General features: G+C 38.7%; 6 protein-coding genes across 9 annotated transcripts; 4 read left to right on the top strand and 2 right to left on the bottom strand.

The window, feature by feature from the left end:
* Positions 1-34,192: 34,192 nt before the first annotated feature.
* On the top strand, positions 34,193-36,172 carry LOC104212997 (tyrosine--tRNA ligase, chloroplastic/mitochondrial). The gene has a single exon (XM_009762372.2). It carries the CDS (start codon positions 34,294-34,296, stop codon positions 35,860-35,862), a length of 1,569 nt encoding a protein of 522 aa, XP_009760674.1. The 5' UTR covers positions 34,193-34,293; the 3' UTR covers positions 35,863-36,172.
* A 21,120-nt stretch (positions 36,173-57,292) lies between these two features.
* LOC138880871 (aspartic proteinase CDR1-like) lies at positions 57,293-58,317 on the bottom strand. Its single transcript, XM_070161052.1, has 2 exons — positions 57,891-58,317; positions 57,293-57,789 (listed from the first exon to the last, which is right to left on the bottom strand). Exons 1-2 carry the CDS (start codon positions 58,315-58,317, stop codon positions 57,293-57,295), a joined length of 924 nt encoding a protein of 307 aa, XP_070017153.1.
* Positions 58,318-69,475: 11,158 nt separating this feature from the next.
* On the bottom strand, positions 69,476-127,644 carry LOC104229215 (protein CHLOROPLAST IMPORT APPARATUS 2-like). 4 transcript variants are annotated; one of them, XR_011403858.1, is made up of 4 exons: positions 125,613-127,644; positions 125,047-125,196; positions 122,796-122,901; positions 69,476-70,387 (listed from the first exon to the last, which is right to left on the bottom strand). XR_011403858.1 is itself a non-coding variant. In XM_070162916.1 (3 exons), the coding sequence occupies exons 1-2, from the start codon at positions 126,675-126,677 to the stop codon at positions 125,062-125,064; spliced, it is 1,200 nt and encodes a 399-aa protein (XP_070019017.1). In that variant the 5' UTR covers positions 126,678-127,644; the 3' UTR covers positions 122,191-122,901; positions 125,047-125,061. The 4 variants fall into 4 exon arrangements, 3 of the variants coding, with proteins under 3 accessions (XP_070019017.1, XP_009780110.1, XP_009780117.1); XM_070162916.1 differs by lacking the exon at positions 69,476-70,387 and having other exon boundaries at positions 122,191-122,901; XM_009781808.2 differs by lacking the exons at positions 69,476-70,387; positions 122,796-122,901 and adding an exon at positions 123,916-124,274.
* On the top strand, positions 78,272-78,625 carry LOC138880870 (uncharacterized). Its single transcript, XM_070161051.1, has one exon. The coding sequence runs from the start codon at positions 78,272-78,274 to the stop codon at positions 78,623-78,625; it is 354 nt and encodes a 117-aa protein (XP_070017152.1).
* On the top strand, positions 106,452-106,919 carry LOC138880869 (uncharacterized). The gene has a single exon (XM_070161050.1). The coding sequence runs from the start codon at positions 106,452-106,454 to the stop codon at positions 106,917-106,919; it is 468 nt and encodes a 155-aa protein (XP_070017151.1).
* LOC138880868 (zinc finger BED domain-containing protein DAYSLEEPER-like) lies at positions 114,198-118,023 on the top strand. The gene is made up of 2 exons (XM_070161049.1): positions 114,198-114,344; positions 117,187-118,023. The coding sequence occupies exons 1-2, from the start codon at positions 114,198-114,200 to the stop codon at positions 118,021-118,023; spliced, it is 984 nt and encodes a 327-aa protein (XP_070017150.1).
* Positions 127,645-144,179: the final 16,535 nt, after the last annotated feature.

Raw genomic sequence — 144,179 nt, 5'->3', positions numbered from 1 at the left:
GGTTTAGGGTAGGAAATGTTTGGTCTAAGTAGGTTCCATCTTCATTTTAGAACTTCTTTTGCTCCATTTTGGCACGCATTCACTTGACTTTTTAAGTTATTTCACTTCTTTCTAAGGGGTTAGAGAGACACACTGTCACTATTTCTTGTTCATTTCAGATCTTTTCTCCTTTTTTAATTTTCCACAACTTTTATTCTTTGCTTTTATTGAATCCTTTCATTCTTTTCTACATTGAACATTCTTTTTGTCTTTTTGCTTTTCTTTATTTTTCATTGCCTTTCCTTTTCTTAATTTTGTACCTTTTTACTACTTTGTTGCAATCCTCTTCTCTCCCCCCAAACTTATACTTTTGCCATGTGCTAAAGAAAGATCGGGTGCCAAGAGAGGGTATCTTTAGAACGGGTAAAGGCTTGTATCGTGGTTCTTGAAGGAAAAAGGTCTAAAGCTCAAAAGGGTTGACTAGCGATTTTATCATTAGTAGGATATGGAAGTGTTTAAGATATCATTTGGATCAATGAGAGCCTATAATCATGTCTCAAGTCAACTTACACTTAGGATTTTTCCTAGACAAACATTCAGGGCAAGTTCTAGACCAATGGCTCGGGACTTGGACTTGCAATGCAAATTCTCACCTCACAAGCTATGGAATTGCTAAAGACACAGAGTCGGGGGCCCACAACAACCTTAGATAAGATTTGAGCACACAATTGTCCCGAAAAACCACTTGATGATTATCGGCGAACACAAGAGTCTCAAGGTCACAACTTTCACCATCCTATACATAATGATTTGTTTTTGACCATAGATCAAAGGCAAATGTGTTAGGCCCAAGTGAAGCTTTGCTTGAGGCACCCTTACCAACTAACTACTAAAAAGCAAAAAGAAAAACATACTCAAACCCTTAAGAAGGTTGTCATGCCATCCATCATCGGGAAGAGCCACCCGGTTCACACAAATTCCACCTTTGGAAAGAACTGTGGCATTAAGAAAACCAAAAGCTTATTGCAAAAACTCAAAATAAGAAGCTAAGAAAAGTAAAAATGCGGAAAGTAAAATGAATATGTACAAGAGGGGATTTAATCAAATATACAATAGGGGGATGAGTATAAACGTAACTTTTCTATATAGACCCAAAGTAAAAAGTACGAAAAATATAATGAAATGCTGAAATAATATACATACCAAAGATAAAAAGGAAAGAAATCATAAAAAATATTGTCATATGTACAGTCATCCAAATGTCTAAATAGGGATACCCCCTCAAATGAAAGTTGGCATTGCCCTCAATGCCAACTAACCAAAATAAGCACAAAAATAGAGAAAAGAGGAAAAAGAAACTCCCTATGGCCGTCCGTTTGCATGGGATCTTGAGTCTGGGTCCCTGGGTCCTCTGTCTGCTCGGGAACCTGGGATTGGCTCCCTATGACTGTGGCTTTGCTGGGACATGGGCCTGGACTGGCTCCTGGGCTGCATCCTGGGGCTGGCTGGAGGAATCTCATGGCGGGTCCGCCAACAGAATAACTGCATCGTCAGACTGGGGGATCACCTTCTTCCTCTTGGGAGGCCTCTAGGACTCCTTCTTTGGCTTGGGCAGGGCTACTAGTGCTAGGTCATGCAATAGCAAATCTAAGGGTAGGTGATCCTCAATCTCTCAACCTCGACCCTCAGCTCCTTCATCGACTCTTTTGAAGCCCGAGTCTTCCTCATTTTATTCGCCTCCCGAGCAAGTTCCTTGAGTGCTTTTCCATGTGAATCAACAGCGTCCTTAAGCAATTTCTGGGTCTCTAGGATCTTCTTATGGTTGTCCTGAAGATCCTTGAGAGTGTCCTCAATGGACTGTGGGACCTATGGAGGAGGAGGTGCTGACTAAGTTGCCATAGTAGTAGATAATACAGGCAGCTTAGAAGTAGCTATCTGCATCCAGTTGTTGATGCTGGTGAGGGCCTGGCTCAGATGGTGGGCATTCAATGGGTAGGCAGCGGTGGAGGGTATCTCTGGAGCTGTGGAAGTGGATGGACCTGGGGACACATCTGTTACAGTGGAGGGTGGCTGAGTAGGAGCCACTACCACTACTGGCTCTTCAGACTGGCCAGTTGAAGTAGTGGCTTTGCCCTTAGAGTGCTTGCCCTTAGGGTTGTCATCATCGTGTAGGTTGTACCACGAGAAAGATGCCTTTTCCTTCACTTTCATATCAAATTTGTGCTTTTCCACATTTAAGTCTTCCAGGTACACGGTCAGGAAGTTAGGGAAGGGATAAGATCTGTCACTTTCATTCACTACCCGTGTAATAACCTGGTACATCACATTCTCGGTATTAATCGGGTACCCTACCATGATAGATGCAACCAGAATCGCCCGGTGAATTGGGAGTGAGTTGTCGTGGCTGGTAGGGTCTAGCATGTTGCACACAAATGTCTCCCACCCCTAAGCCTCGAAGTCTAACATTCTCCTCAATATCTTCACTCCCGCAATCAACCACTCGGGGGTGGTACCTGGGTTTGCCAAGTACTCCGTCAACCACGGATGGGCTTCTTCACCTAATTTCATCTTGTCCAAGTAAAAGGACTCATCCTTCTCTATGAAGCCTAAGTAGTCATTGATGGTCTTGCCATCAAACTTCACCTTTAAATTCAGCACTTTGGTGACTGTGGTACCCTTTTGATGTGGGCCATATTGGTGTAAAATTCTTTTACCAAATGCTCATTGGCGTCCTCCACATGGCCTATGAAGTAGTCTTATCCAGCTCTATCTGTGAATTTCCTCAACACATTGTAGTTGTGAGGCAAAAGATCTTGGGTGATTGTTTTATGCTCGGTTATCAACCTCTTTTCGGGCCACCACTCTCTGAATTTGTGGTAGGCAACCTCACTAACAAACCGGTCCTGCCATGCCTCCGGGTTCCAAGTCCTCTCCACCCCACCTACTTGGGACTCACACCCTTCTGCTTCTTCCCATTCTTCTTATTCCCCTTCTTCTGCTACTGCACCCACTCCGGATAATAAAGTTGTAAGAGAGGTGGAGTATTCATTTCCACTGCCTTCAGCTGAGCCCTCAGACGACTCAAAAGATATATAAACTGATGCTTGGGCAGTGGAGGGTGGAGGTGTATCTCTCAACCTGTTTCTCTCTGGCCAGTCAGGATAATACTCTGGCACGGAGTCTGAAGATGCCTCCCAGGAGGGCTCATACTTACTCCTCGACTGGTCAATAGCCCTGTTTGTAGCTCTTATGATCCTCCTTGCGTTCTTTATGTTCTGTCGGACTTGTGGGGTCAATCTTAACATTCCTTGTCCCCTACCCCGTAGGACTCTCCTCTTCCTGATTGTTTACCACCTTTGCCTCATGATTTCACCATTGTCTGCAAACAACATCCAATTATGCTTTGTTAGTATCAGTAGAAATAATGAAATGCTAAGTTGCAGAAAAATATGTTGCAAACAGCTAAAATGTTGCAAACTGCGGACCGCACAAAATCCATTACGGTCCGCACAGAGTTGGGGTTTGGACTACCCACTCTCTGAATCTATGCACCACAGACCATACAAAAAGGCAATGCGGTCCGCATTGAGGCACCGCGGACAGCACAAAATCCATTACGGATGCGGTCCTCAAGTGTCAGCATTCAAAACTTTGACCATTGTGGTCCGCACAGAATAGCACTGCGGACCGCACAAAGACACCACGGACCACACAAAATCCACCGCGGTCCACACAAAATCCACCGTAGTATGCACTGAGTGCCCAACAACAATACCAACCTAGGGTTCATGTTTTGTTCAATTTTAGTCTAATTATTCACCTATTAATGAGTCCCTAAGTGTTGCCTCAATGTTTTAACTACCTAGGCCTACTTAAAATAGAAATTAACTAACCTATGCTAAAAGCTTTAAAGAAAAACGGATAGGGAAAGAAGAAGAACTAATAAAAACAAAATTCAAAGAAAATAATAAAATTAAACAATTAAAAAGAAGTTAAAGTTACCAGAAATGAGATGCAGTGCTGATTAATGAACCTTAGCAGTTAATTGCGTGCAGATTAGAGAGATGAACAGTAATTTTGTGCTTCTGAGATGGAAAGGATCGAAAAGTTTAAATGTAGGGCCTCGGGTACTATTTATAGAAAAAGGTCCTGGGCCCCAGCTTACCTACCCACCGCGGACTACACAAAATGGCACCGCGGTCCGTGGTGCTCAAAACCATGAGGCTCTGACAAGTTGGCCACTGCGGACCGCACAAAATGCAATGCGGCCGCGGTGGAAAACTTCTGAGACCCCCTACTTTTGTCAAAACACTTCTGCGGTCCGCATTGATTTCTTGCCCCCGCACAAAGGCCTTTGTGGCCGCACAAAATGAGTGCGGTCCACATTGCTAATCTTCAGAGAGTGAGCATTTTCCAACTTGTTCCTGCACTGCATCAACACAATCCTACAGTATCTCACAACTAGTCAGTCCAAACATAAATCCTGCACTACAATGAAAATAAAAAAAACAAGAAGAAAGACACATCGGTTTCCTCCCAAGAAGCACCTGATTTAACGTCGCGGCACGACGTAGGTTACCATCAAATCATTTGAGATGAAGAAGTGCCACCACGTGGTTGTCATCAATCTTGCCCAGGTGGTGCTTGACCCTGTGCCCATTCACTCTGAAAACTTCCCCATATTTGTTCTTCAAGTCAAGTGCACCAAATGGGGTCACAAATACCATTTCAAAAGGTCCACTCCATTTTGACTTAAGCTTTCCCGGAAATAGACGTAACCGAGAATTGAATAAGAGAACCAAATCACACACTTTAAACTCCTTGCCATGAGCATATTTATCATGAAGGTACTTTATCTTGTCCTTGTACAAGGACGAACTGGAGTAGGCATGGAATTGAAATTCATCAAGTTCATTAAGCTGCTCCACACGAAGATTTGCTGCCACATCCCATTCAATAGTCAGCTTCCTCAAAGCCCACATGGCCTTGTGCTCTAACTCAATCGGTAAATGGAACGCTTTCCCAAACACCAACCGATACAGTGACATACCAATCGGAGTCTTGTAAGCAGTCCTATAAGCCCATAGAGCATCATCCAACTTCTTTGACCAATCGGTCCTATTTGCATTGACCATTTTTGACAATATACTCTTGATTTCCCTATTTGAGAATTCAACTTGGCTACTCGCTTGAGGATGATAAGGAGTAGAAACTTTATGGTTGACACCATACTTTGCAAGCAAAGTGTCAAAAGCTCTATTACAAAAATGAGACCCCCATCACTTATGATTGCACGAGGAGTGCCAAACCTTGTCAAAATGCTCTTCTTGAGAAATGCAACAACACTCTGGGCCTCATTGTTGGGTAAAGCCACGGGTATAACCCATTTTGAAACATAGTCAACCGCCACAAGAATGTATTTGTTCCCAAACGAGCTAACAAACGGGCCCATAAAATCAATGCCCCAAACATCAAAAATATCAACCTCAAGAATGGTATTGAGAGGCATCTCATCTTTCTTCAAAATTTCACCCGCTCTTTGACATTTGTCACACCTCTTCACAAGTTCACTTGCATCTTTGTACAAAGTTGGCCAATAAAACCCGCAAATAAGAACTTTGGAAGTCGTCCTCGCCCCGCCATGATGGCCAACACAAGGAGAGGAATGACAAGCCTCCAAGATACTCAATTGCTCTTCCTCCGGGACACACCTTTGGATCACACCATCCGTGCAAATCTTGAACAATTACGGCTCGTCCCAATAGAAATCCAAACTATCTCGTTTGAGCTTCTTCCTTTGGTTAGAAGAGAGCTCACACGGGATTATACCAGTAACAATGATATTAGCAACATCCGCAAACCATGGCATACCATTCACCGACACCAAAAGGAGTTGTTCGTCGGGAAATGAATCATTGATCTCTAGGCCATCACGAGGCCTCCCTCCTCCTCCAAGCGGGACAAGTGGTCCGCCACTTGGTTTTTTCACTACCCTTCCGGTCCAAAATCTCCAAATCAAACTCTTGAAGTAACAAGACCCATCACATCAGTCTAGCTTTGGAATCTTTCTTCGTCATCATGTACCGGAGTGCAGCATGATCGGTATGGACTATGACCTTGGCACCCATAAGATACGGCCGAAATTTCTACATGGCAAACACAATAGCCAAAAGTTCTTTCTTGATCACCGTGTAGTTCACTTGAGCATCATTCATTGTCTTGATCGCATAGTACATTGGATGAAACATTTTATTCACTATTTGACCCAAAACCACCCCAACTACAACATCGCTCGCATCACACATGAGCTCAAAGGGTAAGCTCCAATTAGGTGCGGTAATGATAGGAGTGGTGGTCAACTTGTGCTTGAGAAGTTCAAAGGCTTGCATACATCTCTCATACCCTCCAACCGGTGACGGTTCTGGTAGGAATCAACCCGTTTTGTGAATTTGCAACCATGGTCATGCCACCCTTCTTCGGTACACATTACACTAGTGAAGTCCAAGAGCTATCAGAGATGGGGTACACAACCCCGACATCCAACCACTTGATCACCTCCTTTTTCACAACTTCTTACGTTGCCGCGTTCAACCTCCTTTGATGTTCCAAAGAGGGCTTTGCATTTTCTTCCAAAATAATCTTGTGCATACAGAATGCGCTTATACCCTGAATATCAGCTAAAGTCCATCCAATTGCCTTTTTCCATTTTTAAAACACCACCAATGTGGCATCAACTGCATGTTAGTAGAATAACTGGCAAAGTAGAACTAGGGCCTAAGAACTCATACCTGAGGTGTGGAGGCAATGACTTCAACTCCAACACCGATGTTCCTCAATTGAAGGTTTTGTTGGTGGAGTCTTCCTATTCTCAACATCCAAAGATAGTTTCCTAGGCTCATAAGAGAAAGAGCCCATCTCATGTAAAGCATTCACACACCCCACCCAGCCCTCATCATTGACATCAAGATTCAACAATACGGCCTCTAGAGGGTCCTCCACATTGATCATTGCACTTGTGTCATTAACTATCACTGCTTGACAAGGTCCACAAAAGAACATACCTCAGAACTGTTGGGGTACTTCATTGACTTGCACACATGAAAGACCACTTTTTCATCACCCACCCGAAAGGTGAGTTCCCCTACTTCCACATCAACTAAGGCCTTCCCAGTAGCAAGGAAAGATCTCCCCAATATTATTGGAACTTCATAATCCACCTCACAATCCAAGATCACAAAATCAGCTGGCAATATAAATTTGTCCACCCGGACAAGGACATCATCAATAATATCCAATGGTCTCTTCATCGTTCTATCCGCCATTTGCAATCTTATGGAAGTCGGTCTCAGTTGCCCAATACCCAACGTCTTAAAAACCGAGTAGGGCATCAAGTTGATACTTGCCCCCAAATCACATAGAGCCTTAGCAAAGTCAGCACTCCCAATGGTGCAAGGAATGGTAAAAGCACCGGGATCTTCAAGCTTTGGGGCCATTGAATGTACTATTTCACTAACTTGGTGGGTCATCTTTATAGTTTCACAATCCATGGATCATTTATTTGTCACCAAGTCCTTCATGAATTTAGCATAGCCTGACATATGTTCAAGAGCCTCCACCAAAGGCACATTAATGGATAAGCTCTTCATCATGTCAATGAACTTTTTAAACTGGTTCTCATTTTTTTGCTTCGTGAGCCTTTGAGGATAAGGTGGAGGTGGCCTTGGCAAAGGAGCCTTGGCTTAGTTACAACCGGCTCTGGCATGTCTATTACGTGTTCCCTAGATGGGTTCACGTCATTTTGAGTTTCTACCTCGGCAACTTGAATATTATTCCTCACTTCTTCATTCACATTCTCATCAATTACATTTTTAACCACCAAAGGAACTTCATCTTCTTGCAACTCAACTTCATCACTCAAAATTTGCTTATGTTTGGAGGCATTCACACCATCGCCTCGTCCCCTCCTTGTAGTTACCGCCATAACATGATTGTTCCCACCCTTCGAGTTTACTACCGTATCACTTGGTAGAGCCCCCTTAGGGCGAGTATTCAAGGACTATGAGATTGGCCTAATTGCACCTCCAAATTTCTAATTGAAGTATTGTAGGAAGACAACTGAGCATCGGAATCCGCACTCCTTTTCATTATCTGTTCAAACATCATTTCAATTCTCCCCATGTCATTGCTGGAAGAACTAGGACCTTAGGATGGAAATGGGGGTGGATTGTTCAGTTGTTGGTATATTGGGGGCCTTTGAAAGCCTTGCCCCCGGTTTCCTTGACTGTCATTGTTCCAACCTTCCTGATTGTTGTTACCACCTTAGTTGTTGTTGTTGCCATTCCAATACCCTGATTGTTTTGATTGCCCCATTTGGAATTTTGGTTTTTGTTCCCCCAATTACCATTGCCTTGTTGTTGTTGATTGCCCCAATTGCCTTGGGGTCTCCATTGTTGTTGGTTGGAATAATTGCCTTTTTGGCCTTGGTAGTTGTTGACGTATTACACCTCTTCATTCTGCCCATCATAACCATCATCTTGGAATCCACCACAATCATTGTCAAATTGCTCTAAATTCCCTTGGTTCTGTTGACTTCTTTGTCTTCTTTTGTTAACTAGCATTTTGACACCCTCCATAGTATTCACTTGGAGAGGATTTTGAACTTGTTGCAACTGTGCCTTTTCTAGTTTGTTCATTGTAGTTGTCAACTCAGCTATAGCATGTCCATGGTCATGTAGCTCTTTGTGCAAATGAGTGACAGTGGGGTCACCCTAGGGCACATTTGCTCTACTTTGCCAAGTAGAAGAAGTGTCAGCCATCTCGTCAAGAATGTCACAAGCCTCATCATAAGTCAGCTTCATGAAGTTTCCCCCAGCAAGTTGGTTCATTATACACTGGTTTGTTGTGTTAATGCCCCGGTAGAAAGTCTGTTGTATCATCGCCTCAGTCATATCATTGTTGGGGCATTCCTTTACCATTGTTCTATAGTGCTCCCAAATCCCATGCAATGGTTCAGTGGGCTCCTGCTTGAAAGCCAAGATCTCATCTCTCAATGCTTCCATATGCCCCGATGAGAATTTTTACAATGAACTGGTCCGCCAACTCATCCCAAGTAGTGATGGAATGGTTGGGAAATCACTCAAGCCAATCCAATGCCTTCCCTCTAAGTGAAAATGGGAAGAGTCTCCACCGAAGTGCATCCTCAGACATATTAGTTTGCTTGCTCCCCCAACAGGTATCCACGAACCCCTTGAGATGTTTGTAAGCATTTTGATTGGCAGCGCTCGTGAAATACCCACGCTGCTCTAGCAATGTCAGCATCATATTGGTAATTTGAAAATTGCCCGCCCGGATCCGGGGTGGGACAATTGCACTTGCATAGCCTTGGTTTGGAAGCACTCGAGGAGCCACTCTTGGAGGTGGCAGAGGAGGGTCTGGAATATTGTCATTGGCATTAGCATTGACCTGGAGGCCTCTACGTTGTCCTTGAGGTACAAGAGGCACCTCATCATCTCCGACATCATCTACCTCCTCCCCCGCAATCATATTTCCAAGAGGGTCATTGTTGTTTGCTACCATTAGTACCTGAAGTTGTGACACACACAAATTAGTAACACAGAAGGAAAGAAGAACAATACACAAACTATTTAGATAGATAGCCCAAACTAAAAGTGATCGAGGCCAACCCTGTACTACTACAAAGTAGCAAGAGTGGTTGAAGCAGCTTTTACCCGAGAAGGTCGGGATCGATTTTCACAAGGAGCTAGATATTGGAGTTGAGTTTCTATCTAAATTGGAGTTGCATAATTGTTCCTAATTGCACTTCTAAACATTGTTGGTTTTGATATTAATTCTAAATTTATACTACTAAGATGCTCAATTAGACTAAGTGAAGCTAAGAGTAAACTATTGAAGGTTGTTCAAATAGATAAAAGGCACTAGGGTAGTGACTTTCTCCTAGGTGGATAATTGACGGATTCTTGAGTCTAAGGCTAGATTGTCATATTTGGGGAGTATGATATAACTATTGCATGATTCTACTCACTCTATACCTCTCGGTAGTTCGAGCGATTTTGTTCTAATTGACTTTCTCTAGACCAATTGGGCATAATAATTTGTGCAAGCAATTAAGGTTCAAGTCGAGTATTACTATCTCTAGGTTTAACCCTTTAATTGGGGCTATCAATCTCTTGAATATGCCCCAATTCCTTGTTGGACCAATTTCATGGACTTGGATCTCTTTCTCAAGAAGAACCAAAGTCAACTAAACATAAACTAGTGTTTGCAACCACTAATTCAATATTAAAACCATAAATTAGTCCAAATATCAAACACCCATAGATAATTAAGACTTAAAACACAAGACCCATCAATTACCCACACTAGGGTTGAGCCACAACCCTAGCTAATGGGTCTAGCTACTCATGATTGTAGAAGAAAACAAAGAAATAGATGAAGAAAAACCCATAATATTTAATTACTAGATAAAACTTGAAGATTCAATGATGAAACTAAGCTAAAATTACTCAAAATGGAAAATAATAATTGTTCACGAGCGCAGCTATTCAGTAAAATACAACTGATGACCTAAAAATGGGAAAAGAAACTATTTATACTAGGCTAAAAATTCTGGACAAAAATAACCCTACGGGGCTAGTGCGGACCGCACAAAATCGAGTGCGGCCGCACTAGGCTCTTGGCTGAAACAATCCACTCTCTGAAGTAGTCCACCGCGGACCGCACTGACAATGTTCCCTCAAAATGGCACCTCTCTGAACTTGAGCATTGCGGACCGCACGAAATTGAGTGCGGCCGCAATGAAGTCAATGCGGTCCGCATGGAATGTTCTGCGACCGCATTGCTTGGCTGCCTGAATTGTTCACTCTCTGAACTTCATCTTTGCGGACCTCACAAAATGGTGTGCGGCCGCACTAGTCCTGTTTTACTGAGCTTGGCCTTGTTCTTGGTACTTGTGCATGTTTTACTCCTTTTTGAGCTGATTTTGACAAATTGTCACCTTGTTGACCAAACCCTGCAATCAAGTACAACATGTGAGCCTTTGGGACTATCTTGTACACATTTCTAATCAAAACTTAAGCAAGAAGGAGTGTAAAATGTATCATAATCTCTAGTTATCAATACTCGCTAGGTACGCGTTGTTTTCGTACTCATACTACACTTGCTGTGCATTTTTGTTTCGAGACGACCCGCAGCCAGCAGAATCTCCTTCAGAGTAGTGTACTGTATTTTTCATTTCTGTCCACTTTGTATTCCAGACAGTTATTGTATTTTATTCCATTCCCTAGTAAATGCTCATGCACTTGTGACACCGGTTTCTGGGATGATTATGGGGCATCTTGTATTAACTTCTTAACCTTCATATTTTATTTGAAATGATTATCGTTTACTAGTAAAATAAATCATAGTTTTTAAAATTATTAAAATGAGAATTTAATTAAGTATTTTGGTTGGCTTGCCTGACAGCGGTGTCCAGCACCATCACGACCCTTAGTGAATTTTGGATCGTGACATACCAGTAAGATAACTTCCTTTTATAAGCAATTAAATTTTGTTTAATTTTGTGTGGAGCATCTCTTTTAAAAGTAAACAATCCGTTCAACCACTTAGTTGCATAAGGTTTGTGTGTGTACATAAAGTTTGTATCATTGTATGTGCACATGAGTACAAAAATTGTAAATTTAAGATAATGACAATTTATGTTGACAAACACACGATAATTAAATTCAACAAATTAAGATTGTTTGGGGAAAGGATTCCAAACAGCAAAATTGTTGAAAAAGTTCTTGCGGACTTGCCTAAAATTTGAGTCTAAGTTTTATTCACTTGTTGTCAAACTAAGAGACTATTAAGCAGTGGTCATAAAGCAAACTTATAGCTGGTTTGGCCAAGCTTTTTCAAAGTCAAAAATAATTTTTTTATACTTTTTTTTCAAAGTTGAAGTGTTTGGCCATGTTTTTAGAAGAAAAAAGAAAGTACTTTTGAGTAGAAGCGGAAACAGTTTTGAAGAAGAAAAAAAATAGCTTCTTTCTAAAAACATTTTTTTAAAATCACTTTTGAGAAAAATACACTTAGAAACACTTTTTAAAAGCTTGTCCAAACATTAATTGGTGCTTAGAAGTATTTTTCAAATTAATTAGTCAAACACAAAAAGATATTGGTTCCTTCCGTCCCAAATTATCTGATACCGTTTGAATTTTGAGAATTTTTTTGCTGTATTTTTTTAATATGTATTTTAAATATTTTAAATTATTAATTATTATGGCTTATAATTTTTTTGTATAATTTTAATTTAAAAATCTATATATTATTAAAAAGCAAAAAAATACCACATTAAACTAAGTGGCAGCCTAGAAAAAAGCCACATGTCATAATTAGTTAATATTAGTTATTTAGTTAAAAATTAGTTATTGGTTATTGTTTTTGAATTTAAATATATATAAAATTTGAAAGTAAGAAAAAATTTAAAACTACCAATTCAAATTGGTTATTGTTTTTGAATTTAAATATAATATATATATATATATATATATATATATATATATATATATATATATATAAGAAAAAAACCACATGGCATATGTAACGACCCGTCCGGTCGTTTCGAGAGTTATAGCCCCGTTCCCCCATTTCCTGCCTTTTTGTGTCCTACAACTGTATTATGACTCACTAGGTTAGTTGGTTTGAGTCCGGAATGATTTTGGGATTGGGTTGAGACACTTAGTCTCTTAGCTGAAAGCTTAAGATGGATAAGTTTACTGGATGTTGACTTATGTGTAAACAACTTCGAATTTGAATTTTGATGGTTCTGTTAGTTCCGTTAGGTGATTTTAGACTTAGGATCGTGTCCGGAATGTGATTTGGAGGTCCGTAGTAGAACTAGGCTCGAATTTGCGAAAGTTGAAATTTTGATATCGGGGTCGGATTTGATTTTCGGAAGTTGGAGTAATTTTTTGGTGTCATTTTTGGCTTGTGTGCAAAATTTGAGGTCATTCGGACATGATTTGATAGGTTTTGTCGTTGTTTGTAGAATTTGGAAGTTTCGAAGTTCATTAGGCTTGAATCCATGTGCAATTCGTATTTTTGATATTGTTCGAGGTAATTTGATGATTTGGCTAAGTTTGTATGATATTATAGGACACGTTGGTATATTTGGTTGAGGTCCCGAAGGCCTCGGGTTAGTTTCGAGTGATTTACAGAACAAGTTTGGAAATTGGAAGGGTGTTGAAGTTGAACTCAACTGTCATAATCGCACCTGCGGAGTGGGAGCCACAAGTGCGAGCCCGTAGAAGCAGAGAAGGAGCCGCGAAAGTGGCCAAGGTTGAGTTGGGAAGAAGACGCAGGTGCAAGGGCATTCTCGTACTTGTGGTGGTCGCAGAAGGACCCAAGGGCGCATGTGCGATTTTGGACCGCAGAAGCGGGATGATTTCCGCACCTGTGGAAGTGGAGATGCGGTCTTGTGGCCGCAGGGGCGAGGTCCGGATTTTTAAGTAAAATCCTCACCTACAATGAATATTCCGCAGGTGCGGCATCGCAGAAGCGACATATGGACCGCAGGTGCGGTATAGCTGGGCAGAAACATATAAAAACGGGACTTTGAGATTTTTCACCATTTTCACATTTTGGAACTCGGTTTTTGGAGGATTTTGAAGAGGGTTTTGAAGTGATTACTAAGGTAAGGTCCTTATGCTTATTTATTTTCAATAATGGTGTTTCCCCACTGATTTTACACCTAGTTGGTGAGTTTTTTAGGTGAAATTTGGGAGATTAGGGCTTAAGAATTGGAGAGTGATTTTGGGGATTTGGAGGGGCAAATAATGTCGGATTCTGATAAATTTAGTATGGTTAGACTTGTGAGTGAATGGGCTTTCAGATTTTGTAACCTTTGTTGGGTTTCGAGACATGGGCTCGGGGGGGCGGGTTTGAGCCGATTTCGGATTTTGGCTATAATTTGGTATTTTTCTCGTGGAATTGATTCCTTTAGCCTATATTGATCACATTGTATTATTTGTGGCTTGATTCGAGACGTTTGGAGGCCGATATGAGAGGCAAAGGCATCGCAGAATAGGATTTTGCTTTGATTGAGGTAAGTAACAGTTGTAAAACTGGTCCTGAGGGTATGAAACCCCGGACTTTGTGTTGTATGACTATTTTGGAGGTGACGTGCATGCTAGGTGACGGGCATGTGGGCGTGCATCGAAAGGATTGTGACTTGGTCAGTCCCGTGAAACTGTGAAATTGAATAGCTTACTATTTACTACATGTTCCCTCTGGTTCATGGAAATTAACTGCATTTCATGTTAGAAATCATGTTTAGGCCTTACGTTATCATTGCTGAGACACGTGAGGTCGTGTACTTGCTGAATCAACTGCTAATTGCTATTTTGTACTCAGTCATAACTTTTCTTGCCTAATATGCCTCTGTCCCTTACTGTTCATTGTTGATACATGATATTATCTCTGTTTGGGCTGTTGTATATGATTTCTAAGAACCCAAGAGACTAGGGAGGTTGGTGACTGAGTGAGGCCTAGGGTCCTGCAGTGAGACATTGATATTTTAGCACGTGAGTTGTCCGTGCGGATCCTCATATGATATTATAGCACGTGAGTTGTTCCGTGTAGGTCTTGTTTTGATATTATAGCACGTGAGTTGTCCGTGCAGCACGTGAGTTGTCTGTTGATAACTAGGGATTTTAACGTATTTTATACTCCTTCTTGATTATGCTTTCATTAGAAATTCATACAAAATAGTCCCAAAAGGCTCACAAGTTGTGCTTGATTGCAGGTTTGATCAACAAAGTGACAAGATGTCAAATATCAGCTCAAAAGAAGTGAAACTTGCACAAGTACCAAGACAAGATAAAGCTCAGGTAAAACAAGGCCAGTGCGGCCGCATGAATGACGCTCAAGTGAACTCCACGGTGACCGAGAAGGAACTTTTGGCTATTGTGTTTGCTATGGAAAAATTTTGGTTTATCTTATGGGTGATAAGGTTATTATTCATACCGATCATGCCACACTCCGGTATTTGATGACGAAGAAATATTCCAAAGCTAGATTGATGTGATGGGTCTTGTTATTTCAAGAGTTCGATTTGGAGATTGTGGACCGGAAGGGTAGTGAGAACCAAGTGGCGGGCCACTTGTCCCATTTGGAGGAGGAGGGGAGGCCTTGTGATGTCCTAGAGATCAATGACTCATTTCCCGACGAACAACTCTTTTCTATGTCGGTGAATGATATGTCATGGTTTGCCGATGTTGCTAATTACCTTGTGACTGGTATAATCCAGTGTGAGCTCTCTTCTAACCAAAGGAAGAACCTCAAACGGGATAGTTTGGATTTATATTGGGATGAACTGTACTTGTTCAAGATTTGCACGGATGGTGTGATTCGAAGGTGTGTCCCAGAGGAGGAACAATTGAGTATCTTAGATCTTGCCATTCCTCACCCTATGGTGGCCATCACGGTGGGGTGAGGGCCTTCTCGAAAGTTCTTAGTTGTGGGTTCTATTGGCCAAGTTTGTTCAAAGATGTGGGTGATTTTGTGAAGAGGTGTGACGAATGCCAAAGAGCGGGTGGAATTTCTAAAAGGGATGAGATGCCTCTCAATACCATACTCGAAGTGGATATCTTTGATGTATGGAGCATTGATTTCATGGGTCCATTTGTTAGCTCTTGTGGGAATACTTACATTCTTGTGGCGGTCGACTATGTCTCAAAGTAGGTTGAAGTTGTGGCTTTGCCTAACAATAAAGCTCGGAGTGTTGTTGCATTTCTAAAGAAGAGCATTTTCACAAGGTTTGGCACTCCTTGGGCGATTATTAGTGATGGGGGTCCCATTTTTGTAATAGAGCTTTTGATTCCTTACTTGCAAAATATGGTGTAACTCACAAAGTCTCTACCCCCTATCATCCTCAAGCAAGTGGTCAAGTGGAAGTCTCCAACAGAGAAATCAAGAGTATATTGTCAAATACGGTCAATGCTAATAGGACCGATTGGTCAAAGAAGTTGGATGACGCTCTATGGGCTTATAGAATGGCTTACAAGACTCCGATTGGTATGTCTCTGTATCGGTTGGTGTTTAGGAAAGCTTGCCATCTACCGGTTGAGTTAGAGCACATAGCCATGTGGGCTTTGAGGAAGCTAAATCTGGAATGGGATGTTGTAGCTAATCTTCGTGTGGAACAACTCAATGAACTTGATGAATTCAGATTCCATGCCTACTCCAGTTCATCCTTGTATAAGGACAAGATGAAGTACCTTCATAATAAATATGCTCATGGAAAGGAGTTCAAAGTAGGTGATTTGGTTCTCTTGTTCAACTCTCGGTTACGTCTGTTTCCGGAAAAGCTTAAATCAAAATGGAGTGGACCATTTGAAGTTGTGTTGGTGACCCCTTTTGGTGCTCTTGATTTGAAAAACAAAAATGGAGAAGTCTTCAGAGTTAATGGTCATCTGGTCAAGCATTATCTTGGAAAATTTGATGACAGTCACGGGTGACACTTCTTTATTTCAAATGATGTGATGGTAACCTGCATCGTGCCGCGACGTTAAATCAGACGCTTCTTGGGAGGCAACCCATATGTTTTTATACTTGTTTTCTTCGATTTTCTTTGTAGTATAAGATTGATTTTTGGGTTAACTGGTTGTGAGATGTTATAGGGTTGTGTTGATGTAGTGCAAGACATAGTGAAAAAATGCTCAGGTCTCTAAAGTTGCCAGTGCGACCACACTACATTCTGTGTGGACCGCACTGATGAAGGGTGAAGTGTAACCTCTCTGAAGTTTGCCACTGCGGCCGCACTATATTTTGTGCGGTCCGTAATGGACCACTACGGCCGCAGTCCATTTTGTGCGGACCGCAGTGGGTTGCCCGGGTAGACTTAAAAAAGGCAGTGTAGTGCGGACCGCAGTCCATTTTGTGCGGTCCGCACTGGTTGGTAAGACTGGGCCCCAGGGATTTTTTTATAAATAGTCCCTGAGGCCCTACGTTCAAACTTTTTGATCTTTAATTCTCAGGCTAACAAAAACATTGTTCATCCTGCTTGTTATTCGTACTTCTTGCTTGGACTTGTTAATCCTCTTCCCATCTCATATCTGGTAACTTAAATTCATTTTAATTGCTTTCATTTAGTTATTTTCCTTTATTTCTTTTGTTTTTCTTGTCTTTCATCTTGTTCCTCCCGTAGTTTCTTCATTAGGGTAGTTAATCTTCTGCTTAGAGTAGATTTAGTTAGTTGAATACACTGGGAAACATGTAGGGACACTAATTAGGTGCAAAAATTGAGCTTAAAATCAAAAATTCTTGAACCCTAATTAAGTGCCACAACTGGGCGTACCACAAATTCCGGGAATGGTGGCCGGTGAGGAAGTTGATCCCGGAGCGGAGTTTTATTGATAGAGACTTGCTACCTCATAACCCCAACGTGAGGAGGCAGTTTAGGACAAGAGTGGGCTGGGAACATTTTCTAGATGAGTGTGTGGATGCCAACGAACACTTGGTCAAAGAATTTTACAGCAATATAGCCCACATCAAAAAGGGCTCCAAAGTGACCAAGGTTCGAAACCTGAAGGTGCTATTCGACGGAAAGTCGATCAATGAATACCTTAGCTTTGACAAGGATGATGGGACCTTATACATGGCAAAGATGGCAATGGGTGAGGAGGTCTGTCCCTGGCTGGCACAGTACCTGGCAATCCCAGGTACCACCCCGGATTGGTTGACTGTGGGCGTCCGGATTCTGAGGCATAGCTTGAACTTTGAGGCTAGGGGTGGGAGACTTTTGTATGTAGCAGGTTGGACCCCACAAAACATGACAACTCCCTTCCTCTTCACTGAGCAGTGTTGGTGGCCTCGATTATGGCAGGGTACCCACTCAATGTGGGGAATGTGATGTCGAGAATTATTACAATTGTGGGTGTCGGGCATGACAGAAACTACCCGTTCCCCAGTTTTCTCACTAAGTACTTCCGGGATCTGAAAGTGGACAAGAGGCCCTTCAACATCAAAGTCAAAGCTAAGGCCCCTTTTTCCTGGTACAACATGCAGGGGGATGACAACCCCAAGAGCAAGAACTTCAAAGGTACATCTACTGCTCCAACTGGCCAGTCTGAGGAGCCGGTTGTGGTAGTGGCTCCTGCTGAGCCTACCTCCACCTCCACATACATCCCTCCCGGTCCATCCACATCCACAGCCATTCCTCCTGGCCCATCCACCTCAGCAGACCCGGAGATTCCATCTTCTCGTGCTCATTCTATTACTGCCCACCGACTGAGCCAGGAACTTCTTAGTATCAACAACTGGATGCAGATTGCCTCATCTAATTTGTCCACCCTCACTACCACAGTAGAGGCTCAGTCGGCACCTCCGCCAACACAGGTTCCAAAGTCGATAGAGGATGCTTTCAAGGAGATATTAGACAACCAGAAGAAATTCTTCGACACTCAGAAGGTTCTTACTGATGCGGTGGATTCACATAGCAAGGATCGCAAGGAGATTGATAAGGAGCACAAGAAGCTGAGGAAGACACGAGCCTCCAAGGAGTCCGTGAAGGAGCTGAGAGCAGATGTTGACAGACTGAAGGCAGACCAGCTGTCTTTAGATTTATTGCTCCAGGACCTAGTACCAGTATTTCATCCGCAACCGGAGTAGTCACAAAGGCCTACCAAGAGGAAGAGGATGATTCCTAGAGCTGAAGATGCAGTCATCCAGCTGGCAGACCCACAGGAGACATCCTCCAGTCAGCCATAGGGTACACCAGCTCCAGATCTTGTCCAGGCCCAGGTCCCAGTAGTAGAGCAGTAGACCACAGGGAACCAGTCTGATGTTCCTGAGCATAGAGAGGACCCAGGGACCACACATGAGCCTATGTAGACAGACGGGCTATAGGGAGTTTTCTATATCATTTTTCCTTTTCTCTTTTTGGTGCTTTATTTAGACTAGTTGGCATTGGGGACAATGCTAGCTTTTATTTGAGGGGGTAGGCCCTACATTTTGGATGATTGTATATATTCGACATTTTTTATGCTTTCTTGATTTTTTATCTTTGGTCTGTATATAATTTTGACATTTCGTTACATTTATCGCACTTTTATTTTACTTTGGGTCTGTATATAAAGTTATGTTACGTTGTATATATTCATCTCATCTATTGTATATTCGACAAATCCCTTCTTGTATATATTCATTTTACTTTCCGCAATTTTTCTTTCTGTAGCTTCTTATTTATGATTTGTAGCTTTTTGTTTTTGGACGTTTGCTATAAGCCTTTGTTTTCTTAATGTCGCGGTTCTTTCCAAAGGTGGATTTTGTGTGAACCGGATGGCTCTTCCCAATGATGGATGGCGTGACAACCTTCTTAAGTGTTTGTCCATTTATCTTTTCGTTTTTAGTAGTTAGTAGTTAAGGGTGCCTCAAGCAAAGCTTCACTTGGGCCTAGCACATTTGCCTTTGATCTTATGGTCAAAAATAAATTGTTGTGTTTAGGATGGTAAAAGTCGTGACCTTGAGACTCTTGTGTTGACCGATAATCATCAAGTGGTTTTTCGGGACCATTGTGTGCTCAAATTGTATCTAAGATCGTTGTGGGCCCCCGACTCTATGTCTTTAGCAATCCCTTAGCTTGTGTGGTGAGTAATTGCATTGCATGTCCAAGTCCCGAGCCATTGGTCTAGAACTTGCCCTGAATGTTTGTTGAGGCGAAATTCTAAGTGAATTTTGACTTGAGATATGATTATAGGCTCTCCTTGAACCAAATGATAGCTTGAACAATTCCATATCCTACCAAAGATAAGATTCCTATTCAACCCTTTTGAGCCTTAGACCTTTTTCTTTCAAGAACCATGATACAAGCCTATACCCATTCTAAAAGATACCCTCTCTTGGCACCCGATCTTTCCTTAGAACATGGAAAAAGTATAAGTTTGGGGGGAGAGACAAGGATTGCAACAAAGTGGTAAAAATGTACAAAAATGAAGAAAAGGAAAGGCAATGAGAAAGAAAGCAAAACAAAAAGACAAAAAGAATGTTCAATGGGAAAAGGAATAAAAAGGGATTCAATAAAAGCAAAGAATGAAAGGTGTGGAAAGTTGAAAAGGGAGAAAAGGTTTGAAATGCATAAGAAAGAGTGACAGTGTGTCTCTCTAACCCCTTAGAAAGAAGTGAAATGACTCAAAGAGTCAAGTGAATGTGTGTCAAATGAAACAGAAGAAGTGCTTAAGGGAAGATGGAACCTACTTAGACCAAAATATTTCCTACCCTGAACCAAAAGTCTTCACAATGTCTCCACAAAAGCTCTATATGATCTTGAGTTGAATGAAGCTTACATTAGTGTATACTCACATAAAGGGCAAGCATATGGTACTTAGAGCCGGACTTGTGACTCTTCCTTGAGAGAGATGTGTGAATTTCCATTGATCTCATTCTGAGTGCCCATATTCTAAGGGTGAGGTTTGCTTACGGAGAGTTGAGGATATGTGAGTTTGGACCAAAGTAATAGAAAGAGTTCTTTGATGTGTTGAGTCAACTCTTGATGCTCTTGTGTCTCACTTAATCCATGATGTTTCAATGAGTAAATGTTGTTAATGATTCATTTGTATTGAGGGTAATTGTTAGTCCCAATTGATGCTAGATGAGGTCGTTTCAGGACAGCTGAAAATTTCTTGGATTTTTAAGGGTGGGTCTTATTTTGTTTGCTTGAGTACAAGCAAAAGCTTAAGTTTGTGTCCGTTAATAACTAGGGATTTTGATGCATTTTATACTCCTTCTTGCTTATGCTTTGATTAGAAATTCATACAAAATAGTCCCAAAAGGCTCAAAAGTTGTGTTTGATTGCAGGTTTGATCAACAAAGTGACAAGATGTCAAAGATCAACTCAAAAGGAGTGAAACTTGTACAAGTACCAAAACAAGATAAAGCTCAGGTAAAACAAGGCCAGTGCGGCCGCACTGGGAGATTCAGAGAGCATGACTTTCAGGCACCAAGGCAATGCGGCCTCACTAGGATTTGTGTGGTCCGCACTGAAGACAATGCGGCCGCACTCGATTTCATGTGGTCCGCAGTGCAGAGAATTAGAGAAGTGCCAAGTTGAAGTTTTCAAGCCAATACGGTCCGCAGTCCATTTTGTGCGGACCGCACTAGAAGTCCCCGCGGCCGTAGTCCATTCTGTGCGGTCTGCGGTGCCCAAGTTCAGAGAGTCAGATCTTCAAGTTCAGAGCCCTAGTGCGGCCACACACCATTTTGTGCGGTCCGCACTAACCCCACAGGGGCATTTTTGTCCAGATTTTTCAGCTTAGTATAAATAGATTCTTTTCCCATTTTTAGGTTATCAGATATTGTAAGACAGCAGCTGCGCTCGTGGGTTCGAAGTTTTAAGCCATTTTGGGATTTTATCTACTTTGCAACATTAAATCTTTATTTTATCTTAGTAATTAATTAATATGAGTTTATCTTCATCTATTTCTTGTTTTTCTTCTTATATTATGAGTAGCTAGACCCATAAGCTAGGGTTGTGGCTCAACCCTAGTGTGGATAATTGATGAGTCTTGTATTTTAGGGCTAGATTGACTATGAGTGTTTGATATTTGGGCCAATTTCATGTTTTATTGTTAGATTAGTGGTTGCAAACACAAGTTTGTGCTTAGTTGACTTGAGCTCTTCTTGAGAAAGAGAGCCTAAGTCTCCGAAATTGGTCGAACAAGAAATTGGGGCGTACTCAAGAGATTGATAGTTCCAATTAAAGGGTTAAACCTCGAGAGAGTAATACCCGACTTGAACCCTAGTTGCTTGTGCAAATATGCATACCCAATTGGTCTTGAGAAAGTCAATTCAGGCAAAATCACTCGAACCACCGAGAGGTGTAGAGTGGGTAAAGTCGTGCAACGGTTATATCATACTCTCCAATTATGTCAATCATGCCTTAGACTCAAGCACCTGTCAATTGCCCACCTAGGCGAAAGTCACTACCCTAGTGCCTTTTAAACCATTTGAACAACCCTCTTTAGTTTATCTCTTAGCTTAATTTAGTTTCATTTACTACTGTAGTTTGATAAAAGTATAATTAAATCAAAAAATCCAAAATGATTAGAAGTGTAATTTGGAATACATACGCGATTCTAAGTTAGATAGAAATTCGACTCCAATCTCTAGCTCTCTAAGGAAATCGATCCCGACCCTAAACTGGGTAAAAGCTATTGCGACCCTCTCTCGCTACTCAATAGTAGTGCAGGGTAGGCTGCGATCATTCGTGTGGATTGTAGCGACTTGGGCTTAAGGAGCCCCTCCGGAGTCTGCACACCCCCAGTGAGCGCATGTACCTATCGAGTATGATTATTGAGGGCTGAGAGCCGAGTGATTGAGCTGTTGAGATGAGCTAAGTGATTGTGCCTTGAGAGGCTGTACTTGCTTTCAATTAATTGTTGCACTTAGTTGTAATTTGTCTTTGTTGTACAAATTTCTGGAAGACTTGATATCTGGTTTACTTGAGCACAAACTGATTTGACTTAAACTACTAAATTTGAAAGCATGAATGTTCTTTATTTGAAAGTTATTGAAATAAACTGTATTTGCATAACTCGTCACTACTTCTCAGTGCCTTATTTATTTATTGTTACTTACTGAGTTGGAAGTACTTACGTTACTCCCTACACCTTGTATGCAGATCCAGGTGAGACCGGTCGCAGAGATGGTTGAGTTCGTGCGCATTTGGTTATTGGAGACACGAGGTAGCTGCCGGCGTCCGCAGCCCTTGACTCTCCTTCTATTGTTATCTGTTCTTCTGTTTTGATATTTGGTGGAACATTGTAAACTCTGATTCTAGACTGGTTTTAGATGCCCATGACTTAGTGACACCCCGATGTCGGGCTATCTTTTCTGTATTTTTATTTTGAGTTCAACTCTTTTATGAAGTTTCTATTATGAAAAAACTTGACTTAACTTTTAAATAAATATCGAGGTATTTTTGAAAGGTGTCGGCTTGCCTAGTACCACGATAAGTATCATCATGACAGGTTAGAGTTTTGAGTCGTGACAACATAATTAGTTATTTAGTTAAAAATTAGTTATTGATTATTGTTTTTGAATTTAAATATCTATAAAATTTGAAAATAAGAAAAAAATTAAAAACTACCAATTCAAATTGGAAGTGAGTAGTTTCTACCTAATATAGTAGTCTCCCCCCCCCCTCTCTCTTTCTCTCTCTCTCTGTATATATATATCACAAGCGTAGATTTTTAGGACAAAGCTCCAACATTGGAGTTTTAAAATTATTTTAAAATAAAAAATAAAAAATTGCCAATTCAAATTGGGGAGTATTTCAAGTTGGAATTTAAAATTACTTAAAAAAAAAAGACATAAAGAAATTTACTACTCAAACAAGAGTGAGTGTTGATTTGGGTTAGTTAATTTTTTTGTTTATTTTGTTTAACTCATTTATATATATATATATATATATATAAAGAGAAGTAAAATAATTATATGATGTCAAGTGGCATAATCATACGATGACAAGTGTAGATTTTTAGGACAAAGCTCCTACATTGGAGTTTTAAAATTATTTTAAAATAAAAATAAAGTAAAAAAATAAAAAAAATGCCTATTCAATTTGGGGAGTAGTTTCAAGTTGGAATTTTAAATTATTTAAAATAAAAAAAGACATAAAGAAATTAACTACTCAAACATGGGTGAGTGTTGGTTTAGGTTATTTAATTTCTTTGTTTCTTTTGTTTAAATTATTTTTGTTTTTTTATAAATAAAAAGTGTATTTATTCATTAAATTCAGAAAATATTATTGAGAACAACATAATAAAATTTAAAATTAAAAAAATCTATACATAATAGGAGAAGAAAATCAATGTTATGATGTCAAGTGTAACAATATCTTAGGACAAACATTCTACAAGTTTGGAGATTCAAAAATTATTTAAAAAAGAAAAAGAAAAAAGAAAACAAAACATGTTGTCATAGAGAAATTAACTACCTAAAATTAATTAATCAAACATGGGTGAGTGTTGGTTTAGGTTAGTTAATTTCTTTTTTTATTTTGTTTAAATTATTTTTATTTTTTATAAATAAAAACTATATTTATTTATTAAAATTTAGATAATATTATTGAAAAAAATAGAATAAAATTTAAAATAAAAAATATTTTAAGAGTAATAAAATATATATCTTCTATTATATTACAAAAAAGAAATAGTAGATAAAAATATTAACCCAAGTAATATGCTAATAAAAATTTCTATTAACAATGTAATAATACTAAAAGTTGGATAATATAATAAAGAAATATACAGAACAAAAATTTATTCGATCACTATAAATCACTTCAATTTAATAGAGATTTTATTCATTAAAATTCAGACAATATTATTGAGAACAATAGAATAAACTTCTAAATAAAAATAATATTTCAAGAGTAATAAAATATACGACAAAATATTACTAGCATTGGATAATAATAAAGAAAATACAGAAAAAAGTTATTCGATTACGATATAATTCCCTTTAATTTAATAGAGATTTTATTATTGGGTATATCATATTGACAAATAAGATGATAATTGAAACTTATTAAAATAATACGATTTAATGTTCAAAAAAGTCCAATCATAATTTAATTTTAAATAATATTTTTTAAATATTGACAGCACATGCGCGGGTACACCTACAAGTTTAGAAATGCTCGCGCTTCGCACAACCGTAAAACTTTAAAATAAATGTCATGATGTCATAATTTTATAAGCGAAAATCAATCTTTATTCATCGAACATCTCTTTTATAGTTGTTTTAATATCTTATATATTAATTCTTTGAGAGTAAGAATTTGTGAGAAATCAACATTTCAGGCATATACTATGGATGCAATAATCAATTAATTTCTTTACTACAATGAAAAATGAAAAACAATCAGTACGGAGCAAAATTAATTTTCGTCCAAATTAACTATGTATCTTGTGTTTAGTAATTTGTAGAGAGTTTCATTTTCAAAGTACAACGTCTATTCTAGGAAAGGATTTACTTTTTCAGTTTTTTAAGTGATTTCAATTTAATATAAAAATAATATATCTAACTCGGCCTCATTTCTTGATTATTAATATAACATAATAAGTATTACTTTAACTTTTAAATAGCTAACTCGAAAATACAATTCTCTTTTCAGTTCTCCCTAGAATGCAAAAACAACTAAAGAACAAAAAATAAATTAAACAAAATCCAGAAAAATAATAATTGAAATCCACTCAAAATGGGAATACCTCCCCATGTCGGTTTTCTTCATAGATACTTGAACAATTTAACAGATTAGTTAAAACCCACGAAAACAAAAACAAATACGAAATTACTCTAAAATAGTAATCAATTCTATTTACTTCCCAAATCAAGTAGAACTAAATAAAACTAACTCAAACGCTGTCAAGAAAGGTGATGTTTTAGACCAAAAAATAAATTGCGCGAAACCAACTTTAGGGTGAAAAAAGTTAAAACAATCCCATTACCCCCTACCCTCTGCCCTTAAAATAATTGAAAGAATTAATAAATTATCTACTCAATTGATAAGTCTACTTTTCAATATCATGAACAAATATAACGCTCATGACTCATGAGCAATTTTTAATAAGCTACATTCATGAGAATCTCCTTGATTTTCCTCTTCTTATCTTTCTCCCGTTTTTCTATCCTCATCAACGTCCTAAAAATCACCCTTTTTTTTTGTATACATCATCTTAATATGTACTGATTTCTTTTTCATATGTCTTCTCAGTCCAGAGATGAATTGAGTAGTAAATAAAATTAGATTGCTTTTTTACCAATCCGATAATTCTCTTTTCTACCAAGTACTGCAATAAAAGGTTACTAATGCAAGTCAATGAGGGATATTTAACCGCATAAAGAAACAAAGATACTAAAAGCAATAAAATTTGATATATGAGGAACAATGTAGAGCTGAAATTGAATGGGAAGAAAGCCAAGAACTTTGATAAACACAAATATGAAATGAATACTCCAAACAAAACAAATCAACTTCCCTCTTAATTTTTTTTTTAAAAACTCAATATTCATATGATAAGAGCAATACTAACATTTACCAAAAAAAAAGGAATGTTGACACACTAAAATTAAAAAAATAACAGAATATAGAAGACAGTGTGATAAGGTATACCTGGTTAAGATCCAAAGATAGTCTCAATTACAACACAAATTGGGGGAAGAAAGCAAAAGAAGAAGAACCAAGAGAGCGAAAGTGATGCCAGAGAATGCGTGTGAATAATAAAAGAATCCTGCAATGTCTTAAACAATCTATTTGAGTATATCCACTATCAACATAAAGAAACTAATTGCAATTTGAAATACTGATTCATAAGCAAATTCTAAAAAAATTATTTTGTTCTCTATTTTGGTTCCATCCTCATATCTATATTTTGGACATGAACATGTGCCGTTCAAGGTTAGCAATTGATTGTAGCATTAGAACATGTATGTTTATCCTAAATCACCAAAATGATTCCAATTTGTCAGATAACATTGGGCAGGCAAAGTGGCAAATGAAAATTTTGAATTGAAAAAAGAGCATGAAAACTCACCATTTGAAGGAAAGACATTTGATTGAAACTCTAACACAAGGTCAGAAGAACGCAGCACCTGTAACCACAAACGAAGTCATATCAAAGGTCCAAAAGGCTGGTAAGAAAAATCAATTCTCGATCAAGAAATTGAAGCGTGATTAAATTGGAAAATTTGACCGATTTATGAGCAACGCTTGAGAAAACGGAACTGCTATGATCCTAATTCCTAAACCATCAAAAAGAGAAATGTAACGTTTAAAGAATGCTAGTGTCGTTTGAGTTGAATAGCCGAATGTTTTTTAATGGTTAGGGTAAAAAGAAGGTTGTAATTAAAACCTTTTTTTTCTAATTTAATATGGATATTGTAATGAATAGAGAGAGGGAAAACCCCCAAAAAATGACAAAATAAATAAATATATTTTCTTGTCTATGGGAGGTGCCATGTCACGACTCTTTGGCCCTCCTTTAGATTAATATATAGATTCATGAGAATCTCTCCTTGATTTTCCTCTTCTTATCTTTCTCCCATTTTTCTATCCTCATCAACGTCCTAAAAATCACCCTCTTTTTTTTGTATACATCATCTTAATATTTACTGATTTCTTTTTTATATGTCTTCTCAGTCCAGAGATGAATTGAGTAGTAAATAAAATTAGATTGTTTTTTTACCAATCCGATAATTCTCTTTTCTACCAAGTACTGCAATTAAAGGTTACTAATGCAAGTCAATGAGGGGTATTTAACCGCATAAAGAAACAAAGATACTAAAAGCAATGAAACTTGATATATGAGGAACAATGTAGAGCTGAAATTGAATGGGAAGAAAGCCAAGAACTTTGATAAACACAAATGTGAAATGAATACTCCAAACAAAACAAATCAACTTCCCTCTTAATTTTTTTTAAAAAACTCAATATTCATATGATAAGAGCAATACTAACATTTACCAAAAAAAAAGGAATGTTGACACACTAAAATTAAAAAAATAACAGAATATAGAAGACAGTGTGATAAGGTATACCTGGTTAAGATCCAAAGATAGTCTCAATTACAACACAAATTGGGGGAAGAAAGCAAAAGAAGAAGAACCAAGAGAGCGAAAGTGATGCCAGAGAACGCGTGTGAATAATAAAAGAATCCTGCAATGTCTTAAACAATCTATTTGAGTATATCCACTATCAACATAAAGAAACTAATTGCAATTTGAAATACTGATTCATAAGCAAATTCTAAAAAAATTATTTTGTTCTCTATTTTGGTTCCATCCTCATATCTATATTTTGGACATGAACATGTACCGTTCAAGGTTAGCAATTGATTGTAGCAATAGAACATGTATGTTTATCCTAAATCACCAAAATGATTCCAATTTGTCAGATAACATTGGGCAGGCAAAGTGGCAAATGAAAATTTTGAATAGAAAAAAGAGCATGAAAACTCACCATTTGAAGGAAAGACATTTGATTGAAACTCTAACACAAGGTCAGAAGAACGCAGCACCTGTAACCACAAACGAAGTCATATCAAAGGTCCAAAAGGCTGGTAAGAAAAATCAATTCTCTATCAAGAAATTGAAGCGTGATTAAATTGGAAAATTTGACCGATTTATGAGCAACGCTTGAGAAAACGGAACTGCTATGATCCTAATTCCTAAACCTTCAAAAAGAGAAATGTAACGTTTAAAGAATGCTAGTGTCGTTTGAGTTGAATAGCCGAATGTTTTTTAATGGTTAGGGTAAAAAGAAGGTTATAATTAAAACCTTTTTTTTCTAATTTAATATGGATATTGTAATGAATAGAGAGAGGGAAAACCCCCAAAAAATGACAAAATAAATAAATATATTTTCTTGTCTATGGGTGGTGCCATGTCACGACTCTTTGGCCCTCCTTTAGATTAATATATAGATTCATGAGAATCTCTCCTTGATTTTCCTCTTCTTATCTTTCTCCCATTTTTCTATCCTCATCAACGTCCTAAAAATCACCCTTTTTTTTTTGTATACATCATCTTAATATTTACTGATTTCTTTTTTATATGTCTTCTCAGTCCAGAGATGAATTGAGTAGTAAATAAAATTAGATTATTTTTTTACCAATCCGATAATTCTCTTTTCTACCAAGTACTACAATTAAAGGTTACTAATGCAAGTCAATGAGGGGTATTTAACCGCATAAAGAAACAAAGATACTAAAAGCAATGAAACTTGATATATGAGGAACAATGTAGAGCTGAAATTGAATGGGAAGAAAGCCAAGAACTTTGATAAACACAAATGTGAAATGAATACTCCAAACAAAACAAATCAACTTCCCTCTTAATTTTTTTTTTAAAAACTCAATATTCATATGAAAAGAGCAATACTAACATTTACCAAAAAAAAAAAGAATGTTGACACACTAAAATTAAAAAAATAACAGAATATAGAAGACAGTGTGATAAGGTATACCTGGTTAAGATCCAAAGATAGTCTCAATTACAACACAAATTGGGGGAAGAAAGCAAAAGAAGAAAAACCAAGAGAGCGAAAGTGATGCCAGAGAACGCATGTGAATAATAAAAGAATCCTGCAATGTCTTAAACGACCTATTTGAGTATACCACTATCAACATAAAGAAACTAATTGCAATTTGAAATACTAATTCATAAGCAAATTCTAAAAAAATTATTTTGTTCTCTATTTTGGTTCCATCCTCATATCTATATTTTGGACTTGAATATGTACCGTTCAAGGTTAGCAATTGATTGTAGCAATAGAACATGTATGTTTATCCTAAATCACCAAAATAATTCCAATTTGTCAGATAACATTGGGCAGGCAAAGTGGCAAATGAAAATTTTGAATTGAAAAAAGAGCATGAAAACTCACCATTTGAAGGAAAGACATTTGATTGAAACTCTAACACAAGGTCAGAAGAACGCAGCACCTGTAACCACAAACGAAGTCATATCAAAGGTCCAAAAGGCTGGTAAGAAAAATCAATTCTCTATCAAGAAATTGAAGCGTGATTAAATTGGAAAATTTGACCGATTTATGAGCAACGCTTGAGAAAACGGAACTGCTATGATCCTAATTCCTAAACCTTCAAAAAGAGAAATGTAACGTTTAAAGAATGCTAGTGTCGTTTGAGTTGAATAGCCGCAGGTTTTGTAATGGTTCAGGTAAAAAGAAGGTTGTAATTAAAACCTTTTTTCTAATTTAATATGGATATTGTAATGAATAAAGAGAGGGAAAACCCCAAAAAATTGACAAAATAAATAAATACATTTTCTTGTCTATGGGAGGTGCCATGCCACGACTCTTTGGCCCTCCTTTAGATTAATATATAGATTCATGAGAATCTCTCCTTGATTTTCCTCTTCTTATCTTTCTCCCGTTTTCTATCCTCATCAACGTCCTAAAAATCACCCTCTTTTTTTGTATACATCATCTTAATATTTACTGATTTCTTTTTCATATGTCTTCTCAGTCCAGAGATAAATTGAGTAGTAAATAAAATTAGATTTCTTTTTTACCAATCCGATAATTCTCTTTTCTACCAAGTACTGCAACAAAAGGTTACTAATGCAATTCAATGAGGGGTATTTAACCGCATAAAGAAACAAAGATACTAAAAGCAATGAAACTTGATATATGAGGAACAATGTAGAGCTGAAATTGAATGGGAAGAAAGCCTAGAACTTTGATAAACACAAATGTGAAATGAATACTCCAAACAAAACAAATCAACTTCCCTCTTAATTTTTTTTTTAAAAAAACTCAATATTCATATGATAAGAGCAATACTAACATTTACCAAAAAAAAAAAAATGTTGACACACTAAAATTAAAAAAATAACAGAATATAGAAGACAGTGTGATAAGATATACCTGGTTAAGATCCAAAGATAGTCTCAATTACAACACAAATTGGGGGAAGAAAGCAAAAAAAGAAGAACCAAGAGAGCGAAAGTTATGCCAGAGAACGCGTGTGAATAATAAAAGAATCCTGCAATGTCTTAAACGATCTATTTGAGTATATCCACTATCAACATAAAGAAACGAATTGCAATTTGAAATACTGATTCATAAGCAAATTCTAAAAAAATTCTTTTGTTCTCTATTTTGGTTCCATCCTCATATCTATATTTTGGACTTGAACATGTACCGTTCAAGGTTAGCAATTGATTGTAGCAATAGAACATGTATGTTTATCATAAATTACCAAAATGATTCCAATTTGTCAGATAACATTGGGCAGGCAAAGTGGCAAATGAAAATTTGGAATTGAAAAAGAGCATGAAAACTCACCATTTGAAGGAAAGACATTTGATTGAAACTCTAACACAAGGTCAGAAGAACGCAGCACCTGTAACCACAAACGAAGTCATATCAAAGGTCCAAAAGGCTGGTAAGAAAAATCAATTCTCTATCAAGAAATTGAAAAGTGATTAAATTGGAAAATTTGACCGATTTATGAGCAACGCTTGAGAAAACGGAACTGCTATGATCCTAATTCCTAAACCTTCAAAAAGAGAAATGTAACATTTAAAGAATGCTAGTGTCGTTTGAGTTGAATAGCCGAATGTTTTTTAATGGTTAGGGTAAAAAGAAGGTTGTAATTAAAACCTTTTTTTCTAATTTAATATGGATATTGTAATGAATAAAGCGAGGGAAAACCCCAAAAAATTGACAAAATAAATAAATACATTTTCTTGTCTATGGGAGGTGTCATGCCACGACTCTTTGGCCCTCCTTTAGATTAATATATAGATTCACGAGAATCTCTCCTTGATTTTCCTCTTCTTATCTTTCTCCCGTTTTTCTATCCTCATCAACGTCCTAAAATCACCCTCTTTTTTTGTATACATCATCTTAATATTTACTGATTTCTTTTTCATATGTCTTCTCAGTCCAGAGATGATTTGAGTAGTAAATAAACTTAGATTGCTTTTTTACCAATCCGATAATTCTCTTTTCTACCAAGTACTGCAATAAAATGTTACTAATGCAAGTCAATGAGGGGTATTTAACCGCATAAAGAAACAAAGATACTAAAAGCAATGGAACTTGATATATGAGGAACAATGTAGAGCTGAAATTGAATGGGAAGAAAGCCAAGAACTTTGATAAACACAAATGTGAAATGAATACTCCAAACAAAACAAATCAACTTCCCTCTTAATTTTTTTTAATAAACTCAATATTCATATGATAAGAGCAATACTAACATTTACCAAAAAAAAAAGAATGTTGACACACTAAAATTAAAAAAATAAGAGAATATAGAAAACAGTGTGATAAGGTATACCTGATTGTGATCCAAAGATAGTCTCAATTACAACACAAATTGGGGGAAGAAAGCAAAAGAAGAAGAACCAAAAGAGCGAAAGTGATACCAGAGAACGCGTGTGAATAATAAAAGAATCCTGCAATGTCTTAAACGATCTATTTGAGTATATCCACTATCAACGTAAAGAAACTAATTGCAATTTGAAATACTGATTCATAAGCAAATTCTAAAAAAAATATTTTATTCTCTATTTTGGTTCCATCCTCATATCTATATTTTGGACTTGAACATGTACCGTTCAAGGTTAGTAATTGATTGTAGCAATAGAACATATATGTTTATCCTAAATCACCAAAATGATTCCAATTTGTAAGATAACATTGGGCTGGCAAAGTGGCAAATGAAAATTTTGAATTGAAAAAAGGGCATGAAAACTCACCATTTGAAGGAAAGACATTTGATTGAAACTCTAACACAAGGTTAGAAGAACGTAGCACCTGTAACCACAAACGAAGTCATATCAAAGGTCCAAAAGGCTGGTAAGAAAAATCAATTCTCTATCAAGAAATTGAAGCGTGATTAAATTTGAAAATTTAACCGATTTATGAGCAACGCTTGAGAAAACGCAACTACTATGATCCTAATTCCTAAACCTTCAAAAAGAGAAATGTAACGTTTAAAGAATGCTAGTGTCGTTTGAGTTGAATAGTCGAAGGTTTTGTAATGATTCAGGTAAAAAGAAGGTTGTAATTAAAACCTTTTTTTTCTAATTTAATATGGATATTGTAATGAATAAAGAGAGGGAAAACTCCAAAAAATTGACAAAATAAATAAATACATTTTCTTGTCTATGGGAGGTGCCATGCCACGACTCTTTGGCCCTCCTTTAGATTAATATATAGATTCATGAGAATCTCTCCTTGATTTTCCTCTTCTTATCTTTCTCCCGTTTATCTATCCTCATCAACGTCCTAAAAATCACCCTTTTTTTGTATACATCATCTTAATATTTACTGATTTCTTTTTCATATGTCTTCTCAGTCCAGAGATGATTTAAGTAGTAAATAAAATTAGATTGCTTTTTTACCAATCCGATAATTCTCTTTTCTACCAAGTACTGCAATAAAAGGTTACTAATGCAAGTCAATGAGGGGTATTTAACCGCATAAAGAAACAAAGATACTAAAAGCAATGAAACTTGATATATGAGGTACAATGTAGAGCTGAAATTGAATGGGAAGAAAACCAAGAACTTTGATAAAGACAAATGTGAAATGAATACTCCAAACATAACAAATCAACTTCCCTCTTAATTCTTTTTAATAAACTCAATATTCATATGATAAGAGCAATACTAACATTTACCAAAAAAAAAAAGAAGAATGTTGACACACTAAAATTAAAAAAATAAGAGAATATAGAAAACAGTGTGATAAGGTATACCTGGTTGTGATCCAAAGATAGTCTCAATTACAACACAAATTGGGGGAAGAAAGCAAAAGAAGAAGAACCAAGAGAGCGAAAGTGATGCCAGAGAACGCGTGTGAATAATAAAAGAATCCTGCAATGTCTTAAACGATCTATTTGAGTATATCCACTATCAACGTAAAGAAACTAATTGCAATTTGAAATACTGATTCATAAGCAAATTCTAAAAAAAATATTTTGTTCTCTATTTTGGTTCCATCCTCATATCTATATTTTGGACTTGAACATGTACAGTTCAAGGTTAGCAATTGATTGTAGCAATAGAACATGTATGTTTATCCTAAATCACCAAAATGATTCCAATTTGTAAGATAACATTGGGCTGGCAAAGTGGCAAATGAAAATTTTGAATTGAAAAAAGGGCATGAAAACTCACCATTTGAAGGAAAGACATTTGATTGAAACTCTAACACAAGGTTAGAAGAACGCAACACCTGTAACCACAAACGAAGTCATATCAAAGGTCCAAAAGGCTGGTAAGAAAAATCAATTCTCTATCAAGAAATTGAAGCGTGATTAAATTTGAAAATTTGACCGATTTATGAGCAACGCTTGAGAAAACGGAACTGCTATGATCCTAATTCCTAAACCTTCAAAAAGAGAAATGTAACGTTTAAAGAATGCTAGTGTCGTTTGAGTTGAATAGCCGAATGTTTTGTAATGGTTCAGGTAAAAAGAAGGTTGTAATTAAAACTATTTTTTCTAATTTAATATGAATATTGTAATGAATAAAGAGAGAAAAAACCCCGAAAAATTGACAAAATAAATAAATACATTTTCTTATCTATGGGAGATGCCATGTCACGACTCTTTGGCCCTCCTTTAGATTAATATATAGATAGCGAAAACTGCAAAATAAATTGAGACAATTTTATCGGATGTCCTAAAGGAACAAACGCACACGATAGCCTTCCAAGAACTCTGTGTTTCCAGTTAAACACTCAACCCAAGCAGATAAAACAGCAAAACTACTCAAGGGAAAATGGCTGCCGCGGGCGCCATTAACTCTGGCCTCCGAACTTTTCTTTTCAAGACTACTACTCAAAGTCCTTTCGCTCCCTCTTTCTTTACAAAACTCTCACTACCCACTTGCCTTTTTCTCCCCAATAACCACAAATTTTCCCATCGCCCCTTTTGCTATTCGTCTACCCAATTGACATCCCAAGAAGACAATCCACGACCCGAAAAATGGCAAAATCCGAATAGTAATACCCGACCCAATGTTCTACAAATTCTTGAAGAAAGAGGGTTACTGGAATCAGTGACCAGCGACTCTCTTCGCTCCGTTTGCTCCGACTCGAACTTGGGTCCGTTGAAAGTGTATTGCGGGTTTGACCCGACTGCCGAAAGCTTACACCTTGGGAACCTTTTGGGCATAATTGTTCTCTCTTGGTTTTTGCGTTGTGGGCATAATGCTGTTGCGCTTATTGGTGGCGCTACGGGTCGGATCGGTGACCCATCCGGGAAGAGTTTGGAGCGACCCGAGCTTGATTTAGTGACACTTGAGAAGAATATATCTGGAATTCGCGGGATTATTAAGAAGATTTTGGTTTGTCCACCAGACGTTTGTGAAAATGCCGGAGAGGTGAAAATTTTGAATAATTATGATTGGTGGAAGGATGTGAAGTTTTTGGATTTTCTGAGGAATGTGGGGAGGTATGCAAGAGTTGGGACTATGATGTCAAAGGAAAGTGTGAAGAAAAGGTTGGAGAATGTAGAGCAAGGGATGAGTTACGCTGAGTTTACATATCAGCTTTTACAAGGTTATGATTTTGTGCATTTGTATGAAAAAGAAGGCGTCAGTGTGCAAATTGGTGGTAATGATCAATGGGGTAATATTACTGCTGGTACTGATCTTATCCGTAGGCTTATCGGAAAATCTTCCGAAAATGGAACTGTTGTTGGCAGTGTTCCTGTTGTTTTTGGGCTTACTTTTCCTTTGCTTCTCAAGAGTGATGGTACAAAGTTTGGAAAATCAGAAGATGGTGCAATTTGGCTAGCCCCTTCACTTTTGTCGCCGTATAAGTTCTATCAATATTTCTTTACAGTCCCTGATGATGATGTAGTGAGGTTTCTCAAGATTCTTACTTTTCTGAACATTGAAGAGATTGAAGAGGTGGAGAGGGATATGGGAAAACCGGGATATGTTCCTAACACAGCTCAACGTAGGCTGGCTGAAGAGGTTACACGGTTTGTTCATGGACAAGAGGGATTGGAAGAGGCTCTTAAGGCTACAGAGGCATTGAAGCCTGGAAATGCTGATACCAAATTGGATTGGAAAACGATTGAGGGTATTGCAGCTGATGTTCCGTCTTGCTCCATGAATTATGATCAGGTGTTGAACATACCGATTTTGGATCTTTATGTTTCCAGTGGTTTGCTTGAGAGCAAATCAGCTGCTCGACGAATGCTTAAGCAAGGAGGGCTTTACTTGAACAATGCCAAAGTTGATGGTGAGAGTAAGAAGATTGAGGCGGATGACATTGTCGATGACAAAGTTATCCTTTTATCTGCTGGGAAAAAGAATAAGATGGTCGTAAGAATATCATGACTTGCTTTGGTCTAATATTTGATTGCATTTTTATTTGAAAATTCAAATTCAGCATTCTGAGTTAGACAACGCACAAAATTTTACCCGGTATGCAAATGACAGGAAGAGAGGAAAGCAGCCAAGGGTTAAAAGGAAGTAAAGCCGGAAGATGTACATTATAATATTAAAATTATTTACCCGATTAAAAGAAGATGTTGAAATTATTTCCCTTCACTGTCGTATTGGCATTTCTTTTGTACTTCTCAGAACAATAATTGTCTAGGTGGGAGAACAAGATGAGCTATGCAAATTTTAAGAATTACTTTGACTCTATGGATGTCTGATAAAGTTGTATCCACAAACTCCTGCTTGCATATTTTTTTTTTCTTTTTCTTCTTTCTCTTTTGACGGGCATGATGTCCCATTGCAGTTAAAAGGACTCTTTATTTATGCTTTAACTATAGGGACTTCTTCGGTCTTCCTCCAGCTTTATGCATTCAATTTTACTATCTATCCTTTATTTGACATGATCTTTGGAGCAAGTTGTGTCACAGAATTAATGAGCAACCTTGTTTCAGTTGGAAGCAACAACGACCCGGTAAAATTTCACAAGTGGGGTGCGAGGACAGTGTGTACGCAAACCTTATCCCTACCCCGATGGAAGCTAGGTGCAAATTATAATTGGCCTTGCAGTTTGCTTAGAAATCCTGTAAGACACATAATAATTATCTAGGATGATTAGTCATACATGCTCGTTTGACGTCATGTGAATTGAAAAAGAGACTTTTTGTTTTCTCTGTTCTTGGTTCACCGTTACAAAAGCATTGTTAGCTCTGTAGTCTGTCCAGTTATAAACATGTGCATTTACGTATTTTTGCCTAAACCTTGGAATAACTTGGATTAGTTTTTGTCTAATCACTGAGCCCAGCCGGTAGATGGTGTATTTTTTTGGGAAAGGGAAAATTGCATCAGCTAAGAGTTAGCTATTCTGGTGGCTGACATTTTGAGGATGGTAATTGTGCCAATATTAAATTTTGCTCATATTTTTGCAAAAGAAGAACATGAAGAACCAAAAATGTTACATGATTTAGGAAGAAGAAGAAACACAGATTAAAGGAAGGAGGACTATCTTGCTTATTTTTGTCTTTGGGAAATTTTAAGGATGTTGCTTATATCATTCATTAAGGGATCGTTGTCTGGCCATGTGGCATGTCTTATTGTGGCTTTGAAGAATTTTATTCATTATGGCCTTACTAATAAATCACACGATATGTTTACCATTGCTGATAAGAAGCAGATTACTTCTGTTAGCATGAAGCTAGATTTGGCAGAATCAACAAAATCTCAAGTGGGCCGATATAGGCCTCCACACTTACGAAATAAAAATCTGAAAAATTTGCAGTTAGAGGATGATAAATCTCTAACACTATCATCTGATTCAAAAAAACAGTGACAGTGATGGATCAGGGAGGGTTACTTGCAATACACCCTATGCTAAGACTAGATTAGCTGCGATCATCTGTATCCAGCTATATCCGAACTAACTTCTTTCTTGCAATTTGTCTCATGGTCTCAATATCTTATATCCTGCTTGATCTTGTGTGTACTGAACATCACATCAAATTATAAAGATGTCTTATTTGAGATGATTCTAAAAGGTTCCGAAAACCTTTATGGTTGTTGTTGTTGATAGTTGGGCTTTTGGAATTGTTTCAATTCCACTCAATTCGTGAAAGACTCTTTTTATGCATATCCTACTACTCGAACTTTATGATTTTTGTTAGATTTTGCTAACAAACAGAATGAAAGAGCATTTATATTGCAGAGTGTGGGGGTGGGTCGGGTAGCAGGGGAGGTAGAGGGGGCAAGGGAGCATATAGGTTGAGAATCGGGTCATGGAACATAGGTTCACTAACGAGTAAATCCATAGAGTTGGCGAAAATCCTGCAGAAGAGGAAGATTATATAGCGTGTGTCCAGGAAACTAGGTGGGTCGGATCGAGGGCGAAAAACGTGGATGGGTATAAGTTGTGGTACTCTGGTGTCCTGAGGGGTAAGAATGGAGTGGGTATCCTAGTAGATAGCCATCTTAGAGAGTCCGTGGTAGAGGTCAGGCGGGTGAATGATAGACTAATGACTATTAAGTTGGTGGTGGGTGAGGGTACTTTAAATGTCGTTAGCGCGTACGCACCGCAAGCAGGCTTGGATGAGGATATTAAGAGGCGCTTTTGGGAGGGGTTGGATGAGATTGTTCGTAGTATACCGCCTTCTGAGAGGTTATTCATAGGAGGAGATTTCAATGGTCATATTGGGTCATCTGCAGGTGGGTACACTGAGGTGCATGGCGGCTTTGGTTTCGGGGAGCGGAACGGAGAGGGCATTTCACTGTTGGACTTTGCCAAGGCTTTCGATCTAGTCATTGTGAACTCGAGTTTTACGAAGCGGGATGAACATTTGGTTACTTACCAAAGTTCGGTGGCGAAGACTAAGATTGACTATCTCCTCCTCAGGAGATGCGACAAAAGGTTGTGCGAGGACTGCAAGGTTATCCCAGGTGAGACCCTCTCAACGCAACATATGCTTTTGGTGATGGACATTTGTATTAGGATAAGGAGGAAGAAGAGGTCAGTACAAGGACGCCCCAGGATTAGGTGGGGCGCCTTAACTAAGGATAAAGCTAAGGAGTTGGAAGGAAGATTATCGGCCATGGGAGCTTGGAGAAGTAGTGGGGACGCAAACACAATGTGGTCGACGACGGCGGACTGCATAAGAAAGGCGGCGAGAGAGGTGTTAGGGATATCTACGGGCCACAATGGTGGCCACAAAGGAGATTGGTGGTGGAATGGAGTTGTCCAAGGTAAAGTGGAAGCAAAGAAGGCAGCTTACGTGCGGTTAGTAGGGAGCACTGACGAGGAGGAGAAGAGAGAGAACGGTCAAAGGTATAAGGTAGCTAGGAAGAAGGCGAAGATGGCAGTGACGGAGGCTAAGACGACAACTTTTGCTCGTCTGTATGAGGAACTAAGGAACAAAGGTGGGGAGAAGAAGTTATTCCGACTCGCTAAGGCGAGAGAGAGGACAACTCGGGATCTGGACCAAGTGAGGTGCATAAAAGATGATGACGACAAAGTTTTGATGGGAGATGACCAGATTAAGAGGAGGTGGCAGACCTACTTTCATAAACTTCTAAGTGAAGAAGGGGATCAGGATATTATACTTGGGGAATTGAGAAATGCCGACAGTCACCATGCATTAAGTAATTGTAGGGACATTGAGATCGATGAAGTCATTGAGGCAATGCGTAAGATGAGAAGGGGCAGGGCTACCGGGCCAGACGAAATTCCGGTTGAACTGTGGAGGTGTGTGGGTAGAGCAGGCTTGGAATGACTTGCTGCATTGTTAGTGTTATATTCAAGACTAATAGGATGCCTGAAGAGTGGAGGTGGAGTACAATGGTCCCGTTGTATAAGAACAAAGGTGATGTCCAGAGCTGTAACAACTATAGAGACATAAAATTACTAAGTCATACCATGAAAGTTTGGGAGAGAGTGATAGAAATGAGAGTGCGAAGGACGGTGTCTATTTCAGACAACCAGTTCGGGTTCATGCCGGGGTGATCTACCACAGAAGCTATCCACCTTATTAGGAGGATGGTGGAACAGTACAGGGATAGGAAGAAGGATCTCCACATGGTGTTTATTGATCTGGAAAAAAGCGTACGATAGGGTTCCTAGGGAGGTCTTATGGAGCTGCTTAGAGGATAAAGGGGTCCCGGTTGACTATATTAGGGTGATTAAAGACATGTATGCTGGAGCTAAGACTCGGGTTAGGACAGTAGGAGGCGACTCTGAACACTTTCCAGTTGTTACGGGGTTGCACCAAGGGTCTGCGCTCAGCCCATTCCTATTTGCCCTGGTGATGAATGCACTGACTCATCATATTCAAGGGGAGGTGCCATGGTGCATGCTATTTGCTGATGATATTATTCTAATTGACGAGACACGAGGCGGCGTCAACGAGAGGCTAGAGATTTGGAGACATGCTCTTGAGTCTAAAGGTTTCATGTTGAGCACGACGAAGACGGAATACCTCGAGTGAAAATTTGGAGTTGAGCCGACGGAAGCGGGAGTTGAAGTGAGGCTTGACTCTCAAGTCATTCCCAAGAGGGGTAGTTTCAAGTACCTTGGATTGGTTATTCAGGGGATCGGGGAGATTGACGAGGATGTCACACACCGTATAGGAGTGAGGTGGATGAAGTGGAGGTTAGCGTCGGGAGTCTTGTGTGACAAGAAAGTGCCACCGTTACTAAAAGGTAAGTTTTATAGAGCAGTGGTTAGGCCTGCCATATTATATGGAACTGAATGTTGGCCGGTAAAGAACTCACACATCCAGAAGATGAAAGTAGCAGAGATGAGGATGTTGAAGTGGATGTGCGGGCATACTAGAGTGGATAAGATTAGGAATGAAGATATTCGAGAGAAGGTGGGCGTGACCCCCATGGAGGACAAGATGCGGGAAGTAAGACTCAGATGGTTCGGGCCCATTCAGAGGAGGAGCACTGATGTACCGGTGAGGGGGTGTGAGCGACTGGCTGTAGTGGGCACGCGGAGAGGTAGAGGGCGACTTAAGAAGTATTGGGAAGAGGTGATCAGACAGGACATGACGTGACTTAGGATTACTGAGGACATGGCCCTTGACAGGGAATTATGGAGGTCGAGCATTAAGGTTGTAGGTTAGGGGAAACTTGTGAATATTTCTACAGCACAATAGAGTGAGACTAGCCAGTTAGGAGTTAGACTAAGAATGTAATTGGTCGTCTATTGATGCAGGGCTTTACCTGCTAGTTTTACTATACCAACCATCTATTTCGTATTTCGTATTCTGTATTTCATATCTCTTATATTGTTGTTATTTTATTATGCATTTTTATGGTACTAATATATCGGCTTCTGTTGCTTTTTTTTGAGCCGAGGGTCTCCTGGAAACAACCTCTCTACCCTTCGGGGTAGGGGTAAGGTCTTCGTACATATTACCCTCCCCAGACCCCACTTGTGGGATTATACTGGGTCGTTGTTGTTGTTGTTGTTGGATAGTAATAAGTGAGAATATATGGCAAGTATGCATTATCTGCATGCTTTAGCTATTATGCAGCAATAAGAAAATGTACAAACAGTCAATTCTACGCGACAATGTTTTTGGTGCAAAGCAAGGATACTTGTAGTATAGGTAGCTGTCATATTTGTGAGATGCCAGTGGATGACTCGGATTGAGCCATACACAGAGTTGGCAAAGGCGCTCTTAAGCCCTGGAGCGAGGCTCAAAACACGTTGAGCACTTCGCCTCGCTTTGTGGGCGCTTTAGTGTCGCATCAAAGCTCTAAAGCATACTCTTCCTTGCCAATGAGTGTAATCCTGAAAAGACGACCTTAAACAATTGATATTTCACTTTATCGTGATTTTGTTTTCAATTTCTCTGTCCATATAATTGTTATTTATGCTTATAATGATTAGTCTTGGACTACATGCATATTTTTACTTTTTCTCCCATTGCACCTTTTTTCTTTAAAGCTCACACTTTATTTGCACTTTTCTCTTAAAGCCTTAACGGACCTTAGAGCTTTTCCGCGCTTTTCGCCTTTGATAACACTGGTCATACAAACAAATTTGTATATACTCTGACAACAAGTTGGTATATAGTAATGAAATGTTTGACTTACTCCAAAAATTAAAAATCTACATTGAATATGACAGTGCAAATTTTTCTAAATATTAAATTGTATAGATAGCTGGAAAATTAGAGAGATTCCAGTGGATCAATTGGTTTGAGTCATATATACTTCTGACACCAACTTGGTGTATAGTAATGGAATGTTTGACTTACCAAAAAACCAAAAAAGAAAATCTAACAGGTAATTTGACAATGGAAATTGTATTCAGTTTCCTTTTATTTTCTTTCAAGGGGTGGAAGAGGGTGAGTGAAGAGGAATTTTCACCTTTGCAGTCTTTCATGAATCAAACTCATGATTTTGATCATGCTAGATGGCATTTGGAAACTAAAGGAAGGTATTGCAGTGGAAACGACTTGTGGCACTATGAATTTGGGAGAGGCAATGATAGATCTGAATCGTTCAGACTTTGTAACAAAAAGAAATAAACCTTTTTGTGTGATATATCTTGGCTTCTCTTGATCAGTTGCCAAAGCTGTGCCCTGTGATCAACTGCTGATCCAGAGAAGGAACCATCCCTTTAACTGCAAACACAATCCTTTCCATTCTTGATGTTGATTATCCTGTTGAAAAGGTGAAATGTTGATATATCAGATCGAGGTTCTCGAGTGACATTTAAAGCTCTTGCGCAGCCGCTAGCTTTGCAAGACTATGGGTTCTCTTCTGTAAAAAGCATCACATAGAGCCTAGAAATCTTGAGGCATAATTTGGGCAAAAGTGTGATCCATTGAAAAACAAAGTGACCTGATTATTAGGGACAAAAGAAGGGTGAAGAGATATATGATGAATTCAAGGTGAGGGTTTAGATGCCTTTCCAGATTCAATAAGGTGTAGCTGAATTTGGAGGAACCAAGGAAGGCTGCTGCATGAGTTGCAAGAAAAATGTTGCCTGAGAAAGCCAGCAAGTTCTCTTGTTGTACAGTGTGAGCTTGGGGATCTCTAGAAAGCTCTTTTTATGAAATTTCTGAGAGGTCAATCGGGGTACGGATGCTTTATTTATCACCTACTGAACTCTTCATCACTTGCTGAGACCATGGGTTTCATATGTTGCTATTATGAAGACGAAATCAAATGGGGGAAGCAGGTATATATGGATATATGTTTCGACTACAAAAGATTTGACAAGTTATATTATATACGTAATAGGGGTTGGAGATCAGTTTATAGATGTTGTGACAGGTTATATTATATACATAATAGGGGTTGGAGATCAGTTTATTGTGTCACAACAGGAGATTCTTCTAGAGGGAAAACCTTAATTAATCTGACAGATAGGCTCATCCAAGTTCTCAGATGGGCAAAAGGTTTGGTTAAAATCTTTTTCTCTCGCAACAAGCTCTATTTGCAACCCCAAGAATGAAGTTTCTGTAGAGGGTGCTGTATTTCAATGTGGTAAATGTATCTCTTCGATTTTCCTCCATGTTTATTGAGTTTTGCTTGCACTTCACTGTTCTCAGGAAAATTCATTTGTACAAATCCCTCAGTGTTAGTTTTTTAGTGCTCTACTGTCTGGTGGTTTTTCCTTTCAAGATGTATGTTACTGTTGAAAAGATTCATCAATGACAATTGCAAGTGCAACTGCAAAAAGACAGATTTTTACTAGGCAAAAGGATTTATTTCTGTTCCCGCAGCTGGTTGAGGATATCTGGGGGCAAATGCATAGATTGCCATTCTCAGGGATGCTATTTTGAGATTTATTTTTGTCCTGAAAGTTTAAACTAAATGTTACACCCCAAGTTTTCATACGTGAGAGTACATCGTAAGTCATTGATGTAAGATCGGAAATGAGATTCTATTTGGAAGCAAATAAAGTAAGTTAATAATGTTACCTTGGAGGTTACAAATATTTAAGATCATGAATAACGATTACCAAGAGGGTTGGAAATCTTAGAAGCTAAACCAATTGAAGAAAATAAGTTTCGTCGAAAGTTGACAAGTTTCGAATGTTATAACATGTACTTTGGGGTGATACTAGGGTTATTAACATGATAAGGAGGTTATTCTATGAGTTATTTTAGTCGTATGATATTCATTTTCTACATTTTGAAGGCAAGCAAGTTGTGGAACAAGAGTTGGCAAAGGTCATCACAAGTTACATTCATAAATTTGCTGAAATTTAGGTCAAATGTATCTGAGAATTTCTCCAAAAATATACTTGGAATAATGGGGTGTTCTACCTACCAACTTGAAGGCCTATGAGTCTAGTTTCTAACGCATTAAACCGTTTGTCAATACGACATCGGAGTAGAGAGATATTCGCATTTTTGCGAGACCGCGCAAGCAGCTCCCAATGGGACCCACTTAGGCGGTGGTTGACCTACTTCAATTTATAAACGATTTGGACGCCTATTTTTGCTCATTTTTCAACTAAAGTTCGTCTCCAAACTTCTCCTAACCCTCCTAAACATATATCACAAGGGTTTGAAGTGATTCCAAAGTGATTACACCATATTTCAACATCAAAACTTAGTTCTAGTGAAGAACAACACCTCTTTGAGGTTGTGTTGTCATTGAGGATTGTTGTGGGCTGTATTTGGATGAAATTCCAAGTTGTTGCTGCTGTCTAAGGTGAGTATAACAACCTACTAATTGTGCTTAAGCTTGCTTGTATGTTGGTTAAGTTGTTAGGATGATAAACTATAAGATAATACTTGGACTAGCTTAAGTCACTTCTATGGTGTTGTATTGCTATTAAGGGTTGTTGTAAAATGAATATAACTTGGATTTTGACTTGAAGTTACTGTAGGAGGTATGTATATTGTGTTCTTGCTTGTGCCTAAGGTTATCTTGATATTGATTAAGTTAAATGGATGGGCTAGACCTGAACTAGTGAATAAAGTTGCTAGTTGGAGATAGTTGAAGTTGTGGATTATTTTCGTTGTTATAAATATATGGTATAAGGCTGGAATCATTGATTAATGACTTCATTATCAAGTTAATGATACTTTTATGTTGAAGTAAGAAGTCTATAAGGATTGATAAGGGGTATACGGATTCCAATCGGAGTTTGCCGCTCGTCGTAATGTAGTTGTGACTTGTTGTGGTTATATGGTGTCTTGATATTGATAATTATGTATTGATGGATTGCTCTGGTCATTGTTGTTGGTATATGGTATTGGAGGAGGCCCTTGTTACAATGGAGATGCTGCCCAAATTTACGTAAACGAGCTACTAGCTTAAGTTATAGACTTAGCCTTTGCTCAGCACTGATTTTGAATCTCCTTATACTATGATAGATTGAGTTGACTTGTTTGAAGAGTTGCTTGGAAGGGATTAAGGACTCAACGGGTTTAAGGTATGTTAAGGCACTTTCTTCTTTCTTTTGGCATGGTCTAAAATGAAATGAACATAAACGATACGCTATTTCATAATGACTCTACTCCTAGCAACTAAGGTTGTCCATGTTGTTCTTTCCTTATAAAATTATTCTAAACAAGTGTGTATGATCCTTAAATCCTACTAAGGTTCATATTGATGGTAGGGATGTCCATAATGTTCTTAAGTCACTCCAAAAGGTTTAGAAGATGATTCCATGAGTCTAGCATGCATTATATATAGTATCTATTTTACTCTACCGAGCCGCGCTATAGTCGGCCGGGTACGGCACCTATTGTGCAACCACTGATCAGTTGGGTTTACCGAGCTCCACGTGGCCGGGTACGATTCTACCGAACCTTATGATGGTCGGGTACGCTTTTACCGAGTCCTCTTTGAGGCCGGGTACGATATGATGATGATGATGCCCACAGAGGCGAATGTTTTAAAAAGTTTATGTATATATATGTATTATGCATTTCATATCAGTAACCCCCAGAGGCACTCTGATGTTACAGGTTGTATCTCCTCTATCTCTCTCTTTACATTACTGTTCTTGTTTATGCTTTCCTGCCTAACATACTCGGTACTTTATTCGTACTGACGTCCCTTTTGCCTGGGGACGCTGCATTTCATGCCTGCAGGTCCCGATTGATAGGTTGACAGTCCTCCTAGTAGGCTATCAGCTCAGCGAAGGTGTTGGTGCACTCCACTTGCTCCGGAGTTGCCTATTTGGTCAGTATGCTTTGGATATGTATTGATTGATATGGCGGGGCCCTGTCCCGACCTTTATGATTTTATGTACTCTTAGAGGCTTGTAGACATATGTCAGGTGTATGGATAATTGTATGGCCTTGTCGGCCTATGTTTCGAGTTTACTAATGGTCATGTCGGCCTTATAGGCCCGTATGTCACATATATTAGTTTGTATATCATGTTGGGTCTTCATATGTTGACTATTCCCTTATGTTTTATTCTTGTTATCTCAGGACGAGTTTTCTAGCTCATTTACTCATGATAACATGATAAGAAAGATATGTTACGTTGGTACTCGGTTGAGTAAGGCACCGGGTGCCCGTCGCGGCCCTTCGGTTTGGGTCGTGACAGAAGTGGTATCAGAGCAGTTCTGTCCTAGGGAGTCTACAAGCCGTGTCTAGTAGAGTCTTGTTTATGGGTGTGTTGTGCACCACACTTATAAGCAGGAGGCTACAGGGCATTTAGGTCTGTCACTCTTTCTTCTTACTCTAGATCGTGCAGTAGAGCTCAGTTGTAAGAATTCAAACTCCTAAATTCGACTTTAGTCATAATACAACGATACCTACTTCCACAAAGATAGTTGGTAAGAGATTACATGTGGATGTGAAAGAGTTGAGTCAGAGGAACTCGATTTCACATCATACTTATGATGAGTAAATATGAGGTCTTCAACAGATCGTGTGTGTACTAAGATGTGTATGCTTCTTAATAAGGAGCCTTAAGGCAAGGATATCTATTCACGAATATGGTGAAAATCTATGAGGGATTCAGAAGCTAGATACAAGTTTCAACAAGTAAAAGAAGTAAGGTGAAGAGGGGTACAAGGCACCCAGATAATGAAGATTATCAATATTTTCAAATCAGGCAGAGAAATATAAGCATTTTGGTACCTTCATCAATGACAGAGGTAAGTACAATTGGCCACACCCATCTCAGTTATGTTCTATGGGAGCTAACAGATATTATTTAAGAGAAAGATGGGATATCAGGATCCAGTTGGAGTTAGAGTAACCCAAAAATTGTGGATAGGTTGTTATCATTAACCAATGTTTCCGAAAGATGGTACAAATGTGGTAAAAGATATCCTTCTAAGACACCCAGATGGTGAACTCTAGAGTAGTACAATCAGATACGAATACTGGAATATTCAAAAATTTCAGAATATAGGCAGTGGGATCCTAGAAGGGACAAATATTTACCTTAGTATGACTCTAGCCCCGAGTAAAAAAAAAGAATGTTAGGCATTCTAATGAGATGAAGCTAGGGGAGCTTATAGGGAAAGAACTTTTTGTTGAAGTTTTCAGAATAAAGTGATAGACAAAAAGAATATTATCCGGAGAATAAGAAGAAAATAAATGAAGCATCATGAGTAAGATGTGATATAGGGGTGATAACAGTAAATCAAAATATGACACGATGACAGAGTCTATAGTCAAAGTGAAGGAAAATACAAGAGGTGACAAGCCTTAAGGCAATAAAAGAGTATAAGCCATAAAATCATATTTTTATTTCGAGAAATGAGTTGGTGACTTCAACGTGATTACCAGGAGGAAAGGTTAGACCCCAGAGTAATAAAAATCAGTATGGGCTGGTGAACAAGATAAAACCGAACATGAATTAGGGACCGGAGGATTTGATAATGGTCGACATCGTGAGAATTTCAAAGATCGTGCTCCAAACAATAATAGAATAGACAACAGACGAATAACCTTTAAAGGTTATTTAGGAAGTCGCTTACCTAAAGCAAGCACTCTGAGCAGAGTTAATCTTAAGGGACTAAATGTGCCAGTTACCGTAGGTGTCACCTTCGTGCGTAAGAAATTTAGTTATCCCTGGTACAGAAGGTTACCATAAGGTGATTAAGGTTCATTGATAATGTGAAAAGACGCCGAATATGAAAAGGTAAAACAAGTATAGGTAGATCGTCGTAGTACTAAATCTTAGTACTCCCCTGAAGGGGGGAATATGGTGTGATATGGTATTAAGTCGGAGTTAAGCGGTTCAGTTAACTATGGAATGGTAAAGGAAGAATGTGGTAAAAAGGAGAAAGGGATGATGTTGGAATTTATTCAGTTCCTGCAGATATGTTGCGAATCCAGAACATTATACAAGCACGACACCGGGGAGAGGCAGTAAAAGTTTCCGGCCAGGATGTTATTGATAAATAAGTATGAATGGACATTTGATACATCTGGAGCTAGTGGTGAGAGATAAGTTAAGACAAAGGATATATCCCAAGAGGGATTATGCAGAATAAATATATATATATATATATATATATATATATATATATATATATATATATATATATATATATATGAGAATGGACCAACGAGTAATTAGTAGTTGATTTAGGAAGAGCCCAGTTATGGCTAGACAAGAGGTCACGGATAAATCAATAGATCATGCAAGATAAATGTAGTGAACTGCAGCATAATGAATTCAGTCTCGCAGATACAAGATCGCAATCATTTGAAAAAAATTCAGATAGGAGTTGAGGCAATTAAAGGTACCACTTTTAAAGGTTTATGAAAATAAGAGAGAGTGTCACTAAGGAGACAATAAAAATTTGAGCTTAGAAGTAACCCTACGAGCACAAAGGCATAAATTTATGTAACTAAGGATTATTATAGGCAAGTAAGAATAACGAAAATTACCTTCGGGTGTACGATATATCAAGCTCGCAACTTTACAAGAGCCAGAAGGTCTCCCTAAGTACTACAATGAAAGACTAGTTGAGGAAATAAGGAAGAAGGTTTCCACCTAAGCATAGTGAGCTAGAGAGTAAATGATCCTGTAACAACAGTCTCACTACAATATTGTATACACTCCATAAGAAAGTGGCACCTATCATGGCTAATGAATGGTAAAAAAAGAAGCTATCAAAGGTGATGTTTGAGATCATATAAGGTACAAGAAATTATAGTATTCGTGGGCAAAAAGGACAAGCCAAGTATTCATGCAACAAGTGATAGAACGACCATCAAAAGTAATTGCTTACATTTAAGGACAACTGAGAAGGCACAAAAGGAAATTTATGGTGCTATCAAGTTAAAGGAAGGTTGGGAGTAGTATAAATAGATCGGTGTAGGTCCTAAGGTAAAGTATTGTAGAGCAACAAGGTTTTAGGTAGATAGGAGTAAGGATATGAAAAGATGAGTGAGAAGGTGACGAGAATATGTATGTCCTCGGGATTAAACCCATCAAAACAAGGGAGCTGATGATTTCCATATGAATAAAAAACTCTATACAGCCTGAATGAACCCAGAGGAGTCTAAGACTAGGTGCATTTAGAAGAGATGGAATGTTGCCCTGGCGGTAGAATAAGGGTGTAATTGTGATAGATAAGAGGATGATTCTTAGGCCTTTGATTGAGTAATGATTTAACGAGAAAGGGATTTCATTAATTGCACGGGATTAGAATACCCCCATAAGATGAATCGCGTTGGGATGCAATGAAATATGGTTATTGAAGTATAGTATTATCCCTAGGTGGATCAGGAAAATCACTTCAGATGTTCCCCAATAAGATGTGAGCCCTAGTGACAGTGTATTACGTAAGAGGTTGCAAGTTATCAGTGATAGATTATAGATCAACATTAAGGTGAATAAACAATAGATGGGTACAAGTTCCAAAGTATGAGATGAGATTTGTTTGTTATTCTTAAGATGAATAAAAATGAGGAAGCACTAAAGGACTTAGATTTATACATATAGGATAAGCAGCGAGAGAGTAACCTGGAGTTGGGTAGCAAGTCTCGGTAATTATAAAACGAAGTAAGTTTTATGGTATAGTATAACCTGCCTAGATGTAGTAAATCCATAAGGATAGATATGCAAGGCTATGAAACAAGAGATAGCAATAGTCTTAAGTTCGATAAAGTACCAAGCGAAAGACATCAATACACCTATAGATGCCTAGAGGGACAGCTTTTCATAATTCTGTATATGTTCATACGGTGAGGCTTATAGATTGGCTAAAAGATGGAGGAAAAAGGGAAGACGAGTCGCTAGGCACTCATATAAGGACACAGTCGTACATACTGCATGATATAAGGTAGCAAATGTTACGATGTTGGAAAAATTCCGACCACATGTCATGGCGTGACAAAGAGGCCTAAAAGGGGGGAATGCCCAAGCGTTTGGATTTATTCACAAAACTGTTGCTTAGATGGCAAGATGAACATTAAAGTATTCGTAAGAGCCATAGTTTATGAAATTGATAAGTGCATCAGTCAACATTCGAGGACGAATGTTCCAAAGGGGGGAATGATGTTACACCCCAAGTTTTCATACGTGAGAGTACATCGTAAGTCATTGATGTAAGCTCGGAAATGAGATTCTATTTGGAAGCAAATAAAGTAAGTTAATAATGTTACCTTGGAGGTTACAAATATTTAAGATCATGAATAACGATTACCAAGAGGGTTGGAAATCTTAGAAGCTAAACCAATTGAAGAAAATAAGTTTCGTCGAAAGTTGACAAGTTTCGAATGTTATAACATGTACTTTGGGGTGAGACTAGGGTTATTAACATGATAAGGAGGTTATTCTATGAGTTATTTTAGTCGTATGATATTCATTTTCTACATTTTGAAGGCAAGCAAGTTGTGGAACAAGAGTTGGCAAAGGTCATCACAAGTTACATTCATAAATTTGCTGAAATTTAGGTCAAATGTATCTGAGAATTTCTCCAAATATACTTGGAATAATGGGGTGTTCTACCTACCAAATTGAAGGTCTACGAGTCTAGTTTCTAATGCATTAAACCGTTTGTCAATACGACATCGGAGTAGAGAGATATTCGCATTTTCGCGAGACCGCGCAAGCAGCTCCCAATGGGACCCACTTAGGCGGTGGTTGACCTACTTCAATTTATAAACGATTTGGACGCCTATTTTTGCTCATTTTTCAACTAAAGTTCGTCTCCAAACTTCTCCTAACCCTCCTAAACATATATCACAAGGGTTTGAAGTGATTCCAAAGTGATTACACCATATTTCAACATCAAAACTTAGTTCTAGTGAAGAACAACACCTCTTTGAGGTTGTGTTGTCATTGAGGATTGTTGTGGGCTGTATTTGGATGAAATTCCAAGTTGTTGCTGCTGTCTAAGGTGAGTATAACAACCTACTAATTGTGCTTAAGCTTGCTTGTATGTTGGTTAAGTTGTTAGGATGATAAACTATAAGATAATACTTGGACTAGCTTAAGTCACTTCTATGGTGTTGTATTGCTATTAAGGGTTGTTGTAAAATGAATATAACTTGGATTTTGACTTGAAGTTACTGTAGGAGGTATGTATATTGTGTTCTTGCTTGTGCCTAAGGTTATCTTGATATTGATTAAGTTAAATGGATGGGCTAGACCTGAACTAGTGAATAAAGTTGCTAGTTGGAGATAGTTGAAGTTGTGGATTATTTTCGTTGTTATAAATATATGGTATAAGGCTGGAATCATTGATTAATGACTTCATTATCAAGTTAATGATACTTTTATGTTGAAGTAAGAAGTCTATAAGGATTGATAAGGGGTATACGGATTCCAATCGGAGTTTGCCGCTCGTCGTAATGTAGTTGTGACTTGTTGTGGTTATATGGTGTCTTGATATTGATAATTATGTATTGATGGATTGCTCTGGTCATTGTTGTTGGTATATGGTATTGGAGGAGGCCCTTGTTACAATGGAGATGCTGCCCAAATTTACGTAAACGAGCTACTAGCTTAAGTTATAGACTTAGCCTTTGCTCAGCACTGATTTTGAATCTCCTTATACTATGATAGATTGAGTTGACTTGTTTGAAGAGTTGCTTGGAAGGGATTAAGGACTCAACGGGTTTAAGGTATGTTAAGGCACTTTCTTCTTTCTTTTGGCATGGTCTAAAATGAAATGAACATAAACGATACGCTATTTCATAATGACTCTACTCCTAGCAACTAAGGTTGTCCATGTTGTTCTTTCCTTATAAAATTATTCTAAACAAGTGTGTATGATCCTTAAATCCTACTAAGGTTCATATTGATGGTAGGGATGTCCATAATGTTCTTAAGTCACTCCAAAAGGTTTAGAAGATGATTCCATGAGTCTAGCATGCATTATATATAGTATCTATTTTACTCTACCGAGCCGCGCTATAGTCGGCCGGGTACGGCACCTATTGTGCAACCACTGATCAGTTGGGTTTACCGAGCTCCACGTGGCCGGGTACGATTCTACCGAACCTTATGATGGTCGGGTACGCTTTTACCGAGTCCTCTTTGAGGCCAGGTACGATATGATGATGATGATGCCCACAGAGGCGAATGTTTTAAAAAGTTTATGTATATATATGTATTATGCATTTCATATCAGTAACCCCCAGAGGCACTCTGATGTTACAGGTTGTATCTCCTCTATCTCTCTCTTTACATTACTGTTCTTGTTTATGCTTTCCTGCCTAACATACTCGGTACTTTATTCGTACTGACGTCCCTTTTGCCTGGGGACGCTGCATTTCATGCCTGCAGGTCCCGATTGATAGGTTGACAGTCCTCCTAGTAGGCTATCAGCTCAGCGAAGGTGTTGGTGCACTCCACTTGCTCCGGAGTTGCCTATTTGGTCAGTATGCTTTGGATATGTATTGATTGATATGGCGGGGCCCTGTCCCGACCTTTATGATTTTATGTACTCTTAGAGGCTTGTAGACATATGTCAGGTGTATGGATAATTGTATGGCCTTGTCGGCCTATGTTTCGAGTTTACTAATGGTCATGTCGGCCTTATAGGCCCGTATGTCACATATATTAGTTTGTATATCATGTTGGGTCTTCATATGTTGACTATTCCCTTATGTTTTATTCTTGTTATCTCAGGACGAGTTTTCTAGCTCATTTACTCATGATAACATGATAAGAAAGATATGTTACGTTGGTACTCGGTTGAGTAAGGCACCGGGTGCCCGTCGCGGCCCTTCGGTTTGGGTCGTGACAGAAGTGGTATCAGAGCAGTTCTGTCCTAGGGAGTCTACAAGCCGTGTCTAGTAGAGTCTTGTTTATGGGTGTGTTGTGCACCACACTTATAAGCAGGAGGCTACAGGGCATTTAGGTCTGTCACTCTTTCTTCTTACTCTAGATCGTGCAGTAGAGCTCAGTTGTAAGAATTCAAACTCCTAAATTCGACTTTAGTCATAATACAACGATACCTACTTCCACAAAGATAGTTGGTAAGAGATTACATGTGGATGTGAAAGAGTTGAGTCAGAGGAACTCGATTTCACATCATACTTATGATGAGTAAATATGAGGTCTTCAACAGATCGTGTGTGTACTAAGATGTGTATGCTTCTTAATAAGGAGCCTTAAGGCAAGGATATCTATTCACGAATATGGTGAAAATCTATGAGGGATTCAGAAGCTAGATACAAGTTTCAACAAGTAAAAGAAGTAAGGTGAAGAGGGGTACAAGGCACCCAGATAATGAAGATTATCAATATTTTCAAATCAGGCAGAGAAATATAAGCCTACTTGTGGTGGGGGGAGGGGGAGGGTTATTCTGTGACAAGTAGCACATGTTAAAAAGAGCTAGGAGAATGAGCCTGTGGTGATGAGTGTAAAACAACGTGTCAAGTGGGAGAATGTGATGAGAAAACAGCTGCGACTAAGTGTGATTGGGGTTTCATAATTTGCAGAAATATTACTTGGATTGTATGGGAAATGGTAGAGGATACTGTCCTGGTTGCATAGGCATTCTGAGGGAGGCTTTCTCCCCTGATTGTTGTTGATGGATGCCGCACTGTTGCTGTTGGAGGGAGGAGTCTTAGTTTTGGATGCACTCCGATCTCCCCCACTTTTGCTTGGGCCACTATTGCTGGGATGGTTCCCGTTGAATCCCCCTCGGACAGACGGCTGGGGCCTGTCGTACTGAGTTCCCAAATGATAATCGCCAAGGCATTCTGCAGCTTGAATGGCCTTGGGTAGGGTGTCTACCCGTTGTCTCTATAGTTCCATACGGGCATGAGGTTTCAAACCTTCTATGAATGCGAAGAGTTTGTCTTTGTCCCCCATGTCGCGTATGTTTAGCATGAGTGCGGAGAATTCGCGCACGTACTCCCGCACTGATTTGGTGTGGCGGAGGTCCCGTAGTTTTCTCCTTGCATTGTATTCCACATTTTCGGGGAAGAACTGCAGGCGTATGGCTACCTTCAATTCATCCCATGTCTGGAGAGTATCTTCACCGGCCTTGATGGCTTCGTATTTGACCCGCCACCAAAGTTTGGCATCGCCCTGAAGATACATGGCAGCAGTCGCTACCTTTTTGGATTCTTCCAAATGGCCCACGACATCGAAGTATTGTTCGATGTCGAAGATGAAGTTTTTCACTTCTTTAGCATCTCGAGATCCGTCGTATGGCTTTGGCTCCGGTATCTTAAGCTTTTGTGGAATAGGGGTGAGGTTTGCTGCACCCCTGATGTGGTTGTCGCCTCCTCGAAGTAGGCTTTGTAGGGCAACATTGACAACATTGAGCTTGCCTATCAAGTCGTCTATGGTTTGCTGCATGTCAGTTAGTCTGTCTGCCTCTTGTTGCTGATGGGCTAAATCGTCGGCACGCTCCTGTTGGAGGTCCTCAAATTTACCATGAATATTGGCAGTTTCGATGGCTGCCGTTTGTCGGTCATCGTCAGAGTCACGACTGATGTTTGCAATGTCATTTTCGGCCTGCCGCATTCGGCGGTCCAGGTCGTCCAACCTTTGCACTAGGTTGTTGTTTTGATCAGGCACCGTATCCACGATGGGTCGTAATCGGTCAACCGTCTCTTCTAGGGATGCTAGACGCTCCCCATGATTCACCATGGTCAGAAATGGTGATGATGGCAAATGTGTTCCCTCGTCCGATGTCGAGCCTAGGCTCTGATACCAACTGTTACACAACGCCTTCCTGATGTTCTTTGGAAGGGCAACGTAAGGCTAAGCAACCGATGTCAGTGCGGTTGCTGTCCGCCAATGAGGTCCCCTCCGCACGCTAGACTAGATTGTCAGTGCCGTGCGGGAAAACCAATGTCATGAGCAATTGCGGAAGCTGAGAGAGAATTGGGTTTTGAATGATGATGATGATTTTATTGATGACTGAAATGCTGATTACAAAGATGCGGTGTCGAAGGGGGACCAAACAATCAAACATTTTCAAGCAAGCATTTTTCTGGTGTCTCTCCCCCTCGACACTGCATCTTTGTAATCAGCATTTCAGTCATCAATAAAATCATCATCATCATTCAAAACCCAATTCTCTCTCAGCTTCCGCAATTGCTCATAACATTGGTTTTCCCGCACGGCACTGACAATCTAGTCTAGCGTGCGGAGGGGACCTCATTGGCGGATTGAGAAGAATTTTTCACTTATGAGTGCTTCACGAATCCCCGCAACCGCATATGTTTAAACCCGCACCGCACCCGCACCGCCCCATTGCCATCCCTAAAAGGCACGTATAGCTATGAATGCGTTGTGGCTTACCGGTTGCCATTGGGAGAGGCATTGACAGATCTGCAAATCATTCAAACATTGGTGACAAGAAAAAACCTTTGATGAGGGAAATTGGAATGTCAGCTGCAATTATCAGTCCATGCAGCCTGCAGGTTGCTCATGGTATGGTTCTTCGTTCTGGTGGCTTGGCTTGTTTCTTGACATGAAGGAGTTTTCATTTAAATCATGTCACAATGTTGCTGTGGATATTTTCAATAGTATGAGGTTTTGGTTTGCTATATCTTGGCTTCTTGGTCAATTGCCAAAGCTTCTAATCTTAAAAGTCGATGATCAGATGCTTATAACACCCAACAGGAGTTAAAGGTAAGAGGAAACAGATCCAGAAAGCTACTTGGATTTCTGATGGGACTCACTGGCATGGTACTTGGTCATCAACAGAAGAAGACCATTCAAGATGTGATCATGAGGGTTACAGATCATTGTGGTTCCTCCAAATGCAGAGCCACTTTATGGGAAACAGGTATATCAGAAGAACTTGATTGACACAGCAGACATTGATATAAGATTGCCGATTCTGGTTTATGTTTCCAGAGAAAAGCGCCCTGCTTTTGATCACAATAAGAAAGCTGGATCCATGAATTGTTTAGTTCGAACCAGTGCAATAATGTCAAATGATGCATTCATTATCAGTCTTGATTGTGACCATTACATCTATAACTCCTTGGCCCCGAGAGACGGATGGTGTTTTATGCTTGACAAAGAGGGTGATAGGATCTTTTATGTTCGGTGCTCTCCCTCAGATGTTTGAGAGTATTGATCCACATGATCAATACGCAAACCACAATAAAATTTTCTTTGATGTCAGGATGAGAGACTGGATGGTTTACCACGTCCAATATGATTCTCCATGCGTTGCGAGGCAAATGTTGCCTGAGAAGGCCAACAAGTTCTCTTTCCCGTACAGTATGAGCACTGAACACTTCATCACTTTCTGAGGCAATGGTTTATTGGTTTTCATAAGTTGCTATTATGAGGACAAAACCAAATTGGGGAAACAGGTAGGAAGGATATATGTTTCGACTAACAAAGATGGTGTGACAGGTTATATTATATACATAATAGAAGTTGGAGATCAATTTATTGTTTCACAACAGGAGATTCTTCAAGAGGGACAACCTCAATCAATCTGACAGATAGGCTCATCCAAGTTCTCAGATGGGCAAAAGGTTTGGTTAAATTCTTCTTTTCTCGCAACAATGCTCTATTTGCAACCCCAAAAAAGGATTAAAAATATAAAGTCATAAACACACAAAAAAGCCAAGAGGATCCAACATATAATATATTTACTTATCTACACTGGAATTCTCCAGCGAAGGGGTGTCAATTGACGGACAAAGGTGGCTCCGCCACTACATAGCAGGTAATTTAGTGCACCGGCCTGCCTTTTTTATCTAGACTGATTTACTTATTTCACTTGCTGTTGAGTGTTGTATCAAGCTTATATGCAGGAGTTTGTATTGTTCTTCCTGCATAATAGCATATTAACGATACCCAAAATTATTGTTTGTAAGTTAAAACCAAGAATACCATCTCCTAGAAGTGTTTTTTTTTTTTTGCATATCTTAATTTGGATTAGAATTGTCCCCCCACATTTTCAACAGTAGACCTCTTTGGGATGATTGGATCTGAAACCCACTTTTTCTACTGAAACTTTTACGTATTACATATATGAAGAATTAGCATTTTAGCATTTGAACCATTGCTAAATAAATACAAGTAACAAGTAACAGAAGTTGGTTAATCTGCTGAAGTGTAAGGGCAGATAATGCTGTGTATGATATACACAATGTGGTCTTCTCTTTCTCATATTTTCTCATATTTCGCATAACAGTGCGAGCTTAGTGCATCAGCCTGTTATTTTGATATAAAATAATTTTCAAATTCCAATACTCTTGAGACGATTGGACCTAAAATCTCTTACTTGATGTTGTTTACTAATATTTTCTTGGGTAGGTTCTTATTATTAAGTGTTGTAGTTGGAATTCGAGTATGTGCTTTTCGTTTCTCATGCTAAGTTGAAAAGTTAATTATATATATCTGAGCAACTGAACATGTTTAAAACACTATAGAAGGCAAAGATGTTGAGAATATTAAGACTTATATCACTTAAGTAGAAACATCAAAGAAAATCACATCGTAATGATCAATCAAACAGACGGTCACCATCTATCCTAGTGAAGGACATTCTCATAGTGTTAAAGTCAAAGCTGTCATAGAAATATTGTTGTGCCCAAACTCCAAGTATGCTAAAAGGCATCTTCTTACTTTCAGAAATTTGTATAGACAAGCAGAAATGATCAACGCGATCTTGTCGAAATAAATTGTCAGCACTAAACTCCATTTTAGCATTTTCAGAAAAATGATATGCTATAGTTGGAAGTCCTTTAAGATCCCGAGCGACAATTCCATAGTAGCAAAGCTCTTCTGGTCTGTTGCTTATAAATTCTTCTAACGTCGTACCAATCACAGATTTAATTTCTTCCTTCAGTTTCTTGTAAGCTATCTCAGGCAAATAACTCGATGTGGCCCCACTATCAACAATCATTCCACCTTGGTGATCGATCCTCTTGAATATAATTGGATCAATGTCAAGAAACTTGTCCCCTACATTGATCTTTTCTAAAGTTATGTAGTATTTGCCTATAACCATAAACATGGGAGTGGACGCTCCTTCAATTAACCATAACCATTGCTTAACTCAAATGCCACAACTTCAGAGGCAAGATGTCCCCTAGTCCTACCTGTTGCATAAGAATAAGTATCCTCACATCTCCTCGTTGAGACACCACATTTGCCTTTAAGAATCATAAGATTACAAACAGATGTCCCACAATACACATCTTCAACATATGATGAAGATTCTGCATAGCAGTATAATGGAGCTGGTGAGCCTTCACCACCAATAGTAAAGCCACAATGAACCCAAAGTAACAAACTACCGGTGTCCATGGTAAGAATTTGTGGTATGGCGGGTGTACCATTCTTTAATGGAACAAGAAACTGAGAGGTATATGCTGGGTAAATCTGAATTTTATTGCCATCTTTTTCCAGATCAGTTATAAGATGTGAAATGCGAGTCTCTGATCTCTCATTCATTATTCTCACACGATCTTCAAGTGTGAGTTCTGGATTGTAGAAAGGCGAGTTCACTGCTTCATAGTGAATCATTTTTATGACTAGTCTCTCATGATGGTATGGGGAACTTGGTGCGGTTACAAAATTTTGTAACAATAGTAATACTACAAGAAGCAATTCCATCATTTTCAGAAATTAACAGGAGAGCTAGTTGTTGGTAATTTTTTTTGCCTTTCCTTTGGAAACTAGAGACAAGTAATTAAGAGAAATGGGGTGCATGGAGTCATGGATAGTTTCTTCTTATAGATGCATTCTTAGTTTCTGATCTAATTAGACGCTTCTTTTTCTGTACATAAGGTTTGAGTTCTTAATCTTGTCAGAACACACATTTTGCGAGTGCATATATAGTTCATAAGAAGTTGATGAAGTATACATGATTATAAAATATTGAAGAAAAAAGGAATATATCGAGAGAGCACAAAGGGCCCTTTTAGCTATAAAAAAAATTATTTTTTTTCGGAATCAGTGTTTGATCTTGAAAATTTCAAATTTCACTTGAAGTTGAATTTCAGAATTTTTCGAAAATTTTAAAAACTCCAAAAAACTGGTTTTCAAAATTTTCACTTCAAATCAATCAAAAAAAATAAAAAACGGTTTCAAATTGTATTCATGTCCAAATACGACTCTAATTTCAAATATCATTTTTACTTGATTTTTTTTTCCGGAATTTTACAATTGTTATGTTCCTAACACCCACTTAGTAAAACAAGTGGAAAAGTTATTTTCTCTTTGCTATGAACGCATTGAAATGATCATCTAAAATTTCTACAGTAATACTTTGAGTTCTTTTCATTTCTTAAATTACGTATATTTTCAACATTTTACATTCTTGGAGAGAGCTTGATTCCTTATGTACAAGTTTGATTTTTTTTTTTTTATGAGTTTATAACACGTACGTAAATTATTATTAATAATGTATCGATTTAGAAACCCTACTTTTTCTAATCCCACATTAAATTATGTAACCTAATTCTTTTTACACTTGTTATATATCATTTTTTACATATAAGTACAAGAATTTATTTCATGTTAAAAATAATCGATTTTTAATTGAGTAGTTAAATTGTTCATCACTATTTGATTTAATTATCATTAATATATCTTGGTAAATGATAGATTTGTGAAAGAGCAATTGATTTGATAGTGTTACGTTGAAAATGTAATCGCTGGAATATGCATTTGGTAGTGTATGTGTCATATTTAAGAAAAAAACCGATAAATAATCGAAAAATCGAAAAACCCACAAAAACCGAATCGAATAAAAACTAGCTTATTGGTATGGTTTGGTTCCAATATTTGAAAAACCGACTTACTTGGTTTGGTTTCTTTTTAGGGAAAAACTAACCCAAACGGAACCATAAACACTCCTCCATGCTGGTTCATGCGTGCGTTATCAATTGTCAAATAGAAAAACCTTTTACAAAAGGGTATTATATATTTTTGAAGGAATTTGCAACGGATTCGTAATATATATACTATTTAGTACTACGAGTTGTTATTGTTGCGGAAGCCAAATGTATATAGTGTGAATAAGTCACAACTACTATACCAAAAATTATGACAGCCACCAAATAATAAATAAGACAATAAAGCAACAATAAAGGGAACACCAGAATTTACGAGGTTCGGCTAATTTTGCCTACTCCTCGGACACAACCAATATTTTATTTCACTCCAAAAATACAAGTGAAATAATACTAAAGAGAGAAGATACAAATGCCTTAAACAGATGAGAAGGCAAATGAGAGGTGTGTCTCAATCCTAAACATTAGGCCTTCTTTTATAGGGGAAAAATCCCCTCCAAACTTAACTCCCAACCAATGTGGGACTTTGGCATTTTGCCAAACTTCAACAAATCTCCACCTTGGCAAAATTCCACATTTTCAATTCTCTCTCAATAACAAATTTTGGTTGTGTCTTCATCTTCAATCTTCAGTGTTCAACAATGTTGATCAAATCCAAACAATGTTGAAACTTGACCGCAGTCACCACCTTTGTCAGCATATCAGCAGGATTCTCTGTAGTATGAATTTTCTTCACCGTGACTCCACCTTCTTCTATGATTTCTCGTACGAAATGATACCGAACATCAATGTGCTTCGTCCTTGCATGATAAACTTGGTTCTTCGCTAATTGAATAGCACTTTGACTATCACAAAAAATTGTGATACCTTTTTGTTCAACACCAAGCTCCTTTAGCAATCCTTGAAGCCAAATTGCCTCTTTCACAGCATCTGTAATAGCCATGTACTCTGCCTCTGTTGTAGACAAAGCAACTGTTGACTGCAAAGTAGACTTCCAACTAACTGGTGCCTTTGCAAAAGTAAACACATAACCAGTAGTTGATCTTCGTTTGTCCATATCACCCGCAAAATCTGAGTCACAATATCCAACTACAGACTGATTGTCTTCCTGCTCAAAAACTAACCCGACATCTACAGTATTATGAATATACCGTAGAATCCACTTCACAGCTTGCCAATGCTCCTTCCCTGGATTGTGCATATATCTGCTAATAACTCCAACAGCTTGTGAAATGTCAGGCCTTGTGCAAACCATTGCATACATCAAGCTACCAACAACATTTGCGTATGGTACCTTTGACATATACTCTCGTTCAGCTTCATCCATTGGCGACATAGTAGTACTTAGCTTAAAATGGGAAGCAAGTGGAGTACTAACTGGCTTAGTCTTGTCATCTATGCCAAAACGTTGAAGTACTCTCTTCAAATATTCCTTTTGAGATAAACAGAGTTTCTTTGAACGTCTATCTCTAATTATCTCCATGCCAAGAATTTTCTTTGCCTCACCCAAATCCTTCATCTCGAACTCCTTCTTCAGTTGAATCTTCAACTTATCAATTTCTTCCGAATTCTTGGAAGCTATCAACATATCATCAACATATAGGAGAAGATATACAAAGGAACCATCTTTAAGCTTGTGCAAATACACACAATGATCGTATTTGCTTCTCTTGTACCCTTGCCGCAACATAAACTCGTCAAATCGCTTGTACCATTGTCTAGAAGATTGTTTCAATCCGTACAACGATTTTTCAAGTTTGCACACCATATTTTCTTTTCCAGCAACTTTGAATCCTTCTGGCTGAGTCATGTAGATTTCCTCCTCCAAGTTTCCATGTAAAAACGCAGTTTTTACATCCATCTGAACTAGTTCCAAATCCAATTGTGCTACCAAAGCCAACATAATTCTAATGGAGGAATGTTTTACAACTGGAGAAAACACTTCATTGTAATCAATTCCCTCCTTTTGAGCATATCCTTTGGCCACCAATCTTGCTTTGTAGCGAACATCTACTTGGTTAGGAAATCCTTCCTTCTTTGCAAATACCCATTTGCACCCAATTGCTTTCTTTCCCTTCGGGAGATTGGCCAATCTCCATGTATGATTCTGATGAAGGGACTGTATTTCATCATTCATGGCAATCCTCCACTTATCTTCTTCTGAACTTTGGACAGCGTCTTTATAAGTAGTAGGAACATCATCAGCTACAATTGAGGTTGCACAAGCAACCGTCTCTATGAGACGAACAGGTTTCGTTATTGTTCTTTTTGGCCTGCTGGTTGCTATTGATTCAAGTTGTTGTTGAGATTCCTGAGTTGGAATCTCCTCTACTGGCTCTCCTTCCAGAGGGTAATCTTCATTTGTTTCCTCCTCTGCTTCTTGTGTAGGAAAAATAAATTTTCCCTCAAACTCCACCTGCTTAGAAGCACCTTCATTTTGTTTGGTATCTTCTGTTACCTTATTTACCATAGCAAATTCATCAAAGGTAACATCTCTGCTGAATATTACTTTCTTTGTCATAGGACACCATAAGCGATATCCTTTGACTCCAGAAGTAATTCCCATAAAAATAGCCTTCTTTGCCCTTGGATCCAATTTTGACTCTGTCACATGATAATATGCAGTTGAGCCAAACACGTGCAAAGAGTTATAATCTACAGCAGGTTTTCCGTACCATTTTTCAAATGGTGTTTTGCCATCAATAGCAGCAGATGGTAGACGATTAATGAGGTGGCATGCATATGTAATTGCCTCAGCCCAAAATTCTTTGCCCAAGCCAGCATTGGACAACATACACCGTACCTTCTCCAGCAAGGTCCGGTTCATACGTTCTGCCACTCCATTCTGTTGTGGTGTATGTCTAACAGTGAAGTGTCGGATGATGCCATCATTTTCACAGACCTTATTGAAATGATCATTTTTGTATTCACCTCCATTGTCTGTGCGAATACACTTGATTCTCCTGCCTGTCTGATTCTCCACCATCGTCTTCCATTTGAGAAAAATTCCCAACACTTCATCTTTGCTCTTCATTGTATACACCCATACTCTTCGAGAAAAATCATCAACAAAGGTTACAAAATAGTGCTTCCCACCCAATGAAGGTGTTTTGGAAGGACCCCAAACATCAGAGTGTACATAATCCAAAATGCCTTTAGTATTATGGATCGCTGTACCAAATTTAACCCTTGTCTGTTTCCCTTTAACACAATGCTCACAAAACTCCAAGTTGCAAGCCTTTACTCCTTTTAACAATCCTTGATCTGATAGAGTTTTCAAGGATTTTCCTCCAGCATGTCCCAAGCGCATGTGCCATAGCTTGGTTGCTTCTGCCTCTTTGTCGTCACTGGATGTTACTGTCGCTGTCCCAATAACTGTACTGCCACGATAGCGGTACATATTATTATTCTTCCGATTAGCCTTCATTACCACTAGTGCACCGGAGCATACTCTCATCACTCCATTTTCTGCAATGATTTTGAACCCTTTTGATTCTAGGGCTCCCACAGAGATGAGATTCTTCTTCAAATCCGGTACATATCGAACATCTATCAATGTTCTGATCATTCCATCATGGTTCCTTAATCGTATTGAACCAATGCCATATGAGGTAAGAGGGCTGTTATCCGCTGTGTGGATGACTCCATATTCTCCTTCTTGAAATTCCATGAACCAGTCCCTGTTGGGACACATATGATAGCTACAAGCCGAGTCCATCAACCATATGTCTGATGATGTTGATGACTCTGTTGTAACTAATGAGAAGTCTGAATCATCACAATCAGCTACATTTGAATCCATAATAGCCTTTCCATTGTTATGTTTGGCCTTATTCTTCAACTTCGGACAGTCTTTCTTCCAGTGCCCTTTTTCTCGACAAAAGGCACATTCATCTTTACTGGGTCTGGATCTTGACTTGGATCTTCCCTTCTTTGTCCTCGTTTGATTTTGAGGACGACCCCTCACAAACAGTGCTTCTCCTTCTCCGCCCTTCTGTTTTTCTCGCTTTCTTTGTTCATAGCTGTACAAAGCTGAACAAACTTCTCTGAGAGAAATTTCGTCATTTCCATGGAGTAGAGTAGTTTCAAGGTGCTCGTACTCATCAGGAAGTGACGCCAACAACATTAAGGCCAAGTCACCATCATCATAAGTTGTATCCATATTTTGCAAATCTGTGACCAACTTATTGAAACTGGTGATATGTTCATTCATCGTGGTACCAGGAACATAGGTGAAGTGAAACAGTCTCTTCTTCATGTACAATTTATTTTGACTGTTTTTCTTCAAAAATTTATCCTCCAGTGCTTTCCATAATTTACTTGCAGAAGTTTCCTTTGTGTATGGATATTTCTGCTCTCTAGCAAGGTAGGATCGAATGGTACCGCAAGCAACACGGTTGATAATTCTCCAATCTTCTTCTCCAATAACATCTGGTTTCTTTTCTTCAATGGCCAGATCTAGCCCTTGTTGAAAAAGGACATCTAGAACCTCGCCTTGCCACATCCCAAAATGTCCGGACCCGTCAAAAATTTCTACCGCAAATTTCGCATTTGACACAATTCTTGTCATAAGCGAAGATGCCAATGATGACGTATTGTTGACACTTGATGTAGATTCTTCTTGTTTATTGTCCCCCATATTTGACACAAATATTATTTAATAGCTGACGACACAAATCAAGATTATTTCCTTTCTGATGTAGAAGATCAGACTAAGCTGCAACTACAGAGCATACTCAGACAGAACCTTGACTCAGTTACCAAGATAAATCTTTTCTGATGTGGAAGATCAGACTATGCTGCAACCACAGAGCATACTTAGACAGTACCTTGGCTCTGATACCAATTGTTGCGGAAGCCAAATGTATATAGTGTGAATAAGTCACAACTACTATACCAAAAATTATGACAGCCACCAAATAATAAATAAGACAATAAAACAACAATAAAGGGAACACCAGAATTTACGAGGTTCGGCTAATTTTGCCTACTCCTCGGACACAACCAATATTTTATTTCACTCCAAAAATACAAGTGAAATAATACTAAAGAGAGAAGATACAAATGCCTTAAACAGATGAGAAGGCAAATGAGAGGTGTGTTTCAATCCTAAACATTAGGCCTTCTTTTATAGGGGAAAAATCCCCCCAAACTTAACTCTCAACCAATGTGGGACTTTGGCATTTTGCCAAACTTCAACAGAGATATCCCTTTGTCTGCCGGGATCCCACACCTTAGTCATAGAATCAGAATATACACATAAGCAAGAATTGCCCCTAGATCCCAGTAATAGGTGTGGCTCCGAGGTCTCTGTATGAACATATAGATTCCTTGGAATTAATTCCTGGATCCCATACACAAATAAGCAGCACTATTCCACCAAGACTAATAATATACATAATACCACCGGAAACAAATGGAAACTGGTGCAACTTTATAGCTTCATGATTACTCAAAATATTTTGAGTTGATACTTTTATCATTAGAAAATGATGGACTAGCTGCAACTTCTCATATATAAGAGCTATTTCAACACTTGGATTCCAGATTTGGTGTTCTTCACATAATCTTGTATTGTCCCATGAATGACTTCCATAATATTCATTCTTTTTCATACTATCCCTAGCCACCCACATAGAATCAGAAATTCTTGGAAGATGCAATTGGAAGGTCACTGCTGTAATAATCTCATAATAAAGAAAGTAAGAATGGACAAGGGCTTTAGTCAGGAAAGAATCAATTGCACACCAAGAGTGACGGGAAGAGGAAACCATCAGGACCTGTTCAACGTCTTCTTTTTAAAATGGAACAGGAGCTCATCTAGCTTGTGACTAATACAAGATATTGTAAGAAGTTCAAATAGAAGAACATAAAAATATAAATCTTCATCAGTGAAGAAGCCCCTAAACCATCCAAGATTTTTGGCCATTCCTAGCCTCTCATCCTTCTTAATATCCAGTGCATTTTCCGGAAGATTAACAAAAAATGACTACACCCTGACCATTAGCTGAATATAAGTAGCAATGTTATTTCTTTTATTATCAGCAACCAGGGAATCCTTTGGTGGTAGGCCAAGGGGCCATTCACCATAAGCTCCTTGCTCGTCGCACGCAACAACATCATCAACATCTATGTGAAAACCATGAATTGCAATCCCTATGAGAACATTTGAGCACACACTATTTGTCGTTACCCATCTGCATACAGTTGCAATATATTGCAACTGAAGGTTCAAGGGTCAATGCAAGCATTCCACTGGGAAAACGGCATGCACTTATCAGGCTTCAAGCTGCCCAACGCATCACAAAATACAATATTTCTTGTAGCGCTAACATATGTGGAAGGCAAACTTGAACCAGGATCAAATGGAAAGTCTAATCCAGAGTGATCAGGTGGAAATTGATGCAAAGGGAATAAAAGTTCAGCACAACCGAGTTTACACAAGTAATCAAGTATACCTCTACTGATAAGTTGGTCATGTCGGCAAGCGGAAAGCATACAAGACAGTATAGAGTTTTTGGCAAAAATCATCCTTAAAGTATGACACAAAGTGAAAGTACATCCTTGTCTTACCCCACTAAACAAAAATCATCCCTATATTATTTAAAGTGTTGCAACAATTATTGCTCCGTTAAATTTTATCAAAAACTAACAGCATCCACCAAAAGAACATGCCCATCATGTGAAATTTTCTAAGCTTGCCCCTTGTCCCTTCTGCCAACTTTTGCTAAGTTTTGTCAACAACCAGGCAAAAGTTTTCTTTACCATGCCAACTTCAGATTTTTATGTAGGGCAAAGATATGGGCCAAAATATAAGCTATCACCTCAAATTAACAAGGTATTGTGGGAGAAGCAAAAGAAACAGTAGAAACAATGTTGTCTTGATTTTTAAGTGGTCGATCATCCACACCCAACTATGGTATTGTTGATATTCAAGGCCTTTTAAGTTTTTTTATTGAATATTTTGTATCTGTTAGTGATAATTTAGAATTATATGCATAATAATTTTCACAACAAATTATGAAAATACTACAGATTTTGCAAAGTTGTACTAACTTTTTTATTTGATATAGAAGTCTGCTATTTTAATATTTCTTTGTTGGCTTTATATATCCATATTTATGTGTCGATCCTATCTATGAAGCCTCACTTTTCACAATTGAAGTACACCATGGTGGATCATTTCTGCATACTCCAACAAAATTCTTCATCATTGCCACCTTCTTACTTGATGAAGAAGAAGAGAGGAAACAACAATTAAGAAGGAAAGAAGAAGATCAGCTAGGAGCTAGTAGGACGAAATTAGAAAAGAGATAAAAATCATTTGATTGTAAGAAATGTAGCAGACCTGGCCACAACAGTAGAACTTGCACTTCTTCCTTAAATACTGTTGAAATCCACCAATCGGACTACCTTTGTAGTTTGGACTCCATTATGACCGAGGGAGCATCAAGCTCTCATAATGTTGAAAAGCTACCGGTAAAAATTTATTTAAGTTATTTTCATTTCACTTTACAAATATAAAGAGTCATATTTTGCGTTTAACTTGTTCTTTCACTTGTTCTTTTAGGTTAGAAGAGGTACATCACAGGTTATCCAACAAAGTTACAGCTTTCGGTCATCTCAACAAGGCGACAATTGTTGAAAAATTGTGCCTCATTATATTGAAGAAATACTAATCTTTTCTTGTCTTTAATTCGTGTTGTTGGTTTTTGTATCTTTTGATTTCTGATTTATGTATTAATATAATACTGATGGTTTTATCTTTAATTAATCAATGCCATTGTAGTATATGGATATTATTTTTTCCTGATTATTTGTTCTTTTTTCTGTTATTTGTCTTATTTTTACCTACTCATTATTTGCTTATGAGCGTATGTAATGAAAGTTTAATTCATCAAAATTAATTTCACTTTTCCAAAATAAAAAAATTCAAATACATAATGTCCAAAGGTTAGAAAAAGATGGAAAAACAAATTATAAAACATATAGTGTGTAAAAAAGCAGTGCAAAAGTTGGAAAAAGATGACCATCACATGCTTGGAAAAAACAATTGGGGCAATCTTGGAAAATTTCACATGATGGGCATGTTCTTTTGGTGGATGCTGTTAGTTTTGTGATAAAATTTAATGGAGGAATGATTGTCGCAACACTTTAAATAATACAGGGATGATTTTTGTTTAGTGGGATAAGACAAGGATGTAATCTCACTTTGTGTCATATTTTAAGGATGATTTTTGCCAAAAACTCGGACAGTGTAAGTTGATTATCAAACATGACAAGATCACTGTAAGCACACTTAACTGCAGAAACTACGTGAAACAATTCATCAAACACCTGGGTGGCTGTAATGATTGAATCATTCTTCACTGAATCATTAACTTCCAAGTCAAGTTCCCTGTTGGGTATTTCAGCAAACATCTGGTAGGCATAGCTTCGCAAATAAGCCTCTTCTTCGGGATTGTCCACAGGGTTGGAGAGCCCTTTATCCAAATCAAAATCAGCCATTGATTCTGCAATAACAAGAGGTGTTCTAAGTCACACTTATCGTCAAAAGACACTACCACATCCGAGTGCTCTAGAGTGCCAGGGATCTTCTTGGAGGAGGCAGACATCATGTGCTCCATGTTGTCAAGGTGTCGAAGCATACTAGCGTTATTGTCCATCATAGCCATTATCAGATCCTGTATGGCATTGAGGTGATAGTGGACAATGGTAGAAGATCAGAGATCCATGGTGTTCAAATCAATGAAAGCACCAATGTAATGGGTCCAATATCCACAACCAAATACAGAAATCACATATTGATATATTAATACTAAGAACAAAGGAATTACAAAAGAAAACAACTTATTTAAGAATAGTAACAGAAATAAAGGGGATGAGAGGATAGAGCCATTGAGAGAAATAGTGGAGGGATAATTTCCAATCATAATTTGCATTAGCGTACACTTGCACAAAGTGATAATTATAGTAACTCTTGTCCAATTATCCCAACCTGGGTCGCAATTATAGTCTAATAACCTCTCTTTGGGCTGGTTAATACTCTGACTCATGCGTAACCAATTTCTAAGCTCAATCCATTTGGTTTGGTCTACCTTGTCCATAACACAACCCGACAATATGTATACCTCTAGCACCTGGTATAGAGTTATTTATGAAATAAATTGATATCTGAACTAAAAATAATATATTTCTTCATTTGTTATTACAATTTATTTCTTCTCTTAAGTGATTTATCATGAATTTATTGTTCATATAAAAAATATATTTTACGAACCAGCAGAAAAGGTATTGGGGACGACGGCACAAGTCTAAATATTATTTTTTTGAAGGGTCATACTCCATAGATTGGTTACCCTTGAGCTTGAAACCGTTGAACTTTGTTAACTTTAAAATAAGTATTTATCGGTACATATTTATGTGTTAGTTCTCATAAATTATAAGAGCAAACAAATGAGCTAGAACTTCAAGTTGATTAGATAATTTACTTCTTTTTTTCCACCCACGACGTGTGAGACTTATTAAAGAAGGAACCACTACCTTTTACGCTCAAATCTCAAAATCGAGATTTTTAATAAGAGTAGAGGCTTTCTATCTGTCCGTCCTGAAACTTTAGTAGTGATAATTTAATTATGTTATAGAAAAAGTATTATAATATTCTTTTATTTTAAAATTACAAGTAACAAAAGGACACATAGGAAGATCATGAAAGTACAAGAGGGGGAGTTGAATTGTAACTAATTTAAAAACTTGGTCGACTTAGAAGAGAATTTGTCGACTTCACTTTATCAGCAGGTTTGATTGACAATGGAAATAAATTGCAAGGAATTTAAAAGCTGAGAACACATGAGTTTTATACAGGTTCAGTACCGGTGTGGTACCTACATCCAGTTCCCTTGAGTCACAAGTGTTCTTTTAGATCTTCAATAGTTGGTTGCAGTAGCAGTGGTTTTATGTATCGTTTACCACCAACGATTTTCAGCAACAATGTTCTATAAACTTGACACAACTCTTGTTTTGTTTCCTAACACTTCATATCTTTTGAGACACTAGTAAACTTTGGAATACAGTATTTGTCTAAGAATTAGGAAGACATAGGAAGCAGTGATAAGTTGCGTAATTAAATTCTTGAGTCTGCATGTCTTCTTATACGAGAGTCTTGAGTAGCCGTTGCAGATTGACCCTTGATTGAGACACAAAATATTCTAAGAGTTTTGACCTAAGGTGCCTCTGAATCCTGCTCAAGAGATGGTCTAGATTCATTTATGTCTTTCCTTTTCGTATTCATAATCAATGGAGTGATTTGTGGCTTGACTTGATCGATCAATCTTCAGAATCTCCAGATTCCAAATCAATCCTTGAAGTAAGGACTATCTTCCTAGAACAACTGCACTTGATCACTGCATTTGATCTTGTTTCCTTTTTTATGGCCTTGACATCCTTTAATTTTGCATTGTCCTTATTGCATTTGATCTTGTTTCCTTTTTGATATCTTTAACATATTTACTTCCTTTGATTTAGTATTGCCTCTTAATTTCCTGCAATTAAATAGATACAGTTAGATTTGCACTATTGTCATGATTGAAACTTAGGTGTAATAATCTCCTCATTTTTTATTATGACAATCAAAAAGAGTAAACAGAGTACACCTCCCTTTCATATCTTAAATGTCTGCTCCCCTTGAGTTGTTGCCTTGTACTGTAGTGAAAATGTCTGCTCCCCCTGAGTTGTTACCATGTACTGAAGTGTTGCTCCCCTTGAGTTGTTGCACTGTTTTACTCATCACGTTTCTTCCCCTTTGACATCAATCAAAAAGAAAGAAGCAAGTGCAGATAGAACAGATATAATAGAGTAGATAATGAACATAGTAGTTAGGGTAGTAGATGTTATGCCTTCAATAGAGGCACATGGTGATGGTTCTTACAAACCAAAGTAAAAGTAATTAACAAATCAAAAACAAACAAAGAGCAAAAAGATTGTTTTAAACACACATACAACTGCCTTAGTTCCTCCCCAGCAAGTATTTTAGGGTATTGATCACTTTGATGCAGAAGGAGTCATATGAGGTTTCAACTTCTTTGGTGATTTTGTCCATCTTCTCCGTCATGGAGTTGAATGCCCCGACTCATTGCCTCCTTGTGGCTCCCATGTCCATCATGAGCTTAGCCACATCTGTACATGTTTCTTTGGTGACTTCCCTGATCTTGTCAACCTGTTCTTTCATTATAGTAAGCATGATTTTTACCCCATCTAGACCTTGCTGAATCTGTTGTAGGTTGTTGGTAACGGTCGATTGAGGCTCAATTGGTTCAGTGGTTGGCTCTACCCATATTGGAGTACTTTCAACCTTGGCACGTTTGACTCATTCATCATCACTTAAGGTGTAACCCATCATAGAAAAGGTTATATTATCATAGGTGCTTGTAATGTACTTAGGGGAGAAATGTGCCAAATCAACCTTCATGACCTCAAGAATATGTGAGATGAGAAAGCCATAGGGTAAACAAGCAGCAGAAGAGGATATATCCCTGATACTTTCAAGAATATATTGACAAATTCACACAAACCATTCAAGCCTTTTATTGTTCACAAGGCAGTAAAGAACAAAGATATCCCTAGTTGTCAAAGTATTGAGAGACCCAGTCCTAGGAAGGAGAGTAATAGCAATCATGTAGGTTAATATACGATGTTCAAACTTAAGACTTTTAGGACCAATATCAGGCGGGTTTTCAGACAGAAAAGTTTTTTCTTTTTCTTAAGAAACTTCAAAGTCTTTAGGCCAGGAGTTTTGCACATAAACATCATAACCATGAAACTTGGCAGAAAAATTCTTCTCAAATTGATAGGAAACAAGAACAATCTGAGTACTTAGAACCATTTACTCCAAATCATCTTTGTCATTAACAAATAGATTTGTACAAAACATCCTCACAGGTTCTTCATACACAGAATTTCCTACAGTATCAAACAGAGGAGAAAGATGTTGAAAATCAAAGATAGAAATTACATCACAATGTATATTTTTCATAAGATAGAGACTTATAGAGCGTCCATAAACTATAGATTTAGACTTATAAGACTCAAACCTCGATTTCTCACTTGGTCCATAGAAGTTCAGTTTTGCTTTCCACTTTCCCTTTCTTGCATGCAGGCCTTTTGGGGGTTTGCTCCATAGGTCTTTTCTGTGCCTTTTTTAAGCTAATAAGGAGATCCTCCGATGAGTCACTGCTTTCATTATCGTTTTTGAGGAGGTCTGAATCAAGGGATGATTCAAGGTCAATGGTTTCGTCAGGGTTTTGGGTTTTTGAAATCGTCTGCTTTGTCTTGTGGAGGTGGAGGATGAGAGATTTCTCTTATCCATGGTAGAAAAGGAATGAGAGATGATGAGGGTAATTAACTAGGCTTTTGGAAAATTGAAGGGTTGCATCGGTTAAATTGAAGTGACACTTCTAAGGATTTGCTTCGGTGGCACCAATGGAAGAGTAATAATAACACTCACATCAAATTAATACATTCATCAATTAAGAAAATTAAAAAGGAAGTAAAATATTTTACAAAGATACAGAAGATTTTTTTACGTAATAGACGTAATACCAATCTTTTTACGCAGTAGACAAAATCTTTCTTCCAAAAGAGGTTTTGTAAAAATATCAGCAATTTAGGACTCAATACTAATAAAAACTAACAAAATATCATCTTTTTCAACATGATCACAAATAAAACGATGCTTAATTTCTATATATTTTGTTATAGAATGATACAATTTTTTTGACAAACATATAGCACTTGTATTATCACAGAAAATAAGAGTAGAAGTGAGAGATAAAATCATAATCGAGAAGTTGATGCATGATTCCTAGAACTTGTTACAATAGCTTCCAACAACTAAATACTATGTTTCAGTAGTTGACAAGGCAACACAATTTTGTTTCTTACTATGCCAGAAAATTAGAGCATTCCCCAGCAATTGGCATGTGCCACTAGTACTTTTTCTGTCAGTCCTATCACCTGCAAAATTTGTATCTGAAATTTTTTTTAATTCTAAATTGTTGGAATGAGCATATCATAATCCTAATTTAGTGGTCCCAATGAGGTATCTAATAATGCGTTTAACTGCAGTCAGATGAGATTCCTTTGGAGCCGACTGAAATCTTGCACACTTATAAATACTGAAAATTATATCTGGACGACTAGCCGTGAGATATAGTAGATATCCGATCATTACTTTATATATTGTTTTATACACACTTATTCCATTCTTGTCCTCTTCAAGCATAGTTGTTGGATTCATTGGAGTTCCAACAGGCTTTGCATTCTCCATTCCAAACTTTTTTATAAGTTCCTTGGTGTACTTGGTTTGGATAATAAAAATCCCTTTGGGAGATTGCTTGATTGTAATCCAAGAAAGAAAGTTAGCTCTCTCATCATGTTCATTTCGAATTCTCCTTTCATAAGATGAGAAATTTTTTCACATAATACAGAGTTAGAGCTCCCAAAAATAACATGGTCTACATTGTTTGACAAAAAAAGTATAAAACTTTTTTTTAAAACTAATTAAATAAAAAGATAAGGGGTTAATCCTAGTTAAAGATAATAATCCTAGATCTAAAATCAGTTTATGCGTATAACGTGGGACCATGTCGAAGTGGATTTTATGCAGTACACAATAAATGTTGCGGTTATTAATGGAATGAGAATAATAATAAGTAATAAATAATAATAATTGGCACTAAATGTAAGTAAGGAGGAAGATTTACCCAATATTGAATGAGGTGAATGATTCATTCGTCTGAAAATGATGAATGACAAGAAAATGGGAGAATATGGGCACTTTCTCGGATCTGGTGGAAATGACAATGGATGAAATATAAAGATCGACTCTCTCTCAAAAAGTTGCTATTTGTTTTTTATCTAGAGATCTTACTTTTCAAAAGTGTTCTTATCAAATGGAATATTATATGCATTTTGCCTTATCTCTCCTACTATTTATATGGGATATTCCCAAAGAACTCTAAAAGGTAAAACAGAAGGAATATTTAATAGAATATTCCCTTTGAAGGTTCCAAAGATATACTAGTCATTACTTCTGTCCATGCTGCTCGACCTCGGCCCTGATGAGCCACTCAACGGCTTGTTCTGTTGATCACTGATCGACCTCGTCCAAATTGCCCACGATAAGTTACAAATATCACGATAATATCCTCTTTGTGTCGAATTTCCTCGATCGGATTTTGACCCATATAGTTAGTCCCCCCGCTTATCGAGGTCGTCTTTTGATCGACCTCAATGAGCGGACTTCATTAGTCATAGTTTGAGAAATTCGGATAGGGAGGTCGAGTAGTGAGAATCGCGGCCGAGATGGTGACACGTTGTTTTGAGAGCCACACTTATTGGTGTGGTTCAAAATGACGTCACAGCCTCACGCGTCATCATTACGTGTCTCCCCGATGCATTGCATCATTTCCTATGTCCCTATAGTTTCGATCCTTGTGTATTTGACGGTTAATTATCTCGGCCTAAGCACCAATGTTCTCTATAAATAAAGGGGGGAAACCCTTTGAATGAACCTTACATTTTCTAATCTTTTGAACCTACACCTTTTCTTCTTTTCTTCTTCTTCTTTCTGTATTCCTACTTTCAACAACTTTTGTCATTATCACTTTTTCTACACTTTCAATTCCTTCGCATATACATAACATAAGTGTAAGGCCCGTGAAATTTCTACTTAAAAACCCGAGCCATGTGGTTCCAAGTTAGGATCATGTGTTGGAAATTCATAAAATTCGACCCTTTGGATTGATATGTGCATTAAAAAGTTAAGAAATTATGTTTTCCAGAAAATGCGCAATTCTGCGGTCGCATAATTGGTATACAGACTGCGTAGTCGCTGCAGAACTAGTCAGTGTGTTGGTAAATTTGAGGTCAACTATGCGGCCAATTATGCGATCGCATAATCGGTATGCGGGGCCGCATAGTCATCGGATAATTCCGTTGAAATTTTTGTGAAGGCAGTTCTGCGGTGCATAATGTGACCGAAGAACAGGTATTCAGACCGCATTTCTGTCGCATACCCAAACAGTTTGTTTAGGTTTTTGGGAGCATTTTTGCGGTCCATTCTGCGGACCGCATGTCAATTTTGTGATCGCATATGCGATCGCAGATCTGAGTTGGGGCTCCAGATTTCTAAATTTTAAACGCGACCCCCTATCGTTATATCCTATGCAATAGCTCATTTTGAGCCTATTCCCTGGTACTTTTAGAGTGAGAAACAGGGTCTTAGAGAGGGGAGGTTCCTTTCATCAACCTTGATCCACAACTCCTTGCTAAAACATTGAAGATAATCAAGTGAGGCACCCAAATCTTCATCCTAGGAGGTAAGACTTCATCACCTTAGCTCTTAATTTTATACATAGCTAGAAGAGGCCATTAATGAGGTAATTCATAGGGATAAGGGTGACTACATTGCATGCATGTGTTCTTAGAAGATATGTGGAAATTACAAATAGAGAGGGATGGGGAAAGGGCTAGTGTAATTTTCCATAAAAAAAGGCCATAAGACCTTAATGAACACTCAATGCTTGATAAAATGCTCAAGTGAGCTTAGATTATGATCTTTTCTTGATTATGGGTTCAATTGTGCTATATTTCTTAAATAGATTGAAGTGCGAACATTCCGGAACGTTATAGGATTAAGGAAAGCTCAGTTGAGGTATGTATGGCTAAAACCCCGTCTTTTAAAAATTGAGCTTCACTAACAGTTGTGTGAATATGGTAAGATTAAAGTTGAATTTTTGCTCTGCTTGCTATTTTATATGAATTGGTGTTGTAACCGTATATGCGTGAAAGATGTGTCTCAACGTGATCAATGCGCTACCTTGATAACTTGAAAAGGGCAAGGATATGAATTATGTATTGAAATGCCTGGACTTTAAATTTAGATTGAAATTGCACTGTTGTGCCACCTACGGGAAGTCTTATCTATGCTTACAATTTAAATTGCCCTTGTGTACACCTACTGTCCTATATGGCAAAGCTAATATTGAAATTGGGAACGATGTAAAAATGCGGCCTAGTGCCAAGAATAATGTGATACGTTGTGGCCCCACGTGCCTATGAAATGATGTATATGAAACGAAATGATAAATGCGAAGGGAACAATGCCTTGGAAAGGCGGCCTAGCCGATCGGGCCGAGATCAGACTCCGCTCAAGAAAGCAGTGGTATTGTGAATGAATTTCGGAAAAGAAGAATATGAGATTGTGATTGAATTATATGTCTCAAATGAGTCAACCTAGCCGATCGGGTTGAGATCGGACCCCGCTCAAGATAGCGGTGGTATTGTGAAAAATGATGAATAGTGTGAAATGCCCTTAACTAAAAGCTATGGAAAAAAGATGTGAAAGTTGTATGGTTCTTTTATTTGATAATGTGATGTTCGTTTAATGTTTTGAGTTATACTTGTAATTTCTTATTCTTATATGAACGTTCTTTCTAACTAGAGGTGTTTAGTTATACATACTAGTACTATTCCATGGTACTAACGTCCCTTTTGCTGGGGGAACTACATTTTTAAATGAATGTAGGTGGCTTCATAGCGGGCAATGCCGATCGCGCGTAGCGGAGTGCTCTCTTTTTGAAGTCTTGGTGAGCCCCCTTACTCCTTCAAGGGGTTATGTTGTACATCTTTGTTGTAGATTTCCACTTTTGAGGTATAGCCGGAGCCTTGTTGTCGGCATTATCATAACTTATCTTTTGTATCCATAGAGGCTCCGTAGACGTTGATATGGGTTATGTATAGGTGTTGGAGGGGTCTACGAACGATGTTGTGATTCTAACTCTCGCTTCTTACTCTCGCTTCTCTAAAGTGTAATTGTATGGAATCTTGAAAACTTAACTACGACTTAATGTTGTGATATAAAATGAACTAACAATGTTGAATGTACTATCATTCCTTGTCTAAATAAATGAAAGCATGGTTTCCTTATTCATATTGAGTTGGGTAGGAAGTGTTGGATAAAGCTTGCTCAGTTGGGTTCACTCGACCGAACGCTGGTCGTACCTCCCGAGGTTGGGGCGTGACAAACTTGGTATCAGAGCCTAAGGTTTTGAAGTGTCCTAGGATGTCTCGGAGCCGTGTCTAGTAGAGTCCTTCTTATCGGTGTGTTGCCGACCACATCTATAAGTTGGAGGCTACTTGGGCATTTAGGAATAACACCCTTCTTTGATATTCTAGATCGTGCGGTGAAACTGTTCCCTCTCTAATTAGTGCATTGTTCTATCTTTCAGTAAATGGCACCTAAGAAGAAGGCGAGAATTGGCCAAGAAGCCAATGCCACCTCAGGAGTGGCTGATGATTCACTGCATGATACTGCGGGTGAGGGTAGTCGCCCTGCTATCATCTTGCCTGATTCGCCTATTCTAGAGCAAACTACCCCAGTTTCTACACATGCGGAGGGTGCCACTATCCCTCCCATTGATACTTCTGTTCCGCCTCCAGCCCCAGCTTCCGGTTCTAGTATTTCTGATGGGGATCTTAGGGGATCTATTAAGATGTTGACCCAGCTAGTGACCTCTCAGGCCTAGAGGTCAAATTTTGCACTGAGTTCATCTAGCCAGCAAGGAGATTCTACTAGTTCCAGGGTGAACAAATTTCTCCAGTGAGACCCTCCAGTGTTTTCGGGTGCTAATCCAAAAGAAGACCCTCAGGATTTTATTAATGAGATGCACAAGACCCTCATGGTTATACGTGCCACAGAGAGAGAGGGAGTAGAGTTGGCTACCTACCGTCTGAAAGGGGTGGCTTATTCGTGGTTTGAGTTGTGGGAAGATTCCCGTGAGGAGGGACGCCCTCCGGCGAGGTAGAGCGAGTTTACTGATGCCTTTATAGATCATTTCCTACCCGCTGAGACAAGGGCAGCCCATGCAACAGAGTTTGAAAATCTGAAGCAAGGTAACCGAAGTGTGTGGGAGTACCACATGGAGTTTGCTCGCCTATCCAAGTATTCCATTCATATGTTGCCCATAATAGAGGCCAGGGTGCGCCAGTTTGTTCAGGGCCTTAATTCTTTGACTATTAATGAGGCTTTTATAGCTGCATTAAATTTTGATATGAATTATGGGAAGATGGTAGCATTTGCTCAGGCCACAGAGAACCGTAAGTTGAAGAACATGATGGAGAGAGAGGGTAATAGGAAGACCCGGTCTACGGGCAACATGAGTGAGTCACTAGGTGGAAGAAGATCAGCTTTTTGGGGAAGATCATTAGGACCATCCTAGTCTGTTGTACAGTCTTCAGCCAGTGCACTGCCATCAGGGCCTAGCCAGCAGCAGTGGAGTTGTTTTAGGCCCAGTCAGGGCGATAAAGTATCCCAACAGCGGGGTCGGTCGGGAAAGAGATCCCAGCTGCAGCAGAGGTCCCTGTGCCCCAGGTGCGGGAAGATGTATTCAGGGATTTGCTACATAAAGTTGCCCGTATGTTATGGATGTAGGATGAGGGGTCATATTCAGAGGCATTGTCGTGTATCTTGCCAGGGAGCAGGTAGGGGCACAACATAGCCAGCCAGCCCAGCAGCTGCTACATCTTCAGCCCCCTCTCTAGCTCGAGGTACCCTAGCACCCGCGGGGCATGGTGCAGCTAGGGGTGGTGCGTAGAGTTCGGGAGGACCCAACCGGTTCTATGCTATGAGTGGTCACCAGACTACAGAGGTTTCTCCAGATGCTGTTATAGGTATTTTGACTGTCCAATCTCATGATGTGTATGCACTTATTGACCCCGGTTCCACTTTTTCCTATATTACCCCTTTTGTTGCAATGGAATTCGGGATAGAACCAGATCAGCTTCATGAACCATTTTCGGTGTCTACTCCGGTTGGTGAGTCTATTACAGCTGCTCGAGTTTATAGAGGTTGTGTTGTCACGGTACGCGGTAGGGATACCATGGACGATCTTGTTGAATTGGGGATGGTCGATTTCGATGTGATAATGGGAATGGATTGGCTTTATTCATGCTTTGCCAAACTTGATTGTCGTACATAGTGGCGCATCGATCTTGTTTGTAAGAAAGAAAGATGGGTCGTTACGGATGTGTATTGACTACCGACAACTCAACAAAGTCACAATCAAAAACAAATAGCCTCTACCAAGAATAGATGACTTGTTTGATCTATTGCAAGATGCTACGTGTTTCTCAAATATTGACTTGCGGTCCGGGTATCATCAACTGAAGATAAGAGAGCAAGATATTCCAAAAACAGCCTTCAGAACTCGGTATGGGCACTTTGAATTTATGGTGATGTCTTTTGGGCTAACAAATGCCCCGATAGCCTTCATGGATCTTATGAATTGAGTCTTCAAGCCTTTTCTACACTCCTTTGTGATTGTGTTCATTGACGATATTCTTGTGTATTCCCGAAGTCGGGAAGACCATGCTGACCATCTCAGGGCAGTTCTAAAGACTCTTCAACAACATCTATTGTATGCAAAATTTTCAAAATGTGAATTTTGGCTTGAATCTGTCGCGTTCTTGGGTCATGTCATTTCCGGGGAAGGAATTATGGTTGATCCTCAAAAGATTATAGCAGTGAGGAATTGGCCTAGGCCTACCACTCCAACAGAGATTCGTAGTTTCTTAGGTTTGGCTGGGTACTACAGAAGATTTGTGAAGGGGTTTTCTACTCTTCCCTTCCCATTGACTAAATTGACACAGAAAGCAGTTAAATTCCAATGGTCCGATGCTTGTGAAAGAAGTTTCCAGGAATTGAAATCAAGGTTGACAACAGCACCAATATTAGCCCTGCCAAAAGGTACGGAAGGATTTGTGGTGAATTGTGATGCTTCGAGGATCGGGCTTGGGTGTGTGTTAATACAACACGGCAAGGTTATAGCTTATGCTTCTAGACAACTCAAGAATCATGAAAAGAACTATCCAACCCATGACTTAGAGCTTGCGGCAGTGGTGTTTGTGCTAAAGATTTGGCGGCATTATTTTTATGGGGTCCATGTGGATGTATTTACGGATCACAAGAGCCTTCAATATATTTTCAAGTAGAAGGAGTTGAATCTGAGACAGAGAAGATGGCTAGAGTTACTCAAGGACTATGACATTGATATTCTCTATCACCTGGGAAAGGCTAATATTGTGGCAGATGCTCTTAATCGAAAATCTATGGAAAGTTTGGCTCATTTGGAGGCATATCAGAGGTCGTTGACCGGGGAGGTTCACCAGTTGGCTAGTTTGGGAGTTCGCCTTGCGGACTCTAATGTGGGAGGGGTAGCTATGCAAAATAGGGCTGGATCATCGCTCGTGGTGGAGGTGAAAGAGAAGCAATTCAACGATCCATTGTTAGCACAACTGAAGGAGGGGATTCATAAACACAAGACCATAACTTTTTCCTTTGTCAGGAATGATGGTACCCTATGGTACCAAGACCGCCTATGTGTTCCTAATATTGACGGTCTTCGAGAAAGGATCATGGCAGAAGCTCACACTTCCAGGTATTCCATGCACCCAGGTTCTACAAAAATATATCATGATCTCAAGGAGGTTTATTGGTGGAATAACATGAAATGGGATGTGGCAGACTTTGTGGCTAGATGTACGAACTGTCAACAAGTGAAGGCTGAACATCAACGACCCGAGGGATTGGATCAAAGCTTAGAAATTTCAATATGGAAATGGGAGATGATTAACATGGATTTTGTGGTAGCGTTACCACGCGCTCCGTGCAAGTTCGACTCAATTTGGGTGATTGTGGATCGACTCATGAAATCAGCACACTTCTTGCCAGTTAAATCTACCGACACAGCATAACAATATGCTCAGTTGTATATCAGGGAAATAGTCAGGTTGCATGGCACTCCAGTCTCAATCATTTCAGATCGAGGGGCTCAGTTCACAGCCAACTTTTGGAAGAAATTTCAGCAAGGTTTAGGTACGTAGGTAAATCTTAGCACAACTTTTCATCCTCAAACCGACGGGCAAGCAGAGCAGACTATTCAGACGCTCGAATATATGTTGTGTGCTTGTACTCTTGATTTCAAGGGTAGCTGGGATGACCATTTGCCACTCATAGAATTTGCTTACAACAACAGCTTCCATGCTAGTATCCAGGTGGCACCATTTGAGGCATTGTACGTCAGGAGATGTAGGTCTCCCATTGGGTGGTTCGAGGTTGGAGAAGTTGAATTGATAGGGACGGACCTCGCATATCAGGCCATGGAGAAAGTCAAGATTATTAAAGAGAGGTTGAAAACTGCTCAAAGTCGTCAAAAGTCTTACTCGGATGTTCGTCGCAGAGATTTGGAGTTCAAAGAGGATGATTGGGTATTTTTGAAGGTTCCCCCATTGAAGGGGATCATGCGATTTGGAAAGAAAGGGAAATTAAGTCCGAGGTATGTCGAACCGTACAGAATCATTCAGAGGATTGGTCAGGTAGCATACAAGCTCGATCTACCACTCGAGCTATCATTGGTACATCCGGTCTTCCATGTGTCTATGTTGAAAAAGGTAGTAGGATATACATCCACTATTATGCCAGTGGAAACTATTGAGGTTAATAAATAACTGCCGTATGAAGAAGTTCCAGTTGCCATTCTTGATAGGCAAGTTCGGAAATTGAGAAATAAGGAAATTGCCTCCGTGGAAGTGTGATGGCGAAACCAGCAAGTTGAGGAAGCCACTTGGGAAGCCGAGGATGAAATGAAAAAGAAGTACCCATAGTTGTTTGAATAGTCATGTAATAGATTTGTATGCATTTAACTCCTATGAACTATTATCTTTTGAATTAATCTATGTAAAACTATCGTATTTGGGTTATATATTGCCTATGCGGCCATGGTTAGTATGGTGCGAGTTATATTATGTCTATGGAATGTGTACCTGTTGTTAAGATATGTTTCTGGGGCTCTCTGATAGGTGGATAGGCCTAGATACAAAGGAAACACTGGCAAAAATTTTGGAAATTTAGGAAGTTAGCCAAATTTGGGGTTGTGGATATGTTACATGCTGTGAAGATCTAAAGTTGCATAAAGATTCCTAATAAGTGAACCTTAATCCTCATTCAAGGACGAATGATCTTAAGTGGGGGAGGATGTAAGGCCCGTGAAATTTCTACTCAAAAACCCGAACCATGTGGTGCCAAATTGGGATCATGTGTTGGACCCTTTGGATTGATCTGTGCATTAAAAAGTTAAGAAATTATGTTTTCCAGAAAATGTACGATTCTGCGGTCCATTATGTGATCGCATAGTAGGTATGCAGACCGCATAGTCACCGCAGAACTAGTCGGTGTGTTGGTCAATTTGAGGTCAACTATGCGGCCAATTATGCGATTGCACAATCGGTATGTGGGCCACATAGTCATCGTATAATTCACTTGAAATTTTTGTGAAGGCAGTTCTGCGGTGCATTATGCGATCGTAGAATAGGTATGCGGACCACATTTCTGTTGCATACCCAGACAGTTGTTCAGGTTTTTGGGAGCATTTTTGCGGTCCATTCTGCGGACCGCATGTTAATTTTGCGATCGCAGATCTGAGTTGGGGCTCCAGATTTCTAAATTTTAAACCCGACCGCCTATCATTATATCCTATTCAATAGCTCATTTTGAGCCTATTCCCTAGTACTTTTAGAGTGAGAAAGAGGGTCTTAGAGAGGGGAGGTGTCTTTCATCAACCTTGATCCACAACTCCTTGCTAAAACATTGACGATAATCAAGTGAGGCACCCAAATCTTCATCCCAGGAGGTAAGACTTCATCACCTTAGCTTTTAATTTTATACATAGCTACGAGGGGCCATTAGTGAGGTAATTCATGGGGATAAGGGTGACTACATTGCATGCATATGTTCTTAGAAAATATGTGGAAATTACAAATAGAGAGACATGGGTAAAGGGCTAGTGTAATTTTCCATAAAAAGGGCCATAAGACCTTAATGAACACTCAATGCTTGATAAAATGCTCAAGTGAGCTTAGATTATGATCTTTTCCTGATTATGGGTTCAATTGTGCTATATTGCTTAAATAGATTGAAGTGCGAACATTTGGGAACGTTATAGGATTAAGGAAAGCTCAATTGAGGTATGTATGGCTAAAACCCCGTCTTTTAGAAATTAATCTTCACTGACGGTTGTGAAAATGTGGTAAGATTAAAGTTGAATTGTTGCTCTGCTTGCTATTTTACATGAATTGGTGTTTTAACCGTATATGCATGAAAGATGTGTCTCAATGTGATCAACGCACTACCTTGATAACTTGAAAAGGGCAAGGATATGAATTATGTATTGAAATGCTTGGACTTTAAATTTACATTGAAATTGCATTGTTGTGTCACCTACAGGAAGTCTTATCTACGCTTACAATTTAAATTGCCCTTGTGTGCACCTACTGTCCTAAATGGCAAAGCTAATATTGAAATTGGGAACGATGTAAAAATGCGGCCTAGTGCCAAGAATAATATGATAAGTTGTGGCCCCAAGTGCCTATGAAATGATGTATGTGAAACGAAATGATTAATACGAAGGGAACAATGCCTTGGAAAGGCGGCCTAGCCGATCGAGCCGAGATTGGACTCCTCTCAAGAAAGCGGTGGTATTGTGAATGAATTTCGGAAAATAAAATATGAGATTTTGATTGAAGTATATGTCTCAAATGAGGCAACCTAGTCGATCGGGTCGAGATCGGACTCCGCTCAAGATAGCGGTGGTATTGTGAACAATGATGAATAGTGTAAAATGCCCCAAACAAAAAGCTATGGAAAAATGATATAAAAGTTGTATGATTCTTTTATTTGATAATGTGATATTCGTTTAAAGTTTTGAGTTATACTTGTGATTTCTTAATCTTGTATGAAAGTTCTTTCTAACTAGATGATGTTTAGTTATACATACTAGTACTATTTCATGGTACTAACGTCCCTTTTGCCGGGAGCACTACATTTTTAAATGAATGTAGGTGGCTCCATAGCGGGCAGTGCCGATCGCGTAGTGGAGTGATCTCTTTTCGAAGTCTTGGTGAGACCCCTTACTCCTTCAAGTGGTTATGTTGTACATCTTTGTTGTAGACTTCTACTTTTGCGGTATAGTCAGGGCCTTTTTGCCGGCATTGTCATAACTTGTCTTTTGTATCCATAGAGGCTCCGTAGACGTTGGTGTGGGTTATATATGGGTATTGGAGGGGTCTACGAATGATGTTGTAATTCTAACTCTCGTTTCTCTAAAGTATAATTGTATGGAATCTTGGAAACTTAACTACGACTTAATGTTATGATATAAAATGAACTAACAATGTTGAATGTACTATCTTTCCTTGTATAAATAAATGAAAGCTTGGTTTCCTTAGGAAGTGCTAGATAAGGCTTGCTCAGTTGGGTTCACTCGACCGAGTGTCGGTCGCGCCTCCCGAGGTTGGGGCGTGACAATAAGATGGCCAATGCGTCTTCCAACCATGAGGGGACCTCTGACCCAGTTCCTTTGTCAGTGGTCATGCCCTCTCATGATGAAGGGGAAGCCATTGTTGCAGAGGATGAAAGCTTTCCCACTATGGAAGAAATCATTCCTCGCCATTCAGGATCCAGGTTAAACTTCTCGAAGTCACCTGCGGACGAGCTTGAGCCTGTGAAATCCGAGATGGAAGCAGCCCATCTTGCCGAGCTTAGGGCCAAGTACAACATCCCTTCTCACATCGATCTGTTCCCATTTGGGAAAGACGTGATAAAGATTCATCGTCCTAGGTATTGCGCATTTTACACATACCCGTTCCAAGTGGGCTATTCTCTTCCCCTTCCCCCATAGGAGGAGGAATTCTGCCGCTACTACGGCATTTGTCCGGCCTAGCTCTCCACTATATTTACAAACTCTTTCTTATGTTGATAAAGTGCATGGAGCTGGCCAACCGTGGGATTTCCATCCGCTATCTACTGCATCTTTTTGCGCCAAGCTTTCACAGGAGTACGATGATACACCTCTGCTACTGTGGCACCAAGGGACTTGTGGTGAAAATGGATGATAAGGCAAATCGTCGATTTGGGTTCAACTTCTTCTATATCAAAATCGAGCACGTGATGGCGAACCTTAGTGGATTCCCTGAGGTGTGGTACTTTGCCCGTAAGTGTTTTTTCTAACTAATTGTTTGGTCTCTCTTCGGTGACTTAATCGTTCTTCTTCCCTTTTTGTGTAGCCGAGAAGTAGCCTCCTATGTTGGTCACCGACATTTGCAACTGGGTGACTCAAATTTTACCCCACATGGTGGGGATCCATGAGTGGTCATCGTTCAACAAGAAGTTTGGACGTAAACCTTATTCGATCGGTAAGTCAAGTTTCGATCTTAAGTTACTTCGACCTTAATGCCGTCTTCTTTTTCACTTTATTTAGTTTTTCTTTGTTGTTAGGTTGGAGGGATCTAAGGAAAGCGAAGGCTCCTACCCCCACTTTTTGTCAATCGGGTACCTCGACCGGGTCTCTACTCATAGCGACTGTAGGCGAGTCCGTGTAGAATACTCCTTCTTCTCATACCCCAGGCCTGCATAGGCCTGGTCGTTGGGTGGCTACCCCATCAGCGGAGACTATACTGCATTTAGTGGACGAGTCATCGCCGAGCGAGGAGGAAGCGATTCCGTTAAAAAGGCGGATAATAGAAGTCTGCGACGAGACAATAGGAAGTAAAGGGTTAACAAGGGAAAATCCCGAGGTGGCCGCAATTGCACTCGAGGGAAGCATATTTGGGCACAAAGACTGCGCCGTCTTCAAATGTAGAAATTGCTCCCTTGCCGGAGGTTGCCGTGGAAGGAGGAGGGCAATCAGAGGAAGCAGAGGTCATTCCGAGGAGTAATATGTCGCCTTTAGGGCAGGTCGATGTTCCTTCCTCTGCTAGGGGAGGGGAAAAGGTGTGGCCGTAGATGGCTATGAGTCTGGTTCTGATGTCGACCCCGAAGAGGAAAGGATGTTCGATGAGGGGTTTACTCATGTAGAGGTGAGAACAGAGGGATCTACTCGTTCTTTAGTCATTCCCTTGGACTGCGACTTATTGATGAACACTGAGAGCATAGTCCCTTCTTTGGTTCCTCTTTGCTTTAGCACCGAGAACAGGACTTTACGAATGTTTAAGGATATCGATCTGTCGTTAGGCATATCCGGAATGGCTTTGAGGGTAAGTTTGTATTTTTGATTTTGTTGTTCTTGTATCTTACATCCTTTCTCCTTTTTCATTTTACTGATTTTTGGATCTTCCTTTTTCACTTAGACCCTTATCTTGGAGATCGAGAGCGCCTGCTGAGAGGAGAAGCGGAAGGTTGTTTTTAAGAAAATAGTTTTGAAGTACCCTGAGTATCATGACAAGTACCGTGAGATGTGCGCCAGGTTCAAAGTGGATGGTAATTTCTAGTCTCTTAGATATGAGTTGGGGAAGAAGGATGATGAGCTCATGAGGGTCATCGGTAGATGCAGCTAGCTCGAGGGAGTGCTTAGAGCCAAGGAGGATGAGCCGAGCAAGGGGGTTGCGACTGAGTATGTCGACCTTCAAGCTCAAGTGGCATCTCTGCGGGCCGAGCTTGAGCAGAGCTTGATCAGAGCTAACAACTTAAGTGATAAGTTGATCAAAAAATGGCAGAATTGGAGAGGGCTGAGGAGGCCAGGGCAGCGCCTTTGGCGAAGGTGGCGGCATTAGAGAATATCATCCGCGTCCTTAGATTTGCGTGGGCGAGTGATACGGAGACGTCCGTGCAAGGGAGGTGAGGTTTGACGAGCAGATTAATGGGCTTGAGAAAGAGGTTTCGGACCTTAATGAGCGGAACACCATTCTTGAGGCCGAAAAGGTGCAGCTACTAGCTCAACCATCTTCATCTTGTACTTCTACTTATCCTGATGTTCCGCGGGATTTTGTACGAGAAGTAGATTACTGCCGAGGCTCAACTAGACATATTCAGGGGCTTGATGATGGCAGAGAGAGTTTCTGAGGTTGATTTTGAGGATGCTTGTTCAAAGGCGCGCGTAGCTCGGGTCACTTGTGGTTACAATCCTGCTACGCTGAGGGCTGGTGATGGTGAGGATGACTTGGATGGGCTTGATCCAGGTGCTTGGTATGATGACGAATACTCTGATGGCGAGGACGATTATGGAGGCGATGGTGGAGGCAATGCTGCTGAATAATGCTTTTTGTAATATTTTGTTTTTATTTTTGTGGTCGTCTGTTCGGCCCTTGTAAGATACCTTTTGATTTGGAATGCTACTTTTGCTATTTATTTCCAAGTCTCCTATTTTTTCCTTGAATATTTTCCTCAATTGATTGCCTTGATTAAAAGAATTGTGTTGGTAGACGTTAGCTCGAACGTGATCAAGTGCATTTGATTACTTCACACGAAGTCAAACATTGCAATAATTAACTCGAACGAGGTTATTCTGTGAATGAAGTTCGAGTTAGGCCGAATGTAAGTTGAATTCGAGCGAGGTCAAACGTCACTCTTAACTAATTCGAACTAGGTCAAATGTGAGTGTCTTAATTAATTCGAATGAGGTCGAATGTGAGTTGATTCGAGTGAGGTCAAATGTTACTCTTAGTTAATTCGAATGAGGTTGAATGTGAGTTGATTCGAGCAAGGTCGAATGTTACTCTTAGTTAATTCGAACAAGGCCAAATGTTACTCTTAATTAATTCGAACGAGGTCGAATGTGAGCTGATTCGAGCAAGGTCGAATGTTACTCATTTAATTCGAACGAGGTCGAATGTGAGTTAATTCGAACGAGGTCGAATGTGAGTTGATTCGAGCGAGGTCGAATATTACTCTTAATTAATTCGAGCAAGGTCAAATGTGAGTTGATTCCAGCGAGGTCAAATGCTACTCTTAATTAATTTGAGTGAGGTCGAATGTGAGTTGATTCGAGCAAGGTCGAATGTTACTCAGTTAATTCGAACGAGGTCGAATGTGAGTTGATTCGAGCGAGGTCGAATGCGAGTATCTTGATTGGTGCGGATTTAAAATTTGGTGGAGACATGCGAACATTGTGTGCTTGTATGATTTTCTTACATATATACATTGGAGAAGTTTACACGTTTTTTGGGCTAGTATTCCAGTCTCAGTCTACCAAGTACCTTTATTGTTCGACCTGTAGAAGTATTCGAGGGGTCGAGCAATGAACTTGCTAACTTGTAATCTCACCTGCTCGTGCTTAACTTCGGAATGTCCTCCTTGTCTCCTCGTTAACCTCTCCAAGAAAACCCAATTGGGACAAAACTCAGGTGTGGGAAAAAGACTACAGCTCAGAGAACATCTTTCCTTAGAAGTTAAAATACTTGAGGTGGGAAATGTTCCAATTGTTTGGTAGTAGTTTTCCCTCCATTTTTTCTAGTTGGAACGATCCTTTACTTGCTGTCGCCATAATTTTGTATGGCTGTCCCAATTAGTCCCCAGCTTTCCTTTTCGTGGATCCTTGCTTTCCTGTGTTTTTGCTTTGAGTACGTAGTTTCTCATCTTAAGCGGTCTGATCTTTGATATTTTGTTGTAGTATTGCTATGCATGTTGTTTCTGAGAGACCATCCTTATGTAAGCCATTTCTCTTAGTTCTTCAACCTCGTCGAGGTCTTGACTCCTGCTTTCATCATTTCTCGGCCCGCTCTCATATGAGTACATTAGACTTGGTTCTTCTACCTCGAACGATATTACTGCATCAGTCCCATAGACCAGTGAGTATGGTGTTTCTCCTGTCTTGTTTTTGGCATTGTGTAGTATGCCCATAGCACTTCCGAAAATAACTTTAGCCATAGTCCTTTGGCGTTCTTGAGCTTCTTCTTCATTATATTCAATATTGACTTGTTGGAGGACTACGCTTGCCCATTGCCTGTTGGATGATATGGCATGGAGAGAATTCTTTTGATATGCCATTTCTCAAAGAACTTGGCAATCATTTTTCTAGTGAATTGAGGCCCGTTGTTAGAATTGATGTCTTTGCGGAGGCCGAAACGGCACACGAGATTCCTCCATATGAAGGTGATCACTTCTTGATTGTGTATTTGGGCGAATGCACCCCCCTCCACCCACTTGAAAAAATAGTCAGTTAAAACTACGAGAAATCGTACATCACCTCATCTCGCTGGGAGGGGTCCGACGATGTACATCCCCCATTTGATGAAAGGCCAAGCCCAGGTGACTGAGTGGAGGTGCTCGCCCGCTTGGTGGATCATGGGGGCGTATCTTTGGCATTGTTCGCATCTACAAAGTTGGCCTCTTTTTTCATTGTGGGCCAGTAGTAGCCTACTCCTATGAGGCATCTGACTAGGGATCGATTGCCAGTATGAGCTCCACAGTGACCTTCGTGGACTTCCTCTAAAACACGCCGCATCTGGTTTGTGCCTAAGCATTTTGCTAGGGGGCCACGATACGTTCTTATATACAAGTCATTGTTGATGAATTTGTACCTGGCCGCCTGCATTCAAAGCTTCTTGGATTCTTTTTTATCGTCTAGAAGCACTTTATCCTACAAATATGTGAAAATATGATTGCGCCAGTCCCAAGTTAGGTTTATAGTTCGTACTCGATTTGATTGATCGACGAGTGGAGGAGAGTGACCACATTCCCTTCTCCGGCTATACTTTTAGCGGCCGCTGCTACTTTGGCAAGGCCGTCTGCTTTGATATTCTGTGCTCGAGGGATTTGGTTCGAGCCGACATTCGTCAAATTCGGGTAATAACTTGAAGATCTCGGCCTGGTATTTTTGCACTCTTTGTTCCTTTGATTTGGAAAGCCCCTGTGAATTGATTGATGACGAGCTGAGAGTTGCACCGTAGGATGACTAGCTTCACTCCGTACTTGAGTGCTATCTCTAGCCCTGCAATCACGGCCTCGTACTCAGCCTCGTTGTTATTCATGGTTGGGCATCTTATGGACTGGCGAATTACTTCGCCTGTTGGAACCTCAAGTACCAGTCCTAGTCCCGACCCTGATGCGTTAGAGGCACCATCGATATACAAAACGCATAGGTTATGTATTTTGGGGGAAATACAGGCAACTTCCTTTTCGACTTCAAGCATTATTTTTGTGCTGAAGTCGGCGACGAAGTCGGTGAGCACTTGCGACTTTATCGCCATTCATGGCTGAAAATTCATATCATGCTCGCTCAATTCTATGGACCATTTGGCCAATCTACCCGACAACTCGGATTTATGTAGAATACTCTTCAAGGGAAAGGTCGTGACTACCGAGATGGGGTGGCACTGGAAATAGGGTCTAAGCTTTCATGAGGCTATAACCAATGCCAGGGATAGCTTCTTGAGGTGTGGATACCTCGTCTAGGCGTCAACCAGAGTTTTACTAATATAGTGAATGGGAGATTGCGTATCTTTGTTTTCTCGAACCAGAACCGCACTCACAACTACATCAGACATGGCCAGGTAGGTGATGAGGCGTTCCTCAGGTTCTGCCTTAGCGAGCAGTGGGGGTGAATATAGGTATGACTTTAACTCTTTCAAGGCTTCGACGTATTCAAAATTCCATTAGAGTCCATTGTCTTTCTTGAGTATGCCGAAAAATTTATGGTATCTGTCGGAGGACCGTGAGATGAATCTCGATAGGGCGGCTATGAGGTCGGTCAGCTCTGTACTTGTATCTTACTGGTTAGGTTCTCCGGTATTCCATCTATAACTTTGATTTTGTCGGGGTTGGCTTCAATTCCTCATTATGATACCAAGAAGCTGAGGAACTTTCCCGAGGTTACGTCGAAGGCGTATTTTTTGGGGTTCAATTTCATACTGTATTGCCTGAGTATGTCGAAGGCCTCTTTCAAATGGTCGATGTGATCCTCTTTCCTTTTTGAATTGACCAACATGCCATCAATGTAGACTTCTATGGTTTTGCCGAGCTGGTCTTTGAACATTTTTGTCACCAACCTCTGATAGATCGCCCCAGCATTTTTCAGTCCGAAAGGCATTATTCTATAGCATTACATTCCTTGGTGAGTGATAAAAATGGTCTTTTCTTGGTCTTCCTCCTCCATGAGGATCTGGTTATAGCCCGAGTAGGCATCCAAGAAGCTTAATAGTTCGTGCCCGGCTATTATGTCAATGAGTTGGTCAATATCGGGTAGTTGAAATGAGTCTTTCAGGTAGGCTTTGTTCAAATCTGTGAGGTCTACGCATATCCGCCACTTCCCATTCTTTTTTTCACCATGACCACATTGGCAACCCATTGAGAGGACTTTGATTCTCTGATAAAGCCAATTTCTAGCAGTTTTTCAACCTCCTCGCTTACCGCATCATTTATTGTGGAGTTGAATTTCCGCCTAACTTGCCGCACCGGGGGGTAAAATGGGTCGATGTTCAACTTGTGTGTTGCTATATCTTCGGGATTGCCAGCATATCTGCATGGGAAAAGGCAAACAAGTCCGTGTTGTTAGCTAAAAATTTATGGAATTTACCTGGTTCCTAAAGTTTATGGCCGATGTAGGTTTTTTTTCTGCGGTCGTCTTCGTCGAGTTGTGTGGGGTCAAGATCCTTCACGGTCGATCCTGTGGCCTTTATGATTTCGGGGTCCCTTATGACATCTTCCCTTTGTCGTTACCTGACCCCGGCCCTATTAATTATTATGCGGCCTCTACTTTGCCTTTTAATTGTTGGGTGTATATGTAGTCTGGGGCAATGCGGTAGCATTCTCGGGCAGTGACTCCTCGGATGCTGAATACCCCCCAAGTGATGGGAAATTTGATGACTTGATATAAGATGGAGGGATCGACTTTCATGGCGTGTATCGAGTGGCGACCTATGATGGTGTTGTACGCCGTATCCTGGCCCATGATGTGGAATGTGGCCTCCAAGGTGATGCCACCTCTAGAATGGGTAGAGTGATTTCTCCTGATGTCGCTCAACTGCATTGTTAAAACCCGTTAGCGTGATGTAGCATGGTAATATCCTATCCTCGAGCTTTATTTGTGCAAGAACCCGAGGGTGTACAATACATGCGCCGCTCCCATCCTCGACCATAATACATTTTATGTCAGTATCTAGGATGCGTAAAGTAATAACAAGGGAGTCATAATGAGGAAAGACCAAACCCTGGGTATCTGACTTATCGAAGATGATACTCTCTTCGAGTTCATCACACCATTCATGAGTAATTGACCATTTCATCTTGTGGGTGGTCGTGAATTTTATGCTGTTGATTGACGCATCGTCGCCTCCTCCAATGATCATTTGGATTGTTCGAGTTAGAGAGGGTGGTTTTGGTGGACCCTGATGTTGTTCGCGTCATCGAGCAAAGTTTGTGCTTCCTTGATCGCTCAAAAGTTCCTTCAGATGTCCTTGGTGAAGCATGTTCATGACCTTTTGCCTAAGAGCGATGCAGCCCTTGGTTTTGTGGCCCCGTTCCTGATGGAACTCACAGAGGGCATTTGACTTTCTGGTGTTTGGGTCGGACTTCATCTTCTGCGACAATTTCACATTTGGGCCGAGCTTCTCCACGGCGTAGACTATTTCTGAGGGAGAAACACAAAAATTGTGAGCAGATAGGAGCAGAGGCATACCACTTTCCCTTCGGTGAGTCCTTGTTGGCATCCTAGATGGGCCATCGCCATGACGGGGAGGTGGTACGATGTCGGCTCTGACATATGATTGATTTCTTTCACGGTTGAGTCATGGCCTGCGAGGTCCTTTCTGTTGTCATTTTTTCGGCCTTTCCTAGATTCCATTTGGACTGAGGTTGGCCACTGAGTTGGCCCGTTAAGGTCGTCCTCGTCAGCACTCACTTAGGCGTAGTAAGCATTATGTATCTCGTCCCAAGTGGTTGCAGTATATTTTATTAGCCGGCTTAATAATTTTCTAGTCGCTCCCGAACCGTTCCTGTTTAACCCATTCTGGAAAGCTGCTACTGCCATTCCCTCTGATATATTTGGTAAGGTCATCCTCACACGGTTGAGTCGGGCGAGGAAATCTCTTAGTCCTTCATAGGGCGATTGTTTGATAGCAAATATGTTATTTACCCTCGCTGCTGCTTTCTTAGCCCCGGCATGGGCAATCACAAACTTGTCGGCCATTTCCTCCAACATTTCAATTGAGCGTGCAGGTGTTGATACCCGATTTTTTTCTATATATTTTCAATACGCAAAATACTTTCAAAATAGCATATGTCTACATATATAAGTATGTCCAGATGTTTTATTATTTTTCCTTAATTTGTAAAGATTTTTAAACCAATTGATTCCCCTATTTTATTCATAAAAAACCCAATAATAATTCCCAAAATTATCATTTTTGGTGATTCATTTATTGGATTCTCATATTTATACTAAAATATAGCTAAGATAATTTTTGCATAATTTTACAAATTCATTTAGTATTTTTAAAGCTCAATTGCATATAATTGCAATATTAGCCCCTTTTAAAATTTAATTGCGTTTATATTAATAAAATTAAGTCCAGTATTTTTAAATTGATAATTATGTGTTAAAAATCATTTTAGAACTTTTAATTTATTTTCAGGAATTAATTTACTATTTTTTATAAAATAAATGGGAAATTATGGCTATTTAAAATCTAGCCAGATTTTATTTCAATTGTAGCCTAATTCTACCCCAATTTAAACCCAATTACCCTGGCTCAATTCCTACTCATACCCGACCCCCCAACCCAATTAAACCGACCCATACCTGGATCCCCACCTAACCTTTTAAATCTCAGCCGTTGATCATTTAAATCAAACGGCCACCGGGCTGCCCTTACCTTAATTAATCCCAAACGACCCCCAAAACCCTATCTTTTGATACAATCCGCCACCCTTGAACTCCTCTTCTCTCTCAAATTCTCTCTGAAACTCTCATGAACCCTAACCGCCGCCCTCTCACCCCACCTTGATATCTACCTAATCCATGGCCTTCCGTGGTCATTTGAGACATGTACCAGCCTTTCATGGCTCCTATGTGTTCGTTCTTAGGGTTTCAAGGCCAGAACATGAAGGAGCTTGGTTCAGTCCTTGTCCGATTTCAGTTCTTGGCTCTTCTCTAGTCGTCCTTAACCTTTCTCCGGCCAGCCATGGCCGCTCGAGTTAGATCCTTCACTTTCCTGGTTAGATCGGTAACTTTCAGGGGCCTTTCTCACCTTTTCTGTATTTTCTGAAACCCTAATCTCTAAAATCTTTCGATTTCTTTCAAATCTACTTTAGATCTGTGCTTGCTTTGAACTTTTAAGCATTTTCTCGAAGTTTCTTTAACTTTGCTTTCGAAACGACTCTTTATTTTTTTCCAATTAGGGTTTTTCTCTTAAGTTATTTCAAAATATATTCTCTAACTTTAACATGTTTCCGATTTTTGCTATGTGTTGCTCATGTTCTTCTTTTATTTGATTTAGTATGTTGAAAACCCTATTTTCTTTTGGTTGTTTGTTAGATGAATGCTTGTTTGGTTACGTTTTGTTTGATTTATAAGTTTATCATTTTTAAGCTCGAATATTATTGAAGGATCTATGTCTTTGGGTCTGAAACTGTTCGTTTGAATACCTGACTCGATTTAAAGTTCTTTGTTTCAGAACTCCTTTTTCTTTATGTGATTCCTCTGATTCTGGGTTTTTATTATCTTTAAAACTCGACTATGCTTGAAACCCTAACTTTTCAAAAGGATTTTCTCGTCTGCTACTGTGAGAACTTTGCATGTTTCTGATACTTTGTTTTCTCCACTATCAATTCAATATGACTTGACCTACTTGACTACTATACTTCGAATGTCTGCTTTACTACTGAACCTTATGACTATTTTTGTATGCTGTTTCTTTTGCCAATGGGTTGGGCCTCGCATGTATGGTTTGTTCACTCTATTTATATGCTGAGGTTCCTTCTTTGATTGACATTCAATCGTGCGACTGAATTCAAAACTTTTCTTTTGTGATCTCTAATTGCACTCGCCTGTTAAAGTTAATTGATTCCTTTCCTTATTTTGCCTTACTGAATCTTTTTCCAGAATAAGTATACTTCTGCACTTAGACTTGATTACTTACCCAGTGGTTTTACTGCTCCTTTTATGGAAACAATCAGTTTGCTTACAAATTGATTTTCTTTCCTTATTTTAAACCTGACACTTTCGTTAAACAAGGATTCCCTAATTAAAGGGGAATCACTTGGTTATTGATTCTAACTGCTAATTGTTCCATATTTGTATTGAAACTTTATTTATTACCTTATTTCTCACATGTTTTCAAAACTATAAATACCCTGCACCCCTCTTCTTTCAAAAAAAGAAGAAGAAAAGAACCACTCGAATTCAGAACACACACTTCACTCAAACTCTCTCTCTTTCTCTGTTGCTACTTGTGTTGCTGCCTTATCTAGCCGGCTGAAAGCCAAGGCTAGACTGTGGGAAACTTGCTTACTTTTTCTTTCTGCATTTGCTTCTTTATTGGTATGTTCTAATTAATTTTCCAGCATCAATAACAACATGTTTTCTTTGCTACTTCCTTCATGCTTGCCTATTTCTGTTTGTGTTTTAATCAAGTTGCATTATTAAGCATATTGTAATTTGCCCCTTCCTTTTTCTGAATTCATTTTCCCTTATGTATGAACTCTATGAACCCCAAACCCCATATCCCCTATGTGCTTGTATTCCTTGGTTGGTTTGAGGGCATGTCAGCATTAGACATTGTTGTGCATGGCCCAAACCTGACCCTCCCTGATCATATACTTCATATCCTCTTTATGTGTGTGTCCTCTGGCTGGTTTATGGGCATGCCGGCATCATTTATTGCTGCGCACACACAGATTTTGACCCTTCCTCGGGTCATATACCATTTGCAATGTACTCCCAAACCCCTACCTCCTTCGTGCAATTACTAATGTTATATAATTTTAGTTTTACTACTACTATTTCCCAAACTACCCTTACCCCTTACTATTCTCAACCCAGTTCTTAAATAACTCTCTGCTCATGCACTTCCACTATACTCTTAGAGTTAGGTTTTGCCCCTCTTATGTGAGCCTTGCCTTGGGACCCATGAACTCCCTCTGAACTTGGACCCATGAGGGCTGGCCCTTCCACACTGTACTCATCTCTATCTGGTTATGCAACTTGGGTGTGAGCACTGCACGGGGTCCCCTTGAGACCCTTAGGGAACTTTGACACACTCAAGTCTGAGAAAGGTTTTGAAACAATGGCATTTGAGGTGGTTTATTCCATAACTCAGAGAAAAAGTGAAGAATCAGGCTTCCTCTGGTTGTAACTTTTCTTTTATACTTTCTTGATGTGATTCATTATTCAGTTTGTAATAATTTGTAATAAACGTTGGGGCTGGCTAGTGAAAAGGGCTGGGTAATTATGCATGCTTAAGGGTAGAAATCATGCCTATAAGATCTGTTGCTTTAAATTCTGCATGTTTAACTATGCATTTAGAAATCATGCCTATAAGATTTGTTGCTTTAAATACTGCATGTTTAACTCTGCATTTAGATACCATGTCTATAAGATCTGTTTTCATTAAAATTCTGCATATTCTACATTTAAGAAATATGCCTATAGGATTTAAATTCTGCATACTTAAATCTGCATCTAGAGAACCTATCTATAGGACTTTTTCTTAAATTATGCATTACCATGTTTAGACACCATGTTCTTAGGATCTAAGTAGTTATAATCGGTCATCATGTCCAGTAGTTTAAAATCGGTATCTTTTATAGAAATCATGCCTATAGGAATTGTGAGTAAATTATGCATGCTTCATTACACGTTCAACTAGGTATCATGTCTATAGGAATTAAATCAGCAATAATAGATATCATGCCTACAGGATCCGAAATCAGTCTAGTCTAAAATCGGTCCCATTCATACTGTTTTTAACTAGTTTTTAAACAACTCTCGTTTCCTACTAATACAGTTTAGAGAGCATGCCTGTAGGATCTCAAATCGTTGTTTTAAAATTGAACTGATTTGCCATATTCTGAACCAACCAGATATCATGTCTATAGAATCTCACCCATATACTTAGGCAAGACTTAGGTGATAATAACAATAAAATTGAATCCGCCTTTTGTTAATTAGCAATTGCTACAACCAGCAGGCAGGCCTGATTCGGACTTCTTATCTGAGTTATGTAATAAACTGGTCTACCTCAACAATTGAAACTTCCCTTACTTAGTATGTTAAATTTAGACCTTAGATGTATGTTTAAGTCATGTTATTTATGTTCTTTGTTTGAGGAGGTATACATGAGCCTCTTATTTGTTACATGTTTCCCCTAACGTGCAACCCCTATATGTTTTATATGTCGCCTTAGCTTTTTCACCTTTAAAACCTAAAATCAGCCTAATATCACCCCCTTTAGGAATTATAGTCCTAAACCCCTCCGGAATTGATAGGAAGGGACGGGTAGTAGCATGCAATAGAGGTAGAGACCATTACGCGCTTTAATACCTTAATGGGGTGGGAAGGGTAGATATGGATATGATGACCCGTGCGCTAATACCATGTGTATCCCCTCTTTTGAGGAGTGTCATACCGGGTATCGCATTGATGTTATCTATATTAAATATAAACCCAGGACCCCCTTGCCTTTTATTTGCAAACTTTTTTTCAAAAGTCATCTTTTAATTGTTCTTTTATGTGTATAAATTTAAATCCCCTACTATTTGAGCCTATACTTGTCTATTTGCTAAATTGTACAAATTCACAAAATTGTCTGGTCGAGAACCACACTAGTGGATCCTGAGGGGTGCCTAACACTTTCCCCTTAGGATAATTTCAACCCCTTCCCCCATCTCTGGTTATCAAATGAACTTAGAAGTGAACCCTTATAGGTGTCCTAATGCACCTTAAATCATTAGGTGGAGACTCTTCAAAGACAAAACCTAGTTCCCAAAAGGAACGAGTTGTCCTACACCTGAAATGTCATAAACCCGATCTCCCGATTGAACAAGAGGGAGAAAACAGGGCACGACAGCATGGCGACTCTGCTGGGGTATTTAGGCTTTTACCATTTCAGACAGTTATTGTGAATTTATACCTCTATATGTTCAATTACTTGTTTAATTCTTAAAGCATTCAGTTCCCTTTTCAACTGCAAAACTGACTTGTTTTCTTTGTTTCTTTCCTTTACTACTACTTTAAATTATGAAACTGTTGTATTTACTACTTTCTTAAAGTGCAAATATGTGCCAACATGCTTTTAATTATTGCATAACCATGCTCAGCATCATACTCCACTCGTGCCAAACAAATACCATAGCAATGCTTATAATGAGTGGTTGCATTTTTCCTATATTATCACCCTCTAAATTCGGAAAGGCATATTTGCGGTAAAACCAGTTGATCAGCGGTGCAGTCGACGGTTCTATGCCTTCCCCCTTGAGTTGTCCGCTCAAGGGTACCAATATAGAACCCCATAGAAACCTTACTCTGTTCAAATTGTGCATGCATCATGGTCAAACCTAGCCGGGTCAGTTATATTGTCCACATAATGATCCTTTAAGATAGTCTTGTCCAAAGTCCACTGGGTTTTCCTAAACCCAAATGGACATCACCATGTTCTGTGCATTTATTTGGAGAACTAAATGCTTCATGCTAATTACTGGTATTAAATAGTAGAGTCTGGTGGGGGTAAGGGCCTAACATTATTTGTCTTGTAGAAATATGAGGCACGAAGTCCCTAGATTCGGCATGGTCACCAATATCCACCCAAGACTGCTAAGCTGGTAGAAAGATCTTCACTCTAGTGATCAAACCCTTATCCAAAAATATTTGGGGAATCTACCTTCCCTCCTAGAAATCCAACCTAAGAACAAGATCATAGAAGCTGCTACTTTGTTCTGGAATTGTGAAAGGGCTGTATATTGCTTTGGGGGTATTGAAATGACACCCTTGGTAGAGGAGATAGGAGGATTGGTCGGGCTAGTATGGGAAACTCTGGGTCTGCTGAGGCCCGAGAACTCGTATGGGCAGGGGTTACCTCAAAATGATAAGTTTAAAGAAGAATCCAGAATTGACGTGTTTGAAGGAGTCCTACATCCCTTTTGACTATTTGTATGAAAGGTACGATCACAACAAATCCTACCGTACCTACCCTGACGAGTTTGCCATCACATCATTGGGGCACATCCATCGAAGGGTCTTCGTATTCATGTTCTATTTCCTGGGGCTGTTCGTGCTTCCGATGAAGAAAGCAAGAATCCACACCAGGCTGGATATGGTAACTAAAACCCAAATGGAAGGGATCGGTGGGCGCCATTCAGCATCGTGCCTATGAAAATTACCGACATATATCGAGACTTGGATAAGTGGCAACGAGGAGCAAAAAACTTCGAAGGTTGCAATTTATTACTTCAACTCTGGCTCATGGAATATCTCCAAAAGGACAAATACCGACAAGAGATTCAGCGAAGGGACTGGGATGATCATATCGCTTTACATCATCCAAAGCGAATGAATTACATCCCCGATATGTTCGCTCAGCCTGAGGATGCCAAGGGATGGTTGGAGCTATTTGATAATCTGACTGAAGAACAGGTTCAATGGATGTTCGAATGGTTTCCAACAGAGGAGTTCATCGCCCGATCCAGAGATGCACCTTTCCAGATATTGATTGGTCTGAGGGGAACCTATCCTTATGTCCCTCTCCGAGTTATGAGACAAGCTGGAAGAAAGTAGGTTATACCCAGGGTCGACAAGATGAGTCATTTCCGAGCTGACTTCCAGAATGATGACAACCCTTACAAGTTCCAAGCTCAGCATATGTGGCACTGCAAGATCATAATGGGGAGAGATACCGTCGAGCCAGATAGGTATCATGCTGGTTGCACTCCTTTCTACTCAAGTTGGTTGGAAGACAATCACGATGGTCTGGGCCACCCAGGGTTTGCTCGAGGTTACATGATTATAGATGAAAGGGCCGAGGCGCAGGTTAAATACAACCAACTCCGCAAAAGGATCCGGGAATATGAAAGCGAACACCGCGAGATACAAGAGTCCAACCAGAAGCTAATTGAGTAATGGAAGGACATGGCTGTCAGTGCCAACAAACGACTGGGATACTTGGAGCGAGGCATGGTAGGGTTGGAAAGGAAGTTTCTCAAGAGGGTTAAAGACTGCCAAAATGCTGAAGGAAACGAAGGCGGACATCTAACCAGAGCCTACCTATTGCTAGGACTTCACGAGTCGGGGAAGCTGTTCGACGGAGCCAAAGATGCTGAATCTGGGAAAGGTCCTCTGGGACCAAGTAGATAGGAGTTTTTCTTTTCACTTTATAAAATGTAATAAGGCCGATGGCCATTAGTGATTTTCATTTCCTGTTTATTTAGTGTCAATTTGGGATTCATCTACTTTTTATCAATAAAATGAGGCATTTAGCATCCTAAGTTCTCCAAATCAATTTGTCGCTAGGCCTACCTCGGGCACAAAGAGGTCCCCAAATTAGGACATGATTTACATTCCCGCACTATGTGTTTAAATATTGCAATACTTCCTATAATCCTCGCTAACTTAGTTACCTTTTATTTTTATTTTTGTTTTTGTTTTATTATTCCCCTCCCCAAAGATTAGTTCGTGCACTTTGGCAACATCATCATATTCCATGAGATCCAGGGGTCCTCTACCCACTTCTCTTCTTAGTCCTGTCAAAAACAAGAACAAAGGCAAAATGGAAGATTTGAACAACGTCAGAAAGGAGAATTCAACTTAATGGATAAAGGCCACTAATGGTCATGGTACTCAGGTTCCTAAGGAGAATGTATCCCAACTTGAACAAAAGCTGTTGAAATTCCAAGAAGAGCTCGATCAGGTTCAGAATCTGGAAAGCCTGTCATTTTCCCTCAGCACCCCAGATATCATTTTTCCCAATACTTAAAACCCTACACCGCCTCTAAACATCCCAAAGCAACAGAATCATCCCGCTCCTCACCATCACACTGCTCTACCAAAGACCCAATACAACACCTGTCATACCTCAAACAATACTCTCCTACTCTTCCCAGAACCCTAAAACTCCACAAATGACCACTTCCACACCCACCATAACACCCCCATCTACGTGGAGACCATACCGCACTCCACTCGACCTATCTCGAGCACACCCGAGTCTGATGATAAAGAATTGCTCATCAGGAACCTGGCTAAGGAACTTAAGAAATTGACTAGCCTGAATCAAGGCACTGAGGGAAGCAAAGGATCGAGGGGCTGAACTATGAAGATCTTTGCATATAACCCGATGTCGAACTGCCTGAGGGGTACAAACCTCCGAAGTTCAAAATGTTTGATGGTACAGGGGATCCAAGGGTCCATTTGAGAACGTACTGTGACAAGTTGGTTGGAGTAGGTAAGGACGAGAGAATCCGCATGAAGATGTTCATGAGGAGTCTGAAAAGAAATGCGTTGTCCTGGTACATCAGCCAAGATTCAAAGAAGTGGTCAAGCTGGGTAAGCATGGCGTCCGACTTTATGGACAGGTTCAGGTTTAACACAGAGAATGGGCCAGATGTGTTCTATATTCAGAATCTAAAGAAGAAGTCTACAAAAATGTTTTGCGAGTATGTTATTCGCTGGAGGTCCGAAGCTGCTAAGGTCAGACCTGCCTTAGAGGAAGAACAAATGAACAAATTCTTTGTCCAGGCTCAGGATCCACAGTATTATGAACAACTAATGATGACCAAGAGCCATAAATTCTCCAACTTTATCAAACTGGGTGAAAGGATTGAAGAGGGTATCAAAAGCGGAATGGTTACAAACTTCGAGGCCTTACAAGCTACAAATAAGGCCTTGCAGTCTAGTGGTGTGTCCAAGAAAATGGACGTAGGGGCCGTAATGGTTGTATAGAGGACAAAATCTCCCCTCAAATACCAAACTTACCTAGCACCTCCACTCATATATCAGCTAACTCCACTCATTACCAAGCACTTTCACCCTCATACCAAGCTCCACCACCCACTTATAAATCACCTTCACCTCCCATATATCAACCTGTTTCGCCTAGATATTCCCAACCCACCCATGTCCACCAAACCTATAATGCTCAACCATCCCACTATCAGTCACCCCCTGCACACCAAAACTTCCCTAGACCCCGACCTAATTTTGATCGCAGACCTCCAAAACAATATACAGCCATTGCTGAACCCATTGACTAGTTGTACGAGAGACTCAAAGCTGTTGGTTATGTCACCCCATCCCTGCTACAACTCCTGAGAACCCTTCTCAGTGGGTTAACCCAAACAAATCTTGTGCATACCATTCCGGCATGAAAGGGCACACCATCGATGAATGTCGTTCCTTGAAAGACAACATCCAGACTTTAATTGATAAAAAGATTATTGTGGCAAAGGAACCCGCTCCAAATGTCCACAACAACCCTCTGCTAGACCATAAGGGTGAAGGTATCCACATGATTAAAATAGATGATGATTGGGATCCGGAGGGATCAATCGGGTTGATCGCAGAAGGTGATGGCTAAAAGAAGCCAATAGTTACTCTTAATCCAATCATAGTCCAAATTCAGCCATCCAGAGACGTTGAGGTAAATATGTATGTGCCACTTGAGTTTGAAGCAATGTCATCCACAAAGATATCAACGCCAATTGAGGTCGAATTTGTGTCTCCAGCAAATGTACCCACACCGTTTGAAGTCGCTGTTTTACCATCCAAGGCACATGCTTTGTTTGGAGTAAGGACGGCTACACCAATCCCAGTGGTGATGTCAGCCATGACACCATTCCATACAAAGGCTATACCATGAGACTATACAGTCGAGGCAAGAAGTAAAGGCAAGGTTAGGTTTGAAGAGACTATTGTAGCACAGGGTATGACAAGAACTGGTAGAGTTTATACCCTGGAACATCTGGCTGAGTCAAGAAAGCAGGCTTCTAATCGGTCACCCATCGTTGAGATAGGTCCAAACAATCTTTGGAGAAAGATACAGGCCAAAGAATACTGAGTCATCGACCAGTTGAACAAAACACCGACGCAAATCTCCATTCTTGCTTTGTTACAAAATTCCGCAGCATACAAGAATGCTCTGTTGAAGGTGCTAAGCGAAGCTTACGTATCAAGCAATATCACTAGCGGATAAATGGCTAACATGGTAGGACAGGTGTTGGAAAGCCATAAGATCACATTTCATGAGGACGATCTACCACCTGAAGGATTGGGATACAACAAAGCACTACATATCACTGTGCAATGCAAGGACTATTTCATCACCAGGATCCTGATCGACGGGGGTTCCAGTCTCAACATTTGTCCACTAGTAACACTTAAGAAGCTGGGTAAAAGACTACACAAGGTAAAGGATGAAGCCATCAATGTGAAAGCCTTCGACGGCTCCTAAAGGTCCACCATTGGGGAGATCAGCCTATGCTTGCAAATGGGACCAACCTGGTTCGACATTGATTTCCAGGTAATAGATGTGCCAGCATCATACAATCTGTTGTTGGGACGACCATGGATTCATACTACTAGGACCGTAGTGTAAACACTATATCAGGTCGTAAAGTTCGAATGGAACCACCGGGAGGTGATCATTCGCGACAGTGGTAGCAACTCTATATACAGCCACCAGACCATTCGGTCAATAGAAGAAAGAAGGAAGCTAGGCGGAGAGACTTACCACCACATTGAATGGGTGAATGTTGTTGACAAAAACAAATGGTGGGATAACAAAATCGAGAGAATACTGAATTGGAGTGGGTACGAACCTGGCAAGGGACTCAGAAAGAACCTCTAAGGAATCGTTAAGACCATAAAACTCAAGAAACATGGCACCACTTTCGGTCTGGGATATGAGTACACCTGGGAAGAATTCAACAACTGGTCGCCACCATGGCGCGGTCCTTACTATCCGCTGGAGCAGCCAATACCGCATTTGGAGTGGACTTTCTAACAGGCTGACATTGTTTATAGGTCAAAAGAAGAAGAAGAAGAAGAAGAAGAAGAAGCGCTTGCGGCAGTGAAGAACTTGATCCTAGAAAACAATGACATGGACTGTTGTGTTATTCTCGAGGAGGAGGGAGAGGAAAGCCCTTCCATACAGACTGTGAGCAGAGGGGCACGCCTCAATAATTGGACCATCAGGATAACCAGAGCCCGACGAGCCTCGGGGTAGCAAGGCTAAAACAAGCACTATTTTTATTTGCTAAATGATTTTCCTGCCGCATTTTAATTCCCGCAATAAGATCTTCAATGTTCAAAACAGTTATGAAATTTATCAAAGCATTTCGACTTTTCTTATGAACCAACACTCATTATTATTTTCTCTCTCATTACTTTACTTATACAGTATTACTATTACTTATCTTGATGAACTAATGACTGTGACATGCAATGAGACAACACAACAAGCAGACATAGATTTAAAGGAAGACAACATACTAGAAGAAATTGTTAAAGAAGTTACGAATTTTGAAAACAGACCGAAATCCAACCTAGACGAGACTGAGATTGTTAACATAGGAGATGCAAAAAATGTCAAGGAAACACAAATCAGCGTTCACCTGTCACCATCAGAAAAGAAAGAATACACAAAATTCCTGAAGCAGTATGAGGACATATTCGCCTGGTCGTATGATGACATGACTGATCTAAGTACGTCTATTGTGGCTAACAAACTACCAACCGATCCGACATGTCCGCCGGTAAAGAAAAAGCTCATAAAGTTCAAGCCTGATATGAGTTTGAAAATCAAGGAAGAAGTCACTAAGTAGGTCAAATCTAAGGTTCTCATGGTAGTAGAATACCCGACATGGTTAGCCAACATCGTACCAGTACCAAAGAAAGACGAGAAGGTCTGAGTCTGTGTCGACTACCAGGATCTCAACCGGGTCAGTCCAAAAGACGACTTCCCTTTGCTGAACATATACATCCTGATTGACAATTGCGCCAAGCATGAGTTGCAGTCATTTGTAGATTGTTTCGTTGGTTATCATCAGATCTAGATGGATGAAGAAGATGCCGAAAAAACTGCTTTCATTACGTCGTGGGGAATGTACTGTTGCAAGATAATGCCATTCATCCTGAAGAATGCAGGGGCCACCTTCATGTAGGCCATGACTACCATCTTCCATGATATGATACACAATGAGATAGAGGTATATGTGGATGATGTTATCATCAAATCCAAGAAGGCCACTGACCACATAGAAGATCTGAGGAAGTTCTTCAATAGACTGCGGAGATACAACCTAAAACTAAACCCCGCAAAGTGCACATTTGGGGTTCCTACTGGGAAATTGCTTGTGTTTATTATGAGCCACCGAGGAATAGATTTGGATCCATCGAAAGTCAAATCCATTCAAGAACTACCACCGCCAAGGAACAAGAAGGATGTGATGAGTTTCTTGGAAGGATTAACTATATCAGCCGATTCATAGCACAATCTATAGTTATCTGTGAGCCAATCTTTAAGATGTTAAAGAAGGATGCCGCCACCAAATGGCCCGATGACTGCCAAAAGGCCTTCGACAAAATCAAGGAGTACCTGTCAACACCACCAGTCTTATTCCCGCCCGAGCCAGGTAGACCCTTATTACTCTACCTTGCAATGTTAGATAGAGCTTTTGGCTGCGTTCTAAGGTAGCATGTTGAAACAGGCAGGAAGGAACAAGCCATTTATTATCTTAATAAGAAGTTTACCCCGTACGAGGCCCGATATTCTCTATTGGCACGCACCTGTTGTGCTTTGACTTGGGTAGCTCAGAAGCTGAGATATTACTTTTGCGCCTATACTACATATCTCATGAGGCATAGTCAATTTCAAAGGAGTTGGCATAGGAGCAGTCCTAATATCAGAAACCGGTCAGCATTATCCGGTGTCTGCCAAACTCAGGTTCCCCTGCACCAACAATATGGCCGAGTATGAAGCCTGCATCTTGGGACTCAAAATGCCCATTGACATGAACGTTCAAGAGCTGCTAGTGATTGGAGACTCAAACTTACTTATACATCAGGTACGAGGAAAATGGGCAACCAAGAACTCCAAGATACTCATGTATCTGCATCAAGTACAAGAATTGAGAAAGAGGTTCACGAAGATAGAATTCCAGCATGTTCCTAGAATCCAGAATGAGTTCGCCGATGCATTGGCTACCCTATCATCTATGATACATCATCCCGACAAGAATTTCATTGATCCCATTTCAGTGAAAATCCATAATCAGCCAGCTTATTGTGCCCATGTCGAAGAGGAAGCAAACGTAAAGCCTTGGTTTCATGATATCAAGGAATATTTGGCAAAAGGAGAGTACCCGGAACTTGCAAATCCTACTCAGAAATGTACACTTCGGAGATTGTCCAACAACTTCTTTCACAGCGGAGGAATCCTGTATAGGAGGACTCCTGATTTGTGATTATTAAGGTGTGTCGATGCAAAGGAAGCATCCAGACTACTAGAGGAAATTCATGTTGGGACCTGTGGTCCACATATGAACGGTTTTGTCTTAGCAAAGAAGATACTCCGGGCTGGTTACTTTTGGATGACTATTGAAATGAACTGCATCCAGTATGTCTGCAAATGCCACCGCTGTCAGATACATACAGACATGATAAAGGTACCTCCAAATGATCTTAATGCAACAAGCTCACCATGGCCGTTCACCGCCTGGGGAATGGATGTTATTGGAGCAATCGAGCCTGCCGCTTCTAACGGGCATAGGTTTATCCTAGTAGCAATCGACTCTTTCACCAAAAGGGTCGAAACAGTATCTTACAGAGCAGTAACTAAGAAAGTCGTGGAAGACTTTGTCCGCGACCGCATTGTTTGTCGATTCGGAATTCTAGAGTCAATCATCACTGATAATGGCTCCAACCTCAACAGTGACTTGATGAAAGCTATGTGTGAAACCTTCAAGATCAAACACAAGAATTCCATAGACTGTAGGCCGCAGATGAATGGAGCTGTAGAGGCCTCCACAAGAATATCAAGAAGATATTGAGGAAAATGATAGAGAAGCATAAACAGTGGCACGAGAAGTTATCATTTGCTCTATTGGGTTATTGCACCACAGTCCGCTCATCAACCGGGGCAACCCCCTATATGCGGGTTTATGGTACAGAGGCAGTCATTCCCGCTGAGGTAGAATTTCCTTCCGTAAGGATCATACAAGAAGCTGAGCTCGACGACGCAGAATGGGCAAAATGTTTTTATAAGAAACAAGCCCTTATAGACGGAAAGAGAATGAATGCAGTCTGCCATGGTCAACTCTATCATAACAGAATGTCTAAAGCCTTCAACAAAAGAGTCAAGCAGAGACAATTCACACTGGGGCAGCTGGTGTTAAAGAAAATTTTTCCGTATCAAGATGAAGCCAAGGGGAAATTCTCTCCCAACTGGCAGGGTCCATATATGGTCCACCAAGTTCTGACAGGAGGAGCCCTCATACTTGCAGAAATGGATGGAGAAGTCTAGCCAAAGCCGATCAATTCAGATGCAGTCAAACGTTACTATGTGTAATCTTTACGCTTTCCCTATATGATGTAATTGAACTACGCCTGACCTGATTCCTGTTTAAAAGGGGATACGTAGGCAGCCCTATGGGTTCGGTCATAATTCAATAAACTTTTCATTTCCCTCGCAATTAGAAACTGGGGCAGAATTTTGAGGACCACCCTCAAAATTCAAAAGTACTTTCAGTCGATCGTCGCAAACAACAGTCAGAAGCATCAACCCATTAAAATGGGGCAGAATTTTGAGGAGGACCCTCAAAATTCCGTAACAAGAAAGGTTGCAATATCCTAAACCACGTCGCAGTTATCGGTTCATCTAAAAGCTATTCTTAATTATATACTTATGTCATATTTTTACAAAATCATGCATGTTTATTACTGAAATTTTCTTGTTTAGCAATGCTACCCCAAGGATACATATAGTATCACCAGATCAAAGCCTAGCAGGTCAAGCAGAGCTAGTGGGGATACGAATTAACTTCCCCCTTTACAAAAATCACAACTTTTTTTTGGGTACAGGCACTTGGATTGCAAAATCATCCAACATAATATGCACGCATGAGACAAACATTTTTCAGGAATACAACTCTCTAAACCGTTGCACTTACCAACATTTTCTATCCACCCACACCAGTGACATTCTGTGTGTCACAATGTCCCAAGAAGTCACAATATCGCAATCTGCTATCAGCTAAGAAAACTCTATTACCATTTGCCACTTTATTTCATTGCATAAGGCTACCATTATACCTTCCGAGACTAAATGCTGTCTCTATCTGCATTCTGTATTGCATAAGGCTACCATTCTGCCTTCCGAGACTAAACGTTGTCTCCATCTGCATTCGGCATTGCATAAGGCTACCATTCTGTCTTCCGAGACTAAACGTTGTTTTCATCTGCATTTCTGCATTACATAAGGCTACCATTCTGCCTTTCGAGACTAAACGATGTCACTATCTGCATTTCTGCATTGCATAAGGCTACCATTCTTCCTTCCGAGGTTAATCTCTACCTCCATCTGCATCTGTATGGCTGAAATATCGCCACAAACTACATCTCATGGGCTGAAAGACGCCACAAACTGCATCTCATGGGCTGAAAGATCGCTACAAATTGCATCTCATGGGCTGAAAGATCGCCAAATTATCCAAAGGCGTCATCGTTCAGAGGCACAATCTTTATAGCCTGAGAACAACATGTCATGGCCTGAGGATCCCTTTTAATCTTTTGCATATCATTATTCTAAGGCATCATGGTTCGGAGGCACCATCCTCATAGCCCGAGAGCATCCTTTCATGGTCTGTGAATCCTTTATTGCACATTCCATGGCCCAGGACATCATGGTCTAAGGACGTCATCTTAACCATCCAAAGACAACCTTCATAGTCCAACGGGAATTTGCATCATGTCTAAATTTATGCGCGATACACGCTTGTATTGTTTCTAATTGCATGTACACCGACGAGCAACGGCCATCTCGGCAGGAGCGATCCTGCTCCAGTTCCCGCAGCCATATCAAACCTCAACATTCCCAAAAATCTACCACACACCCGACCCTAAATATTGCATCCATTCTCGAAAAGTCTCCGTCGGCATCCTCCGCCGACGGATCCTGAACTACATATGGTCTGATTCCTGTAAAACCAGGGATATGTAGGCAGCTCATAAGCCAGGGAACAGCATAAACCTCTTCGAACCGTTCCGCTCGGTCCAAATTGGCCTTCATATCTTTACCCGACAACTCTTTCATCCTTCCCGGGTAAAGAGGGGCAACTATTGATACTCAATTTTTTTCTATATATTTTCAATATGCAAAATACTTTCAGAATAGCATATGTTTGCATATATAAGTATGTCCAGATGTTTTATTATTTTTCCTTAATTTTTAAAGTTTTGTAAACCAATTTATTCCCCTATTTTATTCATAACAAAAATCAATAATAATTCCCAAAATTATCATTTTTGGTGATTCATTTATTGGATTCTCATATTTATACTAAAATACAGCAAAGATAATTTTTTTCATATTTTTACAAATTCATTTAGTATTTTAAAGCTAAATTACATATAATTGCAATATTAGCCCTTTTTAAGATTTAATTACGTTTATATTTATAAAATTAAGTCCAGTATTTTTAAATTAATAATTATGTGTTACAAATCATTTTGGTACTTTTAATTTATTTCCAGGAAATACTTTACTATTTTTTATAAAATAAATGAGGAAAATGGCTATTTAAAATCTAGCTAGATTTCATTTCAATTGTAGCCTAATTCTACCACAATTTAAACCCAATTACCCCGGCCCAATTCCTACTCATACACGACCCCCAACCTAATTAAACTGACCCATACCCGGATCCCCACCTAACCTTTTAAATCTCAGTCGTTGATCATTTAGATCAAACGGCCACCGGCTGCCCTTACCTTAATTAATCCCAAACGACCCCCAAAACCCTATCATTTGATACAATCCGCCGCCCTTGAAATCCTTTTCTCTCTCAAATTCTCTCTGAAACTCTCATGAACCTTAGTCGTCGCCCTCTCACCCCACCTTGATATCTACCTAATCCATGGCCCTCCATGGTCATTTGAGACATGTACCAGCCTTCCATGGCCCCTATGTGTTCGTTCTTAGGGTTTCAAGGCCAGACCTTGAAGGAGCTTGGTCTAGTCCTTGTCCGATTATAGTTCTTGGCTCTTCACCGGTCGTCTTTGACCTTTCTCCGGCTAGCCATGGCCGCTCGAGTCAGATCCTTGACTCTCATGGTTAGATCGGTAACTTTCAGGGGCCTTTCTCACCTTTTCTGGATTTTCTGAAACCCTAATATCTAAGATCGTTCGATTTCTTTCAGATCTACTTTAGATCTGTGCTTGCTTTGAACTTTTAAGTATTTTCTCGAAGTTTCTTTTTTGCTTTCGAAACGACTCTTTATTTTTTCCGATTAGGGTTTTTCCCTTAAGTTATTTCAAAATATCTTCTCCAACTTTAACATGCTTCCAATTTTTGCTATGTGTTGCTCATGCTTTTATCTGATTTAGCATGTTGAAAACCCTATTTTCTTTTGGCTATTTGTTAGATGAATGCTTGTTTGGTTACGTTTTGTTTGATTTATTTGTTTATCATCTTTTAAGCTCGACTATTGTTGAAGGATTTATATCTTTGGGTCTGAAACTGTTCGTTTGAATACCTGACTCGATTTAAAGTTCTTTGTTTTAGAACTCCTTTTTCTTTATGTGATTCCTCTGATTCTGGGTTTTTATTATCTTTAAAACTCGACTACGCTTGAAACCCTAACTTTTCAAAAGGTTTTTCTCGTCTACTACTGTGAGACCTTCGCATGTTTCTGATACTTTGTTTTCTCCACTATCGATTCAATGTGACTTGACCTACTTGACTACTATGCTTCGAATGTCTGCTTTACTACTGAACCTTATGCCTATTTCTGTATGCTGTTTCTTTTGCCAATGGGTTTGGCCTTGCATGTCTGGTTGGTTCACTCTATTTATATGCTGAGGTTCCTTCTTTGATTGACCTTCAATCGTGCGACTGAATTCAAAACTTTTCTTTTGTGAGCTCTAATTGCACTCGCCTGTTAAAGTTAATTGATGTCTTTCCTTATTTTGCCTTACTGAATCTTTTTCCAGAATAAGTATACTTCTGCACTTAGACTTGATTACTTACTCAATGGTTTTACTTCTCCTTTTATGGCAACAATCAGCCTACTTACAAATTGATTTTCTTTTCTTATTTTAAACCGGTTACTATCGTTAAACAAGGATTCTCTAATTAAAGGGGAATCACTTGGTTAATTGATTCTGACTATTGATTGTTTCCATATTTGTATTGAAACTTTACTTATGACCTTATTTCTCACTTGTTTTCAAAACTATAAATACCCTGCACCCCTCTTCTTTCAAAAAAAAAAGAAGAAAAGAACAACTTGAGTTTAGAACACATACTTCACTCAAACTCTCTCTCTTTCTCTATTGCTACTTGTGTTGCTGCCTTATCTAGCCGGCTGAAAGCCAAGGCTAGGTTGTGGGAAACTTGCTTACTTTTTCTTTCTGCATTTGCTTCTTTACTGGTATGTTCTAATTAATTTTCCAGCATCAACAACAACATGTTTTCTTTGCTACTTCCTTCATGCTTGCCTATTTCTATTTGTGTTTTAATCAAGTTGCATTATTAAGCATATTGTAATTTGCCCCTTCCTTTTTCTGAATTCATGTTTCCCTTATGTATGAACTATATGAACCCCAAACCCTATATCCCCTATGTGCTTGTATTCCTTGGTTGGTTTGAAGGCATGTCAGCATTGGACATTGCTGTGCATGGCCCAAACCTGATCCTCTCTAATCATATACTTCATATCCTCTTTATGTGTGTGTCCTCTGGCTGGTTTATGGGCATGCCAGCATCACTTATTGCTGTGCATGTCCAGATTTTGACCCCTCCTAGGGTCATATACCACTTGCAATGTACTCCCAATCCCCTTCCCCCCTTCGTGCAATTACAGATGCTATATAATTTTAGTTTTACTACTACTATTTCCCAAACTACCCTTATGCCTTACTATTCTCAACCCAGTTCTTAAACAACTTTCTGCTCCTACACTTCCACTATACTATTAGACTTAGGTTATGCCCCTCTTATGTGATCCTTGCCTTGGGACCCATGAGCTCCCTCTGAACTTGGACACATGAGGGTTGGCCCTTCCATACTGCACTCATCTCTATCTGGTTATGCAACTTGGGTGCGAGCACTGCCTGGGATCCCCTTGAGACCCTTAGGGAATTGTGACACACTCAAGTCTGAGAAAGGCTTTGAAACAATGGCATTTGAGGTGGTTTATTCCATAATTCAGAGAGGAAGTCAAGAATCAGGCTTCTTTTAGTTGTAACTTTTCTTTTATACTTCCTTGATATGATTTATTATTCAGTTTGTAATACTTTGTAATAAACGCTGGGGCTGGCTAATGAAAAGGGCTGGGTATTATGCATGCTTAAGGGTAGAAATCATGCCTATAAGATCTGTTGCTTTAAATTCTGCATGTTTAACTATGCATTTAGAAATCATGCATATAAGATCTGTTGCTTTAAATTCTGCATGTTTAACTCTGCATATAGATACAATGTCTATAAGATCTATTTTCACTAAAATTCTGCATATTCTACATCTAGGAAATATGCCTATATGATTTAAATTCTGCATACTTAAATCTGCATCTAGAGAACCTATCTATAGGACTTTTTCTTAAATTCTGCATTACTACATTTAGACACCATGTTCTTAGGATCTAACTAGTTATAATCAGGCTTCATGTCCAGTAGTTTAAAATCAGTATCATTTATAGAAATCATGCCTATATGAATTGTGAGTAACTTCTGCCTACTTTATTACACGTTCAACTAGGTATCATGTCTATAGGAATTAAATCAGCAATAATAGATATCATGCCTACAAAATCCAAAATCAGTCTAGTCTAAAATCAGTCCCATTCATATTGTTCTTAACTAGTTTTTAAACAACTCTCTCGTTTCCTACTAATACAGTTTAGAGAGCATGCATGTAGGATCTCAAATCGTTGTTTTAAAATTGAACTGCTTTGCCATATTCTGAACCAACCAGATATCATGTCTATAGGACCTCACCCAAACACTTAGGCAAGCCTTAGGTGATAATAACAATAAAATTGAATCCGCCTTTTGTTATTAGAAATTGCTACAACGAATAGGCAGGCCTGATTCAGACTTCTTATCTGAGTTATGTAATAAACTGGCATGCCTCAACAATTGAAGCTTCCATTACCTTAGTATGTTAAATTCAGACCTTAGATGTATGTTTAAGTCATGCTATTTATGTGCTTTGTTTGAGGAGGTATACATGAGCCTCTTATTTGATACACGTTTCCCCTAACGTGCAACCCCTATATATTTTGTATGTCGCCTTAGCTTTTTCACCTTTAAAACCTAAAATCAGCCTAATATCCCTCCCCTTTAGGAATAGTAGTCCTAAACTCCTCCAGGACTAATAGGAAGGGACGGGTAGTAGCATGAAATAGAAGTCGAGACAATTCCGCACTTTAATACCTTAAAGGGGTGGGAAGGGTAGATATGGATATGATGACCGGTGCGCTAATACCACGTGTATCCCCTCTTTTGAGGATTGTCAACCGAGTATTGCATTGATGTAATCCATATTAAATATAAACCTAGGACCCCCTTGCCCTTTATTTGCAAACTTCTTTTCAAAACTCGTCTTTTAATTGTTCTTTTATATGTTTAAATTTAAATCCCCTACTATTTGAGCCTATACTTGTCTATTTGCTAAATTGCACAAATTCACAAAATAGTCTGGTCGGGAACCACACTAGTAGATCCTGAGGGGTGCCTAACACCTTCCCCTTAGGATAATTTTAAGCACTTACCCCATCTCTGGTTATCAAACGAACTTAGAAGTGAACCCTTATAGGTGTTCAAATGCGCCTTAAATCATTAGGTGGCGACTCTTCAAATGCAAAACCCAGTTCCCAAAAGGAACGAGTTGTTCTACACCCGAAATGTCATAAACCTGATCTCCCGATTGCATAAGAGGGAGAAAATGGGGCGCGGCAGCAGGCGGCTGTGAATACCAAGTTAGTGCTACCCCGGTGAGGGTTTTGCCAAACTTCTTTAGTAATATGGAAGACACTTGTTCTTTGGCGAGCTCGTTGCCTTTTACTGCAGTGACAAAGTGGGTCACATGATCCTCAAGGTCTGTCGTGCCATCATATATTTTCAAGTACGGCAACATTTTGAAGGTTTTAGGTATCGCGTGTGGTGTAACTTCTTCACTGTATGTTTGCTCAACGAACCGGCCAGCGTCCCTTTTTGGTAAGAGTTTTGGGGCACCTGGTATCTTGTCTACCCTTTCTTGATGCTCTTTCATTTGGTCACAAAACATTTTGTTCTCATTCTCCATCTCCTCCATCTTCTTCAAAATGGTTGTGAGGGTATCGCTACCTACATCACTAATGTTGTGAGTAATACCTGTCACAAGAGGAGGGTCGTGCTGCTCGTCTGTCACTGGTGTGATGCAGACTCTCGCAGTTTCTCTATTCGTCCTTTCGGCGGGCCTGTCAAGAATGCTAGTCAGCGTGTTTGTTAACCATGCCTCGAGAAGCTTTTTCACTGTTGGTGGTGCCTCCTCCATTGTGGATGTAGAGGCCCCTTTACCGTGTGAGGTTGTGATATTGCCATGAGGTGGGGGCGAGCTGTTTCACCGGGGAGATGTATTTGGTGTTATGTCCTCACCCTCCGTTTCATCGACTTCATTGATGGTGCTGAGGCGATTAGTGGTGAGGTCGGCTATCGCCTTCCTCTTTTCCTCTCCATTACCTGTCATGTTAGATTTGTGTGCACAAGGAAGTGTTGTGATTTTTGCGATTTTTTTTGTGTTATAGATCTAGAGGAAACTAAAATTTTAACTATAATATCCCCACAGACGGCGCCAAATTGTTTGACCAAAAAGTATAAAAACTTTTTGTTAAACCAATTAAGTAAAAAGATAAGGGGTTAATCCTAGTTAAAGATAATAATCCTAGATCTAAAATCAGTTTATGCGGATAACGTGGGACTATGTCGAAGTGGATTTAATTCAATACACAATAAATGTTGCGGTTATTAATAGGATGAGAATAATGATTAGTCATAAATAACAATAAATGGAACTAAATGTAAATAAGAAGGAAGATTCACCCAATATTGAATGAGGTAATTGATTCCTTCCTTTGACAATGATGAATGAGAAGAATATGAGAAAAAATTGGACACTTTCTCGGATCTGATGGAAATGACAATGAATGAAATATAAAGATCGAATCTCTCTCAGAACGTTGCTCTTTGTATTTATCTAGAGAGCTTACTTTTCAAAAGTATTCTTATCAAATGGAATATTACATGTCTTTTGTCTTATCTCTCCTACTATTTATATGGGATATTCCCAAAGAACCCTAGAAGGTACAACAGAAGGAACATTCAACAGAATATTCCCTTTGAAGATTCCAAAGCTATACTAGTCGTTACTTCTGTCCATGCTGCTCGACATCGGCCCTGATGAGCCACTCAACAGCTTGTTCTGTTGACCACTGATCTACCTCGGCCAAACTGCCCATGGTAAGTTACAAATCTCACGATAATCACCTCTTTGTGTTGAATTTTCTCGGTCGGATTTTGACCCATACATACATAAATATGAGTAATAAGATTACCTGAATTTGAATGCTTAATAAATAAAGCCAAGTCGATACTACCTCATTTGAAACCTTGATTTAGAAGAAAAGAGCTTAGTATTTCATACCAGGCTCGAGGAGCTTGCTTGAGTCCGTATAAATCCTTTGACAGCTTGAATACATGGTTTGGTAAGATGTTGCTTACAAAGCCAGGAGGTTGTTTCACGTATACTTCTTCTAAGAGATATCCATTAAGGAAGGCACTTTTTACATCCATTTGAAATAGCCTAGATCCTTTATGAGCAGCAAAAGCAAGTAGTATTCGAATGAATTCTAATCTTGCTACAGGAGCAAATATTTTATCATAGTTGATTCCTTCTTGCTGAGAGTAACCATGGGAGATTAGCCTTGCTTTGGTATGAACTACTTGACCAGATTCAGCTTATTTCTGAAAACCCATTTAGTTCCTATGATAGAAGCATTTGATTGTTTTGGAACCAAGTCCCACACTTTATTTCTTTCAAATTTATCAAGTTCATCTTTCATGGCTTTGACCTAGTAGTTATCTTTGAGTGCTTCATCAACCTTTTTTGGCTCAAGTTGTGATATTAAGGCCATGTAGAGTTGAGCTTTTGAGATGTTCTGGTAGTGATACTTTCTTGTGGATTTCCAATGATGAACTTGTGGGGATATTTAGGTTCACTTTTCCATTCATTTGGAGCACATGTGACTAGATCCTTTTCCAAAATAGTTTACTGTTCAACAGAAGGTTGTTCCTGGATTTCAATGTGCTCCTCAGTTGACTGATTTTGCTGATTGGTCACTTGATTGTAACTGTTTTTTCGTGTAACAACATATTTTGGGACAATAAAGATTTCCTCATCTTGAAGAAGTTTGTCATTCCTTAAGAGATGGTTAGCATCCACAAAAATAATATGAATGGATTCCTCAATACATAAAGTTCTTTTATTGAATACTCTACATGCTCTACGTATGGCTGTCCAACCGGATGGGACGTCCCGTCCCGTCTTGCGTCCCGTCCCGGTCCTGTCCCGTCCCGTTCCGCTTCAAATTAAATGGGATGGGCCAATGTTAAACGGGACACGGGATGGGACGGGACGACCATTTCGTCCCGTCCCGCGTCCCGTCCCGTCCCGTCCCGTCCCCCCATTTTTTTTTTTTTTTAAATAACTAGTCGTTGGGCAACGGCTTAAATTGCAAAAATAGTCGTTGCCAACGGTCCAAACAGCCCCTACCCCCCTCCCCCCCCCCTAACCCCCCCCCCCAAACTTTTAATATAACCCCTAAGTTTATTAAATTATACTTTGGCCCTATTTTCTACTATAAATACCCCCATTCTTCTTCATTTTTTCCCACAAAAAATCAATCTTCTCTCTCAAATCTCTTACATTCTAATATTCTATCTATATTCTATATTAATCTCTCAATTTTGTTACTATCAAGTATCAACTATCAAGTATCAAGTGATAACTTTCAAGTTTCAATTTTCAAGTATTTGGGCAAATTTTTTGGAGCAACTTTCAAGCTTCAAATTAATTCGTCAAGTATTTGGAGCAATATTTTGGGCAATTTCTTCAAGTTTCAATATTTAATCACGGTGCACTCGTTCCATATCCTAATTTTAATATATAATTTTTGCGTATCATTTTAGTGCTTAATTTTTGTGTTTACTTTACGTGTTAATTTTCGTATTTTATTTGTGTGTTTAATATTTGTGTTAGTTTTTTTAATTTAATTTCGTATTTAAATTATGGCACCTAAAAATGTATTTGGTATTTTTAAAAAAAGCAGTAAAAAAATAGTAAAAGTGAAAGTAGTAGTAATCCTAATCCTAACCCTTCTCCTAGACCTAGAATTAGAAAGTATATTGATGAAATGACTCATGTTGATGAAACTTCATTTTCCTAACCCCCCACATTTTATGATGTTCATGTCGGAGAACAATTAGATCATGAAACTTTACAAAGACAATTTGGCAATGATATTTTTTTTGAGGATGAAGAAAATGAGGAAGAAGAATTAGATGAAACACCCACTAGTCCCGCAACACAAGCTCCAATTCAGAGTCAATCTCAGTCTGGAGTTTTACCCCCTATACCCCCTGTAAGGGGTAAGCCTAAGGCTGAACGTCCCAAAACATCACTTGTATGGAAATTTTTTAAACATGATAAAGTCAATCATCGTGCTATATGTGAAAAATGTAAGCAAGTATTTGCACACACAACAAGTGGTGGGACGGGGGGTTTAAGTAGACCCTTAATAAGAGATCACAAATCTTTATGGATACAAGCTAACATAGAAGCCGGAAAAATTATAGATCCTACCATCAGTACTGACACTCCTAGCGGATCTGGTTCTAATCAAATTCAACAACAACTTGACCCTGCTTCTGGTCATGTTTTACGCAAATATAACAAAGATAGAGATCGTGAGAACTTAGCAAAAATGGTGGCTGTTTGTGGCTTACCTTTTACTTTCCCTTCTCACCCTGCTTTTGTGCATTATATACAAGAAACTTATAACCCTGCTTTTCAAGGTTTTCCTAAGATCACGGTTAGAAATGATGTTTTTAAATTTCAAACCGAATATCTTCAGTATATTCGTTGTGTATTTTTTCACTTAGATTGTAAAGTGTCTATCACATCTGATATAGGTCGTAGTCCTAATGGTTGTGATTATTTAACTGTTACATGTCATTGGGTTGATCATCACTGGAACTTGCAAAAACGTATTATTGGTTATAAATTTGTTGATTCAAAACACACTGGAGCATATATTGCAACTACTGTTCTACAAATACTTGATTTTTATGGACTCATTAATAAAATTTAAACTATCACCTTAGATAATGCTTTTTCTAACACAACCACAACAAATAGCTTAAAATCTAGACTTTGTCCAATTAATCCAACAATTTTTCATGTTAGATGTGCATGTCATATTTTTAACTTGGTTGTAAAAGATGGTCTTAATTTATTTTCTGATGCTTGTAGTAAAATACAACATGCTTGTGGCTATATTTTTCGTGCTCATAAGCAAAGTAGAATTCGTGAATTTGCTAACAATGTGCTAGTGCTAACCTTCCATTTAGAAAAGTTCTAAAAGATGTTTGTACTAGGTGGAATTCTACTTATGAAATGCTTAAAGTTGCTTATGATTATCGGGTGCCTATCCAAAAAGTATTTAATATGCATAATGCTCACCCTGTTGATCAAATTGTTGATTCTAATTGGGATGAGATCAGAGAGCTTACTAAATTTTTAGAAAAATTTTATTATGCTACAAAACAATTTTCTGGTATATATTATCCTACTGTTACACAAATATTGTGGTATATTTGTGGAATTTCTGTTGTATTTGGTAAGTATAAAAAATCCAACTTATGCACCGGCCATTAAAGAAATGATTTTAAAATTTAAAAAGTATTTTTTCCCTATTCCCGAAGTTTATTTAATTTCTACTCTACTTAACCCATCTTTAAACTAAGAGGTGCAAATGGACTTGTTCGTAAAATTTATAAGAATTTAGAAATTCAAGAAAATGAACAACCATCTCTCGAAAACTGCCAAGCTAGCATATATTCTTATGCTAGATCAATGTTTGATAAATATAAATCTATGGATACAACTGGTTGTGAAACTGCTCCTTCTACTTCTAAGTCTAGAGCAGAAGTTTTATGGGAAGATATGGATGATATAACAGGTTTTGATTCCTCTATTGATGATGAACTTGATTCTTATCTTATTCAAGGATTGGAAAATATTAAAGACGAAGAAGGCAAGAAACAACTTGTGTCATGGTGGAGGGAGCGTGGCAAGGCTTTTCCAACACTTTCAATTATGGTCCGAGATATCCTAGCTATTCAAACATCATCAGTAGCATCGGAGAGTGTTTTTAGCGCAGCAAGATTTCAAATTGGAGATCATAGACATTCATTAGCGAAGGACAGTCTAGAGATTTCCGTATTATTCAGAGATTGGATTAATGCAGAAAGAAGAAATCTTGGTTTTGAAAAATTAACCACTAGGGAAGAAGAAGAATACAATGAGATACTAACTACTGGGAGCGATGACGGCATGGAGCTCATGGAACATCAATCAATATTGCCAATTCCAGCAGAATGTCCGAGAGATATTATTGATAAGTTACAAAGAAGCTATATAGGAGCTTACAAATATTAGTATAATAATTTGTAATTGGCTACTAAGAGGCCTAGTTCAAACAGAACCCTTCCTAGAAGGTGGCTGCGTAGATTAGGTGCTCTTCAAAAGAATTATATTTGTATTTGAGATTTGAAAGTTCTATTAATAAAATAAAAGGCTCTAAGCGTTGAATTTTATTTATGAATTGTCTTAGTTACTTAATAGTTAATACTTTGAAATTATATTAAATAAATTATAACTCTATTATAAATTTATAATTACTAGAATATTTCATTACAAGTCTTTTGTTTTAATATTTTATAATTCTTTACTTAGTTTTCTAATTTTCATTTTAACATAGTAACATTTAAGTTTATTAAATAAGTCAAAAATCTAGCCGTTGCAAACTTTAAAAACATAGTAAATTTCAAAAACTAGACGTTTTTTTCAAAAAAAAAATACATTAAGGCCTACGAACTCGTCCCGTCCCGTTTCGTCCCGTTCCATCCCGTCCCATCCCATCCCGTTTGTTAGCGGGACGGGATGGGACGAACGTTTTGTCCCGTTTGTCCCGTCCCGTTTTGTCCCATCCCGCCTCCATCCCGCTTAAATGTCGTCCCGTCCCGTCCTGTTAATTTGGTCTCGTGCTATCTCGTTGGACAACCATAGCTCTACCTAAGGGAAAATATCCAAGAAAAATACCTTCGTCACTTTTTAGATCAAACTTACATAAATTATCTTTTCCATTATTATGAATGAAGCATTTGCGGCCAAATGGGTGGAAGTAACTGATTTTAGGTTTCTTACGATTCCATAGCTTATATGGAGTCTTTTTAAGAATGGGTCAAATCAGACATCTGTTATGCTTACAGCTTCTACCCAGAAGTGGTGTGGGAGAGAGTTTTCCACAATCAAGGTTCTTACCATGTCCTACAAAGTTCTGTTTTACGTTCTACACTCCATTTTGTTCAGGTGATCTTGAGGAAGAGAAGTTATAAGAGATTCCTTAATCATTATAGAAGTTTTCAAAGGCTCTGCTTTCGAACTCTTCTCCATGGTCACTTCTTATAGCAGAGATGTAATATACATTTTCACGTTGTACTTCTTACAGAAGACTTCAAAAATTCCTTAGAGCTTCATCTTAATGGCTTAGAAAAATAACCCAAGTGAAGAGAAAAATCATCTATAATAACAAAATCATATTTTCTACCACCAATACTAGCAGTTCTAGTTAGACCAAACAAATCCATATGCAAGAGAAAGATGAACGAGTTTGTTTTCCTAATTGACATGCATCACAAATTTAATCTTTTGAAAAAACCTAATTTTGGAAGACCAATGACAAGATCATGTTTAAAAAGTTTTTGAATAGTATGCATGCTAGCATGGTCAAACTTTCTATGCCATAATCAGGGATCATCGATCATAGAAGCTAGACAAATTTGATTACCAAGACTATTTATGTTACTGATAGTATAAACATTCATATCTTCTAGAAAGAATAACTTTACCTGATTCATCTTCTATAAATCAACCATGCTTTTTAAAATGAATCTCATAGTCATTGTCACATAGTTGACTGATACTGAGAAGGTTGTAACCAAGTTCATCAACTAGGTACACTTCGTCTATATCATATGTTGAGCTGAGGGGGAACTCTTTCAACTCCAATTACATTCCCTTTTGATTTGTCTCCAAAAGTCTTTGTTCCTCTATCTAGTTTGGTGACCATCTTGAATAGTTGTTTGTCACCAGTCATATATCTGGAACACGCGCTATTAAGGTACCATTTTCCTTTTCGATTCTTCTAGCGTTGTTCTTGCAAAAAAGAGAAATTACTTGTTTTTAGGTACCAAGCCTTCTAGGGTCCTGAATGGTTAGTGCTCTAAGTATTAGCTTGACTAGAGGGCTTTGGGTCTCCATACCCATCTCCTGTTGTTCTTAAACCTGCAATAATTAGAGGTATGACTGAGTTTTTCATGGTAAAAATGGGAGGGTTATTTGAATTTTCAGAAACTTTTTCTCCTCTAATTTTAATCCTGCAGTGGTTAGAGTTGTGCCCATTTTTGCCACAATGAGTATACTAGTTCTAGTTGAAGATTTATGAGGAGTGAACTAATTTGATCTAACTGAACTATGACTGGTGGATTTTTGTAATCCATTCAGTTGAAATTGAAGTTCATTAACTTCATCTTGAAGCATATCTCTGTCAATTTCACATACTTCCAACTTCAAAGCCTAGTCTTTGTTTTCTCTTTAGATTTTTTAAAGTTCATTTAGAACTTTCTCAATATCTGTAAAAGAAATATCAATAAATTCTTGGAGTTCATGACAATTAGGACATGTAGGAAGATGTACCTCACTTGTTCCTTCGTCTTCCATGAGACCAAGTTCACCTGAGTCTTCATTGCTATTTTCTTTGATGGCCATGAAGTATATGTTGGCAATTTCCTTATGATAAGATTCTTCTTCATCACTCCAATATCCAAAAGATTTCTTATTTTGAAAGTTCTTACTTAGTTTCTTTTTCAGTTCACGGCATTTAGCTTGAATGTATCCATTTTTTCACACTCGTAGCATCTTCTATTATTTTTGTCATTATCATTGTTTATCTGCCCTTTTCTGAAATTTGAGTTACCTCTTCTGCTATTTCTATTTTTCTTCATCATGGTTGTTACAACTTTGGAAAGCATAACTATGTTCTCATCTTGTTCTCCTCCTCCTCCTCCTCCTCCTCCTCCTCCTCCTCCTCCTCCTCCTCCTTCTTCATTTTTTGATTCAGCCACAAATGCTTTGAATGCAAGTGACTTCTTCTTTTCTTGTTGAACTTTCCTTGTCTAAGTGTGTTTTCTCAAACGTAATTAGATCATCTCTAAGTTCATCATAGGACATTTTGTCAAGATTTTTACATTCCAAAGCAATGACTTTGGGTTGCCAAATTGTGGGAAGACTTCTCAGAATTTTTCTGACTTGTTCTCCACTTTTGATTGGTCTACCAAATGATTTTAAGTCTCCAAGGATTTTCCTGAACCTGGAAAATGTTTCCTCTACTGATTCTCCTTCCTTCATTTGAAATAATTCATAGTCTCGAACTAGGAGATTGATCCTTGTTTCTTTCACTTTGTTGGTTCCTTCATATGTGACATCTAACTTATCCCACATTTTCTTTGCAGTTTCACAGCTTGATATCTTTCATAATCTTCTCCACTGATAGCATTATATAGCAAATTTATTTTCTTTAGCATTCACTTGAATAACGGTCGATTGTTCTTCAGTGTAATCATCTAAATCAAGGAGATCAGATGATACTATGATTTGACCATTGTGATCCTTCTTTGGCGGAATTGGAAGATTTTTCTTTTTGTTCACGCGCCAAACTTTAATGTCATATGACATAGTGTATGTTTTCATGCGCACTTTCCAATGAGAGAAGTGATGACCATTGAAGTAAGGGGATCGTACCTGAGAAGTTCCTTCTTGAAATAGTGCTCCAACGATTGTATTTGATCTCATGATCTTTTCCTCACTTGCTATTAAGTAATATTTGTGAGTCTTGCTCTGATACCAACTGAAAATACGAGGGGGGGGGGAAGTGAATTGTAACTAATTTAAAACTTAGTCGAATTAGAAGAGAATTTGTCGACTTCACTTTATCAGCAGGTTTGATTGACGATGAAAATAAATTGCAAGGAATTTAAAAGCTGAGAGCACAATTAGATCGTTTGTATACAAGCGTGTGACATGCAAGATTTTTTGTAAACGGTGTCACAATTTTATAACATGAATATAATATGATATATAAAAATATAACTCGAATCATAATAATAAAACACAACAAATCTCTACAACATAATATTGAAAAACATAACTCGAATCATATTAATAAATCACGACTCAATTATATTACAACTCTTCTTGATAAATTTTTGTTAGAAATGTATTCAAAATAGCCTCACTAGAAATATACTAAATGTGCTTTCTTTTCTATAAAGGTACCAAACAATCAATCAAAAACTCGTAATTAACATGCAAATTTTCTTGATAAATTTTTATTGTTAGAAATGTATTCAAAATAGCCGCACTAAAAATATACTAAATGTACTTTCTTTTCGAATGTTCTTAATCGGTATCATCGATCTTCAAGAAGAAAATGAAAGGAAAAAAAAAATTAGCGGAACAACATATGGAAGCAGCAACATCCTTCAGAACTCAGAAGTTTTTATATAATTTATTGTAGCTTCAGCAAATGTGTTTGGTTCATGATTCGTTGGTTTAGATCTTTGATTAACACTTGCAGATCAATGGTTCAAACCCAGCTGGACAAGTATCTTATTTTTACATCATTTATAAAAAAAATTAAAACAAAAAAAGCAGCTACAACACTTCGAACCCATGACTAATTCTAGACAACGAGCTACCTAGATGATTATGTCAAGCAGAGTCAATTCAATCAAATTATACGTTTATTAGGTTCTGCATTTTAATTATATATAAGTATTTAGTAAAATTTCTTGACGAAATGGTGTCACGTGACAACGCTTAGTAGACTTATTGAAAGTAGTAAAATATCTCACTAGTAGACTTATTGAAGTAGTTCAACATATTATTGTTCGTCGAATGGTCTTTCTGTCTGAAACTATTCAGCTTGGTGCAAATGTAATTGGAGAAGAAAAATAAAATAAAAATAACAGGAAAAGAAAGTTCAACTATTCTGCTTCATGATGCTTGTCTTAACTAGTCTATCTTCCTTGGTACTTTGTTCTAAATGTAACTTTGCAAAAACTTTAAAAGAAAAAACCTGAAATTGGAGGGGGAAAAACTGCAAATACCCAAAAAAGAAAAGGGAAAAAAACCTAAGAACGCTGGAAAAATCATTCAAAAAAAGCTTGTTCTTGGTTATCCTAGCTCAGTCTTTGGTGAAGGGCTTTTCACAAATCTACCCTGCAAAAATAATTAAATAAATAAATATAAATATTCGAGGTTTCAAACAGAAAAAAGAAAACTTAGGGGTGTATAAAGAAATATAAAGATTTTGAAGAACTTCATTGGATGAATTGAAATAAGCTTGTATAAGTACAACTGGGCCTCAATACTTATAGAGTTGTTACTTAAGTGGATCTATGCGTAATAATAAAAGAAAACATTTTCGTTCCCCTGCATAAACTGGTTTATTTAACGACATATGGCCAATGAATGAGGATTAAGAAGAAATTTCTAACGAATTCCTAAATATAAAATTGACCTTTTTTTCTTTCAGAATTTTCTAAACTTCGATAGAGTTAATTGAAATTTAGTTCTATTTTTTAAAAAAAGAAGAAAAAGAACACAAAACAAAAAGTGAATTCAGAAAAAGTTAAAACAATCATTCACAGGCAGAAAAGTTTTAAAGGCCTTTATATGATTTATAGATCCCCACAATCTCATTTTAATTGTGCTACCCAATGATTGAGGTAAGAGTTTAACTTTATCATTTTTAAATTATAGTGGTCAAAACACAGACAAAAAAAATCAACAACTATTTAGAGATTTAGAGTTTTTTATAAATAAAAAATAAGTATCACCAAAGATCAGTATAGATAACTGTTAAAAATAAGCACAATATTAAAAAAAATAAAGCAAGTAACCCATCACAACAACTCAACAAGTAACATTGACAGTGTAATATTTGTATACTATTCAGGTCTATAGATAAATTATTTTATAATAATGGTACCTTCATTATGATCGATCAGTGTTGACTTTCTAACTTGGTGAAATTCTTTTTAATGAACACACGTGTACGTCGTTTTTCTTTGTAACGTAACACACCGGCCTCTCTCATGCCTCCATTCTCTGAGAATAAGTCTATTTGTGCCAATCTAGCCTGCATCCAATATTAAACCATTATTTACATTTTAAAATCATAATTTTAAAGAAGATTAAAAAAAAAACATGTAAGTAGAAGACATTCGATAAAACAAACCAAATTCGTCACCTACTTGAAAGAAATAGTACTAAATAATTAGAGTGTCACAAGGGTCCCACTTAGTAGCTGGAAAACAACAGCCCAACTTGAAAATTAACAAAGGAAAAAGAGTCAAATAAAACGCGTTTAAAAAACAGAAAAGATTTTCTTATTAAAAAAAAAGGTAAGAAAGAAAGAAAGAAAAAGCGTGAGATGCACGTCCCATGGTCCAATAGTACGATTGTAGCTTACATATCTAGTACTAGTACTTCTAACTAAAATAACAGAATTCAAGATTCAATATCTCATGGCATTTTAAGGGGAAAAAAACATACTTGGACATCATTTCCGGCAGCCTCCGATCCCGGCATCTCATCGGAGAACGGCGATTCCTTATCGTACCATGCGTGCAAAACGTTGTCGTAGTTCAATTTTAGGAGCAACTCGGATTTTGGTTTTGGCACGTCAACCTCTTCTTTGGTTGATTGACTCGAATTATCCTTGTTCGTCCTCTTTGGAGTCGATTTATCTTTTGCTGATGATGGTTTAGAGCTCCTCAACTCCACGAGTCTCTCAACTTTCTTCTTCTTCTTTTGTATCGGTGGTTTGCTAAATTTAGGAGTAATGTCGATGACATTTACACTAGGATACCTCCACCAATCCCCATCATCAACATTTCTCAATGGTCGCGCTCCATTTCTCATGCCAAAATCATATTGGAGGTATCCATTTTCGAATCCTAATCCTATTGGAAAACCATAACATGTACCACCAAAATTATGTTGGTGCCTGCTATAACTAAAATTGGACTCATTTGTTGATTCATTCTCCACATTTAGCTTCCCCATAATATTATCAATGACACCCTCTTCAATTTCCTCATCCAAAATAGACTCTTCATCAAAATCTTCTTGAAATTCATCACAAACCTCTAAAAAACTATTCCCTTTGGAGTCAATTTCTCCTGGACTTTGGCATGGTTTGTCACAACGACTTATTAACCTTTGCTCAATTGGGCAATTGGGTTTTTCTAGCAATGGAGGATGGAGTAAAAACCCCGAATTTTCGACCACTTTATAAGGCACAACTAAGTCTGAGGATTCATATAACAAGGGATAGTGTGGCTTTGGGAATTTCCAAGGCTTAGTGAGGTGTTTTGTGTTGAATATTTTAGGATAGGCTGTGGATAGAAGAGCTGCAGCTTCATTGTAAGTTTGATTTGGCCTTTTCCGAGGGGTTCGAGGTTTTCTTGTGGAAATAGCAATAGGAGAATTGCTAGATTCTGAAAGAGTTGAAGAAGGTGACGATGATTGTGAAGTCCAAGAAGTAGATGGAGATTTTATAATTTCTAAATCCAATTTATAAGCTGCCCTTCCACCACCACTTAACCAAGAAGACATTGTGCTAAAAGAGAAACAGGGGAAAACAGAGAAGAAATTCAAGAATTAAAACAAAAAACAATTCTTCAATTGGTAACAGCCTGTTTACCCTCTCAAAGGTAAGGGTGAGGCCTGCACATACAAACTATCCTCCCTGGCCCCACTCATGGGATTATACTTGATTTATTGTTATTGTTGAAACAAAAGACAATTCTTGGAATTCAATGATGAATTCTTGAAAACCTTGTTAAGCAAGTCAGATTTAATTCTCAAAAATCAGGTGAATTCTCTAGGCCTGCAATTCAGAAATGAGCATCCAAATTGGAAAAGAACAAAGAAGAAGCTAGAGAAAAAGCACCAATTGGCAAGATTGTATTGGTTTTGGTGAAGTTTTCCAAGAAAGTACTATGTTTTTGTAAGGACATAAACCAAAACAGTACAATAACAGACCTTAAACCCTAAAAAGTACACTCTTTTTTAACTAAAAACCAAACTACCCAAAGCATTTTTATAAAAAAAGAAAGTCAATGAGCTAAACACTTTTCAGCTCTAACATTAAAAACTGACTTCAAACTCACCAAACAAAACAAATGGACAATGGATAAACTGCAAACCACAATATCATCAAGTCAAAACTCAAGAAAGAGAGAATTTGCTTGGATTTGCCAAGAATTGAGCTAAGGAAGAAGATGAAGCACTGAATTCAAGAAAGCACTTTGAAAAATGGGAAATATCTAAGAATGGAAATGAGGGTATTTAAATAAAGGAATTCAGAAGGGTTTTAGGGTTTGGTATATGTATAAATATATAGAAAGAAAGAGAAAGAGGGGTTTTAGGTAGAGTGGTCACGGGAGATGCATATAGAAGAGGATATAAGGCTAAGATTTGTTGATGAGAGACAGTTTCTCTCTGTGTCTGTGAAGAGATTGGGGTGTTTTTGAATACAGAGGAAAAGAACAAACAAAGCCTACAACTATTGAGTGGACCACTATTGCTTTGTGTCACAATTTCCCTATATATACTTTTGCACAATTACAATCACATATTCTCTTCGATAATTTGCTAAAATCAGGGGCAGATCTATGTAGAGATAGATGGGGTGGTACACCATCCGCTCGGGTAGAATTTCATATACGAATTGGTATTTCACTAATATTTCACGTAGAAAAGGTATATAAATATAGTGTCACCCCAAGACACAAAATGGCCGTAAGTGCCATGAGCAAAGTAGCCCTTCCCAAGCCCAATACCCAAGATTGATCCTCCTCTCCTCTTTTTCTTCACTTCTTTTATCTTCATTTATATATTTTCTCTCTATATACAATCTCATTTTTATTAATTCTTTAGATTATAAAAGTATATTTGCCTATATTTTCTTGTTCTAGGTCTCAAATTTTTTTATTTGAATATATTATTAATCATTTTTCTTTTTTATCTAGTTAAAAATATTTTTTTCTTGAAAGGACCAAATATATTTAGTTTTGTTATCATGTATTATTTATGCACCAAAAAATTTTGTAAAGCAAACCAAATTAACTCAAAATGGATCGAACCGAACCGAATTAATTTAAAATTTAGCGAACGGGCCAAATGCATGTATACTCAAATTCAACCTTTTTGATTACTGGTAAGTTTACATTAAATACAGTGACATCCGCAACCACTAAATCTTGGATCCGCCTCTAACTAAAATGCTCTTACAAAAGAATTATTTGTAAAAAAAATTATTTTATCCTTCTTGATAAGTTGTGATGACAGTATATGACTTGTTATATTTCTAATCTGATGTGAAGAATCAATCAAACGGATTAAGATCTTCCAGCAGAACTGATAATTTGACGATTAGTTTAGCACTGCTCAGGGTGTGTTTGGTATAACGAAAAATGTTTTTCAAGAAAATATTTTTTTGGAAAACAAGTAGTAATCTTACTTATTTTTCGGTGTTTGGTACGCAAATTAAGAAAAATAACTTCTCAAGAGTATTCATAAATAATTTAGATACAATAAACATGAAGTCATAAACTTTCGAACCAACAACCTTCTGAAGCCACAAATTTCATACACTTCCGAACCACTAAACTTCCGAACCCTAAACTATATAATTTCTAAACCCGTAAACTTCCAAACACGTAAACCTCCGAATTCATAACTTTGAAACTTGTAAATTTCGAACATGTAAACAGAAAGATGAAAAACGAAAAACGAAAAAACAAAAATTTGAAATTACAAAAAAAAACACTTTTTTATGCGGGGTGGTGCAGAAAAATGAAAAAACAGAAATTTAAAAATTACAAAAAAAGTAAAAAAAAAAAAAAAAAAAAAATTGTGCGCAGGGGGAGAGTGGGGGATGGGTGGTGGGTGGTGCAGAAAAACGAAAAAATAGAAATCTGAAAATATAAAATAAAAAAAAAAGTAAGAAAAAAAAATTTTTTTTGGGGGAAGAGGGGGAGGAGTCCGAAACCTAAATAATGGAATTTTGGACTCAAAATATCTTTATACAGTTAAAAAAAGTTACATTTCTAACTAAAACGCAGTATTATATTGCGTTTTACTTAAACGTTGTATTATAATGCGTTTTACTTCAATTTTGATAAATTTTTTGTTATGTATTTCACTTGTTTCATTCCACTTTTGACTCATGTCTCGCTTCGCGTTTTTTATCATCTTGACCGTCTTTGAATGTACTACGTACTCCAACCATTGGAACTATCGGACTATTGCAGCTTGTTAAAATAAGATCAGTAACGTAAAAAAAGTAGCAAAAGTAGAAACTCTTCTTTGTCCAAGTTAAAGAAAGGAATAAAAGTAAATGTTGTCCTCTGCTGCATCCAAACTTAATGAATGATCGGAAAAATCTGGACTTGACTAATTTACACATAAGAATTAATACTTAATTTGATATATATATATATATATATATATATATATATATATATATATATATATATATATAAGCACGTGATTTTGCCCTATATGAGAATTACTCCCAAAAATTCTAAATAAAACAATTTTCCTTTTGTGTGCAATTTTGAGGATTTTGTGGCATTTTTTTGATAATTATTTGTATTTGTCCATGCATGTTTATTTGTTAAATTAATAAAAAATACAAAAATATGTCGCATTTGCATTTAGAATTTAATTCTACAATTAGGAGCAATTAAGTTTGTTTTTACAAGAACAAAAAATCAAAAAAATAATGTACGTTGTATTTTTAGCATTTAATGTCCAAATTGTGTGATTTTATCGTAATTGCTATTTAATTGTGTGTTAATTGTTATTGAGAATTAATTTACACTTTTATAAATTAATCAAGTTCTGTAGGACACTACTTGGACATTGGTTTTATTTTTCTAAAAATAAGTAGTTATCTCCCTACACTGCTATTTTTCTTTTTCTTTTTTTTCTTCAAAATTCCCGATTTCAGAAGCCGGTCAGCATGCTGATCTGAAGCAAATAAATGTGCAAAACAAACAGGATGCAGCAGGATGGTCTTTTTCATTTCAGGTTGCTTGTTCTAGACGGACCCAACCCTTGTGTTGAGTCCCCTAAGTCAAATGCAACATGATGCAAATAAGCGTTCCTACTAGGGATCCGGCATGAGGTTTTGTTATACTAGGTTTATCCTGGGTGTTTGTTCTAGACCTGGCTTACCCGAGCGGACAACTCGAGCCGAGGATGGGAACTGCGTACCGGTAACCAAAAGATCATCCGATTTTGCAACTCCTCCGAATCCTCGTTCTATTTTGGAATAGGACACTAACAGAAAGAAGTCACGACCAGCGTGCACTCCTCAAGAGAGAGAAGAGAGGGATTTCGTAGCAGTTTATATATACAATTCAGATAATATCAAAGCGGTAAGAGTAACATTTTGCACATTTAGGCTAAAACATGTAATAAAATCAGATAAAAAATGCAGCAGGATGGTCTTTTTTCATTTCAGGTTGCTTGTCCTAGACGGACCCAACCCCTGTGTTGAGTCCCCTAAGTCAAATGCAACATGATGCAAATAAACGTTCCTACTAGGGATCCGGCATGAAGTCAAGTTATTCTAGGTTCAACCTGGGTATATGTTCTAGACAGTGTACCCGAGCGGACAACTCGAGTTGAGGAAGGAGCTCCTTTCCGGGAACCAAAAGGCCAGCCGGCTTAGAAACTTTCCGAGCCTCTTTTATTTCAGGGTATGACACTAACAGAATAGGGAGTCTCAACCAGTAAGCACATCCTCGGAGGTAAGAAGAGAAGGGTTTCGCCACAGTTTATATACAATTCAGATAATATCAAAGCGGTAAAAGCAGCATTTAGCACATTGGGCCCAAACATGTAACAAAATCAGATAACTCCAAATATAACAATTTATCTAAGCTCGAATTTCAAACCCTGAACCAGTGGTTCTGGGTTAAATCCCCAGCAAAGTCGCCAGAGCTGTCATACCTCCTTTTTCGCTAGCGCCGCCTCAAAAGGGCGCGGAAGGGAGTTTTTTCCAATTAAAGGACAATCAAAACGGGATTTATTTATTTATTTCAGAGTCACCACTTGGGAGATTTATGGTGTCCCAAGTCACCGGTTGAATCCCGAATCGAGGAAAATATTAACTCTGTTTAACAATCTGCGCGCCAGAAATCCAGATAAGGAATTTTGTTATCCCGGGAGAAGGTGTTAGGCATTCCCGAGTTCCGTGGTTCTAGCACGGTCGCTCAACTGTCATATTCGGCTTGATTATCTGATATAATACATGTTGAACATATGTGCGAATTTTAACTTTTAACCGTTTTTATCATTACTATTATTTTAACAGAGAATTGCAACATCGTGAAAATATATCTCGAACCACGTCACATCAATGTACCCGTGGTTATCGACATATTTCGACTCTGTTGAGATTTGGATTTGGGTCACATAAATGTGCACCCGAGTTTAAGAAAATAAATTGTTAAAGGCGCGCCTAAAGCGACTAGCGTATCATTATTTTGGGGAAGGCCGTGAAATTTGCTAAACGACCGATCCCGAAGTCTATACAATTATTAACCATTTATTGAGGGCCCCGCAACTTGTGCGTTTTATTGGGTGAGGCTCATCTCATTTATTTTAAAAGGATAATCCTAAAGTGCCTACATTTTTTCTATTAAATTTGTCTCTAAAAAATGAAAGAGAAAAGGTCTTAATTTATTTACATGCTTACGAGTGTTATAGTCGGGTTCTAAACGCAATTTGTTAAATCAGAATGTAAGCACAATATGGACAGCTCGTTGGCCAATGTGGACCCAGGCCCAACGTGTATGGCACAAAACTGGACCTGGGCCATCTCATTCACATGTTACTACCTAGTTACATTATACTAGGCATGCTCACAGTTTGTCAAATTAAAAAAAAAACTTGGCAATCTAATTTTAATCCTAAACCATTTACATGCTGAAATTAACCAATAGTATCTAGCTAAACAATATTCCTACAAGTTCCGAAGCGGTCTATTCGTTTAATGAGCTAACTGTTGAATGTTTAAGAATAGTCTAAATCAGCTAACATGCTTTTTGAGATATGATAATCATCAAACAATAACGAACTATCTGAACAGAGTTACTACACCATTTTTTTAGCAATACATAGACTGTTCGTCCACTAAGCTACTGTCACATGTTCCATTATATATTAAACAACTACATGATTCTGATTAGAGGAAACTAAATAATGTATATACACAACTAAAATTCAGAATATAACTAAGATAAATTCAGAACTTCAACTCTTCATTTCATATTAATGCTTCATGTTTCAGCTTACAGTAACCAGCGTGTCAGTTGTGTACCTGATATTGGAAGTAAAAGAAGAGGAAGATCAGCAGAAATGCAGTAGCATATAACAACAGCAACAGCAGTAGCAAATTGAACACCCAGGGACAGATCTTAAAACCAATAGAGATGATTCCACAACCAGTAACAGATTCAAGAATAACCCAACAGCAAACAATACCAGAAACCCAAGCTGAAACCCAAGAATTCAATGAAACAGCACTGCGGAACCAAAAGAAAACCCAAGAAGACCAATCTGAAAATCAGTAGTACCAAATGCAAACCACAGAAGCAGTAACAATATTCTGATTCTCAGTAGTAAAGAAAGGCTTTACTTTCAGTTTTTAATTCTCAAAGACTGAATTTTTTAAGTTCTGACAAATCAGTTTTCTTTTCAACTTAAGCTCTGAATTTATGATGATCAAATCTCCCTCCTTAATTATGTCCAAGTCTGCTCTATTTATGCCTCATAACAGACCCCTTAATCAATTAAACAAATAATAAAACAATCCACTTTCTCTTACCAAACCCACTACTACATAAAAAATGCAATTATTATTTTATTTAATCAACTTTTCTTGAGCCCCGCAATCCTACTATGTCTTGTTTCCTATTATTGATTAAACAAATGCATTATTCCCCACTACCACATGTCTTGTCCCCCACTATATTATTTTAATACATTATTTTAATATTATTAGCTTAGTGGACAGAGCACTCAAAATAAATAATTGTTCAGATTTTCAATTCCAAAAATACCCCTCAGAAATTACTAAAATTACCATTTTACCCCTGGAAATACTGCAATTTACCATTCTAACCCCATAAGCTATAACCAATTCACCTAATCAATTCTAACCAAAATACAGCAGCTATAACCAATTCCTAATCAAATTTCATGAACAAACTTAGGCTAGAAACTCAATATTTTTGACTGAACAATATTTTTAACAACAAACATACTTTCAGATTCAATAACAGTAACAAATTGAACATAACAAACAAGTAGATTCAAATCTCTAAACTCAATAATCAATTGGACTTCAAATTAAATCTAACAACATTACAACCAACAATTTCTATATTAAACTAAACAAGAACATAAAACAAACTGAAGAAATAATCAAAAATGATAAACAACAAACAAGAAAAGAATCAAACATATACTGATTTTAGATCCGAGAATATTAAACAAAATACGGACAGAAATGAAACTTAAACCAACTTACTGGAAATGACCAACGACGAACTCGAACGAAAATGGAAAACTCGAACCAAGACTGCCAACGACCTAACGAATCTCGACTTCAATGAAAAACCCACCTTCTCTTTTAACTTTGACGAACTCAAACTAGACCTCACCGAACGACGAACAACAACGGACTCAAACAAAAACCAAACGAAACCTTGACAGAACTTCGCCGAACTTTAACCGGACTGCTTCGCTTTTCCTCCGTGTGTGTGCGTGTGGTCGTGGAAGCAGCAGCAACTATGTGTGGTCCTTCATGGTTGAGCTGGGGACGAAGAAGAAGGAGCAGCAACGCAGCAGCACTGCTGCTCGTTAATGGCGGACGGGGGAGGTTAGCAGCAATGGTGGTTTGGACGTGACGACGTCGACGGGGCTGCTGGTTGGGCGACGCTGGAAGGGTCGTTTGGAGGGTGGTCGCCGTGGTTGAGCTTGGGACGAAGAAGAAGGAGCAGCAACGCTGCAGTACTGCTGCTTGTTAATGGCGGACGGAGGAGGGCAGCAGCACTGGTGGTTTGGACGTGACGACGACGACGGGGCTGGGGACGATGGAGTTGGTTCGTTGCTGGAACGAGGAAAAAGACGATGGTGGTTTTGGCAGTGGTGAGCGGAGGAGGGAGTAGGAGTAGGGGGTGGTTTTGAGAAGGAGAAGAAGAGAGGGGGGGGCGGGTAGTTTAGGTTTTTTAGGTTTAGGTTTTCCAAAAAATGAAAAATGAAAAATGGAAGAAGGGGGTTGGGATTTGTTTGGGTTATGGGGCGGTCTGGGTCGGGTCGACCCGGTAGGAGTTTATTTGGTTTGGGCCTGGTTGATTTAAATTAAAAGGTGGCCCAATCCGATTTTCTACTTATTTCCCATGCTTCTTTTTTCTTCTTTTATTTTTTCTTAAACTAAAACTAAATTCCAAAAATCCTAAATTTTTTTAGGATACATTTTAGTTTAGTTTATGTTTATAAAATATATTTTATTTCGACTCTGTTGAGATTTGAATTTGGGTCACATAAATGTGTACCCGAGTTTAAGAAAATAAATTGTTAAAGACGCGCCTAAAGCGACTAGTGTATCATTATTTTGGGTAAGGCCGTGAAATTTGCTAAACGACCGATCCCGAAGTCTATACAATTATTAACCATTTATTGAGGGCCCTGCAACTTGTGCGTATTATTGGGTGAGGCTCATCTCATTTATTTTAAAAGGATAATCCTAAAGTGCCTACATTTCTATTAAATTTGTCTCTAAAAAATGAAAGAGAAAAGGTCCTAATTTATTTACATGCTTACGAGTTGTTATAGTCGGGTTCCGAACGCAATTTGTTAAATCAGAATGTAAGCACAATATGGACAGCCTGTTGGCCAATGTGGACCCAGGCCCAACGTGTATGGCACAAAACTGGACCTGGGCCATCTCATTCACATGTTACTACCTAGTTACATTATACTACGCATGCTCATAGTTTGTCAAATTAAAAAAAAAACTTGGCAATCTAATTTTAATCCTAAACCATTTACATGCTGAAATTAACCAATAGTATCTAGCTAAACAATATTCCTACAAGTTCCGAAGCGGTCTATTCGTTTAATGAGCTAACTGTTGAATGTTTAAGAATAGTCTAAATCAGCTAACATGCTTTTTGAGATATGATAATCATCAAACAATAACGAACTATCTGAACAGAGTTACTACACCATTTTTTTAGCAATACATAGACAGTTCGTCCACTAAGCTACTGTCACATGTTCCATTATATATTAAACAACTACATGATTCTGATTAGAGGAAACTAAATAATGTATATACACAACTAAAATTCAGAATATAACTAAGATAAATTCAGAACTTCAACTCTTCATTTCATATTCATGCTTCATGTTTCAGCTTACAGTAACCAGCGTGTCAGTTGTGTACCTGATATTGGAAGTAAAAGAAGAGGAAGATCAACAGAAATGCAGTAGCATATAACAACAGCAACAGCAGTAGCAAATTGAACACCCAGGGACAGATCTTAAAACCAATAGAGATGATTCCACAACCAGTAACAGATTCAAGAATAACCCAACAGCAAACAATACCAGAAACCCAAGAATTCAATGAAATAGCACTCCGGAACCTAAAGAAAACCCAAGAAGACCAATCTGAAAATCAGTAGTACCAAATGCAAACCACATAAGCAGTAACAATATTCTGATTCTCAGTAGTAAAGAAAGGCTTTACTTTCAGTTTTTAATTCTCAAAGACTGAATTTTTTAAGTTCTGACAGATCAGTTTTCTTTTAAACTTAAGCTCTGAATTTATGATGATCAAAGAGAGAATAGTATTTCTATTAAATTTGTCTCTAAAAAATGAAAGAGAAAAGGTCCTAATTTATTTACATGCTTACGAGTTGTTATAGTCGGGTTCCGAACGCAATTTGTTAAATCAGAATGTAAGCACAATATGGACAGCCCGTTGGCTGACGTGGACCCAGGCCCAACGTGTATGACACAAAACTGGACCTGGGCCATCTCATTCACATGTTACTACCTAGTTACATTATACTAGACATGGTCACAGTTTGTCAAATTAAAAAAAAAACTTGGCAATCAAAGCTGTAAGCACGTGATTTTTGCCCTATATGAGAATTACTCCCAAAAATTCAAAATAAAACAATTTTCCTTTTGTGTGCAATTTTGAGGGTTTTGTGGCATTTTTTGATAATTATTTGTATTTGTCCATGCATGTTTATTTGTTAAATTAATAAAAAATACAAAAATATGTCGCATTTGCATTTAGAATTTAATTCTACAATTAGGAGCAATTAAGTTTATTTTTACAAGAACAAAAAATCATAAAAATAATGTACGTTGCATTTTTAGCATTTAATGTCCAAATTGTGTGATTTTATCGTAATTGCTATTCAATTGTGTGTTAATTGTTATTGAGAATTAATTTGCACTTTTATAAATTAATTAAGTTCTGTAAGATAATTTAGGATTTTTAGAATTTAGTTTTAGTTTAAGAAAAAATAAAAGAAGAAAAAAGAAGCATGGGAAATAAGAAGAAAATCGGATTGGGCCACCTTTTAATTTAAATCAACCAGGCCCAAACCAAATAAACTCCTACCGGGTCGACCCGACCCAGTCCGCCCCATAACCCAAACAAATCCCAACCCCCCTTCTTCCATTTTTCATTTTTTATTTTTTGGAAAACCTAAACCTAAAAAACCTAAACTACTTGCCCCCCCTCTCTTCTTCTCCTTCTCAAAACCACCCCCTACTCCTACTCCCTCCTCCGCTCACCATTGCCAAAACCACCATCGTCATCTTCCTCATTCCAGCAACGAACCAACTCCATCGTCCCCAGCCCCGTCGTCGTCGTCACGTCCAAACCACCAGTGTTGCTTCCCTCCCCCGTCCGCCATTAACAAATAGCAGTGTTGCTGTGTTGTTGCTCCTTCTTCTTTGTCCCACGACCACCCTCCAAACGACCCTTCCAGCGTCGCCCAACCAGCAGCCCCGTCGTCGTCGTCATGTCCAAACCACCATTGCTGCTGCCCTCCCCCGTCCGCCATTAATGAGCAGCAGTGCTGCTGCGTTGCTGCTCCTTCTTCTTCGTCCCCAGCTCAACCATGAACGACCACACACAGTGTTGCTGCTTCCATGACCACACGCACACACATGGAGGAAAAGCGAAGTAGTCCGGTTAAAGTTCGACGAAGTTCTGTCAAGGTTTCGTTTGGTTTTTGTTTGAGTCCGTTGTTGTTCGTCGTTCGGTGAGGTCCAGTTTGAGTTCGTCAAGGTTAAAAGAGAAGGTGGGTTTTTCATTGAAGTCGAGATCCGTTAGGTCGTTGGCAGTCTTGGTTTGAGTTTTCCGTTTCCGTTCGAGTTCGTCGTTGGTCATTTCCGGTTAGTTGGTTTAAGTTTCATTTCTGTCCGTATTTTGTTTAATATTCTCGGATCTGAAATCAGTATATGTTTGATTCTTTTCTTGTTTGTTGTTTATCATTTTTGATTATTTCTTCAGTTTGTTTTATGTTCTTGTTTAGTTTAATATAGAAATTGTTGGTTTTAATGTTGTCAGATTTACTTTGAAGTCCAATTGATTATTGAGTTTAGAGATTTGAATCTACTTGTTTGTTATGTTCAATTTGTTACTGTTATTGAATCTGAAAGTATGTTTGTTAAAAATATTGTTCAGTCAAAAATATTGAGTTTCTAGCCTAAGTTTGTTCATGAAATTTGATTAGGAATTGGTTATAGCTGCTGTATTTTGGTTAGAATTGATTAGGTGAATTGGTATAGCTGATGGGGTTAGAATGGTAAATTGCAGTATTTTCAGAGGTAAAATGGTAATTTCAGTAATTTTAGAGGGGTATTTTTGGAATTGAAAATCTGAACAATTATTTATTTTGAGTGCTCTGTCCACTAAGCTAATAATATTAAAATAATGTATTAAAATAATATAGTGGGGGATAAGACATGTGGTAGTGGGGAATAATGCATTTGTTTAATCAATAATGCGAAACAAGACATAGTTGGATTGCGGGGCTCAAGAAAAGTTGATTAAATAAAATAATAATTGTTTTTTTTATGTAGTAGTGGGTTTGGTAAGAGAAAGTGGATTGTTTTATTATTTGTTTAATTGATTAAGGGTCTGTTATGAGGCATAAATAGAGCAGACTTGGGCAGAATTAGGTGGGACTTTTTTAAAATCTTGGGGGCTGGACCCAAAAAAATGGGGTTCCGGAATATTAAAGAGGGAATTTCCGAAAAATAAAAATGAGAGGTTTTTTTTGGCTGAATATTGAGTGAAATTTTTTGAATGAGATTCGAAAGAGAGATTAGTATACACCCGATATACAATCTGCATACACTGGATATACAGAGGGATCAGAATTTAAGGGTTAAACATTAATTGTCTTTCAATCTAAAAAAAAAAGATTCACTTTGTTTCTATCCGTTGATTGTTGTTGGTGTTTCTGGATTTTCATTTGATTTGTTCCTTGAGTTTGGTTGGTTGTTTGCCACTACTTCACTGGTTTGCTGGATTTTTATCTTGATTTTACAATCTGTCACTGGTTTCTCGTTGTTGGTTGTTGGGTGTTGCTGTTGTTGTATGCTACTGCATTCCTGCTGATCTTCCTTTTCTTTTGCTTCCAATATCAGGTACACAACTGACACGCTGGTTACTGTAAACTGAAACATGAAGCATGAATATGAAATGAAGAGTTGAAGTTCTGAATTTATCTTAGTTATATTCTGAAATTTTATTTGTATATGTACATTATTTAGCTTCCTAATATCAGAATCATGTAGTTGTTTAATATATATAATGGAACATCTGGTAGTAGCTTAGTGGACGAATTGTCTATGTATTGCTAAAAAATAAATAAACGGTGTAGTAACTCTGTCTAGTTAGTTCGTTATTGTTGGATGATTATCATGTCTCAAAAAGCATGTTAGCTAATTTAGACTATTCTTAAACATTCAACAGTTAGCTCATTAAATGAATAAACCGTTTCGGAACTTGTAGGAATATTGTTTAGCTAGATACTATTGGTTAATTTCAGCATGTAAATGGTTTAGGATTAAAATTAGATTGCCAAGTTTTTTTTTAATTTGACAAACTGTGAGCATGCCTAGTATAATGTAACTAGGTAGTAACATGTGAATGAGATGGCCCAGGTCCAGTTTTGTGCCATACACGTTGGGCCTGGGTCCACGTTGGCCAACGGGCTGTCCATATTGTGCTTACATTCTGATTTAACAAATTGCGTTCGGAACCCAACTATAACAACTCGTAAGCATGTAAATAAATTAGGACCTTTTCTCTTTTATTTTTTAGAGACAAATTTAATAGAAAAAATGTAGGCATTTTAGGATTATCCTTTTAAAATAAATGAGATGAGCCTCACCCAATAAAACGCACAAGTTGCGGGGCCCTCAATAAATGGTTAATAATTGTATAGACTTCGGGATCGGTCGTTTAGCAAATTTCACGGCCTTACCCAAAATAATGATACGCTAGTCGCTTTAGGCACGCCTTTAACAATTTATTTTCTTAAACTCGGGTGCACATTTATGTGACCCAAATCCAAATCTCAACAGAGTCGAAATATGTCGATAAACACGGGTACATTGATGTGACGTGGTTCGAGATATATTTTCATGATGTTGCAATTCTCTGTTAAAATAATAATAATTATAATAATGATAAAAGCGGTTAAAAGTTAAAATTCGCACATATGTTCAACATGTATTATATCAGATAATCAAGCTGAATATGACAGTTGAGCGACCGTGCTAGAACCACGGAACTCGGGAATGCCTAACACCTTCTCCCGGGTTAACAGAATTTCTTATTCGGATTTCTGGCGCGCAGATTGTTAAACAGAGTCAATATTTTCCTCGATTCGGGATTCAACCGGTGACTTGGGACACCATAAATCTCCCAAGTGGCGACTCTGAAATAAATAAATAAATCCCGTTTTGATTGTCCTTTAATTGGAAAAAACTCCCTTCCGCGCCCTTTTGAGGCGGCGCGGGCGAAAAAGGAGGTGTGACAGCTCTGGTTAATATCTAAAAAACCTAAGAATACATTTTGACTAGCAAAATGAGATGATAATTGTTAGGTTTTTTTTACACTATTTTCTGGTATTCTTCAAAAATACTACTCTCTCTTTCTGTTAAAGCGTACTGGCACCATACCATTATCAAACAAGATCAAAAGGGCCTATACCAGAAAGCATGACTAGCTCAGAAAATAGTGTTGAGTCAGAAAAGACGGCACATCAGATGCTGAAGGAGGTGATGGCCAATATGGAAAAAATGAGATTGGAAATGAATGAAATGCAGCTAGCCATGGCTAAGGTGCAAAAGGGGCCCGAACCACCTGTCACTCCTACTCCCCCACCGGGACACACGCCGGAATACCCTTCCCCCGGCCTTTCAACAAGCTTCCCAAGCTACCACTACTATTAGGGGAGAGATGCCTATGATCCCCAAGCTCCGCCACCCAATCAGAACCCTCCACCACCAAATGTTCCTGTCTTTTTGGCACCTCCCCCAGCCACATTACAAAGATCGTCTAGTGAACCACTGTTCCAAGTTCACGACACCCAATATTTTCCTCCTGAACCCACTTTTAAAGCTCCTGAGCCATACATATATACACCTCAATTTGGGATCCCAGAGGAAGCTGAGAAACCGGTTAAGAACACAGAACATGAGGAGGTGATTCGAAAGGTCAAAAGCCTGGAGCAATCCTTCAGGAACATGCACGGGTTAGGCCACCAAGTCAGCGTGGCCTACAAGGATCTATGCCCTTTCCCTGACGTCCAATTGCCAGCAGGGTTCAAGATTCCCAAGTTCAATTTATACGAAGGGCATGGCGATCCTGTGGCACATCTACAGGGTTTTTGTAGCAAGATGAGAGGAGATGGTGGCAAAGACGAGCTGTTGATAGCTTACTTTGGCCAAAGCCTAAGTGGGTCAGCACTGGAATGGTATACAAGACAAGATCCGAGCAGGTGGTACACCTGGGACGATCTAGCACAGGCTTTCGCAGGTCACTTCCAGTACAACCTTGAGATAGTCCCTGACCGTATCACATTGCTAAAGTTTGAGAAGAAGCCCGGGGAGAGCTTCCGAGAATTTGGGTTCCGGTGGAGAGAACAGGCAGCCAGAGTTGATCCTCCAATGAGGGAAAACGAAATGGTGGACTATTTTCTGCAAACTCTAGAGCCAACGTACTTTGGTCACCTGGTGACGTCAGTTGGCAAATCCTTCAATGAAGTAGTGAAAATGGGAGTTATGATAGAAGAGGGACTTAAGTCCAATAAGATCCTGAGTTACTCAGCAATCAAGGCAATGACTCAGGCCATTCAGAGCGGCACATGAGGTGCGCTTGGAAAGAAAAAGAGAGAAGAGGTCGCGACAATAGAGGCAGGCAACTGGTCCAGATCGAGAGGTCCTTCCCCTCGCTACCAACCCAGACCCCTTCACCCAAACTACCCTCACACTCCAAATTACCCTCCACAACCCTACTACCTGCCACAAGAACCACACTTCTCCGTACACCAAGCCCAGACATACACTCAGCCTCCGGCTCGCCCGCAATGGCACGCGTCGGCTCCCCAAAACACATATCCACCTCCACAAAATACATACCCACCTCCACAAAACACCTATCCGCCGCCAAGGGCCTACAGGAACCCTCCAGGGGCAGGTTTCCGGGGAAATCAGGCTTTCAGAAATGAAAGAATACAGAGAATATTCACTGAGTTGGGAGAAACTTATACTGCCGTGTTCCACAAATTAAGGGCGATTTGTTTTGGGTTCATCCGCCCTCGAATAGGATATTTTGGGTTCATCCGCCCTCGAATAGGATATTTTGGGTTCATCCGCCCTCGAATAGGATATGATGGGTCTATCCGCCCTCGAATAGGATATTTTGGGTTCATCCGCCCTCGAATAGGATATTTTGGGTTCATCCGCCCTCGAATAGAATATGTTGGGTTCATCCGACCTCGAATAGGATATGTTGGGTTCATCCGCCCTTGAATAGGATATTTTTTGTTCATCCGCCCTCGAAAAGGATATTATGGGTCTATCCGCCCTCGAATAGGAAATGATGGGTCCATCCGCCCTCGAATAGGATATTTTGGGTTCATCTGCCCTCGAAAAGGATATTATGGGTCTATCCGCCCTCGAATAGGATATGATGGGTCTATCCGCTCTCGAATAGGATATTTTGGGTTCACCCGCCCTGGAATAGGATATTATGGGTCTATCTGCCCTCGAATAGGATATGATGGGTCTATCCGCCCTCGAATAGGATATTTTGGGTTCATCCGCCCTCGAATAGGATATTTTGGGTGCATCCAACCTTGAATAAGATATTTTGGGTTCATCCGCCCTCGAATAGGATATTTTGGGTTCATCCGCCCTCGAAAAGGATATTATGGGTCTATCTGCCCTCGAATAGGATATGATGGGTCTATCCGCCCTCGAATAGAACATTTTGGGTTCATCCACCCTCGAATAGGATATTTTGGGTGCATCCGCCCTCGAATTGGATATGATGGGTCTATCCGCCCTCGAATATGATATTGAATTTAATCCTTCCTCAAAAGGACATTTAATTTATTTCGACCCGAGTGGTCCTGCTTGTATAAACATTGCCAAAATATATATTTTCATAAATCATTGCCAAATGCATTTTATTTTCAAAGTTGCTGATGAAGTCATGAGCCCGCCTGGAGAATGGAGGGCGTTAAATCCTAAGATTGTTGAAGAAGTCAGGAGCCCGCCTGGAGAATGGAGGTTGTGTCATCTTTCAAAAGTCAAGGTGGAGTCAGGAGCCCATTTGCAGAACAGGGGAATACATTTCAAGATCAAACAGAAGTCAGTAATGAGGAGGGTTACAACAAAAATCCCCAGCATATCAAGCTCTAATGTAGGAAGCAGTGTCCCCAGCAGACAGAGCAGAATGATAAAACTTGTGTTCAGAAAAGCAAAATGCCAGTGTCATCCCCAGTAGTTTTCGAAAGCAAAGCACCAGAAGAAACACAAGCCGACAAGAAAGCAAGGCAACTAGAGCAAGTGGAAGATAGATAAGATTTTGTAATTCCTAGTTTAGTCTAACTTCTTGTTTTCTTTTGGCACGGTGTAATAAGGAGATCGGTAAGCAGTAGCAACAGCATGCAGCAGCAGTAACAGCAAAATTGTATTTCCATGGTAGTCCCAGCTACCAAAACTTCCCAAACTACATTAACCTGATTCCCTTCTAGCCAGGGATATGTAGGAAACTTTTGAAGCAAAGGTTCGGTTAAATCTTTTAAAAAAATGCTTCACACGGAGTACTCGGATGGGCAAAAATCGCTCACTTTATCTTTGCACGAAAACTCTTCGTGTCTTCGGACAAAGAGGGGCAGCTGTAAGCACGTGATTTTTGCCCTATATGAGAATTACTCCCAAAAATTCAAAATAAAACAATTTTCCTTTTGTGTGCAATTTTGAGGATTTTGTGGCATTTTTTTGATAATTATTTGTATTTGTCCATGCATGCTTATTTGTTAAATTAATAAAAAATACAAAATATGTCGCATTTGCATTTAAAATTTAATTCTACAATTAGGAGCAATTAAGTTTGTTTTTACAAGAACAAAAAATCATAAAAATAATGTACGTTGCATTTTTAGCATTTAATGTCCAAATTGTGTGATTTTATCTAATTGTTATTTAATTATGTATTAATTGTTATTGAGAATTAATTTGTAATTTTATAAATTAATCAAGTTCTGTAGGATAATTTAGGATTTTTAGAATTTAGTTTTAGTTTAAGAAAAAATAAAAGAAGAAAAAAGAAGCATGAGAAATAAGAAGAAAATCAGATTGGGCTACCTTTTAATTTAAATCAACCAGGCCCAAACCAAATAAACTCCTACCGGGTCGACCCGACCCAGTACGCCCCATAACCCAAACAAATCCCAACACCCCTTCTTCCATTTTTCATTT

This window comes from Nicotiana sylvestris, chromosome 11, assembly GCF_000393655.2.
Source record: "Nicotiana sylvestris chromosome 11, ASM39365v2, whole genome shotgun sequence".
NCBI classification, from domain to species: Eukaryota; Viridiplantae; Streptophyta; class Magnoliopsida; order Solanales; family Solanaceae; genus Nicotiana; species Nicotiana sylvestris.
Note: the sequence above shows the minus strand (reverse complement) of the source record. Positions and strands in the feature narration are given on the sequence as shown.

Coding starts and splice junctions, on each gene's coding strand:
- LOC104212997 (XM_009762372.2), top strand. CDS start 34,294: ATGGCTGCCGCGGGCGCCATTAACTCTGGCCTCCGAACTTTTCTTTTC.
- LOC138880871 (XM_070161052.1), bottom strand. CDS start 58,317: ATGATTCACTATGAAGCAGTGAACTCGCCTTTCTACAATCCAGAACTC. Junction 57,790..57,890: donor TACTTATTCTTATGCAACAG/GTAGGACTAGGG, acceptor TTATGGTTATAG/GCAAATACTACATAACTTTA.
- LOC138880870 (XM_070161051.1), top strand. CDS start 78,272: ATGAGTGGTCACCAGACTACAGAGGTTTCTCCAGATGCTGTTATAGGT.
- LOC138880869 (XM_070161050.1), top strand. CDS start 106,452: ATGATAGAGAAGCATAAACAGTGGCACGAGAAGTTATCATTTGCTCTA.
- LOC138880868 (XM_070161049.1), top strand. CDS start 114,198: ATGAGGTGGGGGCGAGCTGTTTCACCGGGGAGATGTATTTGGTGTTAT. Junction 114,345..117,186: donor TCCTCTCCATTACCTGTCAT/GTTAGATTTGTG, acceptor ATTTTTTTTGAG/GATGAAGAAAATGAGGAAGA.
- LOC104229215 (XM_070162916.1), bottom strand. CDS start 126,677: ATGTCTTCTTGGTTAAGTGGTGGTGGAAGGGCAGCTTATAAATTGGAT. Junction 125,197..125,612: donor CTGCCGGAAATGATGTCCAA/GTATGTTTTTTT, acceptor TATTGGATGCAG/GCTAGATTGGCACAAATAGA.